We start from the raw sequence: 144,179 nt of genomic DNA on the forward strand, positions 1-144,179 counted from the left end.
GCTCTTCTGCTTCTGATTCAGCTCCCTGCTAATGCATCTAGGAGGGTAGAAAACAACCCCAGTCCTTGGACTCCTGCCACCCATGTGGGAGATCTGGAATGGGTCCCTGGCTCCTAGCTTTGGCCATTGTGGTCATCCGGCAAGTGAATCAGTGGATAAAAAAATCTTTATCTATTTCTCTCTTTCTTTCTCTCTCTCTCTCTCTCTCTCTCTCTCTCTCTCTCTCTTTCTCACACACACACATACACACACACAATTCAAGAAACCATTCCCGGGGTCCGCGCTGTGGCAAAACTGGTAAAGCCGCCACCTGCAGTGCTGGCATCGCACACGGGTGCTGGTTTGAGTCCCGGCTGCCCCACTTCCTATCCAGCTCTACGCTATGACTTCGGAAAGCAGAAGATGGCCAAAATCCTTGGGCCCCTACATCCACGTGGGAGACCAGAAGAAGCCTTGGATCCTGGCTTCGATTGGCACAGTTCTGGCCATTGCAACCCTTTGGAGAATGAACCAGTGTTCTCACTCTCTCTGCCCCTCTGTAACCCTAGCTTTCAAATTAATAAATATTTAACAATAACAAAGAAGCCATTCTTCAGGCATGTCCCCACATATAGCCTCAGACAAAGAATTACAAAAAGTTACAAACACTTATGCAAACACAAAAACAGGACATATAAAGCTTTGTAAGGGAGAATTGAATCCTAGTACATCAGAAAGTTTATTGTACTTGTAAGAAACATGCAGATCAAGTAAAAGTCAATATAAAAGCTTTATATTATATATTTATTATATAAAGACTTGGACCAATGGGCAGAGATCTCCGTGCCATCCAAAGATGTGACTATTGAAAGGTTTTCACAATTAAGGTGTTCAGAGATAAAAAGAAAATGATAATTGCAAAAAGCCATAAAATTAGATTTAACAAAGTAGATCGGGGCTAAATAGGAGACAAATTAAAACCAAAATTACATTTAGGCTTGGATAAAAAATGACAACTCTGCATGTGCATCTGTGCAGTATGAACAAATTTTAAAGCTTAAAACTTTACATGCTGGCATATATAAAACTAGCCCAGATCAAATTAAGTGGGACATTTGCAGGGCTAAAATATTAACTTAAGTCATATACATCATATTAAAAGCTATGCTAAACCTAAATCATTAATCCTAGAGTTTTAAAAAGGGAAATTTCATGAATGAACACTTAGTAGCCTTTATCAAGTCAGTGTCTCCTGATAACAGATTCAATTCAGGTACTTGTGTATTCAGCAGTAAACACAAATGGTTTTGATTAATTCCAAGGAGCAAGAGACAGCAGGAACAGGAACCAGCACAAAACCTAGAGAGAAGGCAGAAGGTCACAGAGAACCCTACTCCTTTCAACTTATCTCACTCTACATTCCTACTTCTCTAGCCATCCCAAACCAGAATGCATCTCTCCACAATCAACAGGCAGATACTTCTATGAACCTGGAAACTGTCTGCATAACTGCTCCTCACTTGGGCTAGCACTGAGGCACAGCAGAGTAACCACGGCCTGTGATGCCAGCATCCCAGAAGGGCACTGGTTCCAGTTCCAGCTGTTCCACTGCTGATCCAGCCTCCAGCTAATGCGCCCAGCAAGGCAGCAGATGTCTCAATAGTCGAGCCCTCCCACCAACACGGAAGACCTCAACGGAGTTCCAGGCTCACAGCTTTTGCTCTGGCGAGCCCTGGCAATGGCAATCATTTAGGGAGTGAACCAGTGGATGGAAGACCCCAGGCCCCCGTCACTCTGTCACTATCTGTACTGTGCCTTTATGTCTTTTAAAGAAATAAAAGCAAAAAACCAGTTTTCAAAAGTCAACCATTAGGTGCAAAAATTTTTTTCATCACTTTGCATCCTACCCAAAACACCCCAGAGAAACATAATTTTACTAGTATTAGTCTGCTTTTTGACTATTAGCCACACACACACACACACACACACACAGACTACAGAACAGGCCAGAACCTTGCAGAAGCTGCCAAGTGTCAGGTAGTTTCTGACATAGTTTCGTACAAACTTTGAAGTAAAGACTGAACAGAAAGCCTCGTGCTAACTGTAAGGAAAAGGGGACAGAGCAGTGCCTCCTCACACGGGGCACCAAATGTAAGGGAAATGGGTGCAGATCAACAGCAGTCAGAATAAAAACACTCACAGACAGACTGAATTTAGCCAAAGAAAAGAAACTCCCAGAGTTGGACAAACTGCCAGCGAGCACAGACTGGCAGAGGGCCCAGACCCCAGTAGGAAGGGCCTTTTTATATCTTAGGTGGGCTCAGGGTGGGTGTGGGTGGCAGTGGGTGGAGATGAGTGTCTCTATACAAGTTCTTCAAGTTTGGCCTCCTGGCTTCCAAACCTGGGGAAGAATGCAGGCAGTGGGGGGAAGAACAACAGGATGTAAGATGAAACTGGTCTCTTGAAAAAGGCATGAGCAACCAGAGCTTTTTTAAAATGGCTGAGGCATCTGTCCTTGTTCCATCAATCCTTATTTTGAGTATAGATAAAGAGGTGGGGCGCCGGTTTCTTTCTGGCTGCTTCCTGCTGATATGGGGCGTAGACGTGGGGCAGGGTATCTGCCTCGTGCTAACTGTATCGGACTGACTGGAGAAGGAGAGAGCAAGCAGCCTTGTGTTGCTCCTGCAGTCAAACCCTCCTGTAAGGGGTTTTGAAACATGTTAGTTGTACATGGTAGGAATGGCAGCAAATGATTATGAGGATAAAAAGACAAATCGGAAACACTGCCCATGGTGGGGACGATGCCGAAATGAGGACAATGGGGGATATAGGAAAGCAAGAGTCTCTGTCCAGTTCATGCAAAGACAGGTTTATGCCTGACTGCTCCATTTTCTGTAGGGTGTCTAACAAGCAGATTAGATACACAGGGTGCAAACCACAGGACAGAGTCATTGTTACAGGATCTAAGAAAGGAGGGAGTTTTCCCATTGAGACGCAAATGGAAACTGACAGAAAGGGTTCAGTAGTAATCAGGTGTGTTACGGCCAAGGAATCTGTGAGGTCCCGACCTGTGTGTCTCTTCACATGTAGCCCTGGATGAGACATAGTAAGGTAGGTGTGAACCTCCTTGGGGAAGACACCCCATTGACTTCCATCACCTTGCTGGCCGGGGAGGAGGGCTGGCCTGAATAGGAGGTTAGTATCAAATAGGTGGCGTCTGCCTTGATTGGTACTGACCCTAGGCTGTCCTCCTGATGGCGGTGGTTACTCTGGGAGCTGGGCAGAGGGAAAGGCTTTTTAGCCTGGGGCCAACAGGGTCTGTGGTTCTGACCCAGGAGTCCTTCAACCCCGAGGGCAGTTCCGCTTCCAGTGGCCTGGCTCTTGTCAGAGCCGACAGGTCTCTTCATGACAGCTACGTGCCCAATGCCCTGACTCCTCATTTCCTAAACAGGTGCTATTCAGGGATGGACTGGCCTTTTTGGGTCTTCTTAATGGCAGATCATGGTGTAAAGCGGCCATTAATTGGCCTGCCACCTATCCTTACATTGCTCCTGCTGCCTCACTCACTCCTCTTTCTCCTAGTCTCTGTTGAAGCAGAACACAGAAGCAGCCTTTAGGAATGTCAGCCAAGGGGGCGCTCAATCCCGTGCCTAATCTCTGGTGGCCTGAACTGGAAATCTACAGTCATAGGCATGTTACGACAATTTTCTTCCTGTAAGGTAAGATGATGCCAATGAGGACAGCTATGTCCTTCTATGTAAGATCAAAACATTAAGACCACCCTATCCAAACTGTCTAATATAAGGTCTAAAGATCAAACTGTACATCCTGATGAAGAGTCCTGCAGAGCAGAATCAGTTTCCCATCTTGAATAGACTAGAGAAATGAGGGAACAAGTCAGGCTTTCAAAATTGCTTACTGTCAGTAACTAAAATCCAGTGAAAACTTAGCAAACAATTTTAGCTGTCAAATAACTTATGAAAACATTTACCAAAGTTCCAATGCCTTCTACCAGTTTTAAGAGTACCTGTAGTTGGAAATACTTCTCAAATATCTAACACAAGAGTAACCTAATAAAAACAGAGAGCTGTTAATGAATTTTCCCATATAGACATACAATATGTGCATATATAAGACACAGTACAGGAGAGAATGACAAGCTAGACAATGGAGGGGAAAAGATGGGAGGCGACTAGACATGGAGCATTCATTGGAGCAAAGCTGCTCAGGACTTACCACTGCTCCTTGGTTTTTCTTTGACAGTTCTGCAAAATATATTATTAGAGATGGCTGGAGCAGAGGTTCTCTCTTTGTGCAAGAGAGAACTTAGATGTGAGAGGAGCAGTGTGAGATGCAGCTCCATTACATTACATTTTAGGATTTTCGGGCTCATAGGAGGTGGAAGTGACAGGTAGAGAAGACTATTTTAGTTAGGACAGAGAGGGGGGACTGTAAAGAGAGCAGGGGCTGAGCTTGTGGGAAAGAGTGGAGTGTGGGAGTGTGGGTGGTGGTGCTGAAGTCAGGCTTCACTGCATCTGAGCAGCAGGCAGAGTCCTTTCTTAAGCTCTTGTTGGGGGAGGTGCTGAGCACCAAATGGACCCCGAAAGGAGGGCAGAAGTGAGAAAGGCTCCTAGTTGGAGTTGACAGTGCATTGTCTTTGGAGCTTGGCATGTCTCAGGTGCAGAGCTTTCCAGAGCAATACACACTCTGCTAGCCTTTACACTCTTTCTACATCCAGGGGGAGGGACTGGACTGGCAGAGGAGACTGGAGGGGAGAGGTCAGGAAGAGAGGAAAGAGGCAGTTTTGGCTGCCGGTGACAGGAGTGGGGAGGAGCCAGACAGAGGACAAGGGTAAGGAGAGGGGCATGGTCCCAAGGCTGCAGCATCCTTGAGAGAACAGTGGAAGGGAAACTTGAGGGTGCGAAGGGAGATTCCAAGTGTTTCTCTGGTTTGTGGGCTTGGAATGAGAAGAGCTGACCTCAGAGGAGGCTTAATGAAGGGGAATCAGGTGGGTCGGCCAGACAGGAATCACCAGATGGACGCTTGGGAGGACCCTGGGGTGGGCAGGGAGGAGGGTCACACTCCTGTTCCAGGATCTCAGAGAGGATGGTATGAGGGAGGGGCGGAGAGCTTACACAGAGTTTTAGCTCCCTCAGGAAGAGCAGGAGAAAGATAATTCAGAGGAGAAGAGGCTGGAAGGGTGGTCACTTTCCTTGTTGCCAGTGGAGTGGGAAAAGGAGGCGCTAGAGAAAGAGGGGGAATGGAGTGAGCAAAAGCCTGTGTTCCTGAGAGGCCAGCTTATCAGGTGGGGGACAAAGGAGAGGTGGAGAGGCTGATGATTTAAGGGGCGGCTCCAGGCCTTTTTCCTCCATGAGAAATCAGAGTGAGAGTTGACCCCAATGGAGGAAAAAGGCTTGGAATAGGGGCTTCTGACCATTTGCCTTTTCTCTGTGTGAAGTTATCAAAATCTTAAGAGAATTTTGAAACAAACAAACAAACAAAAAAAAACCAAATTCACGCTAGGGTGGAATAATAGCTTTGTCTTTGTCTCCCCCTTCAGTCCCCAGCTTGTGCAATTCTTTTCAGAGGCAGGCTGGAAGGGAGTTGAAATTTGGAGCCCATGGATTAAGCAAACTATGGTCTGAGGGAAGAGGTTCTTGTAGCAGGGCTTCCCTGGGAAAGAATCACCTCAACCGAGAACTTCAGTCCTGAGTCCTCTAAGAGGAAACAGCGATAGAAACCAACTAAACACCCAGGCCCTCCGAGGGAGGATGAACTGGTCACGAGCATTGCCCCAGCAGCATGCGGTGAGAGTGACCTCTCTTACCAATCTGATGGGCTGAGACCTAGGTCCGATGTGGGCATGTAGTGATGAGATCAGGCAAAGGCTCTGGCTATGAATTCGCTCAAAATGAGAAGTGCAAGCAGGAGTGAGAAAATGTTCTGGAATAGGGTCTTCCAGGTCAGAAGGGAAAAAGGAGATTGTAGGAAAGAGAAGGTTAGGGGCGGGAGGAGACACTAAAAAGGGGAAGAATTTGTCCAGATGAAGGGTGGGGGAGTCACAGCTCTCATTCAGAGAATACAAGAGTGGCAGACTGTGGCAAGATGCTGGCCCCTCTCTCTACTTCTCACACGGGGCAGCAAATATAAGCAAATGGGTGCAGATCAGAGAAAAGACAGAATACGAACTCACAGCCAGACAAAGCTTATCCAAAGAAAATAAATCCACAGAGATGGGTGACGAACAGCTAGCACACAAGCATGCGTACACACACACACACACACAAACACACACACAAATACACAGCAGAGTGCCCAGACCCCAGTGGGCTGGACCTTTTTATATCTTAGGTGCACTAGCGGTAGGGGGGCAGTAAACAGAGATGAGCTTCTCCATACAAGTTTTTCAAGTTTGGCCCCCTGGTTTCCAAGCATGGGGCAGAATGCAGGGGGTGGGATGGAAAACACCATGTTGTGAGACTATACTGGTCCCTTGAGAGAAGGTTAAGGGTAACAGATACCTAAAATGGCTGAGGCTTCCGTCCTTGTTCCATCACTACCTACCTATGTCAAATATACACACACTGAATGTCTTGCTAATAGCGGGTAGAATCATCTCTGCTGTCAAGCATTAGTTCTACTGCTGGGCATTAGATGGCTTGGCCCCAGATTATTAACTCGACTACTTAATGTTTATGCAGATCACACTGTGAGTCTAAGTAAATGATGGTGAAGAAAACTAAGATAGGAATTCAAGCCAGGTATACGGCATGTATGGCAGTGATTCAAACTCACCCAGGATATGGGAGTGGAAGCAGAACTTGCAAAACAGGCATTCCAATATTGGGTGCCAGTGTCCCAAAGAATGACAAATGACTGTTCCTTGACACTGTACATCCAGTTGAATAAGAGTAAATCTAATAATTTAGGCATTAATGACCAAGCATTTAACTACCTGCTTTACAAGTATTACATATACAGGATTTCAGTCAAATTTGTAACACTCACAAGACAATATACACGAAAACTCAGGAGTGTGCCCAGTGTCATCCAAGTACAGGTACTCGGACTAAAACCTAACTAAAAGATTACTTCACATATTAGTTAAGGGTAAAGGTGGGTATTACTATTCCCTGAACACTAAAAGTACTCCTGGTCAGTCCTCTCAGACTGACACTGTCAACATCAACTTTCTGCTGACCCAATATGTAAATACTAAATACAGGTGTATAAAACACATTTTATAGAGAGATCTGGAAAGGTTTTATACAACCTTAGTACTTCATGGCATAAAAATTTCCTCCTATGGAAAAGTAGCAACTGACTCAATGACCGGATTTGATGTGATTTTATTTTTCCTCCATTCCCTGTATTGTCTAAGTCTTCTATAATGAATGTGCACTTACAAAGAATAAAATTAAAATGAGCTGTACTCTGTAGCTCAAGGTCCCAGCAATCCTGACCTTGCTTTGCATAAACAGAGTACAGCAGAAATCGGGCACATCAAACTTTCTTTATAGAACTACAAGGGAGTTGCGAATCTAGATAGCACACTCCAGAACTGCACTGTCCCAGCCAGTGGACACTACCAATCATGGGTGACATGCTGGACACACTACATGTGACGAGTCCAAGCTGAAATGGGCTGTAAATGCAAAATATGCATTGGATTTTAAACACTTTGGTCCAAAAAAAATGTAAAGAAACTCCTTAATAATTTTCAGCATATCAATTAAATGTTGAAATGATAGTACTTTGGGTATATTAGGCTAAAAAACTACTGAAGTTGATTTCACATCATTTTCAAATGAGGGTACTAGAAGTGAACAAGCATTTTGCACTAATTCATATTTTCACTGTAAAGTGCTGCTCTAGGACAAAATTATTCAAGTAAAGCCAGCAGCATGGCCATCAGTTGGGATCCTGTTCAAAGGCAGATCTTTGGGCCCCAGCCCCAAAGTGCCAAGCAGAATATGCATTTTAACAAGACCCCCGTTTGTTCAATATACACATTGAATACTGAGAAGCACTGTTAAAGAAAACCTGTATTTTCCCTATGTGTGACAATCTCACTATTCTTTAATTTATCTATTTATTAAAATGCTACAAGGGGTCATGACAAATCTAGACAACAAGAACACAAGGTGGATAAAAAATGCAAAAACAAATTTCATTACCATTACTTGTTTTGGTGGAGTTTCTATTCCACAGAAGATAACAAATTAAAAATAACAATCCAGTTCTACTCTGAACGCTTGTTTTAAAAATGCAAATTTGTGCAAGAACAGCTGCTGTATCATGGACTTTCAAACCAACCTATTAATGCACCAAGAACGTATCATAGTGTCCGTGCAAAACACCAGTATCAGTAGAAAAAGACTAAAAATCAATTAAAATACCATAGAGTGTCTACTGAGAAACAAGATGTTAGATGCCATAAACAAGAGTGTCAATTTGTTAAGTCAACAACAGGAGTCACTGTGCACATACTCCTCATGTAGGATCTCTGTCCTTATGTGCTGTACATTGAGATTTAATGCTATAACTAGTACTCAAACAGTATTTTTCACTTTATGTTTCTGTGTGGGAGCAAACTGTTGAAATCTTTACTTTATGTATGCTAAACTGATCTTCTGTATATAAAGAGAATTGAAAATGAATCTTGATGTGAATGGAAGGGGAGAGGGAGTGGGAAAGGGGAGGGTTGTGGGTGGGAGGGACGTTATGGGAGGGGAAGCCATTGTAATCCATAAGCTGTACTTTTGAAATACATATTCTTTAAATAAAAGTTAAAAAAAAGTAAAACAAAAAAGTGCTCAGACCACACAGTGGAGTTAAGGATAACATTGGTGCTGGCAAATCTAGATGCATATACGTAGAAGAACGAAAGCAGATCCGTATCTCTCTTCACATACAAAAATCAACATCAACTGAAGATACATCAAAGAACCAATTTAAGACCTGGCATTATGGAGATTATGAGGTTGCTGGAAGAAAACGTAAGGGAAACACTCAGACGTTGGTGTAGGAACAACTTCTTGGATGGGAACTCCGAAGCACAGGCAAATAAAGCAAAACTAAGGAAATAGGACCATATCAAACTCGGAAACAAAGGACGTGACAATTCTAGTGGAGAGAAATCCAGCAGAATGGAAAAAATAGTGGCAAACCATCTATCTGCAAGGAGTAACATCCCAAATATATATGCAACTTAAAAAAGTCAACAACAACAAAATCAATCCAGTTCAGAAATGGAAAAGGACTTCAACAGATAATTCTCTGAAAGAAGAAATACAAGGGGCAAGCGAACATATGGCAAAATGCTCAACATCTTCAGGCTTCAGGGAAATGCAAATCAAAACCACAATGAGATATCTCCTCACCCCTATTAGAATGGCTGAAATCCAAACAACAGAGTAACAAATGCTGCAAAGGATGTGGGGGAAAAGGAACACTTAGGCACTGCTGGGAGGAATCTCTGGGAATCAAATAGAAAGAAATGTTTGTGTGGATCAGTATTGATGCGAATACAGTTTGTCAAACTTTCTTTTATGCCTATGTGTGAAACTGATGGTTAAGAATGTTATCCTACCCACAATTTTTTTTATTTATTTTTTATTTTTTGACAGGCAGAGTGGACAGTGAGAGAGAGACAGAAAGAAAGGTCTTCCTTTGCCGTTGGTTCACCCTCCAATGGCCGCTGCAGCTGGCGCACCACAATGATCCAAAGCCAGGAGCCAGGTGTTTCTCCTGATCTCCCATGGCGTGCAGGGCCCAAGCACTTGGGCCATCCTCCACTGCACTCCCTGGCCACAGCAGAGGGCTGGCCTGGAAGAGGGGCAACCACGACAGAATCTGGCGCCCCGACCAGGACTAGAACCTGGTGTGCTGGCGCCACAGGCGGAGGATTAGCCTATTGAGCCACGGTGTCAGCCCACAATTTTAATGATCTATAATTACTTAAAGATTTACCACATACGGTTGAAACAATCACTTTTCTATTCAATTACTATTTACAGTAGTTGTCTATAGTCTCACTAAACTAGTATAACTTTTTTTTTTCGTTAAACTTATCTGGTAAAGTATTAAGCCTTTTTACTGCAATGTAATTTGAAAATTGGCTCAAAATCTAAACCAAAGAGAGAAAGAAAAAGGAGAAGGAAACACAGTGGAAAGGAGAAAGGGGGAGGAAGGAAGGCAATATCATTGTGTTCTTACAGTTGTGTCCACAAAGCACACTGAGTATGCTAAACACTAATGAAAAGAAAAGAAACACAAAGAAAACAAATGCACATTAATTTGTTCCCCATATAACTGCTTACCCATTTGCCAAAACTGCAGAAACTCAATATAGAACTAAGAAAATAAGGTACATTCAATAAATAACAATTATTGAAATGTATTAACTATACATAGGATATGTTAAAAAAAACTACACATAACATCACAAACCTCACACAGGACCAAAGCATTTTACATAAGGTATGTGTACACATGAAAAAGATGAAGATTATTTGCAGAGAAATAAATGTATGAAGGAAATGAAATTAAAACACGTTGTAAATTCCTAATTTCCTTTTAAAACTGTTACTAAACTGTAATGATTTTTAGAATTCAGAGGGGCAAGGATTTGAAATTTTGATTACCAAGCCAATTGACGTCACCTGCATTCCATCCTGGAAGTACCCAGGTTCAGTATCCACCTCCGACTCCTGACTCTAGTGGATTCCTATTAGTGTGGATGGAGAAGGCAGTTGTGATGGCTCAAGAAATCGGGTACCTGTTTCTGGCTCCTGAGTCTAGCTTCCTGTAATGTGGACCTGGAGGGCAGTGGATAGGACCCAGGTATTTGGATACCCATCACCCTTGCTGGAAACACGGAATGAATTCTCCAACCTTCAACTCAGCCAGGCTCAGGCCCAGTAGTTGTGAGAATTAGAAAGTCAACCAGCAGATGAGAACCCTCATTATGTCTGTTTCCTGCACTGTGTGTGTGTGTGTGTGTGTGTGCGCGCATGTGCATGTACCTGCATGGGTATGAGTATCTGCCTCTGAAATAAATCTTAAGAATAGATAAAGATCACCCACTTTTGAAGAGTTTTAACTTTATTTATTTAAGAGGCAAAGAGACAGAGCTCTCCCATTTACTCCCTCACTCCTTAAATGCCTGCAGCAGCTAGGACTGGGTCAGGCTGAAGTTAGGAGCCAGGAACTCAGTCTCCCACGTAGCTGACAAGTACCCAGACACTTTTGCCATCATCTGATATCTCCCCAGGACACACATTAGCGGGGAAGCTGGAACTGGAAATGGATCCCGAATTCAAATCCAGGCACTGGGACACAGGGCACAGACATCCCAAGGAGAAACTTAGCTCCCACATCATATGTGCGCCCCCATGAATGTGACAAATGACACCCAAAGGCTGTTAGCCTAAAGCTAGTGTAAGGGGCACATTCAAAGCTAGAGAAACCTCCCTTGCAATTGACTGCCTATCTTCCTTCCCCTTCATGTTGTATAATATGACTGTTATGACCAGTTTTCCTCCCCAACCTGTTCATCTGTAGTGCCTACCTAATGTTGACGCCACTGCCATCTCAAGCTACCACTGCCGCCGGACTCTCTTCCGCTGCCCAACACAGAGCCCCCGCCGCCACCTGCTTCACTGCTGCCCATGGCGTCAGCACCGCCACTCCTACTTGCTTCCTTGCCAGCCACTGACGCTCCTGACCGCCGGACTCTGCACCAGAATGGCCCTGCCGCCACCTTGTCTTTCCTCACCACCACCGCTGCCTGCCCAGGAACTGCGCTGTCCAAAGTAGGACGCCCACCTCTTCCTGGTTCTCCTGGTCCTTGGCCGCTGCTGCCACCAACGAAGACTGAGGCTTCCCACCTAGCAAGCCCCAGGCTTCAGTTAGGCCGGGGCAGAGCTGCCCTTCCCCGCCCAGGACGCCTGACACGGAGCCGCCACCACTGCCTCTATCCAAGCCACCGCTCACCCTCACTACCGCTGCCTCCTTCACCACCACTGCCCAGGCCTACAGCAACACCGGGCCCACCTACCTCTGCTTCCTCGCTGATTGCCGACTTCTCGGTTTCTTAGAAGAATTGCTACCACCACCACTGCATCCTTCCTCGCTGCCGCCCGCTGATGAACTGAGCCGCCCCGCCCACGACGTTTATGTGACCCCAACACTACACACGCTGACCCTGACGCCACACACGAAGCTAGGACGCTGACGCTGACCCCGACGCCCCATTTGAATCAACAAGTTTCATTTCAAGTTGATTACTAATGAACACATGAAGTGAAAACACATATAGTGGCAAATAGCAGATCTGAAAACCAATCTGTTTAGGTCAAGAACAAGCTATAAGGAAAGCCTGCCACACACCGGTTGGTAAACACTGGCCCACGTTTGCGGTGTGCGATCATAGCTTCAATACACTCAATGAAAACTGCTATGAGGTCAGAAGTGATCTAATTCCAACAAATAAAGGAAAATCAGATGTCTTTTTTGCAAGTATGACATAATCCCACCTACTGTAAAGTCTAAAGAAAAGGGCCACTGGCTTCAAAATAACCCAGGCCGCTCTGCGGGAGACAGCATTCCTTCCCTTTGTTGTATGGAAGATCTGTCTTTGTACACTGCTAAGCCTGGCTGTCCATGACCTCTCCCAAGACCAGGTTCTAGTCTCCATAATCACAGCTGAACAATGCACTCTCTGTCATTTTAAAGAAAACCACAAGGCAGTTTCAACACACATCAACTTACCTTGAGCACTGAAGACTTCGAGGAGAGATGGGTTCATGAGCTTGCTGCTTGTCAGCAGTCACAGGCTGCTGTGGGGCTGACTGGGGCACTGGTCCTTGCTTATCTACTGGAGTACTAACCTGAAACAGCAAAACCTGGTGAGGAAGGCTTCAGGCACACCGACAGCATCGAAATTAGAGCAAAGTCAAAGTGTTACTGTCAATGAAACTTCCTATCATTTCTACTCTCCAGTGATTTTAACAGTTGTCTTAATTCTGTTTCACAATAAAATTGTTACTACTGGATACAAGCATATTTAATTGTAAAAATTAAAGTTAGGTTCTCAATCCAATCCATATCTTGCCCCCAGCAAACCTAGCTAACAATCTTTAAGACTCTTGAATCCAGAATTTTAAAAGAAGTTATCAAATGCCACATAGCTAGAAGACAGTCTAAGTTTTGAAACTTAAATCATAAACTAGTTCAAGGTCAAAACCATAAAATTACACAACAGCCCAAGAAACTACTTTAGACTTTTCACTACAGCTTTCCTTCCAATCTACTCTAATCTCTCTTCAGTTACTGCTACTTCTGTAATCAAAACAAAGCAATAAAACCAATTATCTATGTTCATACAAACATGCACGCTCAGATTTCAATAACTTCTTGAGAAAATACAGAGTGGCCCAACCACAGAATGAGCTACAGCCCGTCTCTGAATAACAGAGATGTTTATCACCCCATACAGGTTTATGGCTGCCTATGGGACATGTATATTATTTTTAATCAGGAGCCAGAGAGGGAAGAAAAAAAAAGTAGTTTACAATAAAAGCCCCAAATTACAGCAACAAGGCAAAAACAGAGGGAGGCGTTTTGATCAAGTCATGTCCTAAAGCAACAGGGTTTTTGATTTCTAAGAATTCACCCAAAACAAATCTAAGTAGTCTTGACGCTTCAGAATATTAACAACCTGTCATTTCTAATCAAAAAGTCTTTTCATAAAGAACATATTATTTAGGAAGTTCCACATAAGTTCAAATATCCAAGTATTCTTTAAACCAACTTGAAAAGGAACTTTGAAAGTTACGAACTGACCTCCATTGCTTAAGGGATCTGATGCAGTGATTTTCTCAGGGACTAGAAAACTAATATTAGCATGCATTTCACTTTTAGGCACTATTTTTAAACAGACTGAAGATAACTTCTAAGCTCTAGAAATAAGATCTGTTTGCTGAAACTCACATTTTGCTTGCTCCCTCATCAAAATGCTGATAAATAATAAGGTTACTCAAAAATTAACAGTTGTTAACTTGGAACTTTCGCGAATTTCCCTCAGAAGTGACATACCTTTGGCTGTGATGAAACAGGAGGAGTACTAATCAAAGGTTTGATAGGGATTGTGTTAGTCTGAGGTGTGCTTATTCTTGGAGACACATATGATCTTGGGGATGACGCATCAGACGTTAAAGACATTGGAGACTGATTAGATGGCTGGGCTGTGAAAGAGCGAAGTAACTGATTTTAAATAAACCAAGAATTTTTGTAGTATGTGGTGAAGTTCTCTGCATCACTCTACTAGGTCCCCCAAAGAACACTTACCCAACCAAGTCAGAAACCAACATCCCACGTGGACTCACTGACTAAACGAGCTCTGTGTCAGAGCTCAGCACACCCAGCACAGGACTCCAAGGCCACAGCAAGGAGTTGAGCCTGAGCCTAACCTCACACAGCAGCCCCTCAGCACCCTCATTGCTTCGCTGAGGCTCGGGCACTGTCCTGTGCTCAGTCTCCTGCCACACAGCCTAGTAAAAGGACTTCAAGAGCCTTTGTGCTACTCTACTTGAAGAGGGACCACTAGTTCAAGGCAAGAACTGGGTTGTTTCCATATCATGTAGCCAAAAGTCACCCGACATCAGGACAGGCATTATGCAAATTGTTGCTTGAGACACCAGATCCCAGCTGGGCAAGCCTGGTTCAGCTCCTAGCTCCTATGCTTCTGATATACCTCCCTGCTAACAGTCCTGGGGGGCGGCAGAAGATGGCCCAAACACCAGGTTCCTGAGCCCCGCATCTGAGACCTGGATGGAGTTCCAGGCTCCTGGCTTTGGCCTGGCCCAGTCCCAGCTGTTGCAGCCAGTTAGAGAGTAAACCACTGGACAGAAGATCTCTTTGTCTCTCCCTCTCAAATATAATGTGTATGTGTGTGTGTGTGTGTGTGTGTGTATTTAGAATAATCAAACATCGACCTGCCCAAACTTCAGCTCTTCAAATATATAACAATGCTTTCTGAAGATTGAAGGCATATCACAGTATATTTTCAGCTTTGGAGTAAAACACTTTTATTAGCAACTTAAATCACACTATATTACAGATTTACAGTAATACCTTAAGATAAATTCCAAAGCATCATCTAAAAACATTACAAAAGGGAAATACATATACTACTATAATGCTAGTGTTACCAAAACCAGCTAAAATAAAGATAGCTAATCTTTAAAGAAGTTTTTAAGAAGTGCTGATAAAATTCCAGACAATTGTAGATATTTCTAAGAATACGGATACATTGTGTTGAGAGCTGTGCAGCTTGAGAGATCAGAGAGGTTATGTTGAAAGCAGATGGTCCAGCAGTAAGAAACTTATGAATTATGGACTGCAGTGAAGCCTGGGTCACAGCTGCTGTAAGAACTAAAAACATTACTTCCTAAATTCAAACAGAAGCACAGAGGCCTACAAAGCATTAGTAACAACCTGGAAACTTGAACAGGACTGGGAAAACAGCTGAAGCACTTACAACTGGAACTCTTGAAATAAAAACCTAGAAAATGGGTGATGGCGTGCACTGTGGTATAGTGGGTCAGGCCACTGCCTGCAATGCCAGTGTCCTCTACAGGTGCCGATTCCAGTCCCAGCTGTTCTACTTCTAACCAGTTCCCTGCTAATGGGCCTGGGAAAGTAGCAGAAGACTGTCTAAGTGTTGGGGCCTGTGGGAGACATGGATTGAGTTCCAAGTTCCTAGAACAGTTTGGCCTAACCTCAGATACTGTGGTCACTCGGGAGTGGAAGATCTTTCTTGGTTAACTCAACCTTTCAAATAAATGAATCTTTAAAACAAGAGAATCAGGGGCCAGCGCCGTGGCTCACTTGGTTAATCCTCCGCCTTGTAGCACCAGCATCCCATATGGGTGCTGGGTTCTAGTCCCGGTTGCTCCTCTTCCAGTCCAGCTCTCTGCTGTGGCCCGGGAGGGGAGTGGAGGATGGCCCAAGTGCTTGGGCCCCTGCACCCGCATGGGAGACCAGGAGGAAGCACCTGGCTCCTGGCTTCGGATCGGCGCAGCACCGGCCATAGGGGCCATTTGGAGAATGAACCAATGGAAGGAAGACCTTTCTCTCTGTCTCTCTCTCTCTGTGTATATAACTCTACCTGTCAAATAAATAAGTAAAAATAATAAAAAGAACCAAGATAAACAACAAAGAACAAAAACCTAGAAGATGGAATATAACGGGTGTAAGGATTTAAGATGGGGGCCGGTGCTGTGGCATAGCGAGTAAAGCCGCTGCCTCAAGTGACAGCATCCCATATGGGCACTGGTTCATGTCCCAGCTGCTCCACTTCCCATCCAGCTCTCTGCTATGGCCTGGGAAAGCAGTGGAAGATGGCCCAAGGACTTGGGGCCCTGTAGCCATGTGGGAGACGACCCAGAAGATGCTCTTGGCTTCAGATCAGTGCAGCTCCAACCATTGTGGCCAATTGGGGAGTGAACCAGCAGATGGATGACCTCTCTGCATCCCCTTCTCTCTTTGTAGAACTCTTTCAAATAAATAAATAAATCTTAAAAAATATGCTGCCTGTTCCACTTCTGATCCGGCTTCCTGCTAATGTGCCCAGGAAGGCAGCAGTGACAGCTCAAGTAGTTGAGCCCCTGCCCTCCATGTGGGATACTAGGCTAGAGTTTCTGGCTCCTAGCATCAGCCTGGCTCAGGCATTGGCTACCTACCATGGCCGCATAGGAAGTAAATCAGAGAATGGATGATCCCTCTCTTTCTGTGTCACTATGCCTTTCAAATAACTAAATCTCTTAAAAAATATTGAAAAAGATTAAAAATAATCTGAGGTAGATAGAAACTGAGTGAGTTTACAATAAAGATAAATTAAGATCTACCATTAAAACTCCTCTGTGTGAGACTTTTTAGAAAACACTAGAGCGTGTTCTCAGAACTGTGGGTTATCCCAAAAACCTAGCCAATTTTATGGGAAGTGCACAGGGCAGTATATAAGATTAACCAGATTAATGGCTGTTATTTCATACGATTTTTTTTTATTTTTAGAAAAGTAGCCACTCAAACCCTTCAGCTATACCCATTCCAACAACCTTTTAATTAAGAGTGAACAGAAAAAAAATGGTACTTAGGAAACCATGTACTTCTGATACTTAAGAGGCCAGAATTAAACATTGTAATTAATCAGGAAAAATGGCAAAATTTTATCCAGTACCTATCCTTTCTCAGAAAATGTTTCAAGTATTTTATGTAACTACCTGAACTCCTCATTTCCTAGTACTTAGCACTTACAGAAGTGATTCATCTCTAGTAACTACCAGATACATAGCAAGTCTTGAAAAATATACACAAATGTAACCCAATTATATGCCATGGCTTTAAACTATGTGGAACATAAATTCTAAATTCTGAGAAGTTCAAATATAAGGGAAAAAAGACTAGTACTAAAGCAGAGATTTACTAATTTTATACAACACAAATACATTTTACAATTTTTTTTTTTAATTTGACAGAGTTAGATAGTGAGACAGACAGAGAAAGGTCTTCCTTCCATTGGTTCACTCCCCAAATGGCTGCTACGGCCAGAGCTATGCTGATCCGAAACCAGGAGCCAAGTGTTTCTTTCTGGTCTCCCATGTGGGTGCAGGGGCCCAAGCACTTGGGCCATCCTCCACTGCCTTCCTGGGCCACAGTAGAGAGCTGGACTGGAAGAGGAGCAACCGGGACTAGAACCCGGTGCCCATATGGGATGCCGGCACTGCAGGTGGAGGACTAACCAAGTGAGCCACAGTGCTGGCCCCCATAAATACATTTTAAATGCCTTTTTACTATGGGGGCAGGCTTTTAGTCTAGCAGTTAAGAATGCCTGGGTTTTGATTCTCAGCTCTGTTCCAAATTCCAGCTTCCTGCTAATGCACACACTGGAAGGCAGCAGGAGACAGCTCAAGTACTTGGGTCCTTGTTGCCTACATGGGAGACCTGGACTTCATTCCTGGCTCTTATTCCTGCCTTGCCAACAGTCATGGCAGGTCATTTGGTGAGTGAAACAGCTGGATGGGAGCTCACTGTTGGTCTGTCTCTCAAATCTTTTTGGGGAAAAAAAAAACATGATAACCATTGTTACTATGAAAATTTACCTTCATTTATTTTGGAAATGTCCACATTAGAATTATTAAGCTGCAGTGTAGCTTGCAAAGCAGGAAGCAACTGTCTAAGAAGATTTGGGTCCTGAAGTAATGGAGGTACTGATGACTGCAGAACAGGAGAAACGGGGACTGCTGAAGCGGATGTCGGAGGTGCAGACGTGGGATTCAGTCCAGAGGCAGAAGACGTGGAAGGAGTTGTGCAAGAATGTGATACTGCCTTATCTCCTGGTGCAGATTCTAAATAAATAAGACAATATGGCTGAAAAAAGTTACCTGAATTTGGCAAAGCAGAACAAGCATACGTATGAGAACTGGCATCTGAAACGTCTAATTCCATTTAGTCCGTACAATGGAGTGCACAAAGTGCTCAGTAAGTACCTGACCAGGTGACATAAATGCAAGTCACAAAACCTGATACCGCATTCCTATGTGTGACATACGAAGCGCTGAGCTCTGCCTACTGGGAATGCCGTCGTGAACAGTTATTTTAACCGCATATTGAAACAGCTTCCATGATGATAAAGGAACAATTCTACGTGACTAGATTTAGATACTTAGTAAAATAAGGTGGAAAAAAATGTTATGACCATGGCAGCAATCTACCTATGTAAGACAATGGCCTTACTCTACAAGTCAGGACAGACATCACAGCAGTCACCTCCCATACAGACTGAGGATGTCACGTACTAGAGATCTGTATTAGCCGAGTTTCAGAACTACAAAGTTCCCTGCTGTAATATTACACGAGGCCATGATTTATCTGTTTGTGTCATTTATAGATTATCAGCACTAAAATGAACTCTTCTACTAGTAAAACATTTAGTATTTAGAAATTAAAAAAACATAAAACACGCATGGAAAATGGAAAATCATGAATATTTGGAAGTTTCTATTTCAAACTCGTTCTTTATGGAGTCTGGATGCAACAACAACCAAAGCCCTAACAGTGCTTCTGAAACATATGACAAGCTGGTAATGTAAATTATAAATGCTCTAAAGATTCCTGCGGTGGCTGAAGAACACAATAAGCAAGACAAGTTGTCAGATAAAATCAATTTAAGGTGGACTCAACTTTTTATTTAAGTCTTTAAAAGATTTTTAAAACTACAAGGAAGGTTTTTATAGTTTCAAAAAGCTTAACAATTACATCCAAAGTATTAGCAGTCATAGTATTTTTAAAAACTTCTATAAATCAAGACTATTCAATAGGAAAGCGTTTTTAAAACAAGACAAAAAGATTTTAGCAAACACTTGAATGGCTAAGAAATGCAAAAAAAAAGATGCTCAACTTCATTAATGAACACAAAAACATAAGAGGAAGATACTCATTTATCTCACCACAGTAGCAAAAATGTAAAGCTTAACAATGCCAACTGTTGGCAAGAAGCAAAGCAAGGCTTACTTCACATTTCTAATGGAGAACACCCGCATCAGAGAGCCACTTGGCATTTCTAGAAAAGCTGTCCATAAACACCCTTTCAGGATCCACTCTCTGTCTTAGGTGTACACCCTCAGAAGAACTCAGAGATGTAAGGCAGGTTGTAAGAAAGAGCACCACACCTGCTTTATTTCAGCACAACACCGGAAGCACATGGATGCCCAGACAAGACAAAGAGCACAAAATGCCATCTTCATGCCACGAAATTGTCAACACAGCGGGGCTCTAATGCAAGAACACAGACCCTCAGGCAGCAACACACACTCCACACTCTGACGAGGCTGGTCTGAAGACCAAAGAAGGACACTTGTCAAAGCTTTTTTTTTGTAGACAGTTAAAATAGCACATACAACATATGACCTTTAGACTTGTTATGAAGTCATGCAGGTTTCAGGAGTATCACAGTTGAGCAGTAACTTTAAATCTTCCTTTTCAACTCTCAGAACTAAACATTCACCATCCTTCACATTCCTGGACAGGCGCCAAATTACTAGCAAGCTTACGGAAAAGGGGCTCCCCATCAGTCTTTGTACAACACTATTACAATGGTCATCAGAATTAGGGACAACAGCTCTCTACAAATGACACATCTCAGAGCTAATTTCCATGCATTTCAAAGACTGGTGCTACCCATGCTCCACTGGGTAGGGCTAAGACACTCTTCTCTTCTAAGGCATGCATCTTAAAGCCTGGTCCTAGATCCAGCAGACTTTGTGCTTGGCTTTTGCTGGTCTGAATTGATAGACAAATATCAATAAACCCAAATGAAATGATAAAACATGCATGCTGTATCAGCACATTTCTCCAGATGATATCCCTTCAAGGTTCTTCCACACACAGCTTATGGACATGTTGATTAACGTTCACAATGAAGTTCAGTTCTGTGTTTTTACTTACTGCACAAACAGTTAAATTAGTACTTACAGTCCTCTGAAACTATCCTCACTCTGTCACCTCACAGATTTTCTTCTTTTTAACAGAGAAAAGAAGGTAGAAGGAGATGCAAGGTGTTTTCAATTTTGCCTGAGTGCTGTCCAATCTTTTCACAGACTTGCAAAGTTACACAGGACCGTCCAGCCCCTGGCCCACAAAATTAAATCCATAGCAGGCCAGTTTTTTAGCTGATAATTCTGTTTGATCTGCGCATGATACTAGAAATATCCAAATGGTCCTCAGTAGATAAAAGGGCCCCTATCCCTTAAAAAATTTTCAGTTGGCCCCTCATGTCAAGCAAAGGAAACACTCCAAATCAGAAAGCCAATATGCATCACTTCAAAGGAACAAAAGTAACAAAAACTTCAACACCCCTAATTTCCAATTACAACAGGGTTATTTATCCTGACGACTGACTTTTTCAATTTTGTGAGAAATTACAAATGAGAAAATCAGTGTGGAAATCAGAGGAGTCTTCTTCAGACATGGGTGAGCATTGGGGAAAGGACATCTCTGGAAGTCGGTAGTTCTCTGCTAAAAGGTTTGGTTTTACATGTAAGTTCTCAATAAACAGGAACAGGATCACCTCGGAAGGTTAAGGCCCTTGCCTCTATCTGATGAACCTAGGGATCTGTGAGAAGTTCAACGTGAGACTCTGAAGAAACAGAGTAAACCTCCAAAAAAATTGTAAAAGACGGCACAAGGCAAGGCGGAGTACAGAGTGGAGTAAGAACAAAACCAGAGAGAGCCACGACTGTTCAGACAGGGTCTCAGAATGCCATGCTCCCCATTTGTCACAGCCTCCAGGCCTCCCACAGGACACACCACATAAACACTCCTTCAGAGAGCTGCAGCTTATTCAAAGTTTGTTCTATCAGATGTTTCAAAGTACACATGTACCTGAATGTAACACAAATGTAGCAATGCGAGTCCAAGTTTCATATTGAAGGTGCTGGTTGGGTAGCACTCCCCTGTGCTCAGAGAGCCCTCAGATCCACCACACTGCCCAGCACCTTTTTACCGTGTAACAGTAATTTTCCCTCCCTTCTACTTCACCATAGCTCCTGCAGGAATGGAATCTTGCTTTATTTGCCTTGGTCAGCCCTAGTGCAAGAATTGGAACTGGCACCAGAATGACACCAACATAGATTCGTTGACTGGATGCCTGGTTCTGCTACACAGGCATGGGTACCTATCTATGCATGCTCCATTTCTTAATCTCTTTTGAAGACATTTTAAACTTACTTTTCCAGTTGACATCTCTATGACTTTAGGCCTCTAACCAATTCTGCAACACACACAACTGTGTTATCCACTGTATATCCCTTTTGAATAGGTAAAACTGCTTTCCCTCCTTTTATGCTTGTAATTATGAACTGATGTGTATTTCCAGTTACTGCCAGAGGGGGAGGGAACTGCAAAAGTACTTGTTACTACAACGTATTAAAGACTGAACCTAGAATAGCATCGCAACTATTCTAAGGATCCTTTTAAAATACCCCAAAGAACATAAACCAAAGTTTGTGAGCTATTTTTCTTTGTGATACACAATACAATCTAAAAAGATATTGATAAAAACAGCACTTTTATCATTAACTTCCTAGGGTTTTGACGGTCCTGTGAACAGGACACTAAAGCTCAAACACCCTGCTTTCTACCCTCTGCAGTGGGTGGTGCACCACAGGAGACGTGGAACACGTTTTGAAGGAAAGCAAACGACACAGTAAGCATAGCAGAGAAAACAAGGCAGCCAGGCCCAGTCTCTGCTCTGCGTCTTCCTATGATTTGCATTTCAAGTTACTTTACATACACATAATGAGTATCTTTAGGCATGTATCCTTTCAGAACCTTTTCCATGTATTTATAAATGTACATAAATTTGCTTTACAACAAAGATATTAACTTTTTCAACTCATCTCACATTAAGCTAAAAAAAATAATCGCACTATACAGACAAAACATTAGTGCATTTTTAAACCTTTGACAGATTTTGAAAAACTGACTTCCACATGAACATTACCACCTTGCACGTTCCCACCAACTGTTTCTCCACATCCAAACAGTAACTGTCACTAACCATGAGGCAGAACAGCAGCTCACGTTTTACCCTTAGTTTTCATTATGTATTGGCAATCTTATCCTTGCAATGCTTTTACGCTGGTACAACATACCAGACAAAATGGTCCACTCTAAGTGTACAATGCAGGGACGTTAAGTACATGTCAGTCTTGTGCACTGACCACCACCATACATCTCCAGAACCTGTCCATCTTCCCACACACTGCCCACTACGTGGTTAACTCCTCACTCACACTCCCCGCCAGCTCCTGTACCCACTATTCTGTCTCTACAGGAATTTACCCACTCGAGTCGTGGCATCTACACGCAGTCATACCCATATTTATCCTTGTGTTGCTGCCTTGTTCCTCAAGGCTCATCCATGCTGTGGCATGGTATCAGAGCTCCATTTCTTTTATGGTGGCTAAGGCTGCACATACACAGTATCACACTGTTCATCTTCTCATATCCGATGGCGATGGACGCTGGGATTGTTTCTATCTAGTATCTGTTGTCAATAATTGCTACCAACAGTGGTGTCTCTGCCTTTATCCAGGAGCGAAACTGCTGGATGCCACAGGTAATCCTCTCTTAATTCTTTGAGAAACTGCCAAACTGTGTTCCACAGGGGCTCTATCATAAGCAATGCACGGGGTTCCCAATTTCTCTACATCCTAAAACAAACAAATTGCTCTTTATTTCTACTTTAAAAAAACCACAACTACTCATACTAATGGGCATGACAGGCACGGAATTGTGGTTCTGATTTGCATTTCCCTGGTGATTAACGATGCTGACCATCTTCTCATGTGTCCACTGGCCACTAGAATATGTTCTCTGGAGAAGTATCACTTAGGTAAAGTCTGCCCACATTTGAACTGGGTTTTCTGTTGTTACTGTTAGACTCCTTTATATATTCTAGATATTAACCCTGTATCACATTTATGATTTATAAATATTTTCTCACTCTAGGGTTGCCTCTTCTTGACTGTATCCCTTGATACACAGAGGTTAATACTGGTGAACTCAAATTTATTTTTCCTTTAGTTGCCTATGCTTTTGGTGTCATATTCAAGAAATCACTGATAAAAAGTAACATCACGAAGATAAGCCTCCTATAGTTTTTTCGATTTTCTTTGACCCAATGTTCTGTATAAATTCTTAACGTATCTTATCAAAATACTATAAATATTTTCTCCCAAAAGTTGTCTGTCAGTTTACTGTACCTCTGTTATAAAGAAATCTTAGATGTCTTACCTGGTCAAATTTATCAACTTTTTAAAAGGCAAATGCATTTTAGGTCTTAAGAAGGTCTTCCTGGGGCCAGCTCTGTGGCACAGGGGTAAAGCCGCTGCCTGCTGTGCTGGCATCCCAATTAGGTGCCAGTTCAAGTCCAGACTACTCCATTTCTGACCCAGCTCTCTGCTATGGCCTAGGACAGCAGCAGCAGATGGCCCCTAGTGCTTGGGCCCCTGCACCCACATGGGAGACCTGGAGGAAGCTCCAGGCTCCTGGCTTCACATCAGCCAGCTCCAGTCACTGTGGCCAACTGGGGAGTGAACCAGAAGACTTTTCTCGCTCTTTAAAGTAAATAAATCATATATTTAAAAAACAAAAGGTTTTCTTTAATTAGCATCAAATAATACCCAATGTTTTCTACAGTTAGTGTCATAGTTGTTTCTCATGCGTGCCTGTTCAAAATGCCACTTCTAAGAAGTTGATCATATACTATTTAGTTTAACTTATCAAGATTAAATTCCTCCACAAATATATACTCAGTTATTTAACAAATATTGGAGTAATTTTATGGTCAGTCTAATTGTTCATGATACTCAGTATTCCTAAATGTCATTTTAAAGCAAAGCATCTGAGGACTGAAGGGAATCCACTACAGCCAATTAATGAACTTCTACGGCTAATAACTTCACACATAATGAAGACTTCAGTTCATTCAAATTTCATGTAGTTGCCATGTACCATAAACACACACGAGAACTTTATTCTAGGTGACTCACACATCAAATTACTGCATGACACAAGATCTCCAGCCCGCCATGAGGAAGTGAGCCATGTGTTTAGACAGGCTAATCCTCTGAGACCTAAACCTCAGGTCATTGAACAGGTCTGCTTCGGTGGCTATTTTGTTTCACTTTCAAACTTATATATGCCACTGAATCCCAACTCTAAAATACTAAATGAGAAAACTGCTTTTTATGTTCATTAAATTCTTCTAGGGGCAGGCATTTGGCACAGCAGTTAAGACACTATCTGGGACAACTTCAGCCCACACTGGAGTGCTAGGTTTGAGTCCTGGCTCTAAGCTCCAGTCCAGCTTCCTGCTTATGTGCACCCTGGGAGGTAGCAGGTGATGGCTCAAGTAGTTGGGTTCCTGCCACTCACATGAGAGAACTGGATGGAGTTCTGGGCGCCTAGTTTTGACCTGGTACAGTTCCGGCTGTTGTAGGCTTTTCAAATAAATAAAACATGTTTTTAAAAAATTTATAATTCTGACACTTATTTGGCCATAGCAAGAAACAAGGACCCACACATCCCCTGCTTACTGTCATTTCACAAATCCAGAAGGGTCGAGAGTTAAGCCAGTTAGAAGGGTCATGAAGGCAGCTGATAAAAATCAGTTTTATGCTCTCTAAGGTAACAACTTCTCTATTACTTTGGTATATGGTTGCCAAACAAAGTGATCTCTCTTACCCCTAGATGCTCAAATGTTAACCCTCACAAACAGGCCTCAATGGGGACAACCTGAACCCTTCTTTTTACCCTAACACCAGCATTGTTCTCTACATTAAGCTGATGTTAAGTGCCCAGCTGAGATGTTTTAGATACACAACACATATATATTCATTCTTTTTTCTCCAAATACACCTTTTAAAAAGATTCATGTATTTATTTGAAAGTCAGAGTTACACATGGAGAGGAGAGCAGAGGGCGGGGAGGGGAAGGGAGAGAGACTGACTTCCATCTGCTGGTTCACTCTCCAACTGGCTGCAAGAGCTTGAGCCAAAGTGGGTGCAGGAGCCCAAGGACTTGGACCATCTTCCACTGCTTTCCCAGGCTATAGCAGAGAGCTGGATCAGAATGGAGCAGCTGGGACTTGAACCGGTGCCCATATGGGGTGCCGGCACTGCAGGTGGCAGCTTTAACCGCAACACCACAGTGCCGGCCCCCCAAATACATTTTTAAAACCATGACCTCTGCAGGAGCTTCCCCAATCCTCCTCAATACATCCATTACTACTCACACAGATATTTATCCATCCACAACAAACAGATGCCACTTATTATCAGTCAAGTACTAGGGACAGAGCTATGGCTAAGACAGACTCTGCTCTTGTGTTATTTAGTAAAACATAATTATCAATAAATAAAACATTATTTAATAAAACATGCTACCACTAGATACACCTTAACTACACTTAAAGCCAAGTGACCAATCTGATCTGAATCATCACCCTTTAACATGAATTATTTGTGGGGGAAAACCCCTGTGAAGATGAGAAGTCAGGGCTGGTGCTGTGGCACAGCAGGTAAAGCTACTGCCTGAGATGCTGGCATCCCAAATGGGCACCCGTTCGTGTCCCAGCTGCTCCATTTCTGATCCAGTTCCCTGCTGATGGGAAAAGCAGAAGATGGCCCAAGTGCCTGGGCCCCTGCCCCCCAATGTGGGAGACCAGGAGTTCTTAGCTCTGGCCATTGCAGCCATCTGGGGAGTGAATCATCGGATGGAAGCTCTCTCTCTGTAACTCTTTCAAATAAACAAATATTAAAAAAAAAAAAAAACAGGCCAGTGCTGCGGCTCAATAGGCTAATCCTCCGCCTGTGGCACCGACACCCCTGGGTTCTAGTCCCGGTTGGGGCACTGGATTCTGTCCCGGTTGCTCTTCCTCCAGGCCAGCTCTCTGCTGTGTCCTGGGAGTGCAGCGGAGGATGGCCCAAGTGCTTGGGCCCTGCACCCGCATGGGAGACCAGGAGGAAGTACCTGGCTCCTGGCTTTGGATCATTGCGGTGCGCAGGTCCCAGTGGCTATTGGAGGGTGAGCCAATGGTAAAGGAAGACCTTTCTCTCTCTCTCTCTCTCTCTCTCTCTCTCTCTCTCACTGTGCACTATGCCTGTCCAAAAACAAAAACAAAAAAAAACCAGAAAACAGGAAGCTCAACATGAGTAACATGGATATCTTCACTGAGGAAAAAAAAAATTTAGTGTAATGAACATAAATTCAGATTAAATTATCCACAGTGGTTTAACTGCAAAGAAATATCAGCTTTATCAGCCTGATTCCTCTAAATACTATGGTACTAAACAGCAGCTCTAAAGTAGTTTATGGCAGAATGTAAATGGCCTCATGTAAGATGACTGAGCAAACCATCTAGTGTGTAAACTAATTAAGCTTTCTTAATACTAACAAACCCAGAGTAACAAAATCATGTTACTTTCAGATAATGCTATCTGAAAATAGAAATCCTACAAACTGGTATCACCGATTACATTAAAACAGATTCTCTCTTAAATCTAAAACCAAAAGAAATTTTTAATTCAGAAATAGGCACTGAAAAGTCTAAGCTCTATCCATAAATTGATGGGAAGCACTGTTTCCACAAAACACCATGACAAAAGGAAAATCTGGACAATCATGTTCACTAAGGTTATATTTACCAAAAAAGTCTCTACCCTGAACTCCAAAATGCCAATCAGTAACTGGACTTAAAGTAATCAAGGAAACACTAACATTCCAGTATATGATGCTCCACCACTCCCATTCACTACTGCTTTTTCCAATTCAAAGACCAATATAGCAAAGAAAGCCACACACTCACACTGCAAGTCAATTTTAAATCTGACGGTACACAACCACTGTGTCGTAACACAATAAAAGGCATTGGGATAGTCAAAAAATGCCAATCACATCAAAACCCAAGGTCTTTTAACAGTGACAATATATGAAATTAGTAGCCTTAGGTATCCCAGCCTGTAATGCCATTGCATCGTAAACTATCAACCTCCATGGACATAAAATACTCAGTCTTATTCCAGAGTTCTTATTACAATAGAAACCTTCTGTTTGAATAGGAATAATATCACCCACAGTCCTACCACTTTACTACCTAGAACTTTTCGTTTTCTTGACTAAGAAAATTACATTTCCAGTTCATAGGCTATAGTCAAATGTATTAAATATACTCAAGATGAACATTAAAAATCATACTTGTACTATTTCTAAGTGTTAAAAAGCAGTGTGGGGGGGCATTACAGGATCCAAGGAAGCCACTGCCACACAGCCTGCTATCACAACTCTAAACAGAAGGCACTGAGGTAGCTAATTGTGTGTAAACAGCCCCCTGGGAATACGCTGCTAGCACCTAGCAAGTACACGCAGGGTGTTGGGTTCCACAACGTACACCAAGACAGCTTCCCACAACCAAGACCTGCCAGACTTAAAAATGCCACTAATGCTAAGAGAAACCCCAACAAGGTTTCTCAAAACAGACAGCATTCACTCTAACAAGCCACAGTTTAGAGTGGAAACATTCTACTCATAAGCTTTTCAATGTCAAGTTGTACTAACATATCCTTCAAAACTTAATGTATCTTCCCAAGCCTTCCCCCTCTTAGCCATCACACTTCTGTGGGTAGTCACCAACAGGTTTTCAGCCTCACCCTATGGATTGGACATACAGGAAAACCACCAACACTTTTTGATAGGCAAACTCAAACACTTAAATGGCTTACTGACCATTACCACCACAGCAACTACAGCTCACTTGATCATTAAAAAGGAAAAAGCAATGATACAAAGTGAAGTCCCTTCTCAACCATTTTTAAATGCCAAGGAAAAAAGGTGTTAGAGCAGAATTTCATTTCAACATGGCCACAGACCCACTAAACCCTCATTTGCTTAGGAATCAGCTTAAGTGCGCAGGTAAGAACCACAATTTCATTTATAGCAGAAAAGGATGAAAACTACCCACATGTCCACGGATAAAGAAGGTACAAAACAATGCAATTCTGGGCAGACAAGAGAGCAAATATACAATTAAAAATGCACATAAAAACACGGCCCTGAAATATTACTGGGGGTAAAACAACTCAAAGCCAGTAATATACAATCCCATTTTTGGTATAAAAGATACATACGTAATTTCAACACAAATTTATATGCACAAACAAAAAAGGGATAATTCCCAAAATGTTACTATGTCTTAGGGTTTAAAAAAAAAAACAAAAAAACCTTACCTGTCCTCTAATTTTTTTTTTAAATAAAAATGCCTTCCTTTGCAATCATGAAGAAGGGGCTGGTGTTGTGGCACAGCAGGTTAAACCACTGCCTGTGACACCAGCATCTCAGATCAGAGAGCCAACTCAAATCCTGGCTCCTCCACTTCCCATTCAGCTCTCTCCTAACGCACCTGGGAAAGCAGTGGTATACAAATGCTTGGGCCCCTGCCACCCTCATGAGACCTGGATGAAGCTCCTGGCTTTGGCCTGGCCCAGACACTGCAGCCATTTGGGAATGAAGCAGTGGATGGAAGATCTCTCTCTCTCTCTCTTGATATAACTCTGCCTTTCAAATCTTTTTTAAAAGGTCATAAAGAAAAAAGCAATAAAACTACTGAGTCTAAGAAACAGATGCATACCGATAAACAATTTAAAAACATAAAAATAGTTATTTTAACTTTCTGTCAGATCTTGATAATTTCTCCCTTCATTTATTACACCCAAAGGGAAAGGGGTTATTTTCAAAAAAAGATATTAGGCTCTGCTCTTTCTTCTCTTTGGGATCCTCACCCACTAAATAAAGAAGCTTGGCCCAATCCAGTGTTGTACAACTTCAGGATCTAGCCAGCAGGACAAGACACCTGCTGTGCCAACACATCTTTACTTACTTAAAAAAAGGGGGGGGGTGTTTTTCATCTCACAATAATCCTCTATGTGTGTACCCCCTCAGTTTGATCAGAATGCCCGGAAGCTGGGTGCTACTCATTTACTTCAAAAGGAAAGCCTCCTGTGCAGATCCCAATGATCCTGTGCAGAGTGACGAAGACTTCAGTGTGGGGCCTCTGTCACTCAGTGTGGGAGAGCTGACTCAGAGTGCCTAGCCCCAGGCTTCGGCAATGCCCAGTGCAGGCTGAGGACATTCAGGGAAAAACCAGCAGATGGAAGCATTCTCTGTCTCTCAAACAAGGGGGTGTGAGGAGGTGTGCTGTCTTGCTTTTGTTTGCCAAAAGTCAATTACTTAATATGAAACCCAAGTCTTCTGTCACAAAATAGTGTTCTTTAATTTCCAGTTACTTTAAATCAATGTTTTCTAAAAACTGAGTACAATTTCATTAATAAATTTAAAATTTTAATGTTCCTAGGAGAACATTTTGAACAGTCATCCAGAATTATGTTTTATCTTAAGTAATTTTCCCCCAAATAATCAGCATTCCTTCCTAAAATCAAAACACACCCCTAGTTTTTGTTAAGTTACAGAAGCAGGATTCAAATGCTCAAGTCTAAGAATTTCCAGAACCCATCATTTTTAAATTCTTTTCAAACCCAAAGCTCAGTAAAGAACTCAAGCATTCTACATGAAATTTAAATTTCATTCTGGGCAGAAGACAACACTGGGAATAGAATATCTTCAAGTGAAACTTCAAATTTAGAAAACAAATCAAAAAACAAATGTATAATGTTCGCTAAAAACCATTCTATTTGCATTAAATTTGCTTTCAAAAGAACAGTAGGACATGCCTACAATTTGGTTTATAAACGAGTACCTTAGAACAAAGGGCTCTATAAAAGTTTTTTAGGAAGCATTTTTATTACTGTTGTACAAGCTCCACACAGAGATGTCAGACAGACCTAGGATCAGGGAGAAATGCACATATTTTCCACTTACAAAGGGGTTACACCCTGACAAACCTGTTAAGTTGAAAAGATCATTAAATTGAAAATGCATATAATAACACCCAACCTACCAAAAATCACAGCTTTGCCTAGCCCACCTCAAACATGCTCAGAACACTTAAAAGTACCCTATGGCCTACGGCAGGGGGCAGGGAGGGGACAGAAGAGCACCATCTAGCACAAAGCCTATTTTATAGTAAAGTACTGCCTCATGTAATTTATTGAACTGCACTGAAAGTGAAACAAAAATGATTGTATGGGTATACACTTAGGCCACTGTAAGTAAAAAATCCTGAGTTAAACTATCTACATCCAAACAGACAAGTTTCTCATTGATAACAGTCATTATATCACTATGCCTGTACCCATGATTCAATTACTGGATTGAAATCCATTCAGTTTTGTATCTGGATAGAAAAGCCAATCCCAAACATAAGATATTATCATCTACCATCCTGATCACATTGTAGTCACTATGGGTGGTGAGATAGGCACGCATGTCCTATTCTACTGTGTACCCTTCATTTCTCAAGAAACAAACCGCGGGAGGCTGGGTAGGAAAGACTAAGCAGAGTGCTGGCTCTATTTACTTTAATTAATGCATAGCAATGCACAGATTTGTGATGTATGAATGACAGGAATAATCCAACATTACAGTGGTTAGAGACAAAATTAATACTTACTTCCACTGGCAAACCCACTAGTGGCTGTTGCCTGTATCACCTCTCTTCTGTAATCTCTATCTTTCGGGAAGCTATTAACTGCCATCTTGTTTGCTTCTTTTTGTCTCTGTTCTCTAAAAAAAAAAAATAGAAAATAGATAAGCCCATAAAAATCACATCAAGGACATGGGTACCCATAATAGCTCCTGCCAAATATTCAAACAGTATATACAAAATCAAAGAACTGAATATGGTCTATAATTTATCCGGTATGGAGGTAAGCACACAGAACACTAATGTTTCTTCATGATGGCAAAAGTATACCAATTATTTAAACCACAGACAACTTCACAGTATTAATTCTACATATGTAAAAGACATGAGCAAGATTGTCCCATAAGCTCTACAAACTTGTATTATAAATTATAACAGAAATGCACAAATGGAGATTAATAATGTAAGCATTTTATTAAATATACTAACTGCTCATAAGAACCTTATGGGCAGCTGCTCTCCTACATTTTAAGACAAATGATAGAAAACACAGTAAACAGGTCAACAACTGCAATTAAAAGAGGGAGTGATGATGTCTCAATAAGGAATCTAAAATCAAATGCATAACACCATAAAATATTAACTTGTAGAATCAAGAATGGTAAATATAGATCAACTAGATTAAAAGCAAATACCTTTCAAGCCACTCTTTTGGTTTTTCCCATTGTGAAACTTCTGTTTGACAGTTGTAGTAGTATTTTTTCCCAGAAGAGCTAATATGCTCAGACCAGTCATCAGCAGAATCATAAGGCTTAAAAATAATTTTAAACATGAGAAAATGTTATTATTTATAACTTGATAGCATCGATGATTTCCAAAGCATATACATGGAAACAAAAGCATACATATGAGACCAAAGCGCCTTACTCTGTACTGCTAATTATCTGAGTACATATAACAGTAGACTGGAAATCTTCATAAATCACAGAAAACCTTAAAAAAATCAAAAAAGGAAAAACACAGAAGCCCTCAATCACCATGGCTGAAATACGACAGCATGGTGATGAGGAGGAGAAATCACTGCCAAGTGACTAATAAAGCACGAGACCCTCAGTTCTAACTGCAGCATGCTAGTGGTCGCACACAGTGCAACAGAGAACAGTCTGCCTGTAGGTACTGCAACACAGTGGAAAAGGGAACCAACATTTAAAAAATATAGACAAAAAGTCAGCTGAAAGTTCTTTGTAAAATCCATGAGATGAGTCAAGCATTAAGTAAGACCCCCTGGTCTCATGTAATCATGACCAGCAGTATCACTCATTTTCCCACAACCAGAGCTAGTCTTCTGGATATTCTCACATATAGTCTCTTGCAGGTATCTTAGAGGAAATGTAACAATCACAATGACAGTAGAAAAATCTGAGAAGTCTAAGCTAAGTGTCTGCACTGAGCACAGGAAATGCAGTAAAATGCCAAGTATTCTTCTAGTTGAGAGCCTTAACAATTTTTTTAAAAGATTTATTTATTTGAAAGGCAGAGTTACAGAGAGGCAGAGGCAGAGAGAGAGAGGAGACAGAGGTCTTCCATTCTCTGGTTCACTTCCCAGATGGCCACAATGGCCGGAGCTGCACCAATCTGAATGCAGAAGCCAGGAGCTTCTTCCTGGTTGCCCATGCAGGTGCAGGGGCCCAAGGACTTGGGCCATCTTCTACTGCTTTCCCAGGCTATAGCAGAGAGCTGGATCAGAACCGGCGCCCACATGAGATGCCGGCACTACAGGTGGTGGCTTTACTCACTATGTGACAGCACCAGCCCCAACCTTAACTATTTTTTCCAAGAGGTATAAGATTAAAATGAATAATGTTATACTATGGTAGCCTAGCCTTCTGGGTTTGCCAAAGTGTATAATGACACAGCTTTATTTATTTTGAAATTTTTACTTGTTTGAGAGGCATGGAGACTGAAAGAGACAGATTTTGTCCATCTGCTGGTTCACTTCTCAAATGCCTGCATGAGCTCTGCCCAGGGACAAAGCTGTGAGCCAGGAACTTAATCCAGGTCTCCAACATGGGCGGCAGGATCTCACCAACTTGAGCTATCACTGTTGCTGTATCACTGTATCTGCATGAAAAAGTCAGGAGCCAGAGGCAGGTGTTAAACCCTTGTGTTAAACTCAGTGACACAATTTTGAAGCTTGAGAAATCAACTTTTACTCAATGCCTTGCCCTACCCAGTTTAATATTACCAGTTAGGAAACATGCTGAGAGAACTTAATGAGTTGTGCATAGGTCAGAAAACTAATTAGTGGTATATAAAAGGATCAAAATTCTGATTTCTGAATGCCAATTATTTCCATTAAATAGACATCAATTCTGGAAATGCTTTAAAAATTTTGAGAACATTTGGAGAAATGCTGCAGACTCTGCCATATGTTTATATTCTGCAGTTTACATCTCAAAATAAGGAAAATATCAGACTTCAGCCCTGTGCTTCCAAGTCTCTAAAAGCAGTGGGGAGTTAATTTTCAATCATGAGCAGCTAGAAATAAGCTATGACCAATGTTAGCAGGCCAGTCACAGATGCCAAATTCATAAAGTTCTCCATCACTCACCTCTCCCTGTAGGTAAATTACACAAAATCATCCTCCTCTTATAGATGGTATCAACAGATTTGCTCTGCTTGGTTACATGGGGTTCCCAGATAGGCCAAAGGGGTGGAAAGTGGGATCTGAAGCTAGCAGACAGAAGATATGGGTAGCAGAGGGGAGACCAGCATGATCTAGAGCAGCGCTCTGCAAACTGCCCAAGCGCAGCCCTGCACCTTTCCTAGGGGAGATAGAGTTAGCACCACAACACACACACACACACACACACACACGTGCATGCCTCTCTCACCAGGAATCTCCTTAAGATTCTGCTGCAACCTCCTGACAGTTACTAACTGACAGACCAGAGCCTGCAGAACCCTGGACTGTGACACTATGTGGATTTGCCCATCAAATCTTAAGTCAGCACGTACTAATGTCTTAAAGCATGTTCCAAGGTATAGCATTACAGCCAAATACCAGTAACTTCTGCCTATCTTCTCCCAACTCCGTCCTCAAGGAGTTAGGAAAGAAAATCAAGTAATGGAATAATTTTTAAGATATTAATGTGCAACAGATGTCAATTTTTTTTTACTAAAAGAATCAAATTGAAAATCAAACACAAGGACTATAGCCATTTCAAGTATTCTAAATTAGGCTTGAGATGATTGTCAGCACAGGTGCTAAGTAAGTTCAAAGTGTTATCCAAGAATCCTTAGGGAACTTGGAGGTCCGTTCACAGATCGAGACTGTTTTCACAGAAGACCAAGATGACTTTTGTCTTCTTCATGTACCACAAGCATACAGGGAGTTTATTAAGAGCTGTCCAGGACATCTGTTTTCACAAAAGATTGGATACAGAAGCAGATAGGAAATTCTAAATGTCATCTACTAAGTCAGACACTAAAGAGAAGCTTGGTGTCTTTTTGTTCTAAAATTTGTTCATACAGATACGCCCATATCAATATCAATGTCTAACAGTTTAATGATTGCCATTTTAAGTAAATGATTTTAATCTCTTAAGTTTATGGTTTTAAAGATTTTACTCTGACAGGACACAGAGCATGTGCCAAGCAGCTGGTTCATTCCACAAAGGCCTGCAGCAGATGGGAACTCCACCTAAATCTCCCATGCAGGGTGGCAGGAGACCAACCATTCGAGCCATCAACTGATACCTTCAGAGCATGCAGCAGTGGGAAGCTTCAATGTAGAGTGGAGCCAAGACTTGAACCCATGGGAGTTAGCAAGAAACCACATGTTCCTATCTTAATCTAATGCTAGGGGGAGGGAAAAGTTCCCAATATGTGATAAAGGCATTCCGATCAGCATCTTAAGTCAGATCAACTATCGCTCAGTTTTAATTCTTTTAAAAAGACTGATTTATTTAAGAGGTAGAGTTACAGATAGACAGGGAGAGACAGAAAGGTCTTCCATCTGCTGGTTCATTCCCAAATGGAAGCCAGGAGCTTCTCCCAGGTCTCTTGGGTGCAGGGGACCAAGCACTTGGGCCATCTTCTACTGCTATCCCAGGCCACAGCAGAGAGCTGGACTGGAAGAGGAGCAGTTGGGACATGAACGGGTGCCCATAAGGGATGTCTACATTGCAGGTGGAGGCTTAGCCCTGTATGCCACAGCACCTGCTCAGTTTTAATTTCTAATATTATAGCTGTTGATGACAGATCACATATAAACAACAGCTTTCAGTTTTTCCACAAGAAAATGGCTCCTGATTTTGGTTTGGTTCAGCATCAGCTGCTGCTGCAGCAATCTAGGGGAGTGAACCAGCAGGTGAAAATCTGTCTCCCTCTTTCAAACCAATCAATCTTTTACTTATGTAAATTAACAGACTGTTTTCCATGAATAAAGAAGATTCACACGGTTTGCTGGTAGCACCTGCCAAAGTCCCTCAGCTTCAATTCCATCTCAAGTCTGCTCTGCAATGCTGATGTTAGTCCAAGTGCTGGAACAATGCAAATCACTTCCTCCCAGAAACACCAGAAGATGAAGCCACAGTGGGTTCTGGTCTCCAGCTCGCCAGTGCAGTCCACCATATGAACTAGCTTCAGAGGCACTGTCTCCAGCTCTGTGGGCACCTCCTCACCATCAGGTTCTGAAAATCTAAACTTCCTGCTATTGTACCACAGCCCTCTTGGTTTCCTCCTCTTTTATCCCCCCTCCCAACTTTTAATACCTATCATATCTGCTTACCAGTATATTAAGTTCTGTGTTAAAACACCCTACTGTAATTATTTTTCCTAACTGACCCCAGACTAACACTCAAAACTATTCTAGATTTATGTGTACCTTAATATCCTTTTTTCTATCCACACTACTTCAGTGAGAGAAAAAAAAAAAAAAACAAAAAACAAAAAACAAACAAAAAAAAAACAACAAAAAAAACCGAAAGGTCTTGCCATGCCAATTAAGGTATAAAAATCACTCAAACACCCAAGCAAAACCTGCATTCGGGCCGGCGCCGCGGCTCACTAGGCTAATCCTCCGCTTAGCGGCGCCGGCACACCGGGTTCTAGTCCCGGTTGGGGCGCCGGATTCTGTCCCGGTTGCCCCTCTTCCAGGCCAGCTCTCTGCTGTGGCCAGGGAGTGCAGTGGAGGATGGCCCAGGTCCTTGGGCCCTGCACCCCATGGGAGACCAGGAAAAGCACCTGGCTCCTGGCTCCTGCCATCGGATCAGCGCGGTGCGCCGGCCGCAGCGCGCCGGCCGCGGTGGCCATTGGAGAGTGAACCAACGGCAAAGGAAGACCTTTCTCTCTGTCTCTCTCTCTCACTGTCCACTCTGCCTGTCAAAAATAAATAAATAAATAAATAAATAAAAAATAAAAAAAAACCCCTGCATTCGATGGTTTTCTGTCTAATTGTTGCTTCTTTCCTATACCTTCCCACATTGCTACCTCAGATGACTTTCTGATTATGATACTGCTTTACTGATTAGATCCTTCAATAACTTTCTACTGCCTTTGTACATAATTTGTATTCCTTGCCAAGACAGACATTTTACCATCTAAACTACACTTATCCCTAATCTTAGGCTCCTGCCATTTTTCCACATCATCAAATCCTCCCAGTTCTTCAAACATGCCGTGCCATCTCATACTTCCATGTTATTCTTATTCCTCTGTATGCTACACAATGTTCCACCTATTCTACTGGCTAAGCCATATTTAAACCTGTTAAGAAGTGCTACTTACAGTTTCTATCTTCTTCATCTAAGCTGTGGGTCTTTATCCTGAGTGCCCTCCAGAGCAACATTAACAAACACTGTGTTTTTTATTTTTCTATCTCCCCAAGTCTAAAAGTTCCTTGAAATGTGGTACTTCCCAGTGTTGTGGCTCAGCGGTTTAAGCCACCACTTGCAGCGTCAACATCCTATACAAGTGCCAGTTAGAGTCCCCACTGTTCCATTTCTGATCTAGCTTCCTAATAAAGCAGGTGGGAAAGCAGTGGAAGGTACCTCGCAAGTACTTGGGACCCCACCACCCACGAAGGAAACCTGGATGGAATCCCAGGCTCTTGGTTTCAGCCTGGCGCAGCCTCGGCTGTGACAGCCATTTAGGGGAGTGAATCAGTGGATGGAAGATCTCTCCGCCCCTTTCTGTAACTCTGCGCTTCAAATAAACAAGCTTTTGTATTAAACATTTCTTAAAATTAGATGGGTCACATTATCTTCATTCTGTAGGCTTACATTCCAGCATATACCTAGCAAAATGACATTTTAAATTATTTCTAGTTAAATGAATACATTAGAAATCTGTGTTTAATCTGGACACTGAATAGAAAAATCCAAACTGAGTAGCAGTTACTTCAGTCTTAAAACACTTTAACCATGGAAGTTTCATCTGAAGTTCTTTGTAACTCACATATTGCAAAGACAAAACTCTGCTTAAGGTAATGCCAAGATGGTATTTCCTGACTGTCCTCAATTTTACTAACACCTGTAAAGTTTACTCACTACTTTAAAAGAGTGTTATTATTGTTGCAAATAAATACATGAAGAAAACGTCAATTTTGGTTAGAACATAAGAACAGACTGGATATAAGGAGCTTTGCCATCAGATTTTTGTAATGAATTCCAAAAGATAAAATTGGGCATGTGTATTAATACTTACTGCATCTGAAGTTTTGCTTGGATTATTGCTTGGATTAGAAGAATGTGAATTTGAACTATGAAGAGCACTGTGGTTGTGTGAATTTTCTTGTGGAGAGTAACTGGTCCCTTTAAAAAATAAAGAGGAAAGTGAATTACAGGTAAATTGTATTCCATCTGATTTTTATCATACTACAGACCATTATTACACTTCAGTATCAGGAATACAGTTTTATAATACACAAAAAATCTGAGTCTACTACAGATGCAACTTATTATACTACATAGCTGATAACCTATGGAACAACAAAGCTTAATTAGATGAGCAGGATACAAAGTCCTGTGTAATTTCTAGAAAAACTTTTTAAAGAGAAGTTTCAGTGGAAAAAAAACAATGCGCAGAGTATAAAAGTCCCAATGACCCAATACTGAAAGTCACTACTAGCAGTATGTTTTCCAACTATATACTTCCATCTCTTCAGTTTCTGCACCTCACTTTTTAATAGTCTAGTCAATTTTTCACTGAAACAGCATCAAGCTTTCAAAAAGCCTCACAAAGAAAAGTCTCAAAGTCCAATCTTGCAAAAATACTTTGGTTAATGATATAAAAAGGTTCCCTACAAAGCCTAATGTTAGTATTTCAATTTCACTCCACATACCTAGGGACCTTCAGCAACAATTCAACTGGTACTTGGAAAGAAAGGAAAGAAGGAAGGAAAGCTGGCAATGGTATGGAGGTTGGTTACACTTATAAACAAAACTGAAAGCAGCAGAGTAAATTAAATGGTCCAGTCATTTATGAATCAGCAGTCAGAACCAGGTAAGACCAGAAATTAGTATGAATTATTTCAATTAACAGGAAAAACTAAATGGTAAGAGGGAATGTATACTTAGAGATTATGACTATAAAAGTTTCAGATTATCCAAGTGGAAATGGTCAACAGATCTATGTAAAACTAGGAATCCAAGAGAAAGGTAGCACACAGTTGTGAATTTGGAAGTATTTTTCCATTAGACGTCAATGGTATTAGACTGACTTTGGCATACATACAATACACATTTGTGGATGAAATAATAGGATAACAATGGTTAAGGTTTAAGACTGCAAGGGAGGGGCCGGCGCCATGGCTCACTTGGTTAATCCTCCACCTGTGGGGCCAGCATCCCATATGGGCACCAGATTCCAGTCCCGGCTGCTTCTCTTCCATGCCAGCTCTCTGCTGTGGCCTGGGAAGACAATGGAGGATGGCCCAAGTGCTTGGGCCCTGCATCTGCATGGGAGACCAGGAAGAAGCACCTGGCTCCTGGCTTTGGGTCAGCACAGCACCGGTCATAACGGCCATTTGGGGAGTAAACCAATGGAAGACCTTTCTGTCTAACTCTGTCAAAAAAGACTGCAAGGGGAGCTATATGCAGACTCCAAGACCCAAAAGCCCGTTGATGTCATTAACATGGTTACTAACAGGTAATGCAAATATTACAAAAAATAAAGTCCCCAAGAAGCTTGATGCTAGGAGATACCCGATGTTTCTTCTACTTATCTTGTTAGATCGTATTAACTTACTTTATAAAAAAGTAATACCTTTAATACAATAGGAAATAAGTAAATCCTTCAATAAATGCCAGTAAGAATGAACACGATCAAGAAGAAATCAGTTAAAGATGAGTGGCTCAGTGGTTAAGAAGTCGGTTGGAATGTAATCATCTCATAGTCAAGTGCCTGGATTTCAGTCCTAGCTGTTTGAGTCCAGCTTCCAGCTAATGCACAGAGTACAAGACTGGGTCCCTGGCACCCACATGAGGGACTGGAACTGGGTTCCCGGCTCTTTTGTGGCTCAGCTCCAGTAACTGCAAACATTTAGGGAAGTAAACCAGCAGGTGGCTGCTGCTTCTCTCATTGCCTCTAAAGTTAACTGATTTTTTTGATAAGTACCATCAGTCAAAAATAAGCTCAGTGTGCAGGAAAGCTAACAGAGCAGACCTCACATTGCTACCTTACCAAGGCCGGCTTGTGTGGCATGGCCTCAGCAGGCGTGGAATTTCAGAAGAGTTCTCAGATCTCTAACTGCTCGCTGTTCCTATGCTGGTTGAACACCTGATATCCAATTCTACATTTGGAATTGTGGTACATGTTAAGCAAAGTATACTTATCTAAATGGCCAAATCCAAATCTTGGGCACTCACTCTAATGAGATTTTCCAGTATACAGCATTCCATAAGAGTTGTCACTATTTGTTTGAAGAAGAATCAAGTCAGACACAGTTGGTTTCAGTCCAGCAGTGGGGGGGTTACTGCACCCTGATTCTTCTACTTTGTCTCATCCCTTTTGTTTTGCACCCTCATTCCTAGCAGTTAAGTCACAGCCGTGACAGTGACTATATACACCACCTCAGACCGAGTGTTTGAGAATCACTAAACCTGGGGGTAGGCTTAGGACCCTCAAATGACAACAAAGAAAAATAACCCAATTTTTAAAATCTTAGACCTATGATACAATTTCTACTTTTCAGGCATAAAAAATATTTTACAGATTCACAGCTAAATTACAGATAAGAAAAAGCTAGTAATATGACCACTAGAAGATGAATTTATGCATAACTCAAAGCAATGAGATAAATTTCAGTATGGTGACAATAAGAAAAAGCCAATTTTATTGAATGACATGAACCCCATTAAGTAGCTCAAATGGGGCCAGCACTGTGGCATAGCAGGTACAGCCACTTCTTGCAGGGCGAGCATCCCACATGGACACCAGTTTGAGTCCTGGCTGCTCCATTTTTGATCCAACTCTCTGCAATGGCCTGGGAAAGCAACAGAAGATGGCCCAAGTTCTCGGGCCCCTGCACCTGTGTGGAGAAGCCAGAAGAAGCTCCTGGTTCCTCATGGGCCTAGCTCCAGCCATTGTGGCCATTCGTGGAGTGAAACAGCGGATGGAAGACACACATACACACCCCGCTTCCGCCTCTATTTGTAACTCTACCACCTTTCAAATGAATAAATGAATCTTTTGAAAAACAAAACAAAACTCAAAAACACAAGTGACAGGTTGATCATGCACATATAATATATTATACACGAGGTCTACTGATTTCTCATATGGTTAAAATCTAGGAATTCACTATTTTAGTGGTTATTCTTAATCAATGAAAATCTGGGGTCGGCACTGTGGTGCAGCGGGTTAAATGTAGTTCAACTCAAAGAAAAAAAAAGATGAAGGCATTTTGGTAAAACTAGAATAAACTAACATTCTTATGAGAATCCAAATCTAGGCAGTTGTTTTATAGGAAGCATGGTGTAAGGTAGGCAGGCAGCAGATCTTCAGACTCCAGCCAGCAGGAAAGGCAGATAGTCCCCTGAATGACATGACAATACTAAGCTAAATGAAAAATTAGGCCAACTTTTTGAATTAAAATTACAACTTCTATTTGGCAAAACAATTTTTGAGGTACCACACCTGAACCTTTTAGTAAAGGTTCGAAGTCAACCTACCAAATTGATGTGATTATACAAACGGAAGGGCAAAGTGATTATTCCCCCTGACCGTGAGAGCAGAGTAACGTGGCAGCAGTGACAATTTCCCAGAGCAGTACCTAGAGAAGTGCTACAACACAACACTCCTTTGAAACCTCCCATTTTTTCTTTGAATCTCATGTGAATTTATTAGAATCCATGAAGGATTTGTTTTAGAAACAAAAGCAAAGGTTTCATATTCTCATTAAAATGCAGAATCTAAGTGATTTTTGGATAGTAGCAAAGAAAAACAGAACACAAAACTTGAATTCAGAATTTCAGTCCCAAATCCAAGGGCACAAAGGAAGACAAAATATACAAGCCAGCCCCATAATTCTTTACATAAAACTAGCAAAATTCGATAGTAAGAATTACATAAAGTAATCTTAAGAGATTATTTCTAAATTGACTTTAAAAAGCCCTTAGTTCAATCACTGAAATGATAAATGCTTGAACATTTTAATAATGGATATTAATATTTTAACAACTGACCCTGCAACTACATTAAAAGCAAACTCACAGAAAACTGACAGCGCAAGTGCATCTTTCCTTTGCCCTCTATAGCATCTATCAAAACCAAGAACTGAAAAAAAAAAAAAGTAACCAAATCCAACAAGGGAGAAGTCACGGCACTGACAAGGGTTTCAAGAAAAATTAAGATCCATACTAAGTATAGGAAAGTACTAAATTCCAATTCCTGTCAAATCTACATATTTTGAAAACTTAAGCCAGATGCAAGAGAGGAAAGATCACTTGCCCCATCAAATTGACTTTTTGGCCCACTAAGCTAGAGAACTTAAACCTTTGCCCAGACATGTGATCCATGGAAAGAGAATTTAGAATATAGTCAAAGTTTAAGGAAAGGCTAACCTCTGCACTTTATCACTCTCTTTTCCAAGTACATGCTTTTCACACCTCTTTCTCTAGTGTCCGGGGGACAGACATTAGAATCATCGAAGGCTGGCCAGCGCCGCGGCTCAATAGGCTAATCCTCCGCCTGCGGCACCGGCACACCGGGTTCTAGCCCCGGTCGGGGCACCGGATTCTGTCCTGGTTGCTCCTCTTCCAGGCCAGCTCTCTGCTGTGGCCAGGGAGTACTGTGGAGGATGGCCCAAGTACTTGGGCCTTGCACCCACATGGGAGACCAGGAGAAGCACCTGGCTCCTGGCTTCGGATCAGCGCGATGCACCGGTGCAGCGTGCTGGCTGCAGTGGCCATTGGAGGGTGAACCGACGGCAAAAGGAAGACCTTTCTCTCTGTCTCTCTCTCTCACTGTCCACTCTGCCTGTCAAAAAATAAAAAATTAAAAAAAGAAATAAGAAAGAATAAAGGAACAGGAGAATCTAGAAATTAACCCATGAATATATAGTCAACTAACCCTTGCCAAGAATATCAAGCATATATAGTTGGGAAAGGAAATGTTCTTCAATAAACAGTGATGGGAAAACTGGACAGCCACATGCATGGTGTCTTACACCATAGTAAAAAGTAATTCAAGGCTGGCGCCATGGCTCACTAGGCTAATCCTCCACCTGCGGTGCTGTCAGCCCAGTCGGGGCGCCAGATTCTGTCCCCATTGCTACTCTTCCAGGCCAGCTCTCTGCTGTGGCCCGGGGCAGGGGGCAGTGGAGGATGGCCCAAGTGCTTGGGTCCCTGCACCCGCATGGGAGACCAGGAGGAAGCACCTGGCTCCTGGCTTTGGATCAGCACAGTGTGCCAGCTGCAGTGCGCCAGCTGCAGTGGTCTTTGTAGGGTGAACCAACGGAAGGAAGACCTCTTCTCTCTGTCTCTCACTGTCTAACTCTGCCTGTCAAAAAAAAAAAAAAGTAATTCAAAATGGATTAAAACTTGAAGTTTAAGGTCTGAAATTGCAAAGCACCTTGAAGACTGCCCAAGGATAAAGCTCCCTGACACTGGTATCAGCAGTAATTTTGTACACCTGACATCAAAAACACAGGCAGGACCAGCATTGTGGTGTGTCAGGCAAAGCCGTGACCTGTGATGCAGGCATCCCATGAGGGTGTAGGTTCCTGTCCCGGCTGCTCTATTTCTGACCCAGCTCCCTGCTAATGGCCTGGGAAAAATCAGTGGAGGATGGGCCAAGTGCTTGGGCCCTGCACCCACATGATAGTCCTGGAACAATCTCCTGGCTTTGGCCTTGCCTAGCCCAGGCCATTGTAGCCACCTGGGGAGTGAACCAGCAGATAGAAGATGTCTATTCTTTGTCTCTCCTGCAAATAAACAAATCTTAAAAAAAAAAGGCAGCTCAGGCAACAGGAACAAAAATCTGTATCAAACTATAAAAAGCTTTTGTGCAGCAAAGGAAACAAAAAATGGCAACCTACAAAACAAAGAATTATCTATAAGCCATGTATCTGACAAAGTATTAATATCCAGAATATGTAAGGTACTTGATAACTTCACAAGGAAAAAGAAAAATAAGTCAATTAAAAATTCAGCAAGACAACCCAATACATTTTCCAAGAAGACATACAAGTGAACAACAGATAACAACAAGACCACAGCATCCATAATCATTAGAGAAAAAAAAAACAATACCACAATAATCTACTACCTCACAACTATTAGGATGGCTTTAATGAAAGTAAGACAAGTGTGGGAAAGGCAGGGGGAAAGGGGAGCCCTTGTAAACTACAGGTGGAAATGTAAACTGGTATAGCTATTATGGAAATCAGTATTCAGGTTTCTCAAAAAATTAAAAATAGAACTAGTATATGATCCAGTAATCTCATTTATATGCATATATACAAAGGAAGTAAGTATGCCTAAGAGATGTCTATGCTCCCACTACTCATTGCAATTCATAACTATTCAGAACAACCAAGATACAGAAACAAACCAAGTATTAAAGAACAAAAAAATGTGTGTACACACACACACACATACACACATGGAACATTAAGTCACACAAAGAGAGATCCTGTCGTTTGCAACATTGTTGAGCCCAGAGGGCATTATTACACTAAGTGGAATAAGACAGAAAAGACAAACACTGTATGATCTCACTTATATGTGGAATCTGAAGAGATGAATTCACAAGACTACACAAAACAAAGGTGGTTGCCAGGTGTTGAGCTTCCTCAACAGGAGGATGCTGGTCAAAGAATACAAACTTTCAATTTTAAGAAAAACAAGTTCTGGTGGGGCAGAATGCCCGACTCCAGTTCTAGCTACTCTGTTCTTCAGATCTGGCTTCCTTCTAATGCATTGAAAGGCAATGTATGTGGGTCCAAATATCCGGGTTCCTGGCCCCATGTGGTAGACCTGGTGTCAGTCAGCCTGGCCTAGCCCTGGTTGTTGCCAGCATTTGGGGAGTTAAGCAGCAGATGGAAGATTCACCTCTTTCCCACAATGTTCATGTATTTCAAGTCATCACAATGTGCACCTCAAATACATTCCATCTCGAAATTTTTAAAAAGGGAACTATAGCTACTATTACAAACAAGGTAGAAAAAATGTGATCTCAGTAACAAAACCAAGTAGTTACCAGCCCCCCAAAATTTGATTTAGCAGCCATTTCAGGAATGTAATCAGCATGCCATTACCAATCTCAAATGTTTAAGACAAATCTCCACTTACTACTGGTATACACTGAATTGACTAAAAGGACAAAGTTTCCATTTATCAAAAGGACTACTAGCAGGAAAAACACAGCATTACTAACCACGAAATAGTCCATTCATAGCCAGGCTAATGTACAACAGTTCACCATTACTGCGACAAACTGAGGAGTTGTGATGGCCAAGCCACCAACAGAAAAGAGACATTTCCCTAGAAAGCAGAGGTTTATAGAAGTATTTAGAATTTTGTATAAATGTTCCGGTGGTTTTATCTAATAGTATTCTCAAGGTTCTTCAGTTTTAACTCCCATGTGGTTACATGTCACAAGGAGTTAAAAGGTCTACCTACTGGGAACTCAAAGTGAGTTTTATTCAGTCCCCAAATGTTACATTTGCCTTAAGAAAAAAAAAGATGCAGTCAGCCCTCCATATCCATGAATTCCTACAACCAAAGATCCAACCAACCACGAATCAAAAATACTTAAAGGGAGGGGTCAGTGCTGTGGCATAGCATGTAGAGCTGCCACCTGAAGAGCTGGTATCCCATAATGGGCGCTGGTTTTGTAGGACCCCAAAAGCGGTGTCCTCTTGTGACGACCCCAGAAACACAGACTCCAGACCAGACGATGCAATAGAACAGGAGGTAATTTTATTTCATTTGTACAAATGGGCCCCCTACTGCTGCAAGCAGCAAGCAAGTGAGAGGAGCCCCGAGCAGCTATCTCACACAGCTTTTAAAGGGCAAAACCACAAAATTAACATATTATAGGCTGGCGTAAGTTCATTGGATAATTTTCAGTAGCGGGCCTTGTATGGCAGTCTAAAAGTGGTAATGTCCGTGGAAAAGTACTAGGTCAAAGGGATACATTAGGGGAGGGGGTCTCTAGGAGAGAGGAATAGGTTGCTACATGCCTTGCAGCTTTCTTTGTTAACCTTGAGCAAGCGTAGGGAAGGGGCATATCTACAAGGCAGGTGTTCTGTGTATCTCTGGTTAGTAGCTGACTGCTTTCTCTGTGACCCGGTTTACTCCCCATTTCCCAAGGCCGTCTCTGGAACGGTTTGTCTCAAGAGCCCCATTTTTTTTTATGGTGGCTCTTGGCTCCTTTCATTCCCCCATTTTCTCTTTGAACTAATTTTAATCCTAAAATTGTGTGCCGTTAATGAGGGGTTTCAATACGGTCACTGGTGGCCAGGGCTTGATACTGTTGTGTGAGGACTAATGCCAATGATCAGCAAGCCAGGCCTTAGCATGTGGGCCCATGGCCAGCCATGGGTTTATATATATATATATATATTTTTTTTATTAAATTGAGAATGGCCTCTGTCTTAGGTTGCCCTCAGTCATCTCTGTCCTTACCCGTCATCGGTAACTCTGGCAGCTTGGCCTAGAGCCCTGTCTTAGGTTGGTACAGGATGCTGAGCGTCTTACCCGTCTTTGAGTACCATTCCAGCCCAACATTAGGTGAGAGATGAAACATACAGCCAAATATTAATTATTTTGATTATAAAGGAGGCTTGGTACGAAGTTTTAAATGATGAAATCTCAGTCCATTCATACTATAGGGAAGTCAGCATAAAATGCAGAACACACGGAAGACATCCCATACAAAGTGGGAAAAGCAGTAGCAGTCCAGCCAACATTAATAACCAATGAATCCATTGAAACCCTTTAAATGAATAGTGGGTTAGTAATAAACATATGTTGCATTTTACTCTTAAGTTTATCAATAACAGACTCTATATATGGCACATTATTAGTAATGTTAAAGCAATATCCCCCAGGTATAGGTTTACAACTTAAATGATCTTTTTAACAGCAAGTAATTGTTAGCTGCATGGCTTAAAAACACTCCTGAGTGAACTTGATCCAATTCTTTGGCTATATTGGATAGCACAGTAGCAGTAAGATTGATTGCTTTGGTCACCAAACATGTAAGCCTTTATAGTCCACGATTATTTCCAAAAGCCAGTCCAGGAACACTTTCTACTGATGCAGCCATGGCAAGGGCAGTGTCCTCTCCTATTAGGATGACGTTGTTATTGTAGTCTTCAGGTAAAGCACGCCACTGACGTGCTCTATCCGCTGCTGTAAATACAGATGTTAGCGTCAGGGCCACACGGCCCAGGGAGCAATTGCAGAAAGGCATGTTGGTTACATGGAAAAACCCATCCCTTAGGAGCCCTTGTCCCATACCAGTACTGGATCAGGTCCATTCCATTGATTGGTGATAGGATCCCTCCATTTCACCACTGCTCTTTTTACAGCTGTTTTTAAGCAGTTAGAATTTAACAGAGACATCAAGAGAACATAATAGATTACTTTAACTCATTGCTTTAACAGAGGATCAGATTTTGATTTTATGTCAAAGAAAATAACCAAAGATTTTTTTTTCTATAACATTTTGCGACTTTCTCACACTTTCTGTAACTTGCTCAAACCTTTCTCTTCCCCCCCCTTTTTTTCATTCCAGTATAAACCAGCCATTAAGATAAACAATTTTTATAAATTATATCCTTTTAAAAGTATCTCTTTTTTTTTTTAACTTTCCTTATTAAGAACACGATTTTATGTTTGTGACCTTTTACATTAAAATGATGGTATCTGGTACTGTAACAGTCAATGGGAGAGTAACTTTGTTTAATTCCCTGTAATCCACAGTCATTTTTCAGGTTTCATCTGATTTCTTAACATGCCAAATTAGATAATTCCTTTTAGTGATTATGGGAATCATCACTCCAGCACTAAGATAATTTTTTTTACTGTTTTAAATATTTCCTCATATCCACCTGGAATTCTGTATTGTTTACAATGAATAACCTTAGCTGGCCCTGGCAGCAGTACAGGAGCTTGATATAATTTTTTTACCACTACCTAGCAGTTTGACTCCAAAGGGCAGCATTTTTTTTTCCCAATTTACATTTATCTTATACTGTTTTTTCCAATTGCTTACACATGCATCAGTATGCAGATAACAAAATCCATTCTCACCTCCCCAAAGCCTATAGTTTATCCCCCTTTTCTACCGGCACTGATAGCAAAACCTCAATAACTTGTGGAGGCTGTGCACTCCGTAACTTGCCATCCCAATTCTCACTCGATTCTGAGCAGAGAGCCCATTCCTTCACCAAAGAGGCGAACTGAAGGTCTTTTCAGCCAGGAACATCACAGGTTACACATGCAACTTCAGTTTTTCTTTTAAAGAAAGGCATTGCTTTGCATACTTGCAGATCCTGCCAACTACGCCAATTTGTGACAGTAAATTACTTTTTAGCTGTCTGCTGTGCACAGACTTAGTTACTTTTAATCTGCAAGAAATACGCTGCAAGCCTTGTAGTGCACACTAAAATTATTTACAGGAAAGATGGTAAAGGAGCATAGATTAACAGAATGTTGCAATAAACATGGCTCCATTGCTTTAATGATACTATAGCAAGATGGTCCACTGATCCCTGTAGGGAGGGCCTGAGGCTGGCCCCGCTTCCAGTTTCCTGAACTCTGTTTTTTAATGAATTACCTTTTTTTATCAGTTTTGGAGTGACACTTATTGGCCCAATGCCTTTCCCTTTAGCACTGGAAGCAAATCCCAGGAAGAGCCTTATTTTGATTTTTGACTTCTGGACAATTTTTGTACATGTCCCTGTTGCCCACATTTATAGCACCCTCATTTATCAGGCATAGCCCTCCTTGATGATTTTTGTAATGACATACCAAGCAGAGCGTCAGGTCCTGAATGTCCTGTTATTAATCCATTTTGTTAATTTTTCATTAAAGGGACTGTCACAGAACACCTCAATCACAGTAGCCAATTGATCATGTAATCATTACGGGCATATTTAACATTCAGCTTGACTGCGTGTTTCCCCAGGATGAAACAGCAGCAACAGAGGCTTGCTCCGGCTCCCCCCTAAAGCCTCCAAGGACAAGGGTGGCTCATTGCCAAGATTTTAGGCAAGCAGTGCGTCCCATCTCGGGTCTTGGCCAGAGAGCCGAGACATGAAGCATGCCCACCTGTTTATCAGAAAACATTCCTTTATCCTCCTCCCCGGGAACTGGCCAGGCTCCCAAAGAGCAGGAGAAGGTCATTCGGCAGCAAAGTTTCTTGGTTACCAGAGCCAAATCTAGGTACAAGCCTCTCCAGCCCAAAAATTTGTCCTTACATTTGGCCCTAGAGTTGCATTGAGAGGTAGACATAATTAACACATTATAAGAATACAATACACATTTTTCATACAAGTATACATCTAGCAATCAAACACAACAATAAAAACAGATGGGGGAGACAGTAAGAGATAAAGGACAACAAAAACAGTGACACACAGAACACAAATCACAAGCCGCGCAGCAACAGACCGAGACAAAACTGAAACTATCAGAAGGGAGCGGCAGTCTGGCCAGGCTCTCCCCTGGAAGAAAGGAAATTCCTTCTTTCCCTCCTTCCCAGACCACCACTGGAGTGTTCTCCAGGGTTGAACCAGGGGTCTCAGGACACGTCTGAAATCACAAGCCGCGCAGCAACAGACTGAGACAAAACCAAAACCAAAATTTCAGAAGGGAGCGGCCGTTTGGCCAGGCTCTCCCCTGGAAGAAGGGAAACGCCCTCTTTCCCTCCTTCCCAGACCACCACTGGAGCGTCCTCCAGGGTTGGACCAGGGGCCTCAGGACACGTCTGTCTCCCCCTTCGGTCCAGTCAGTACTGAGCCTGTACAGGCGCCCCAGGACGGATTCCACATCATCCTGGCAGACAAGGACAAACAGTACAAACCACAGTTACAATGATACACAAGTAAGCAAACTTACCTCCGTCTGGCCGATGGAGTGTGGGAGTCTGGGGTCCCCCAAATCCCGGACGAGCCCCCAAATGTAGGACCCCAAAAGCGGTGTCCTCTTGTGACGACCCCAGAAACACAGACTCCAGACCAGACGATGCAATAGAACAGGAGGTAATTTTATTTCATTTGTACAAATGGGCCCCCTACTGCTGCAAGCAGCAAGCAAGTGAGAGGAGCCCCGAGCAGCTATCTCACACAGCTTTTAAAGGGCAAAACCACAAAATTAACATATTATAGGCTGGCGTAAGTTCATTGGATAATTTTCAGTAGCGGGCCTTGTATGGCAGTCTAAAAGTGGTAATGTCCGTGGAAAAGTACTAGGTCAAAGGGATACATTAGGGGAGGGGGTCTCTAGGAGAGAGGAATAGGTTGCTACGTGCCTTGCAGCTTTCTTTGTTAACCTTGAGCAAGCGTAGGGAAGGGGCTTATCTACAAGGCAGGTGTTCTGTGTATCTCTGGTTAGTAGCTGACTGCTTTCTCTGTGAACCGGTTTACTCCCCATTTCCCAAGGCCGTCTCTGGAACGGTATGTCTCAAGAGCCCCATTTTTTTTATGGTGGCTCTTGGCTCCTTTCAGTTTAAGTCCCAGATGTTCTACTCCCAAACCAGCTCCCTGCTAATGCACCTGGAACAGCAGAAGATGGCCTAACGCTTGGGCCCCTGCACCCACGTGGGAGACCCAGATGAGGCTCCTGGCTTCAGACAGGCTCAGTTCCAGCCACTGGGGAGTGAACCAGTGGATGGAAGACCCTCTTCCCCTTCTCTTTCTCTGCCTTCTGTGAAACTCCTTTGAGTAAATAAATACATCCAAAAAAAATACTTGGAGGAAAATAGTGCACCTGTACAGAACATGCAGTTTTTTCCCCTTCATTATTCCTTAAATACAAACTATTTACCCAATATTTAGCTGTGAGGCAGGATGACCCTGGAGCTCATGGAGATCCCAGACTAAAGGTCAGGGAGCCAACAGGGAGGCAGCCCCAGGGACATCTGAGTGCTGCTTAAAGAAAAGAAGGTAGGAAAGCAGAAAGACTGGTCAGGAAGGAAGCTGAAGATGATTGGCATCAGCAATGGGGAGGCTTTAGTCTGCATTTTAACAAATTACACAAGGGTGTGAGAAAAGTTCAGTCTGGGAGAAGAAAACAGGCAATTCAATTTGAGATGTTACAATAACCATAAAATGTCACCTGAGATAATCAAAGTGCTGAATAATCCAGCCTGGGGATGCCAAGTTAGAGCAACCAATTCCCAACTGAAGCCAGAAAAACAGGAAATGAACTACCTGGACAGGAAAGAAATGTTACCATCTTCAAAGAGCTGAAGCACACAGGAGAGCTGGTCAAGTGGAAATGGATGCATCTGGCTCTTGCTCGGGATGTCTGTACCTAGTCTTAGAGGTAATGGGGAAACACAGGAAGACTGGTCCACAAGAGAGCATCCGTGCTTTTTTTTTCTTTTCTCAAGTGATTTAGCTGGATAACGAAGTGAAAGAGCCTCGTATGTAACCAAGATAGAACTCACAGTATGTTGTTAGGTTCACACTTAAGGAAATTCACTCCTTACTGAAGCTGTTTATTGAGGCAATAGGGCTGGTGAGCACTTTACTCAAAGTAGCCCAGCACAGGCAAGACTCCCAAAACGCTAGCAGGAACCCCTTGCAGACAGGCACTGCACAAACCACACTGAAGCCCCTGTTCCCATCTCATGTGCAGAGCACCCCAATTTCGTCTGGGATACCCTCTTCCTTTCTATACTACAATTGTCAAGCATGACACAAGGTATCCTGCTGTTAACTGGCTTAACTAATCTTCAAGTTGATCAGAAAAACTCTGGTTAAAAACCAAGGAAAAAGGTGGCAAGTTATCTCATCCAGGCAGCTCATCCCAGCAGCTCCCAGAACAGACAGGATGCTGGGTGGGGGGACGGGTTGGGGAACAGGTGGCTGTCCTCTAGGAGAGAACTGCAGGAGGTGGGCAGCTAGCCTGTGGCAGGCCCAGGCATGGAGGTGGCTGCGGTGGGACTGCATGAGTGGGGAGCAGGCATGGGGATGGGGTGGAAAGTTGGGGTTGTAGGTGGGCAGTAGCCAGGGGCTGGGGTAAGGAGGCTGGCGGTAGGGCAGGTAAGCAGGCGGTCATAGGCAGAGGGGAGATTGTGGGGAGACAGGTAGTGGAAGAAGGGGACAGGGCACTATAACAGGGGCTCTGGGTCTTCCATCATGGACTACAGGCTCTGGTAGCCCTCTCCAGACATGTAGGAGCTGGGGGTGGACATCCCCATAACAGAGCTGGAGGGAGGCAGGGGCATGGCGGGCTGGAAGAGGAATCTGGACTTTGGGGAGGCGCAGCCACCATGTCTGACAACTAAGCCTGTTCCAAGGTGGTATCAAGAGGCAGTTTTCTGGTCTGGAGGGGCATGGGCTGGTGGCAAGGGCAGGTGAGCAGTCTCAGTTTGGGGATTTTAGGTGGCAGTGGTCCTGCTTTGTTCTCTTTGCGAGAGACAACCATGGCTCGTGTAACCTGCCGGAGCTGCGAAGATTGGCTTCGTGGGCTGCTGCTATGGAGCTGATGGCCGGGAGTCCTCCTACTGGGGCTGCCAGGTCTGGGAGCCTCGGTTATGCTTGTGGCCCTTGCAGTGTGGTCTGAAGAGATGGGGCCTGTGGTGAGAAATCTGTTGTTTCCTCTTGGGAGTAAAGGTCTAGGATCTGGTGGCAGAGGTCTTCCAAAACATCCACAGGGACATCCTGAACAAAATGCTCCCACCATCAAGTCCAATCTTGTGTTTCCAGTTTGCACAAACTTCCTGAAAGATAGATGGCTGCAACTGCTATGACGTCTGGTTCCTACTGCAGTGACAAGGTGGTACAGAGTGTGTCACCTACAAAGGTCTACGGCATTAGAACCAGCTTCTGAATATGGCTTTTATTACTTTTGAGTTGCTCTGCATATCTGAATAGGAACTGGCATATATGTTCTTCCTGTAAGTCAGACTTTATGGTTCGCAGTAAGATTCTCTCTAGAACCATTACCTTATCCTTCGGGACGTCTCCAAACTGACCAAACTGGACACCATTTAAGAAACTACAAGCTGTCTGATCTCACCCTTCTTGGCAGTACTGGTTCTCAGTGGCTGGGTCAAGTCCTCCCGTCTGAGCCACATCTTTCTTAACCAGTACTAACATGCTTCCCTGCGGTCCAGGTCTGCCAGTTACTGAAGGGTTTACATTTTCTTCATTCTACTTCATTTACTGAAGTACACTTGTTCTTTCCAAAAGGTCTCTGAAAATGTTAAGACTCCCCTTGCCTCAGGCATGCCCCTTGGCTAAGTCCCCTTGCCCACTGTGGCCATCTAGGATGTACAATCTCTGTTCTTAAAAGGTGTACTTGAAAGACCCACAGAGAGGGGGGAGAGAAAGACAGAACTCCATGCAGGTCTCCCAGAGGTGGCAGAGACCCAGTTCTTGGGCCATCATCTACTGCCTTCCCAGGCACATTTGCAGGAAGCTGGATCAAAAGCAGAGCAACCAGGACCCAAAGCTGCACTCCAACATGGGAAGCCAGCAGCATCACAAGCAGTGGCTTAACTTGCTTTGCCACAGTACTGGCCTCCAAACATGTTTGCTTAAGACAGCACTGTAAAATATAAAATTGCACTGTGCGCATTTTGTTCTATGGCACCATTAAACACCTGTGAGGTGAAAACCAGGAAGTACACACTTAAAAATACTCTGGAGGGGGCTGGCGCTTTGGTGCAGTGGGTAAAGCTGCTGCCTGCAGTGCCAGCATCCCAAATGGGTACCGGTTCAAGCCCCAGCTGCTCCACTTCCAATCTGGTTTCTGGGAAAGCAGTACAAGATGGTCCAAGTCCTTGGGCCCCTGCACAACCAAGTGGGAGATCCAGAAGAAGCTCCTGGCTCCTGCAGCCAATTGGCGAATGAACCAGCGGATAGAAGACCTCTCTTTCTCTCTGCCTCTACTCCTCTCTCTGTGTAACTCTTTCAAATAAAGAAATCTTTAAAAAAAATTCTGGAATGTGAAATTAGTGTTTTCACTTTTAATAAGTAAATCCATCACAAGCAGAAATTAGTACATGTTCAGTAGCTTAACTTAAATGTTTCCCATACCCAGTACTGAGAGCTATTTCCTAGAACCCGCACTGTGGCACAGGCACGGCAGGTGAAGTCTCTGCCTGTGGCGCTGGCATCCCATATGGGCACCAGCTAGAGTCCTGGCTGCTCCACTTCTGATCCAGCTCCCTCTGCTATGACCTGAGAAAGCAGTGAAAGACGGCCCAAGTGCTTGGGCCCCTGCACCCATATGGGCAACCTGGAAGAAGATCCTGGCTCCTGGCTTCAGATCAGCCCACCTCCGGATGTTGCAGCCATTTGAGGAGTGAACCAGCACACGGAAGTTCTCCATCTTTCCTTCTCAAATAAAATATTCCTAACCTGATACAGAAGACAAATACTGTAACAGGTAGACAACTTGAGAATAAATTGGAAGCTTTAATAACTAGGTGACAAACCACACTACTTTCTACATCCACAAAACCAATTTAAAAAAAAAAAACACAGCACGACTAAAAAGGACTTCTGTTTATCATAGTTTTGAAAATACTTCAACTCAACAAACACAGAGACAATTATTTTTCCCATTTACTCTTTATAAACTAATAATACTCAACGAACCCTGGTGGGAAGTATTCCAAAGGGCTGCACACAAACAAAAGCTACCACACTTTATTACTCCTCTGGCAGGACAGTCTTAAGTTACCACAGGTCAGAACACACGGGAAGTATTTGAAAGCAAAAATTAAATATAGAAAAGTAGGAGATTCTCCTATTTAAGTCTCAACCAACTTATTTGGAAAGGACTTGAGACTATCAAATTCAATGTCATTCTTTAGCAAAAAACAAGGAAAAAGCAAAAGTCAAATGACTGTATGATTTGTTCATACTGAGATCACTAATAATCAGCAAAACCACAATATCCATATTGAGACCAATCTACTGCTCTTCCTACTTCATTTTCTCACTTTGATTCTTTTACCAAAAACCAATGAAATACATACATCCAGACTCAGAAAGCATACTTTAGCAGTCACTGAATCTAGTCAGTACTGAGTATTCAAAGAATTCTGGCTATATGATTCCACTGTAGAGGAAATAAGACCACAGCCAGAGACAAAGGAAGGAAAGGCGATGCCGACACTCACCCTGAAAGTGGCTGCTCCAAATATCTGGGGAAGTAGCTGTGTGCCATACCTTGTCTAGGGAGGGAAGATGTCCTAAGCTAAGCTTCTGTAACTCCTGTCCTGCCCCAGGTATCTTTTATAAACATACTGGACCCAAATGATTCAAAGTGTGGTCCTAAGTCACGTAAGACTACAACTTAAACCCACCAATGCTCTAATGGTTAAGGTATGATGCTGATGAGCCTATAAATATTGTAAGAAACCTGGGTTAGATGCTCAGTTCTCAGAAAATGATTCCCACCGAGCTCGCTGGCGTTAATAAACTTTACATCTTTCACTGTCTCTGATGTCTCTATGAGTGGAGTTTTCTTATCAAGGTTTCTGTAACAATTCGGTGCACTGGCCTGGAACCCCTGCTGTACCCATTAACAAGCACTGGGAGATACACACCCCCACTATGTTCATACAAGGCTGGCCCTTTGAGCCTTGACCGGCAGGACTCAGCTGGGGCCCTGGGGCCCTGGAAAAGCCCATGGCATGCCTCCAGACTCACTCAGGGATCCTAACTCCCTGAGCCATGGCCTGCTCCCCAAGACTAACTCTCCATGGTCAACTGAACAGGACAAATGGACAGCTACTCCTGGACTTCAGGACACGGCTGAATGCCCTGGAGTGCCCAGTACTCAGGCCTGCCTTTGTGTGGAAGCAGGAGACTGATCACCTCCCAGCAATCCTTGTGATTGCTCCTGGTGGGTCCTCACAAGGAGGTACCTGTCTGGTGTTCGTAAGGGAGAAGGGGGGGGGGGTATGAACGTGACTCCACCGCCCTGCGGCTACCTAATCTGAGTCCTCACAGGGAGGTACCTTTCTGGTGTCTGTAAGGTAAAGTGTGTGTGTGAGTGTGTGTGTTATGAACGTTTGTGACTCCACCGCCCTGCGGCTACCTGGTCTGAGCCCTAAGCTGCCCTGCTCTCGGCAAACAGCGACCAGGTGGGTGAAGCGGTTAACGGTCCAGAGCAGTGCCTGTTCAGAGTTCTCTGTCTCTTGCTTTTTGACCCCAACCAAGGGTGGCACATTATGGGAGAATCCTATTCAAAACCAACTGTCTTAGACTGTATGATCAAAAACCTCAAGAAGGTCACAGCATAAAAATATGTTCCAAGTTGGGGTGGGAGAGAGAAAGGCAGTTTGGACTTTTTTCCTCTTTGGTTTGTGGTATGTTAACTCCATCCCTTTGCTGGGAGTGGGGTGGGAGAGGGGAAGAGAAAGGTCAGCTGCCTGTCAGCACGAGGCAGTGCTACTTGGAAGTCTCCTGAATCAAGTTAACAACCCCCAATGGGCTTCTTGTCCGTGACACCCCAGCCTCTGGCCTACAGTCACCCTTGGGACCTGCCTGAACACATCTGTTGTGGAAATGGTCCCAGATATCTGACTGTTGAATGGGTGTCAGCCTGGGGACGCTTGTTTGGTGAAAGACTAGGCTCAAATTCAATTTAAAACCTAGGGAGACAGCACTGATCAATAATCTTGTGCATAAAATTGCCAGAGCAATAACTTCTGTGCTAATTCTATTCAAATGTAATTGGACATTGAGCATGAAGAAATTTCTCTTTAATCACTGCTTTAAAAGAAAAAAAATTTGCTTTGTTACCAGTGGAACTTGTTTTGTTACTAGGTTTAACAGATCCAGCAAAATACCAATGGGTATGGGTAATCAGAACTATTGTTACGGACTATAAGGTAAATCTGACAAGTAAAAAATTTTTCATTTAACTTTTTTTAAAAAAAAAGTGAAGTGAAAAGGCTGACTTAACATGGAAGAGGTGCCAGAGGCCACTGCCCATCCAAGATAAGGGCAGAGCCACCACTGCCACAGCTGCAAGCCTGGGCTCTTCAGAGAAACCTGTGTGGGGTGTGGAGGAGGGAGTGGCCAAAGGCTGTGCAGGGCCAGGAGCCCCAGTTGGCACCAAGCCAGGCATTGTGGAGGGAGGAGCAGGCCCAGGAGCCTGTGACCATTAGGGAGCCTGAGGTGTCTGCCCGTCAGGCAGTGTGGAGATGTGTGGGTCCATGATGTTGCTGCTGTCTGCTGGGCTGCCACATTGCGGGAGCTCAAGAGGTCACAATGTAGGTACACCTGGCAATAACCAGACAGGCAGACCACCCAGACTAGTTCCCCTATATAAACTCCTGGTTATAAACTGCTTTAATTTAGCACCCCCTGGACAGAGTTCTGCGCTGGCAGGCAGGGACAAAGCAAAATCCCTGTGGCCAGGACTCAGTCCCAGTCAAGAGACCAAGGAACATCCAAGATACTCACGGCGTCTCTGGAGAAGCCCCCACTGCCACCACCTCCCTCTGCCAAGGCCAGAAGCCCCTCCCCTACCAGACAATCTACCACCATCTGTTTCACTCCTGCCATAACCTGAGAAACCGGAAATCTGAACAGACAGGGATGCGTCTCCGTTCAGCTCAGAGCCAGCGCCTGCCTCAGTTCTCTGTTCCCAGATGGGGAGAGAGGCAGGGCCGCTGCCTAGGGTGCTGGCAGTGGCAGTGGCAGCAACAGCATCAGCTGCAGCTGACAAACTCTGGGAGAGACTGAATGTGAAAGTCCCACAGGCAGTCACAGCCCCGATGGATCACCAAGGACACTGCTGGCTCACCAACTCATGTATGACCACTGCCAGGGCTTCCTCTACGAGAAGCCCTGAGGACGTCTGGAAACCATCCAAACCTGAGCCCAGCCGCCTTTCTTCCTGCTGGGCCTCCATAGTATGACTGCCTGAAACACCTGTGGTAGGGCTCAGACCTCATGGACCAGCCTCCGCCTGCTCCAGACCGCACCCTCTACCCTGAGGAAAGCAGCTTCCTGTTGGAGGGTAAGCGCCTGGCAGGGTCATGCGTTGGTAACAAATAGAGTCAGGGCCCTCCCGGTGGGCTGGTCGGCCAATGGGCAGAGCTGCCAGCCTTCATCAGAGCCCTGGAAACTGAGAAAGGGATGAAAGGTAAACACCTACATGGACTCGAGTTAGGCTTTCATACACGGAGCTCTGTACCGGGAAAGAGGACTTCTCAGTGCAGGAGGAGAGGCCGTTAAAAACTGAACTGAGATCCTGTGGCTCCTGGAAGCGGTCTGGGAGGCCACAGCTGTTTCTCAGAGGCAACAGGCAGCCATGACGATGACTCAAAGTGTGCCCCAGAGGAAGAGAACTGGGAAAGAGGAGAAAAGGGTATCAAGAGTTCAGACTGATGGTGGCTTCTTCCTGACAAGACGCCTTTCTATCCCAGGTCACTTGGCCCACACCCTGGCTCATCAGCTTCATGAAAACTCACATGGGAAAAACAGCGTTAGAAGCTCTGGGAAACTGGTACTATTATGTGGCTAAGCTCCCCACGCTTTGCAGAAGTGTAACCCAGAGATGCTAAACTTATGCCTGCAACTATGCCGAACAGGAGCCTCCCAGCCGCTGAGAATACAGAGAACCGGACAAAACCTGGAGACAGACTTTGCTGAACTACCACCCAGCACAGGCTACAGACACCTGTTGGTTAGTCTGTACTACTCAGGCTGGGTGGAGGCATTCCTCACCATACAGAGATAGCAGAGAAGTCGCCAGGGATTTGCTGAGATTTTTCCTCGGTACATGAGGCCTACCTCTTCTGGCTCACACAACGGGTCTGCCTTTGCGGCTGAGGTCGCACAAGGACTGGCAAAGGCTCTATCAATTACATGGAAGCGTCTGAGTTCAGGGAAAGCTGAGAGCACAAAGCAGGCCCTAAAGCAAGCCCTGAGTAAGTTCTGTCCGGAGACTCAATTACTTTGGACTTCAGTACTGCTTCTAGTTCTCCTGAATGAGATGCTCACTCTGAACAGGAATCAAGCTCTCACCCTGTGAGTCTGTTTGGTAGCTCCCCACCCCCTAGCCCCATAAAGATCCCTGGAGATAGAAGAGAAATGGAAAATGTAGAAATCCATGCCAAGCTACAGCTCCTGGCCACTCCTACAGCCCAGTTACACCCGTGGGTGTTACATTTCCCATGCCCCTAAGTAATCCAGTGCACCCTCACAGGCCAGGAGACCTTGCATGGGTAAGACCGGCACAGGTGGTACCCCTTAGGCCCACGTGAAAGGGACCCTACCCTGTGCTTCTAACATCTCCCTCAGCCTACAAGTTTGCAGGTACAGACACCTGGACCCATCACTCTCCAGTGAAGACTGCTGCCCCACCTCAGAGTTCTGCCAAGTGGACGGTGACTGGAGATCCTGAAAATCCCCTCAGAGTCACCTCTGAGACCACTAGAAAATTCAACAAGGGACACCTGAGAATTAGGGTCATGCTGTCATTCTATTCCATTTACTAGTAATATTGAACTTGCTGCTGTCCACAGGTCTAGCCAAGATGGCTCCAAGAAAACTGAAATCAGTCACAAAGGCTTGCTCTAGCCATTTTTATGTAAGAGTAATGGGTCTGTCCAGAGGAATTTTTCTATTTCTTAAAGTAGCCAAAAAGGCTTCTAAATGCATTACCAACAAAGTAGGGACAAAGCCAACAGGTGAATTAACAAATAGCCACTGAGAACCTTGGCTTTCCTCACTTCCCAAATGTCCCTTGTCCCAATAACCAAATTCTTCTTATGCTGGTAGCTGAGCAGGCCCGAGTTAAAAGAGGATCCAGCTCATACCCCTACTAGGCAGCCTTGGAATTATGGCAGAGTGGGTACCAGAATAGGAAGAACTGCTTCATAAACCAGCTCTTACAACAAATTATCCAAAGACCTGTCAAACGATGTAGAAGGAGTTGCCAAGTCTTCAGTGGCTCTCCCAGATCAATTAGACTCCTTAGCTGCTGTGGACCTGCAGAACAGGAGGGGACTTGACCTGTTAACTCTAGGAAAGGGGGAAGTTTGCCTTTTCTTAAATGAAGATTGTTGTTTCTATGTCAACAGCTGGGGAGCAGTCAGAGATATGGTCCAACAACTTAACGGGAGGGTCAGAAAAAGCAAAGAAGCAATAGCTAACTCTTGGAGCTTTGGGAATAGTATGTGGAGCTCGGCATCCTGGCTCCTCCCACTGCTCAGATCTCTTCTTGTAGTCTTTCCGGCACTTCTGTTCGGTCCCTGCATCATTACCATGCTAACCCGATTTGTCTCTGCTTGCCTGGAAGCCTAAAGTTCCAAATGCTCCTCCAGAGCTAGCAGCCAGTTAATTTAGAAGATGCACCAGAAGATGGTGCCCCTCAGAATGGTCAAGAGTGGACCAAAGGGGAGCGGAATGTAGAGGAAATATAACCAGAGACAAAGGAAGGAACGCAGACCCGACGCTCACCCTGAAAAGTGGCTGCTCCCAATTCTCTGGTGAAGCAGCTGTGCGCTAAGGTTACCTTGTCTAGGGAGCTCAGCTTCTGTAACTCCAGTCAGAAATCTGCCCCAGGTATCTCTCTCAGAAACATACTGGACCCACCGACCATTGGAAGTGTGGTCCTAAGTCCCATTAAGACTGCAATTTAAACCCACCAGTGCTCTAACGGTTAAGGTATGATGCTGGTAAGCCTATAAATATTGTACGAAACTTGGGTTTGATGCTCAGTTCTCAGGAAATGATTCCCACCGAGCTCACTGGCATTAATAAACTGTTTTCCATGCTCCACTGTCTCTGGTGTCTGTCTGAATGGAGTTTTCCCACCCCAAGTTTCTGTAACACAACGTTTTTCAAGTTTTTATCGTGTAGGTCCTTAACATGATGTTCTGATATGTACCCAAAGTCCAATGAATAAAGTCTTGGAAATAGCACCACACAAAACAAACCAGAAGCCCCGGATGTACTTCCTGGCCTTCCTCCATGGACACCAAAATTATCTGGAAGGATTAGAGAGGGGTAACCTCTAACACGAAGAAACACGGCTGACAAACCAAAACTGGAGGAGTACCCTGACCAAAACTGAGTATCTCCACCTGATCTTGATCAATTCCAAGCCTAAGCAGAGGGGAAGAAACCAAAATGACACAGAATCCTAGCGTCTACAAAATTTCATGCACTGTTAAATCGAAGGATGGCTTTTTAAAAACCACACACATTCTTAAGAATAAGCAGTACTAGGAAAAAATTAGTAACAATTTTTTAAAAGTAAACATTACAATATTCACTCAAGACAAATTCATCTTAAAGAATCCAAAATTCTAGGCCGGTGCCGCAGCTCACTAGGCTAATCCTCCGCCTAGCGGCGCCGGCACACCGGGTTCTAGTCCCGGTTGGGGCGCTGGATTCTGTCCCGGTTGCCCCTCTTCCAGGCCAGCTCTCTGCTGTGGGCAGGGAGTGCAGTGGAGGATGGCTCAGGTGCTTGGGCCCTGCACCCCATGGGAGACCAGGAAAAGCACCTGGCTCCTGCTGGCCGCGGCGGCCATTGGAGGGTGAACCAACGGCAAAAAAGGAAGACCTTTCTCTCTGTCTCTCTCTCTCACTGTCCACTCTGCCTGTCAAAAAAAAAAAAAAAAAAAGAATCCAAAATTCCAAATTTTTTCAAAACACTGGTAAAGAAACAATTTCAGAGCCTATAATTTATTCATTCAAATATCTTCACTTCATTCTTTAGTCACTGAGAATAAGTTTTAACTACTACAAGCAATGAATAATCAGAAAATACAGGAAAATAAGACAGAAGTCATGTGGCTTATATTGTTTCAGATCAAAAATAAGGTGGGATTAAAGAGTTGGGTCTGATCTGCTAAGCAGCCTATGGCTTTTCAGCAAGATGAGAATTCAACCAAGCGACTGTTTGGACTGGAACAGATAGCTCACATGGTTTCACAGTTTTGGTTTCAACACTCCTCAGTTCAAAGGTAAAGTCTGCTCACATAATGGCTGCATTCTCCCTCCCCCACCCCTACAAAATGACCTTTAGCTAACAGAGTCACTTATTTAAACAGCGATTCTGAAGGACAAAGGAAATGGAGACCTACACATGAGAACTTCTAGGGATGCACAAGTGGCTTGCACCGGGCTATACTTGGAAAAGGCCACCACTCACCACCACAAAATCCCCTATTATTCTATCTAATATACTATGGAAACTAAAACATTTAAGGAAAGCACAGTAAAAAATCAGCAAAAGTTTGAGATGTAGGATTTTAAATGATTTCATTCAAGTATATACATATCTTATAGGTTTATAATAAAGCAACCGACACTAGTCTAACAAGTAAGGCTACTTAAGGGATTAGTCATAATAGTTTGCAATTAACACACCAACCATGTACACAATTTGTCAAGTTTATAAACTAATTGATCATATATTTTCTTAGAAAGTCTGAATAAATTATGCACTTTGTAAGTTGTACAAAAATACTAAAACAATTAGCTAGAATTCATATAAAGATTTGCTCATTTATTTGAAACACAGAGCATCAAAGAGGCACAGAAAGAGACATCTTCGATTTGCTAGTTCACTCTTCTAAATGACTACAATATCCAGGGATACACCAGACCAATCCAGGAGCAAACTCCTCTGCCATACAGGTGGAAGTGTTCCAAGCACTTGCACCATCACCCACTGCCTTCCCAGTCACATAAGCAGAAGTTCAATCACAAATGGAGCAGCCAGAACTCTGATATGGAATGCAAGCATGTTGCAAGTGGTGGCTTAACCTGCTGCACCACAATACCAGCCCCATAAGAGTTAATCTTGTAATTTCACTCTAATTTTAAATGCAAATGGAAAAAACCTGACATCAACTCTCTAAAGGTTACTGCCCCGCATTTCTGAATATATCAAATGGCATATAAAACAGGAATTTATTGACCACCTACATTTATAAGCCAGACTGATAATAAAATCACTACCTACCCTGCAAACCATCTATGTAAATAATTACAAAGTAGAAAAGAGATTAAGTTCCAAGAATGCTTCATAAAATCAGCTGTTATTCTGAAGGAGAAAGGTAGGTAGGTAGGAGTGGACAAAAGATCATTTTGTGACTTTGAACAGCCCTTATCTCAACTGTTGAGAAACAGTTTTGTTTTGTTTTTTTTTCTGTGCAAACTGTTGAACTCTTCATAGTATAGAGTTGGTCTTCTGTGTATAAAGTTAATTGAAAATCGATCTTAGTGGAGATGGGAGAGGGAGAAGGAGAAGTGGTGGGAGTGTGGATGGGAGGGTGGGTATGCCGGTACTTACAAAACACATGAAGTTTGAATTCTTTAAACAAAAGGTTTCTTTGGGGGTGAGGGGAGACCATTATGGCTTGAAAATCCATACAAAGTGACCATAGCACAGAGATGTTCAGGGTTCAGAGCTTCTCACTGGGGCAAGTGGTGGATTTAGCGACAGGAGACTTGAAAGAATGAGAACTTCAGACTTTCAGTAATGGTGATTCAGAACATTTTAACTCCTCAAATCTTCAAGATGCATACAAAAGCAGAAAATCTGGCCTGAGGGGCCAACTTCCATGCATCAGAGAACAACGCTTTCATTGCCGTGTCCTCCGAATACAATGGATGTGACGATTACCCGCATAAGGATGTGAGGAAAACATATTCATCTGGACAATTTTGTTTCAATGCAACATAATCAAGACCTGAAAATTCAGGCTTAAAATAAAGGACATGTATTTAACTTTGTAGTCGAACATTTTCACTCAGGCAGAAAGGGGTAAGGAAGATGACGTGCAGAAGGCAAGGCCAAGTGAGATTAAGGCTCCCGAGAACCCAGCAGAAGGAATCAAGGACAGTGTCCCCAATATTAGGCAAAGACAGGAACAGGCTTAGGAGTATCCACTGAACACAAAAGTGGTGGCTGCTCAACGAACAGACATATTTGGGCTTGAAATCAAAGGAGTGACAGAAGCTTTGGATACCTACCTACAACCCCCCCCCCCAAAAAAAAAAAAGCAGCCATCTAATAGTTCTAAAAGGAATGAAGTCAAAAACAATTACAAAAGCAGAATGGATGGGATGACTGTAAAGGCTATCTTCAGACAAAAAAAAAATACCTAAGCAAAAGTTAAGAGAATACAATTAACAGTTACAAAGAGACTGAGGAAATTTTACATCTAAAGACCAAAGAGAAAAAAAAAAACCTAGGAAAGGCAGAGTAAGCCACTGCCCACACAGGCAGGCCAGTTCAGATTCCAGTCACTACAGTTCTAGCTACTAATGCTCCTGGGAAGCAGCAGATGCCAGCTCACATACTTGAGTCCCTGCCCTCATGCGGGAGACCACAACTGGGTTCCTGGCTCTTGGCTTTGGCCTGGCCCAGTCCTGGCTGCTGCAGTCAGTAGGAGAGTGAACCAGCAGACGGAAAAATATCTGTCACTCTGCCTTTCAAAGAAATCCATCTTTTCTAAAAATAGGGACACCACTTTAAAAAAAAATTCTAAAGGCTCTCAAGCTGGGAGGGAAGTGCAAAGCAGAAAATGGACCTCCCACTGGATCTCTACCTATAAACAGAACTGGGCAAACAATGAACGATAATGAAAAGTACCTTCAGGGAAAAAAATGCCCAAGGATAAATGTTTTTATCTACCTGGAAAACCATTCTTCAGACATGTCCCCACATACAGTCTCAGAAAATCATCCACAAAAACAGCTACACATCTTTTTGCAAATGTGAAGACAGGACACATAAAGCAAACAACACTTTACAAGTGAGAAATGAAATCAAGTATATTAGAAATTAATTCCACCTGTCAGAGAAAGGCAGCTCAAGTAAAGTTGATATAAAAGCTTTGTATTTCATATTTATTATTATTAAGACCCTGGCCTATGAACAGAGATCTCCATAACATCTGAAGACTTGAATATCCAAAGATTTTCACAACTAACAAAGTATCCAGATGAGGAGAAAATCTTAATTCCAAAACCCATAAAAACTAGATTTAACAAAAGAAGGACAAACAATAATATTTGGCAGATTTAAAACACCCTTCTGAACAGATGTGGCCTAACAGGAGACAAATCAAAACTGAAATCACATTTAGAATTTTTAAAAAATGACATCACTCTTCAAGCCTGCCTCAAAATCTATGCAGCATGAAGAAAGCAGCAAAGCTTAAAAAAACTTACATGCTAACAAATAAAACTGGTCTGGGTAAAAAACTAAACAGGAAACTGAGGGCCTGATATTTTATTCCATTTTTCAAAAACAGTCAATACTGGTAGTTCTATGAAAGTTGTATTTTAAAATTACACAAACATATAAAATTATTAATCCTAGAGTTCCAAAAAGTGCAGTTTTACAAGTAAACCCTTAGTACTAGCAGCTTCTATGCTGTAAGTGCCTCCTAACAGCAGTTTCAGATGTGTGTGTACTGGTACATATGATTTATGTTTACAGGAACAGCAATCAGCACAAACCCCAGAGGGAGGGCAGAGGGCGACAGACCCTCACTCTGCAGCCTATCACACCTCCAGAGCCATCCCCACCACAATGCAGACACTTCTATGCAAAACAGCTCTTCACAAGCCAACCATAAAGACATTTTATTCATCATTCTTCCTACCCAAAATCCTCCAAGACATGTTTTACTAGTATGTTTTTTTTTTTTTGGGGGGGGGGGCTACCAGCAGATAGGTGCTCTATGTCCATCTGTCTTTCACATAAATAATCAACTCTCAAGCAAACTTGGCAGAGGACCAGTCTAATACCCATAGTCTTAATGATTAAATGCATTCTTTACCGTCTAGTACAGAGTTCCTCCATTCTCTGGTACTCTCCCTGTATCTGCAGTGTATGAGTATTTAAGTCAAACTTGCACATCTATCCCAAAACTCCTTGAACTACAAACTGCTAGATATGGGTAAGTGTCCCGAGTTTGTCCTAACAGCTCTCATCTGCCAACTGCCCAGCATTCCCTGCCAACTCTACAGGAAGAAGCCCTAGTTGACACCTAGGGCTGCTGATCTCAAAACAGTAGCTTTTATTTGAAAGTCAGAAAGAGACAGCTTGATGGGTGAGATCTTTCATCCGCTGACTCACTACCCAAAATGCCTGTAACATCCAGGGCTGGGCCAGGGCAAAGCCGGGAGTCAGGAACTCAAGCCAGGTCTACCACAAGAGTGGCAGGGACCCAACCTCTTGAGCCATCACCTGCTGCCTCCCCCAGGGGGTGGGAAGGAAGCCAGAAGCTGAAGAATACAGGCCCTCCAATACAGATGTGGGTGTCCCAAGCTCTGCTGAACTGCTATGCCAAATGACTATTTCCCAACACTTTATGATCAGAAGAATAAGGGTAAACCTAATCATTTGTTGCATTACGGTTCAGGACCTTAACTAAGTGCTTTAAAATTGTTGTATACATCTAATTACATTAAGCCTCAGGACATTCATATGGTGCAGACACAAAAACCCAGGGATGTGCCTACTGTCATCTAACTCTAGGCACCTGGACTTAAGCTAACTGAAAGAACACTTCTCTCCCAAATTATGAATACAGGCAGGCATCACTATTCCCTGAGCACTAGAAGTACACAGTCACTCCTCTCACACTCACACTGTCTACAATGAGTACCTGCTGAATCCACTATGCAAATATTAAATACAAGAATATCAAACTTTTATCAAACACTCGAGACAATCCTAGTTACCTTATGTCATAAAAAAACCCATCCCTTCAGGATACTATGATTGACTGACTCTAAATGACAGGATGCGCGGGAATTTCATTTTTCCTCCATTCTGTTTCCTACGTTTTCTATAATGAACATGTACCAACAAAGAAAAACTTCAGTACAGACAGCATCATGTGGCCCACGGACTCATCCAAACAGCGTTGCATAAACATGGTACTGCAGAAATCGAACACGTAAAATTTTCTTTAGAGAAATATGAGGATATGTCAAACAAAGCTAGACAGTATTCTTCAGAACTATACTGTCCCATCCAGGGGCCACCACCAATCACATGCTGCACACCGGACACACTCAATGTGGCCAAGCAAAGCTGTAACATGCTGTAAATGCAAAATACACACTACATTTTAAAGATTCTGCACAAAAAAAGAAATGTGAAACTCCTTATCAATTACATGTTGAAATGATAATACTTTGGACAGGTCAGGCTGAAAACCACTAAAATTCACTGTTTAAATGACGCTACTAGAAGAGCCCACAGTTTGCACTAATGGCTAACACTATTTCACTGGACAGTGCTGCTCCAGGACCAAATGCTTCAGATGAGGCCAGCAGCAGGGGCACCATCTGGCCATCTCATTAAAAAACAGATCCCAGAAGTGCTGAAACAGACTGTGCATTTTAACAAGCCTCCCAGAGGATCAACATACACCTTTACGACTGAGAGGACTGTGACAGAATCCCATGACTTCCCTGAATCATGACAATCTTTTAACATACCTATTTACTGAAATGCTACGAGGTGTCAGGGCCTTCCTAGACATCAGAAAACAAGGTGGATAAAGTAGATGTAAAAATAAATTCACTACCTGTTTTTAGTGGAGCCTGCATTCCACAGAAGACAAATACAGAAAGAAAAAGTTCTCTAACACTTGTTTAAATCTGTTCAAATATAACTGATGTATCATGGAAGAGTAACACTTCTGTGCAATTTCACAAGCTATGCAGGAATTTACAACAGTCAAGACACATCTCAAACATCTGCCAGCTATCTTGTTAGCTCATGCTGAGTTCCCAGTCACATCATGGTGACAACTTCCTGTAAGATTTTAGATAAGCATCTATCCATCATTTCCTAATAACTTACAGTGTTTCAACCCTTCCAATGGAACCCTCTTCCACAAGAAGAGTGCAGGTCATTTTCAGGGTAAAGTACCACTTATTGCAGTGCTGAAGTATTCCTTAACCATCTATTATGTACAAGAGCACTTTAAGAAGATGCTGAAAAAGGGGCTGGCATCATGGCGCAGGTTAATACTCCACCTGCGGCGCCAGCATCTCAGATGGGTGCTGGTTCTAGTCCCAGCTGCTCTTCTTCTGATCCAGCTCTCTGCTGTGGCCTGGGAAGGCAGTAGAGGATGGCCCAAGTCCTTGGGCCCCTGCACCCATGTGGGAGACCCAGAGGAAACTCCTGGCTCCTGGCTTCAGATCTGGTGTAGCTCCAGCCGTTGTGGCCATTTGGGGAGTGAACCAATGGAAGGAAGAACTTTCTGTCTCTCCCTCTCACCGTTTGTAACTCTACCTCTCAAATAAATAAAATCTTAAAAAAAAAAGACCCTGGAAAAACAAACAACAGAACTGACAACACAGGACAGGGATTTGACCTTGCAGTTGAGACACCCATATTCCACACCCACACCAGAGTATCTGGGTTTAAGTGCAGTTTCCTGCTAACACAGACCCTGGGAGGCAGCAGGTAATGACTCAAGTAACTGCGTCCTTCCCGCCTATGTGGAGACTGAGTGCGGTTCCTGGCTCCTGACTTCAGTCTAGTGCAGCCCTAGCTGCCGTGCTTGAGGAGTGAAGCAGTAGATGGGCGCAATCTAGCTAGATTATCTGAGTCTTTAGAAAACCCATAAAGCACATAGTCCACAAACCTGAAGACCTCCTCATAGAAATATATGCTGCACAGGTAAAGCTGCCGCCCTCAATGCAGCACCCATACGGGCACTGGTTCTCCTGGCTGCTCCACTTCCAGTAGAGTTCACTGCCCGGGAAAAGCAGCAGAGAATGGCCCAATTACTTGGGCCTCTGCTATCCACGTGGGAGACCTGGAAGAAGCTCCTGGCTTTGGCCTGGCCCAGTCCCAGCCAGCACAGCCAGCTGGAGAGTAAACCAACAGGTGGAAGATGCCTCTGTTTCAATTCTTTCAAATAAATAAATAAAGCTTGAGAAAAACCTATGCTACTTTTTAAAAATCATGTCCTTGTCTTTTCCTAATGAGTCACTGACAATTTTGAGTACTGCAGCTCTAAACTCTGCTTCTCACACACCGGTGATGCAGTTTGCACAGCATGGTGACTTTCGCATCACAGCAGATGTAACTGTCAACAAAAGCAACAGAAGAGAGGACAGTGATGGCAGCTGCAGAGTGGTCAGGAAGTGCAGTGAGGGGCAACATTCAAGCAGGCACACGCTTGAGAGTGAGACGCAGCACCAGACCATGAAGAAGCTCAAGAAAGCAGCATAGCACGCAGAACCCTAAGAGAACAAACTTGTTGGCAGGGTCAGGACAGACAGGGCAACACAAACAAGAAGGAACAAGAGCCTGAAGACCCAGACACTGGGTTACACAGGGCCCTTGGGCTCGGTAAGTAACGGTCACTAGAAGGCTGTGTGGGTGATGTGAGCCAATGGGCAGTTTACCTGCAGTGCTCTGCTTGTCACCTGGGGAAATTCAAAGGCACTTCAAAAACTTTGTGGGACAGTTCGGGATACCAGCGGCAGACTCAACACACCAGCGCTGGAAGGCGAGGTGAGCCGAACCTCAATAGCCCAAGACACCGGCAGGAAAGCCGAAAGAGGAGATTAGAGAGAACGACCCCGGGGGGAAAAGTTCACCAGGCTAACTAGAAGAGAGAGAGAGAGAGAAAAAAAAGTGACTGATACAGACACGGGTTTCTCTCTCTCCGCTCACCTCTCAAAGGCGAGCAACAAAGAGCAGGCGCCATCTTGGACATACGTCATAAGCAGAGCGACCTCAGGTCTGCACCGGCCCTGAGCCTAGCAGAAAAACCTGACTCTGGGCGGGGCGAATTAACAGATTAGGACCTAGCAAATCTGTGGTGCTACTGAACTGAGACTGTGAAAAAAGAGATGGTGGGGGAGAGAACTCACGGAATTCACGTGAGTACTCTCCAGAGAAGCTACAATTCCATAACTGTGGCAACCCAGTGGGAGACTGAAGGAGAATTTGAGCCCACTCTGAGCGCAGAACAGATTCCCTGTGTGGTCCTTGGGAAAGAGCTTCTGATCTCTGGCTCCTGTGGGTATATCATTTGCCTGCTAACTACCTCCAACTTCGTTCAGCTGTGCGAAATTACTTCCCTTTTGAATCAAAAAAAAGAAAGAAAGAGAGAGAGAGAGATCTACCACGCCTAACCTGGGAGTGTCACCTTTGGCACACCAAACAGAGCTCTCAGGCCACACCCGTCTCAAGCCTCTAAGGCTCCATCAAAAACAGACAGTCCACTTAATCTAGAGTCATAGTGTAACAAGAAAAAGCACCACAGTGAAGAAACCAAATATCTCCAATATGCCAAATAAAAAACGCAAAAACCGAGGTAATAAAAACAAGGAAGTCACTATGATGCCCCAAAATGAAAAAGACACCCCAATTCAAGATTATGAAGATGATGAGATAGAAGAAATGCAAGAAGCAGATCTCAAAAAATTGATAAGAACATTAAGAAGTTCTCAAAAACAAATTCTTGAACTACAGAAATCCTTAATGGACAAGATAGAAAATCTCTCTCATGAAAATGAAACATTAAGGAGGAATCAAAATGAAATGAAACAACTAGTACAACAGGAAACTGGGATAGTGACGAGAAATCATAATGAAGTGAATAATTCAATAGATCAAATGACAAACACATTAGAGAGCCTTACAAACAGAATGGGTGAAGCAGAAGAGAGAGTATCGGACTTAGAAGACAGAGAACAGGAAAGGATACAGTCAGACCAAAGAAAAGAAGAGGAAATTAGAAATCTAAAACATATTGTTGGGAATCTTCAGGATACTATTAAAAAACCCAACATTCGCGTTCTAGGAGTTCCTGAAGGCATGGAGAGGGAGAAAGGATTAGAAGGCCTTTTTAGTGAGATATTAGCAGAAAATTTCCCAGGTTTGGAGAAGGACAGAGAAATTCTAGTACAGGAAGATCATAGAACCCCTAATAAACACGACCAAAAGAGATCCTCACCACGACACGTTGTAATTGAACTCTCCACAGTGAAACATAAAGAAAAGATCCTAAAATGTGCAAGAGAGAAACGTCAGATTACTCTCAGAGGATCTCCAATCAGACTCACAGCTGACTTCTCATCAGAAACCCTACAAGCTAGGAGGGAATGGCGAGATATAGCCCAGGTACTAAGAGAGAAAAACTGCCAGCCCAGAATATTATATCCTGCAAAGCTATCATTTGTGAATGAAGGTGAAATAAAGACTTTTCATAACAAACAGAAATTGAAAGAATTTGTCGCCACTCGTCCAGCCCTGCAAAAGATGCTTAAAGATGTGTTGCACACAGAAACACAGAAACACGGTCATCAATATGAAAGAAGGGCCGGCGCTGCGGCTCACTAGGCTAATCCTCCGCCCAGCGGCGCTGGCACACCGGGTCCTAGTCCCGGTCGGGGCGCCGGATTCTGTCCCGGTTGCCCCTCTTCCAGGCCAGCCCTCTGCTGTGGCCAGGGAGTGCAGTGGAGGATGGCCCAGGTGCTTGGGCCCTGCACCCCATGGGAGACCAGGAAAAGCACCTGGCTCCTGGCTCCTGCCATTGGATCAGCGCGGTGCGCCGGCCGCAGCGCGCTGGCCACGGCGGCCATTGGAGGGTGAACCAACGGCAAAAGGAAGACCTTTCTCTCTGTCTCTCTCTCTCACTGTCCACTCTGCCTGTCAAAAAAAAATAAATAAATAAATATGAAAGAAGGTAAAGGAAGGAAACCTCACAGCAAAAGATCACAGGGAATTCAAAGCATATATTAGAACTTATCTTTGACAAACGGCAGGGCAAAGTTACCACTTATCGATAGTCACATTGAATGTTAATGGCCTGAACTGTCCAGTTAAAAGACACAGATTGGCTGATCGGGTTAAGGAACAAAACCCATCTATTTGCTGCTTACAAGAAACACATCTTTCCAACAAAGATGCATACAGACTGAAAGTGAAAGGCTGGAAAAAGATATACCATGCCAACAGAAATGAAAAAAGAGCGGGTGTAGCCATCTTAATATCGGACAACATAAACGCTACCACAAAAACTGTTAAGAGAGACAAAGAGGGACACTATATAATGATTAAGGGATCAATTCAACAATTATCAATGTATATGCACCTAACTACAGGGCACCGGTTTATCTAAAAGATTTGTTAAGGGACTTAAAGGGAGACTTAGACCCCAATACAATAGTACTGGGGGACTTCAATACTCCACTCTCAGAAATAGACAGATCAACAAGACAGAAGATCAACAAGGATACAGTAGATTTCAATGACACTATAGCCCAAAGGAATCTAACAGATATATACAGAACTTTCAATCCTACAGCTAAAGATTTTACATTCTTCTCAGCAGTACATGGAACCTTCTTTAGGATTGACCACATACTAGGCCATAAAGCAAGTCTCAGCAAATTCAAAAGAATTAGAATCATACCATGCAGCTTCTCAGACCATAAAGGAATGAAGTTGGAAATTAGCAACTCAGGAATCCCTAGAGCATACGCAAACAAATGGAGATTGAACAACATGCTCCTGAATGAACAATGCGTCATAGAAGAAATTAAAAGAGAAATCAAAATTTTTCTGGAAGTAAATGAAGATAACAGCACAACATACTAAAACTTATGGGATGCAGCAAAAGCAGTGTTAAGAGGAAAGTTTATATCAATAGGTGCCTACATCAAGAAATTGGAAAGGCACCAAATAGGTGAGCTTTCAATTCACCTGAAGGATTTAGAAAACCTACAGCAAACCAGACCCAAATCTAGTAGGAGAAGAGAAATAATTAAAATCAGAGAAGAAGCCGGCGCCGTGGCTCAATAGGCTAATCCTCCACCTTGCGGCGCCGGCACACCGGGTTCTAGTCCCGGTTGGGGCGCCGGATTCTGTCCCGGTTGCCCCTCTTCCAGGCCAGCTCTCTGCTGTGGCCAGGGAGTGCAGTGGAGGATGGCCCAGGTGCTTGGGCCCTGCACCCCATGGGAGACCAGGAAAAGCACCTGGCTCCTGGCTCCTGCCAGGATCAGCGCGGTGCGCCGGCTGCAGCGGCGGCCATTGGAGGGTGAACCAACGGCAAAAGGAAGACCTTTCTCTCCCTGTCTCTCTCTCTCACTGTCCACTCTGCCTGTCAAAAAAAAAATCAGAGAAGAAATCAACAGGATTGAATCAAAAAAAAAAAAATTACAAAAAATCAGCCAAACGAGGAGCTGTTTTTTTGAAAAAATAAACAAAATTGACACCCCATTGGCCCAACTAACTAAAAGAAGAAGAGAAAATACACAAATCAATAAAATCAGAGATGAAAAAGGAAATGTAACAACAGACACCACAGAAATAAAAAGAGTCATCAGAAATTACTACAAGGACCTGTATGCCAGCAAACAGGGAAACCTATCAGAAATGGATAGATTCCTGGACACATGCAACCTGCCTAAATTGAACCAGGAAGACATCGAAAACCTAAACAGACCCATAACTGAGACAGAAATTGAAACAGTAATAAAGGCCCTCCCAACAAAGAAAAGCCCAGGACCAGATGGATTCACTGCTGAATTCTACCAGACATTTAAAGAAGAACTGACTCCAAAACTTCTCAAACTATTCAGAACAATTGAAAAAGAGGGAGTCCTCCCAAATTCTTTCTATGAAGCCAGCATCACCTTAATTCCTAATCCGGAAAAAGATGCAGCATTGAAAGAGAATTACAGACCAATATCCCTGATGAACACAGATGTAAAAATCCTCAATAAAATTCTCGCCAATAGAATGCAACAACACATCAGAAAGATCATCCACCCAGACCAAGTGGGATTTATCCCTGGTATGCAGGGATGGTTTAATGTGCGCAAGACTATCAATGTGATACACCACATTAACAGACTGCAGAAAAAAACTATATGATGATCTCAATAGACGCCGAGAAAGCATTTATAAAATACAACACCCGTTCATGATGAAAACTCTAAGCAAACTGGGTTTGGAAAGAACATTCCTCAATACAATCAAAGCAGTCTATGAAAAACCCACAGCCAACATCCTATTGAATGGGGAATAGTTGGAAGCATTTCCACTGAGATCTGATACCAGACAGGGATGCCCACTCTCACCACTGCTATTCAATATAGTTCTGGAAGTTCTAGCCAGAGCTATTAAGCAAGAAAAAGAAATTAAAGGGATACAAATTGGGAAGGAAGAACTCAAACTACCCCTCTTTGCAGATGATATGATTCTTTATTTAGGGGACCCGAAGAACTCTACTAGGAGACTATTGGAACTCATAGAAGATTTTGGCAAAGTAGCAGGGTATAAAATCAATGCACAAAAATCAACAGCCTTTGTATACACAGACAATGCCATGGCTGAGGAAGAACTTCTAAGATCAATCCCATTCACAATAGCTACAAAAACAATCAAATACCTTGGAATAAACTTAACCAATGACGTTAAAGATCTCTACGAGGAGAATTACAAAATCTTAAAGAAATGAATAGAAGAGGATACCAAGAAATGGAAAAATCTTCCTTGCTCATGGATTGGAAGAATCAATATCATCAAAATGTCCATTCTCCCAAAAGCAATTTATACATTCAATGCAATACCAATCAAGATACCCAAGACCTTCTTCTCAGATCTGGAAAAAATGATGCTGAAATTCATATGGAGACACAGGAGACCTTGAATAGCTAAAGCAATCTTGTACAACAAAAACAAAGCTGGAGGCATCACCATACCAGATTTCAGGACATACTACAGGGCAGTTGTAATCAAAATAGCATGGTACTGGTACAGAAACAGATGGATAGACCAATGGAACAGAACTGAAACACCAGAAATCAACCCAAACATCTACAGCCAACTCATATTTGATCAAGGATCCAAAACCAATCCCTGGAGTAAGGACAGTCTATTCAATAAATAGTGCTGGAGAAATTGGATTTCCACGTGCAGAATCATAAAGCAAGACCCCTACCTTTCACCTTACACAAAAATTCACTCAACATGGATTAAAGACTTAAATCTATGACCTGACACCATAAAATTATTAGAGAGCACTGGAAAAACCCTGCAAGATATAAGCACCGGCAATGACTTCTTGGAAAACACCCCAGAAGCACAAGCAGGCAAAGCCAAAATTAACATTTGGGATTGCATCAAATTGAGAAGTTTCTGTACTGCAAAAGAAACAGTCAGGAAAGTGAAGAGACAACCGACAGAATGGGAAAATATATTTGCAAACTATGCAACTGATAAAGGGTTGATAACCAGAATCTACAAAGAAATCAAGAAACTCCACAACATCAAAACAAACAACCCACTTAAGAGATGGGCCAAGGACCTCATTAGACATTTTACAAAAGAGGAAATCCAAATGGCCAACAGACACATGAAAAAATGTTCAAGATCACTAGCAATCAGGGAAATGCAAATCAAAACCACAATGAGGGTTCACCTCACCCCAGTTAGAATGGCTCACATTCAGAAATCTACCAACAACAGATGCTGGCGAGGATGTGGGGAAAAAGGGACACTAACCCACTGTTGGTGGGAATGCAACCTGGTAAAGCCACTGTGGAAGTCAGTTTGGAGATTCCTCAGAAACCTGAATATAACCCTACCTTTCAACCCAGCCATCCCACTCCTTGGAATTTACTCAAAGGAAATTAAATTGGCAAACAAAAAAGCGGTCTGCACCCTAATGTTTATCGCAGCTCAATTCACAATAGCTAAGACCTGGAACCAACCCAAATGCCCATCAACAGTAGACTGGATAAAGAAATTATGGGACATGTACTCTATATAATACTATACAGCAGTCAAAAACAACGAAATCCGGTCATTTGCAACAAGATGGAGGAATTTGGAAAACATGCTGAGTGAATTAATCCAATCACAAAGGGACAAATATCATATGTTCTCCCTGATGGGGGACAACTAACTGAGCACCAAAGGGGAAACTTGTTGAAGTGAAATGGACACTATGAGAAACAGTGACTTTATCAGCTCTTGTCCTGACGGTTGATGTACAATGTAATACTTTATCCATTTTAGTATTTTTTTTTTGTTCTAGTACCATTGGTTGAACTCTGTAATTAACACACAATTATTCTTAGGTGTTTAAATTTTAACTGAAAAGTGATCCCTGTGAGGAATTTGGAAAACATTATGCTGAGTGAAATAAGCCAATCCCAAAGGGACAAATACCACTTGTTCTCCTTGATAGGTGACAACTAACTGAGCACCAAAAAGGAAACCTGTTAAAGTGAAATGAACACTATGAGAAACGGTGACTTGATCAGCCCTCACCCTGACTGTTGATGAACAACTTAATACGTTATCCCTCTTAGTATTTTTTTTTGTTTGTTCTACTTAATACTTTTGGTTGAATACTGTAATCAATACACAATTATTCTTAAGTGCTGAAACTTAACTGAAAAGTGATCACTGTTAAATATAAGAGTGGGAATAAGAGAGGGAAGAGATGTGCAATTTGGGACATGCTCAAGCTGACTTACCTCAAATGGCAGAGTTAGAAACATACCAGGGGATTCCAATTCAATCCCATCAAGGTGGCATGTACCAATGCCATCTCACTAGTCCCAGTGATCAATTTATGTTCACAATTGATCATAATGATAGGACTAAGAACCAAAGGGATCACATCAACAAGAATAGTGTCTGCAAATACTAGCTGATAGAATCAAAAAGGGAGAGAATGATCCAACATGGGAAGTGAGATACACAGCAGACCCATAGAATGGCAAATGTCCTAACAGCACTCTGGCCTCAGAATCAGCCCTTAAGGCATGCAGATCTGGCTGAAATGCCCATCAGAGTATTTCAGGCATGGAAAGCCAAGACACTCTGGGGAAAAAAAAAAAAAACCTAAATGAAAGATCTCCGCGAGTGAGATCCCAGTGGAAAGAACGGGTCATCAAAGAAGGAGGTACCTTTCTCTGAAGGGAGGAGAGAACTTCCACTTTGACCATGGCCTTGTCTAAAAATGATCAGAGTCAGTGAACTCAGGGGGCTTCCATAGCCTTGGCGGCTCATGACAAGAGCCTAGGTTGATTACTGATGCCATAAACAAGAGTATCAATTTGTTAAGTCAACAAAAGGCGTCACTGTGCACTTACTCCTCATATAGGATCTTTGTCCTTAGTGTGCTGTACATTGAGATTTAATGCTATAACTAGTACTCAAACAGTATTTTTCACTTTATGTTTCTGTGTGGGAGCAAACTGTTGAAATCTTTACTTAATGTATGCTAAACTGATCTTCTGTATATAAAGAGAAACGAAAATGAATATTGAAGTGAATGGAAGGGGAGAGGGAGTGGGAAAGGGGAGGGTTGCAGGTGGGAGGGATGTTATGGGGGGGAAACCATTGCAATCCATAAGCTGTACTTTGGAAATTTATATTCATTAAATAAAAGTTTTGAAAAAAAACTTTGTGGGAAATTAAAAGATAGGTTTCTTTTGGTGCAACAAATTTTTGAAATTCATGCAGTTTTTCTCAGAGTATAAATTTTTCATGAGTATTTAAGATTCCTCATACTCATGATTTCAAAAATTTCTGCGGGGCTGGTGCAGTGGTGCAGCAGGTTAAAGTCCTGGCCCAAATTGCCAGTATCCCATATGGGCACCAGTTCTAGTCCCGGCTGCTCCTCTTCTGTTCCAGCTCTCTGCTATGGCGTGGGATAGCAGTGGAAGATGGCCCAACCACATTGGAGACCCGGAGGAAGCTCCTGGCTCCTGGCTCCGGATCAGCACAGTTCCAGCTGTTGTGGCCAATTGGAGAGTGAACCACAGGATTGAATACCTCCCTCCCTCTCTCTGCCTCTCCTTTACTCTGTGTAACTCTGATTTTCAAATAAAAAAAGTAAATGCATGTATGTCCTAAGGGGCTGGCACTGTGACACAATGGGTTAAGCCACCACTTCCAACAACAGCATCCCATACTGGAGCCTGGAAAAGCAGATGACTAAAGTGCTGGGGCCTCCACCACATGTGCGAGACCCAGATGGATTTACAGGTTACTGGCGTTAGCTTGTATCAGCCCCTGCCATTGCTGCCATCTGGGGAGTGAACCAGCGGATGAAAAGTCCTCAGTCTCTGTCTTTCCAAAAACCAAAAAAGTCTTGAAAAAAAAAAGGATTTCCTGTAGGGTCAAAGTAAACCACTTCAAAAAGCATTTAGGACTATAAAATAGATAAATACCATTAAATCGGGGCTGGCACTGTGGCGTAGCGGATCAAGTCACCCCCTGCAGTGCTGGCATCCCATATGGGCACTGGTTGGAGTCCCGGCTGCTCCACTTCCAATCCAGCTCTCTGCTATGGCCTAGGAAAGCAGTAGAAGATAGCCCAAGTCCTTGGGCCCTGCACCCACATGGGAGACCCAGAAGATGCTCCTGGCTCCTGGCTTCAGATCAGCACAGCTCTGGCCGTTGTGGCCAATTAGGGAGTGAACCAGCAGATAGAAGACCTCTCTGTCTCTCTGCCTCTCCTTCTCTCTCTGTGGAGCTCTTTCAAATAAATAAATAAATCTTTTAAAAAAACCATTAAATCACAAATATTAACTATCCATCACTAAGTACCAAAATGGGGCGCAACATCGTGGCATGGCTGGTTAAGCAGCCACTTGGTGACAGCATCCCACCACAGTGGAGTGCCAATTTGAATGCTGGCTGCTCCACTTCTGAGGCAGCTTCCTGCTAATACACTGAAAGGCAGTGGACAACAGCCCAAGTACTTGGGCCCCTGCCACTCATGTGGGAGTCCAGGATGGAGTTTGGGGCTCCAAAGGCTGTGGCTCTGACCAACCCTGACTGCTGCAACCATTTGGGGAGTGAAGCAGCAGATGAAAGATCTGTCTCTTCCCCTCTCTGCTGCTCTGCCCTTCAAGTAAATAAACATTTTAAAAATGTTAAGGAAAATGATGAGATGAGAAGCCATTCGACAACCTGACACAATGTTTAAATATCACAGTTTACATGCACAGAGCACAGATTCTTAGCTCATACTTATGAAAACTTCAAAAAAGTGTGTAGAAGAATGGAGCTGAAAGATAAATTTTGGTGCCAAAAGTATTTGAAATCCATGCAGAATTCTTCGTGCCATTTTCCAATAACTTTATGAAGATTTCTTGTACCATTTTCTAAAATTACGGAAAAAATACTAAGTTGAAACATGAAAACTGCTTATCATTCAACTTCACCCTATTTTCCTTAGAATCACGTTTCCTTTTTAAATTGGCCTACAGAAATCCAATGCAAACACTTCTGTCTAGTTTTCCACTTAGTACACATCACAAATCAATTTTTTAAAAGATCATATTTCCTCTTATCATTAGGCCAAATTTAAAATGAGCCAATGGTTGCTATATATATGCAAACATTAGTACATCAGATTGTTGAAAATTTCCAAGTTTCTTTTTAAATTTATGAGCTTATTCCAAAGAAAACTGGCTTCTTCCCAAGGAAAATTTCTGAAATGCTCAAAACTTAAAAAAAAAAAAACACATTAACAACTTGACCTAGAATACACACATTTGTACCAACAGTGTCCCTGTCCTGGCTTTGATTTTTACAGTGAAATCTGTAAGATGTAAGTACTGAAGGAAGCTGGGTGAAGTTATTAAGGTAAAAGGAACAAAACCTTCACACTGATTCCTACCATAGTCAAGAACACCAGTTAAGGGGCAGGCAATTTTCCACAGCGGCTTGTTAAAGCCCCGGCAGCCCCACCTCTCTTGAAAACTTTCAGATACATAAATCTTTAGGAAAAAAATAACACCAATTAAGTTTTTTAACACATCTGTTTCATCCCTGACAGTGTAGTCAGTTCTGTCTACTCTCAGATAAACTTATGTTTGCAGTCAAATGTCATTCTTTTGCTCATTTTTATACAAGTAAAATTTCTCACTTGTACAATAGGAATACTATGTGTTCTATCTATCTTCCAATGTCAGTATGTGGATTTAATAAGACTTTTCATTTTTACAGTACTTCCTCACATTACTACTGTTAAGCACATTTCATTTTACTCAAAACATAAAAGGTACACTAAATGATATTTAAAAGAATTTTAAGACCAAAAGGGCTGGCGCTGTGGTATGGTGGGTAAAGCCACTGCCTGCAGTGCTGGCAACCCATATGGATGCTGGTTTGAGTCCTGGCTGATCCACTTCTGATCCAGCTCTCTGCCATGCCTGGAAAAGCAGTGGAAGATGGCTCAAGTGCTTGGACCCTTGCACCACCCTGGGACACCCGGAAGAAGTTCCAGGCTCCTGGCTTCAGATCGGCCCAGCTCCAGCTGTTGTGGCCATTTGGGGAGTCAACCAGCAAATGGAACACCTCTCTCTGTAATTCTGCCTTTCAAATAACAAACCAATCTTTAGAAAAAAACAAAATTATACAACCAATTATTCCCAAATGGCATCCCTACTAAATATTCTACCAAAATGTTAATATAAGTTGAGTATCCCTTAAGCAAAATGCTCAGAACTTGACGCCCTTCAGAGTTTTTAGGTTTTCAGAACACACGCACAGACTTGCCAGTAGAGCATCCCTCCTCCTAAACATCCAAAAGCAAGCACGCAGTGCTCACCAAGTTCCAGATTCTGGAGCACTTACGATTTCAGATGAAGATGCTCAACTGTAGACATCTTTGGATGAAAATCAGAGATGGGTCGGGTGTCAGGTCCAGAGGTTCAGACACCCATGACCCCCATCACATCCTACACTGAAGCACCAAGGTTCAACACCCACTGCCAACCCAATCCTAGAAAGGCTGCAAGGTGGGGTGACGGCTCAAAGGAACTGGACAGCTATCACCAAGTCAGAGCCCTGCATTGGGCTCCTGGCTTTTGTAGGCAACTGAGTACTGAGACTGTGGATGACAGCATATTCTATCTCTCTGCCCATCTGCTTCTGATTTTTTTAAATTAGGAGACGAAAATACATTTTCCAAAAAGATGTGACTGACAAACACTTCACTATGCAGTCATAAGTTTTCAATCTTTAAAAAACAGTGCTTACCTACCTTATAAAGGCAGCTTTACTTAACAATGCTAAGTTAAAAACCACTGCAAATCTACTATAAGCTCCAATATGAGAACCAATATTATTTCACTAACCAACTGACCCATGGCCTCAGAAAATAACATTTCTAACAAGTATTCCAAGCACATTGATAAGTTTCTATACCAATTCTAGGAGGGAAGATGGGGGGAAAAAGCCCTCCAAGACAAAGTTCTATAGAACAGCTTCACAGAACACCTATAAAGATACCCTTCAGGGGCTGGTGCTGTGGCATAGCGGGTAAAGTTCCAGTCAGCAGTACCAGTATCCCATATGGGTGCCAGTTTGAGCCCTGGTTGCTCCACTTTTGATCCAGCTCTCTGCTATGGCCTGGGAAGCAGTAGAAGATAGCCCAAGTCCTTGGGACCCTGTACCCACATGGGAGACCTGGAAGAAACTACTGGCTTCAGATCGGTGCAGCTCTGACCATTGCAGTCAACTGGGGGTGAACCATCAGATGGAGACCTCTCTCTCTCTCTGCTTTTCTTCTCTCTCTGTAACTAACTCTGGCTTTCAAATAAATAAATAAATCTTTTAAAAAAAAGTCTAAGTTGTAAAAATCTAACGATTGCTTTTTGGTTACTTTTAATAGTTTATTTTGCTATTGCTGTTGTTTTTTAATTTCTGAAGCAAGCAGACAGCAAGCTCCCATCCACTGGTTCACTCTCAAATTGTCATCAAGGTTGGGACTGGGCCAGGCAAAAACTGGGAGCCAGCACTCACCAAGGTCTTCCATATGGGTAGGTAGCAGGGACCCAAACACTTGGGTCATCACCACTGATCCCAGGGTCTGTGCTATCAAAAAAGCTAAAAATTGAACCCAGGTACTCCAATACGAAATGTGGGTATCTTTTTTTTTCTTTTTTAAAAGATGCATTTATTTCAAAGTCAGAGACAGACACACTTCACATACACACAGAGATAGGTAACTTCACTCCCTCAATGGCTGCAATGGCCAGGGACGGCCTAGGTCAAAGCCAAGGGCTTTATCCACATTTCCCACATGGGTGCAGGGGCCATCTTCCCCTGCTTTCCCAGGCATATTAGCAGGGAATTGGATCAGAAGTGGAGCAGCTGGGACTCAAACCCATGACCACATTAAATGCTGGCATTGCACACAGTAGCTTAACACCACAACACTGGCCTCAGGATGTGAGTATATTAACCAGCGTCCTTTTATTATGTGAAGGGTGTCTTTTATTTTTGGGACGGGGAAGAGAGGCTGTTAGAGAGAGAGATATGTTATACCCAACTGGTTACTCCCGAAATGCCTTCAACAGCCAGGGCTGGGCCAGGCCAAAGCTAGGAGACAGGAACTCCATCCAGGTCTCCCACATGGTAGCAAGCACTCACGTACTTAAGTCATCACCTGCTGTTTCCCAGGGAAGCTAGAATCAGAAGCAGAGTCAAGACTGGAACCTAGGTACTCTGATCCGGGATGTGAGGGTCCTAAGCACCAGACAGTTCCAGGTACAGAGTAACATTCATACTGGCTCTCAGTAATGATGCTTGTAATTGCTACTAGAACAAAATGTTGTAAATAAAAATACCCAACTATACAGATCGTGTTAAATGAAATTATGGTTAATGTAAAGACTGCTAGGAGCAAAAAAAACAATCCTCCTCAATGGCTGCTCTCTTACAGCATATCCTAAAAAGTCCTCTTAGACATGACTTCTGAACAGGCATTTTTAAAAGAATATCCAAGATGCCAAGAAAGAAATCTATGAAAAAAGCATGCTCTAACACCAGTGAACCCCAATCCTGAAGAAAGCATTCTCTCCAATTTGCACTTCAGTTTAGCTTGCTTTGTAAAATGCACGCTACAAATCAGAACACCAAGGCTTTTCAGTTTAGGTATTTACAAAGTTCTTAAATTTAAAACACCCTAAAATAAAACGATCTAAGTAGCTCAATGAATACAGTAATTGCTCTTATATTAATTACACTGTTACATACACATGCAAGAAGAAAGTAATCTAATTCACTTGCATTTTGGGCTTTTGATAGTGTTCAATTTATATATATATAAATGATTAAAAAACCTAAAGAAATTTATGTCTGTAATAAATTCATATATTTTTAAAAGCTCAGGATTTCCTTTTCTGTCTTCTCTTTAAACAAAGGAAAAATAGCAAAGTAAAAATTCACAAAAACATAAAGTCCAACTGTACTGTGTGTTCATATTTTTAGTTTGACCAACAACTACATTTTAAAAATGTCTCAGCCATAACAATCCAACACCTATTAACAATAAAAAAAACTGCATATACCTGAAGCAAACTATTAAGTATTAAATGAGGGAAGAAGCATCATTTTATATCTTAAAAGGTAAAATTAACATCAAAGATGGACTCTGGACCGCAGCTAGAGATCTCCTACTTGACAGTACTATTATTCTTCCACAGTGGCCACACCTATTAGAGACAGGGTAGACAGGAACAGAGTAGGAGGCACCAGAGGAGCAGCTGGAAAGCAAATTACAAAGTGAGGTCTGACTTGGCAAATGACTAGCTCAGAAAAATAAGTAACAAGTTTCTTACAAATGGAGCTGAGGAAACAACAGCAAAGACACAAACAAAAAAGGAACAAAATGCCAAGAAGTACCTGGAGTTCACACGGGAAGAGTGAAAACCAAAGAAAACAGGGTACAGTAAAAAATAAGCAGCTGTAACACCACTAGTTCAAGAATCAAAGCCTTTAAGAACAGCTTCAAGGCCAAGGTCTCATCTTGACTTCCAGTAGTGTGACAACTGTTGGCACACAGTGGATGCCCAACGTTTGCTCAATGAATACACCACGACTGTTCTTGGGATTATTTCACCTGTAAAAGAATTGATTTGGGACAGTTTATTGTACGTGGATGAAAGAATTCATAGAAGTTTCTTCACTCCCTGAGTTGAGCGCCCACACGGACTTCTTCCTGGACATGGGTTATAGACAGATAACCTGGAGCAGTCACTGAAGTTAAGAACCTGAGAGCCTACCTACAAGGAAACGAGGTGTCATGTCCTGAAATGCCACAATTACCAAAATTTTCAGAAGGAAGCACAGTATAGGACAACTAGTACGTGTCCTCCAGGAGCTAACATTTCAGATGAATTCACTATAGAAAAGTGGCTGACAGTATCTCATGCTACAGATAACACTGAGAGATTTATGCACAAAAACCAAAAACACTAAGTCTGATTTCACCAAAGAACTCCTAACACTTTAACAATCAAATCCACCTGCTACTATTACTTCTGAACTAAAATGTGATTTCTGTGAATAAGCAGCACAAAGCTATAGCTATAGTTACAGAAAACTACTTCTTCCCATCTAACCATCCAAATTGCTCTATCCCAATGCTACCTTCTGACCATTATTAACTTCCTCAACCCGGTGATTACATACTGAAAAACATGGCATCCTCTAAATAATCACACTGAATAAAACGGATTTCTATCCTGGCAAGAAAAAAAAAAAGTAAAAGCAAAGACAAACAGATACAGAGTATTTTTAAAAAGTTAAACAACTACTGAGAAACTGTCAATGGGCAAACTCTAACATGATACAATATTTTCTTGGAAGCTTTCAATTAATATTGTATAGGTTATCTCAAATATGGTGTTTCCACTTCAGCTATGAGATCTCACCGTGGGAGAGAATATCTCTTAATCACCTTAGTGAAATCTGTTTGATTCTTAACGTACACTTTAGACATGAAAAAAATTGCCCCAAATTTACCAGAGCAATGTAAGTCTCAATTATTGAGAGCTGGTTTTATTTATTCCCTCAGTCTCCCAACCATAAATAAAAAGCTTGAGGCATACCAGCAATGTGCAAGATGAATGAAGCTAACTTTTGAAAAGTTCAATGTTTCAATGAACACACTACAGGATACTAGCAATGCTATAATATGGAAAATTTTCAATGTTTACAACAGAAAAACCAAAACTACATTTTCTCAGGCACAATTTTTTTTAAATCTCTGAAGGGTCTTGAAAAGCCCAAGTTTTTAAGCTCATAATTTTCACATTTGAACTTCTTAAAACTCAACTGAAGCAGCAACAAGGGTCTCAAAGTAAGGCAAACACAAATCTCTACTTGAAAAAATGCAAGTTCCTTCCCCAGAAAACGCCCTGCATTTCTCCCACCATTAACAAGGCACTCGGCAGACCAAGCTGCCTCGCTGTCAGACACTGGAGACCACTTTTTACCTGCTTTGCCAGCACTGTCCGTCTACAGCAGTCTGCTTATCGAAACAAAACTGACAAACAAAATACTCTTACAATACAAGCAGAGTAACCCATTCAGTTGGAAGTTATTTGTTTCATACAAAGCTAGTATTGTTAAAATAGACAGACAAAATAGATAGTTCAGACAAGAAAGCTACTCACCACCTTCCCTCTCTCTAACTCTGTGAGTATGTACGTTTTTGGCCTTGCTGTGTCCTGTGCTGTCACTGTATTTGTTTTCAGGACTGTCAGACCTCCGCGGCATCTTGTTTGGTGGTGAAGGGTCTGTGGCGTCTCGCATCTTTTCATGTCTGTGATCACCACTACTGGGGTGACTTTTCGATGAATACTTAAGTGCCTGTAAAACATCACCCCTCAAACAAGAGAGAAAAATTGAAACTTCAACTCTCCAGACTAATTTAATAATCACTGACACATCATTAGCTTTATTCACCGTTTTGAATTTCCAAAGTTAAAACTCTCATTTTCAATTGTGCCTTCATACTATGAAGACAGAAACGTGGAAGTCGCTGTTAAGTCTCCTGATACTATTCCACCACATTTTAGCCAAAAAAAAAAAATCACTCTCACCCTGTAAATAAAATAATTAACCATCGAGGCATACTGATACCTCAAAAAACTTCCCATGGAATAGCTAAAGGCCTTTTTTCCAGGATTAATCAAAGAGACTAGAAACTCAGTTCACTGCTACACATGTGCAACTCACATGCACAGGCGTGTATGTACATATGCATATGTTCCTGCAAACTTCCAAACCATGACTTCTCCAATTCCTGGACTCACATAAAAACTTCTCAGACCTCATTACCTACTCCTGAAGGTGTGGGAACTATTGATCAAAGTAAACTGATTTAAATCGCCAATATTTGGAGAAAGCATAATGGAACTTAACGAGAACACTTAAAACTTGGGTTTAATTCTAACTCATCTGAGGAGGCCATGTTCTACTCAACTTCAGGAGTGGGCAGACTCAGCAAGACTGGGGGCACAGGGTCTTTACTGGTGCACGGCAGTGACCTCTCAGGCCAGCAGCCTGCCCTTCTATCTTTCCATGACCAGACACGGCTAGTACACTGCGAAGCCCTCCAGCCCTGGGAGCTGGAGCCCCTGCAGGATCCTAACAGACATACCCCTGCGTCCGAGGCAGCCAGGGATCTCAACTCCTGAACAAGAACAGAAGGACAGCCTCTCACAGGGCAGCTACCTGGGCCAAAACGGCCACCCCTCTCCCCCTCCCCCCCCCAAAAAACCACTGGGGCAGGGGCTGGCTATCGCAGCCAGCGAGGCGTGAACCACAGGCCGCTCGGCTCCTTCCCAGCAACTTTCCGGGCCCCGTGCGCCCAGCAAGCATGCAGGCCTCTCCCGTGGCACCCATCACCTCCCAGCGATCCCTCCACACCTAAATTACCCGGGCCTGGGATGCCTGGCTGCCAATCATCCCCCACCTCCCCCACTCCCCCCCAAAAAAGAACTACTGAGCTCTCTCAGGTCCCCTGTGACCCTAAGTCCTTAAGCCCCGTGGCGGAGCACACTGGGCACCCGGCCCCACACTCCCCGGGGCTCCGCAGGGCTTGTGTCAGCCGAGGGGCCTGAAGGGACTTCTGAAGCCTGCGCTCGAGTAGCCGTCCCATCCCCTTCCCCTGGGCCGGCCCCTGGCACTCCCGCGCCCCGGGCTCGGCTGGTACCTGGAAAGGCTGCGAGTCCCCCCTCCAGTCGTGACAGCTGAAACACAGGAAGAGACACGGGGACATGAGAACCCCCCTGCCTGCCTGCCTGGCCGGGCGCCGAAACACAGCCGAGCCCGCAGGCCGCCCCTCCCCCGCGTGCTCCCCGGGGTGGGCGCACACCCTGGGGGCTCCCCCCTGGTACACGGTGCCGCGAACCCCCGCTGGGCCCGCTGAGCCGGTCCCCAGGGCCCTGCACATGGCGCCGCCACCGCCTCCTCCTCCCCCAGCCCGAACCCGATCAGGGTTAACAACAAAAATGGCGGCCCGGCCAGCTCCAGATAAGGAGGAACAAACCCCCCCCCCCAGCCACCACCCCCCCCCCCCGCCTCCGCCGCAGCCTGAAAACCAGAAAGGCGATTTACGCATCACTGAGTCTCTGCTGTTTCCTCGCATACATTACCATCAACGTCCGGCCTGTGAGTGTGTGTCGGGGACGGGGGAGAGTGGCCGAGATAGGTGGGCGGGTGGACGGACGCACGGGTGGGCGAGCAGGCGGCAGAGGCGGCGGCGCGCCCTCAGCGACTCTCAGCACCTCCCCATTAACTGGCGCCAGCGCTCCCGGGCCATCTCCTTCTGCCGACACCAGGCTCATTTTCAGCCCGCGGCAGCGGTGCCAACAACATGGCGGCAGGGCGAACCTGGGAGGGGGGAGAAGGGAGGGGAGGGGCAAGAAGCCGCATCCGGTTCAGCCCAGCAGTGAGCCGCCGCCTCCTCGCCTCCTCCTCTCTTCCCTCCTCCCCCCCCCGCCGCTTCTTCCTCCTCCTCCTCCCCCCCCCCCCCGCCGCCACCACTGCATCCGGGTCTTCCTCCTCCTCCCCCACTCCCAGACGCCGCCGGTGCCCCCGCTGCCGCTCCACCAACTACATCTGGGCAACTCGGACAAAGCCGCCTTCGGCAAACCTCGGCAGTTTCCGCTGCGCCCACCCTCAGCCCAGCGGCTCCCGAATTGCCACCTTTCAGCAAACCTCGGTTCGCTCCGGCCTTCCTCTTCCTCTGAGGCCCGGCTTGCCTCTCTCTCGCGACCTGTCAGCCATTTCTGGTCGCCGATGCTTTTCCTCACACACAAATCAGGCAGCCGCCTTTCCAGTTTAGGGCTAGTCCTGCTCGGGGACCTGCTCGAGGCTCGTCCCAGGGGCTCTGGGCTGCGCTGGGAGGGAGCCGCCTTCGGGAGGAGGCCGATGGGGCGCGGGCAGAGCCACTGCAGACTAAATAAGGGCGGCGGTGGCTGCCAGTGTGTGTGCGCGTGCGCCCAGCGGTGCCCCTTCACTGGTGGGGGCTTCCTCGCTCACGTCCGACTTCTCCAGGTCTCAGAAGAGTTGCTACTGTCGCCGCTACATCCTTCCTCGCCATTCCATGAAACCCCGACACTACGCACGCTGACGCTGACCCCGACGCTGCGTCGAATGCGGCGTCGGGGTCACCGTCAGCGTCCTAGCGTTGTGTGTGGCGTCGGGGTCAGCATCAGCGTGCGTAGCGTTGGGGCCACGTAAACGTCGTGGGCGGGGCGGCTCAGCTCATCGAAGGGCAGCGGCGAGGAAGGTTGCAGCAGCGGTGGTGGCGATTCATCTAAGACACCGAGCAGTCGGCTGCCAGCGAGGAAGCAGTGGTAGGTGGGGCCGGTGTTGGTGTAGGCCTGGGCAGCGGCGGTGAAGGAGGCGGCGGTAGCGAGGGTGAGGGGTGGCGCGGATAGAGGCGGTGGTGGCGGCTCCGTGTCGGCCGTCCTGGGCGGGGAAGGGCGGCTCTGTCCCAGCCTAACTGAAGCCTGGGCTTCCTAGGTGGGGAGTCTCAGTCTTCGCTGGCGGCAGCAGCGGCCGAGGACCTGGAGAACCAGGAAGCAGTGGGTGTCGGCGTGGGCGTTCCGTGGGGCGTCCTGCTTTGGACAGCGCAGTTTGTGGGCAGGAAGTGGTGGCGGCGAGGAAAGACGCGGCGGGGCACAGAGTCCAGCAGTCAGGAGCGTCGGTGGCCGGCGAGGAAGCAGGAGGGAGTGGCGGTGCTGACGCCATGGGCAGCAGAGAAGCAGGTGGCGGCGGGGGCTCTGTGTTGGGCAGCGGAAGAGAGAGGCCGGCGGCAGTGGCGGCTTGAGATAGCAGTGGCATCAGCGTCAGGTAGGCACTACAGTTGAACAGATTGGGGAGGAAAACTGGTCATAACAGTCACATTATACAACATGAAGGGGAAGGAAGATAGGCAGTCAATTGCAAGGGAGGTTTCTCTAGCTTTGAATGTGCCCCTTACACTAGCTTTAGGCTAACAGCCTTTAGTTGTCATTTGTCAGATTCTTGAGGGCGCACATATGATGTGGGAGCTAAGTTTCTCCTTGGGATGTCTGTGCCCTGTGTCCCAGTGCCCGGATTTGAATTCGGGATCCATTTCCAGTTCCAGCGTTCCCACTAATGTGTGTCCTGGGGAGATACCAGGTGATGGCAAAAGTGTCTGGGTACTTGTCAGCTACGTGGGAGACTGAGTTCCTGGCTCCTAACTTCAGCCTGACCAGTCCTAGCTGCTGCAGGCATTTAAGGAGTGAGGGAGTAAATGGGAGAGCTCTGTCTCTGCCTCTTAAATAAATAAAGTTAAAACTCTTCAAAAGTGGGTGATCTTTATCTATTCTTAAGATTTATTTCAGAGGCAGATACTCATACCCATGCAGGTACATGCACATGCACGCACACACACACACACACACACAGAGTGCAGGAAACAGACATAATGAGGGTTCTCATCTGCTGGTTGACTTTCTCATTCTCACAACTACTGGGCCTGAGCCTGGCAGAGTGGAGGGTTGGAGAATTCATTCCGTGTTTCCAGCAAGGGTGATGGGTATCCAAATACCTGGGTCCTATCCACTGCCCTCCAGGTCCACATTACAGGAAGCTAGACTCAGGAGCCAGAAACAGGTACCCGATTTCTTGAGCCATCACAACTGCCTTCTCCATCCACACTAATAGGAATCCACTAGAGTCAGGAGTCGGAGGTGGATACTGAACCTGGGTACTTCCAGGATGGAATGCAGGTGACTATAATTGGCTTGGTAATCAAAATTTCAAATCTTTACCCCTCTGGATTCTAAAAATCATTACAGTTTAGTAACAGTTTCAAAAGGAAATTAAGGATTTACAACGTGTTTTAATTTTATTTCTTTCATACATTTATTTCTCTGCAAGTAATCTTCATCTTTGCATGTGTACACACATCTTATGTAAATGCTTTGATCCTATGTGAAGTTTTGTGATGTTATATGTAGTTTTTTTAACATATCCTGTGTATAGTTAATGCATTTCAATAATTGTAATTTATTGAATGTACATTATGTTCTTAGTTCTATATTGAGTTTCTGCAGTTTGGCAAATAGGTAAGCAGTGATATGGGGAACAAATTAATGTGCATTGGTTTTCTTTGTATTTCTTTTCTTTTCATTAGTGTTTAGCAGACACGGTATGCTTTTTTTTTTTTTTGACAGGCAGAGTGGACAGTGAGAGAGAGAGACAGAGAGAAAGGTCTTCCTTTGCCATTGGTTCACCCTCCAATGGCCGCAGCGGCCGGCGCACTGTGCTGATCCGATGGCAGGAGCCAGGAGCCAGGTGCTTTTCCTGGTCTCCCATGGGGTGCAGGGCCCAAGCACCTGGGCCATCCTCCACTGCACTCCCTGGCCACAGCAGAGGGCTGGCCTGGAAGAGGGGCAACCAGGACAGAATCCGGCGCCCCGACCGGGACTAGAACCCGGTGTGCTGGCGCCGCTAGGCGGAGGATTAGCCTAGTGAGCCGCGGCGCCGGCTTCGGTGTGCTTTTTGAACACAACTGTAAGAACACAATGATATCGCATTCCTCCCTCCCCCTTTCTCCTTTCCACTGTGCTTCCTTCTCCTTTTTCTTTCTCTCTTTGGTTTAGATTTTGAGCCAATTTTCAAATTACATTGCAGTAAAAAGGCTTATTAATTTACCAGATAAGTTTAATGAAAGAAAAATTTATACCAGTTTAGTGAGCTATAGACAACTACTGTAAACAGTAATTTAATAGAAAAGTGATTGTTTCAACCGTATGTGGTAAATCTTTAAGTAATTATAGATCATTAAAATTGTGGGTTCTCACTGCAGCTCAGTAGGCTAATCCTCCACCTGTGGCACTGGCACACCAGGTTCTAGTCCCGGTCGGGGTGCCAGATTCTGTCCTGGTTGCCCCTCTTCCATGCCATCTCTCTGCTGTGGCCCAGGAGTGCAGTGGAGGATGGCCCAAGTGCTTGGGCCCTGCATGCCATGGGAGATCAGGAGAAACACCTGGCTCCTGGCTTTGGATCAGCACAGTGCACCAGCTGCAGTGGTCATTGGAGGGTGTACCAACGGCAAAGGAAGACCTTTCTTTCTGTCTCTCTCTCACTGTCCACTCTGTATGTCAAAAAAATTAAAAAATATAATTGTGGTAGGATAACATTCTTAACCATCGGTTTCACATACGCATAAAAGAAAGCTTGACAAACTGTATAGCAATACTGATCCACACAAACATTTCTTTCTGTTTGATTCCCGGAGATTCCTCCCAGCAGTGTCCAAGTGTTCCTTTTCCTCCACATCCTTTGCAGCATTTGTTACTCTGTTGTTTGGATTTTAACCATTCTAATGGGGGTGAGGAGATATCTCATTGTGGTTTTGATTTGCATTTCCCTGAAGAATGGAGGTGGTGAGCATTTTGCCATATGTTCGTTTTCCCCTTGTATTTCTTCTTTCAGAGAATTGTCTGTTGAAGTCCTTTTCCATTTCTGAACTGGATTGATTTTGTTGTTGTTGACTTTTTTAAGTTGCATATATATTTGGGATGTTACTCCTTTGCAGATAGATGGTTTGCCACTATTTTTTCCTTTCTGCTGAATGTCTCCACTTGAATTTTCACATCCTTTGTTTCCGAGTTTGATATGGTCCTATTTCCTTAGTTTTGCTTTTGTTGCCTGTGCTTCGGGGTTCCCATCCAAGAAGTTGTTCCTACACCAATGTCTTTGAGTGTTTCCTCTACGTTTTCTTCCAGCAACCTCATAATCTCCATAATGCCAGGTCTTAAATTGGGTCTTTGATAGGCCGGCACCGCAGCTCACTAGGCTAATCCTCCACCTTGCGGCGCCAGCACACCGGGTTCTAGTCCCGGTCGGGGCTCCGGATTCTGTCCCGGTTGCCCCTCTTCCAGGTCATCCCTCTGCTGTGGCCAGGGAGTGCAGTGGACGATTGCCCAAGTGCTTGGGCCCTACACCACATGGGAGACCGGGATAAGCACCTGGCTCCTGCCATCAGATCAGCGCCTGAGGGCCTTAGGGCCTGGCTTGTGGTTGGCCACGGGCTGAGGTTACTGGGTGACTAACTTCCGAGGGGAGGAGCGAGCGGCTCGTGGTGGGGAGGGCTCCTCCTCCTCCATGCCCATGGCAGCTTGGCTCCCAAGGCCCGGCAGCAGCAAGATGGGCTTCGTGGGTTGTGAGCCTATGGGCTGGGGAGGTTCTGGGGACCGCCATGGCCTCCGTGATGGCCTTGCCTCCCACGACTCACCCTCTGAGACAGCCAAGTGCGGGGCTCAGGACTCGGAAGCGAGCAGGGCAGCCGCCCTGCAGGGTAATGTGCCAATGAGCAGCTTGGTGGCGCTGGGGACACAGGTGACTTCCCCAAGAAAGAGTAAGTGGCTCGGGTCTCCGAGGATGAGTGGGGTGCTACGGACCCGTCTCTGTTTTTCTCCAGTGCTTCACGGCAAGCGGGATGTTTAGGAATTCCTAGGCTTGGGAGGGTGGGGTCCAGAGTCCAGTGCCTGGGGTACGAGATGTTCCCTTTGCAGAGTACATCCACAATGCATATCTCGTGGGCTCCACAGAGGCACCATGGCGGGAGGCAGCTCCCTAGATCACTATAGATAAACACTGGTTCATGCCAGGGTTTCTTTTGTTTTGTTTTGTTTTTTTTCCCCCGTGTTAGAGGTTGCTTCTATTTTTCAAGGAAGTTCTGCATGAGAGCAATTTGGTTTGACCTGTGGAGCTTTGGAGAAAGGGTAGCTCGCTGTATGAAAAGGTTTCTCCAGGGATGGCTTTGCTGCTGAGATTTTCGGGGCCATGGCCAAGGAGGGGCCGGTCAGCTCCCCAGGCTGTGCGCTGCAGGCAGGGACCGCATCCACACACCCCTGCCCCCCAAACAAGCTCTGGCAGAAACAGCCCTGGGATGAAGCGAGCCCTGGCTGTGGTTTCGGTGGGAAGAGGGACTTGCAGCCTCTGCTGACAGAGGAGCTGCAGGAGGAGAGCAGGCTCATCCAGCAGTGGCCGGTATTCCCAGGGCGGAAGGGCGAGGGCTGGCTGGGCCAGGCTAGGAGTGTGCTATGTCCTGGGGGGGTGTGGGGAGAACCTTGTTAGTGTATTTAGTTTGTCTCTTTCTCACCAGGAAATGAAACTTTGTAGAGCTCACAGCAGGACATTGGTGCAGGTGTTTTCTGGGGAAGAAGTGTCAGGTATGGAACAAATCCTGATGCTTTTAACCTGGGCAGAGAAAGGAGGTGACCCAGACAGCAGGTGTACCAGGGAGCACAGGGGTGAATCAGGGTTGGGACCTGTTAGGGTGAACGGCAGCTCCCCGAGGGTGTGTGAGTGTGTGTGTGTACATAGGGTGAACGGCAGCTCCCTGAGGGTGTGTGTGAGTGTGTGTGTGTGTGTGTGTGTACATAGGATGAACAGCAGCTCCCCGAGGGTGTGTGAGTGTGTGTGTGTGTGTACATAGGGTGAACGGCAGCTCCCCAAGGGTGTATGTGAGTGTGTGTGTGTGTGTGTGTACATAGGGTGAATGGCAGCTCCCCGAGGGTGTATGTGAGTGTGTGTGTGTGTACATAGGGTGAATGGCAGCTCCCCGAGGGTGTATGTGAGTGTGTGTGTGTGTACATAGGGTGAATGGCAGCTCCCTGAGGGTGTATATGAGTGTGTGTGTGCATGAGTGTGAGGGTGTTGTGACTGAGTGCTGTGGGAGTGTGTATGTGTGAGGGTTGTGTATGGCTGAGTGTGTGTATGTATGACTTGTGGGGGGTGAAACTGTGAGGGAATGTGTTATGTGTGGGGGAGGGTATGAATGTGGGGTGTGTGAGGTTGTTGTGACTGTGTGTGAGGGTGTGTGTTATGTGTTTGAGGAGGGTTTGAGTATGGGGTTGGTGCATGTGTGTGAGGGTGTGTGTGAGTGTAGCTGTGTGTGACTTTGTGAAGGTGTGTGAGATAGTGTGAGGGTGTGTATTTTGTGTTTGGGGGAGAGTGTGGGGTGTGTGTGTGTATATAAGTGTGAGGGTGTTGTGACTGGGGCTGTGAGACATTGTGAGGGTGTGTGTTATGTGTGGGGGAAGGTATGAGTGTGGAGTGAGTGTGAATGTGTGTATAAGAGTGTGAGGGTATGAGTGAGGGTGTTGTGACTTCGGGTGTATGTGTGACTGTGGGGGGTATTAGCCAGTGTGAGAGTATGTGTTGTGTTTGGGGAGAGTGTGAGTGTGGGGTGTGTGTGTGTGTGAATATGAGTGTAAGGATGTGTGTGTGTGAGTATGAAGGTGTTGTGACTGAGTGTGTGTGGGTGTGTATGTGGGACCGTGTCAGGGGTGTGTTATGTGGAGGGGATGAGTGTGGGGTATGTGTGAATATGAGTGTGAGGATGTGTGTGAGTATGAAGGTGTTGTGACTGTGTGCAGGTGTATATGTGACTATATGGAGGGAGTGTGAGACAGTATGAGGGTGTGTGTTATGGGGGGTATAAGTGTGGAGTGGATGTGTGTGTGTGTAAGGGTGTCTGTGTATGAGTGAGTGTGTGAGGATGTGTCACTGTGTGTGTGAGTGTGAGGCTGTGTGTATGTGTGTGTGGACTATTTATTTTACCTTGTGAGACTAGTGTTATTTACTCCTGGAGTTTGTTGTTATTATTAGAGTGACAGAGGGAGACAGAGCAATCTCCCACCTGCCACTTCACTCCCCAGATGCCCACAACAGCCAGGACCAAAGCTGGGCTCCAGGGACTCCATCCGGGTCTCCATGTGGGGGGCAGCGCCGGCACATTAGCCTCCCATGGTGCACATTAGTGGAAGCTGGAGCCAGGGGCAGAGCCAGGTTTAGACCCAGCTACCCTGGGATGGAATGCAGGTGTCTGAACTGCGCAACCAAATGCCCACCCTGCCTCTGAAAGTTCTCACTCTGTGTGGCCGTGCGGGAAAGACCCAGTGAGTGTTCAAAGCCAGGTCTTTACTTGACCGCCAAGTAACAGTTGAAAAATGAAGCAAAGCCGTGCTGGTGCCTGATTCGGGAAGGGACACTGGCAGGAGAGGCCCCGGGGATTTTACATCGTGGGTGGTGAGGTCTTCCTCATCACCCCTGTTGTCTGCCGGGTCCACTTGGTGTTGAATATACATGGTCCCCTGAAGACTGGAGGGGGTTCTCCTCACTTCCCCATGGATGGCTCCTATGTGGGCACGTTTTGGCAGGTGCATGGCCCTTGGCTCATGAGCCCAAGTTGTTTCATTTTGGAGGCTCCTGCGTGTATCCACTTTCGGCTGCGCCATGGGATCCTCACGTCATTCTCTCCGTCTCTCCCTGGGGACAGCCGTCTTCACTCCCAACCTCTGAGTCTCCTGTCTGAGGGAAGCAGCCAGCCTCAGGCTCCGTGTTCTGTAAACGCTCAGAGCGAGTGTTCAGCTCTGCTGTGTGGCCCCATCAGGGATGCCAAGATTCTCTGTGAAGTTTTCACAGCAAGACTGATCACGCAACATCGCCGGCAGGTCCTGCTGCTGACGGCCCGGGCTGGCATCTGCCCTCCCTGGCCGAGATACCACTGTTTGGTCTCCAAGCCGTGGTGCCTGTTGGCTGTTTTTTTTTTTTTTTTTTTTTTTGACAGGCAGAGTGGACAGTGAGAGACAGAGATAGAGAGAAAGATCTTCCCTTTGCTGTTGGTTCACCCTCCAATGGCCGCAGCGGCCAGCGCACCACGCTGATCTGATGGCAGGAGCCAAGTACTCATCCTGGTCTCCCATGGGGTGCAGGGCCCAAGAACTTGGACCATCCTCCACTGCACTCCCTGGCCACAGCAGAGAGCTGGCCTGGAAGAGGAGCAACCGGGACAGAATCCGGAGCCTGACCGGAACTAGAACCCAGTGTGCTGGCGCCGCAAGGCAGAGGATTAGCCTAGTGAGCCGCGGCGCTGGCCCTGTTGGCTGTTGATTGTTCAGACTGCCACCCACATCCGCTGTGCACATCCCACGCAGTGATCCACTTACTTCTGATTAACGGTTCATTTCTTTCCGATATCTTCTACACATGACACCAGCAAGGCTAATGAGTTTTTCCTCCTAATGAGCTTCTTTGAGGATTTTTAAAACTTTTTTTAACATTTATTTATGTCTTTGAAAGGCAGAGTGCTGGGGAGAGAGGAAGATACAGAGAGACAAGACAGAGAGATCTTCCATGGCCTGGTTCACTCCCCAAATAGCCAGAGCTGGGCCAGGCCAAAGCCAGGAGCCAGAAGCTCCACCCAGGTCTCCCACATGGGTGACAGAGGCCCAAATTCTCAGGCCTTCATCTGCTGCTTTCCCAGGTGCATTAGCAGGGAGCTGGACTGGAAGTGGAGCAGCCAGAACTCGAACCAGCACCTGGATATGGGATGTTGTGTGGCAAGCAGCAGCTTAACTCGCTGTGCCACATAACTGGCCATGATGTTCATTTGTTTCAAGTCCTTGTATGATGTGCCTCCCAACGATGTCTTTTCACATCACCAAATGTGTTTTTAAGACACCTCTGCCGTTTTAAAATATGTTTTTTAATCAGATAAAACTACGTTGACATTTCCCTTTCACTGACATTCTGCGTCCTTCTAGACTGTTCTAGAATGTTGATGTCTCTTTGTCTTCCCTCTCCAGAAAGCAGGAGGTTTCTATTGGGTGCTAGTGAGGCTGGAGGAAGAGCAAAATGAGCGGGGAGCCACCTGTTAAAATGGTGGTTCCTCCCTAGCAGGTTCTGGAATTTTCTTTTTGGAATTAATAGCAGGAATGACAGAGGACTTCCCATTGGTTGGGCACTGTTTGCTGCCTTCTCCATGGAGGCTTCTGGGGTCTGTGCTCATTTTGGTTGACTGTTGCATTGTGGGGGATTTAGCCAGGGCTCTGATGCCAGGGCTGAGCCAGTCCCTCTCGTAATGCCCTGTGTTGTTCACTGTTGAGCAGTAACCTTCTGTTCATTGGGCCCCGAGCTGTGGGAGACAGAGCAGGAGAGGTGGACGTCCCTGTGTTGATTCCTACAAGACCTCTATCCCTCGGCTGCCCTGGCCGCTCTGGGAGCAGGACAAAGCAGGCATGCTGGGAGAGGTCCTCCTGATCTCAGGCACCGAGCTACCAAGTTGTGTGTCTGTCTGTGGGGTGGCGACAGAGAGAAGTCTGGGGGCTGTGCAGAGCAGGTGCACCTGAGCCCGAGCTTGTCACCACAGGGTGAGGACGTGGGGGAGAGAGCCCAGGGTGAGGACGGCTGGAGGACATCGCAGGCTGGGTTTCAAGAGTGGGGAGCCACCCAGCCTGTTGTGGTGGGAACCCAATGGGGGGTGGGCAAGGACCTAGCATCCCCTGGGACTCCCCAGAAATGGTTGTCTGGGTGGAGGCTGAGAGGCCCGTACAGGGGTGCTCCCACAGCTCAGAGGGCTCGTCCTGGCCCATGTCCTCATGGGTGAGGGGTGGACAGGACCTTGGCTTGCTCAGAGCAGTGGATGCTGCCTGGTCCTATGCATGTGTATGAAAAGGCATCGTTTGGGGCTCTGTCACATTTCAAGCCTTCTCCTGTTGCCTCTGATTTCTACTCTTTCCCCATCATGCTCACCATGGGTCTTGGCTGGTTTTTTTTTAAGGTTTATTTATTTATTTGAAAGACAGAGTTAGAGAAAGAGAGAGGGAGAGAGACAGAAAGAGGTCTTCCATCCACTGGTTCACTCCCCAGATGGCCACAGCTGGGCCAATCCGAAGCCAGGAGCCAGGAGCTTCCCCCAGATCTCCCATGTGGTGCAGGGGCCCAAGGACTTGGACCATCCTCCACTGCTTTCCCAGGCCATAGCAGAGAGCCGGATTGGAAGTGGAGCAGCCGGGACTTGAACCGGCGCACATATGGGATGTTGGTAGCACAGACAGCTTTATACCTGCTATGCCACAGCGCCGGCCCCATCATCCTGGTTCTTGTCGTCTCCTCACCCCACCCTCCCACACTTACACTTCTAATCCGTCAGATCTCCTGGGAGCAGGATGGGGCACGTGGACTCCTGTGCTGGCACAGAGCAGACTTGAATGGGGAGCCGGAGCCATTGGTGCCCTTTGGGCCATTGGGGGAATCCAGTGCACGTGCCCCTCCCGGGTCTTGGCCTGACCCCAACGCAGCAGAAAGTCCCTGTGCTCCTGAAGGCGCCTGCTAGTGCGCCCTGCTGGAAGCGCTTGGTCCCCAGAGCATCTTCATCTCCCCATCTCTCTCTGGGTGCCGCAGGGTTGGCAGATGAAGACAGCTTCCCTCTGAGCTTTCCTTGGTCCCATCCCTTGATAGCGTCAGCTTGGAGACCTGGGAAAGCCAGGTTACTATTTCCCGGAGTTCCCGGGGGGAAGACGTGCACAAGGGAAGTTTTGGAAAACCCCGCTGCAGCACTACTGGCCCATTCGACCCGCATTTGTCAAGCGTCTCTCTCCATCTTTTCCCCTCAAGCCCGAGAGACAGGGCTGTACGTCGGGCGCACTAGCTGCCTGAAGTCTCTGTGATGAATTGCCGCAGACTTAGCGACATACAGCTGCTCAAGTTTGTTATCTGACACTTGGGAGGGGCAAGAATCCAAAATGGGTTTCATGACCAAGGTCACTGCATCTTACAGAGACACAGGCCCCGAGGGAGCCTCCCTTTCCTGCTCTTTTCCGGCTTCTGGGGACACCTGCCCACTTCTCCATCCTTAACGTCAGCAGTGTGGCATCCCCGTCTCTCTGTGTGTGGCACAGCTTCCCCCTGTCCCGACCTCCCTGCCCTGCCCCCTGTCCATTTCATGAGGACCCTGTGATTGCATTGGGCCCACTGGAGAGCATTTCACCAATCTCAGCATTCTTAGCTTCTTTTTTTTTTAAGAGTTCTTAGTTTATGTATCTGAGAGTTAGAGTTACAGACAGACAGGCAGAGACAGAGAAAAAAGTCTTCCATCCGTTGGTTCACTCCCCAAATGGCCACAAAGGCCAGAGCCATGTCTATCTGAAGCCAGGAGCCAGGAGCTTCTTCTGGGTCTCCTATGTGGGTGCAGGGGCCCAAGGACTTGGGCCATCTTCCACTGCTTTCCCAGGCCATAGCAGAGAACTGGATCAGAAGTGGAGCAGCTGGGACTAGAACTGGCGCTCTTATGGGATGCCGCACTGCAGGCAGAGGCTTAGCCCACTACGCCACAGCACAGGCCCCCGTCATCTTTAACTTCTCCATACCTGTAAAGTCCCTGAGCCTGGGGAAGGTTCCAGAAATGAAGGCGTGAACACCTTGCAGGGGAGGCAGGGGGAGGCCGGGCAAGGGGGGCCTCAAGGAGGCCACACCATCAGTCACATCGAGACGCCCCCGAAACCTGGGTGTCAACGCCATGTTCTCATGCCTGGTTGTATTTGCAGATGCAGAGGGAAATGGTCTACACACGAGGAGAAGGCCCCAGCGCCTCCTGACCGGGCTCCATGGCTCATCCCGCCCACGCGATCCTGAGCTCCCCGCAGTCCACGCCCGTGCCCCATTACATGCCCCCCTCCCCATCCAGGATTCCGTACGGGGGCTCCCGGCCCATGATGGTGCCTGGCAATGCCACCATCCCCAGGGACAGACTCTCCAGCCTGCCTGTCTCCCAATCCATCTCTCCCAGCCCCAGCGCCATCCTGGAGAGACGGGAAGTCAAGCCGGATGAGGACCTCAGAGGCAAGAACCTGACCATGTATAGGAACGAGGGTGTCTATGCGGACCCCTACCTCTACCACGATGGGTGCATGAGCATAGCCTTGTCCCACGGAGGCCATCCCCTCGATGTCCCCGACCACATTGTCGCCTACCACCGCACAGCCATCAGCTCGGCAAGCACCTACTGCAACCCCTCCTTGCAAGCTGAGATGCACATGGAGCAGGCGCTGTACCGGCAGAAACCCAGAAAGTACCCTGACGGCCAGCTGCCCACCCTGGGCACCAAGACGCGGCCTGCCTCCCCGCACCGGGTTGGCGACTTGCACATGCTGGACCTGCCGGCTCACAGCGCCCACGGGCTCCCCCATACCATGCAGCCTAGCCGTCAGTCCTTCAAGAAGGAGCCAGGCACCTTGGTGTACCTGGAAAAGCCACAGAACCTTCCGGGCTTTGTGGACCTCGGGCCACCCCTGGTCAAGAAGCAAGTATTCACCTATAACACAGCCACTGTTCCCAAAGACAGAGAGACCAAGTAAGGCGTGGGGAGAGTGGGCGAGGGCTGGGCTGCTTTCCAGTGGTCCCCCAGGGAACACAGGGCATGCACCAGCCTCGTGCCGCCCACAGCTGACCCTGGTCTGCCAAGTGTTTCCAAGTGGGTGGGGTCCGGTGAGGCTGTGCTGAGCGGGACAGGTGCACCTGTGGGGTCAACAGCATGCAGGCCTTGGGGTGTGGGTCTCACGGTGTTGTCACCATTGTGCACCTGAGCCACTCTGAAGAAAGTCAGGCCATGCAGGAACCATGGGACACAGATGTCTCTGGGGATTGTGGTCACTGCTCTGCTGTCCGGTATAGGGAGTGAGGGGTTCAGGGAGGAGGCGTTTGAGTGGCGCTTGGCATTTTTCGTTTAGAATGTGGTTTTGTTTTGTCATTGTCTTCAGGATTGATAAAAACCTGAATTTGTATCAGGATAGAATGGGTTGGAATTAATGCTCTTAATGGTCCTAGTGAGTGACATTCTGTGGATTTTGATTTCCTTTGTTTCTAAGATTTATTTATTGGAAAGGCAAAGTGACAAAGAGGGAGAGACAGAGGCAAAGAGATCTTCCATCTGCTGGTTCATTCCCCGGATAACCATAACAGCCAAGATTGGGCCAGGCCAAGGCCAGGGGCCAGGGACTCCACCTGGGTCCCCTATGTGGGTGGCAAGGACCCAACTACTTGCATCTTCTGCTGCCTTCCCAGGTGCATTTGCAGGGAGCTGGATCTGAAGTGGAGCAGCGGGGACCTGAACCTAGACCAGTGCTCTGATGTGGGATGTTGGCATCACAGGCAGTGGCTTAATGCACTATACCCCAGTGCTGGTCCCTTAAATTTCCTTATATGCATAATAATTTACTAGTCCATAGCCTTCCTACTCTATGTCCAAAGCTCATTCCCTATCAGAAAAGCTGGTTTTGGGGCCAGCCTGCAGCACAGTGGGTTAAAGCCCCAGCCTGCAGTGCTGGCATCCCACATAGGACCAGTTCTAGTCCCAGCTGCTCCTCTTCCGATCCAGCTCTCTGCTGTGGCCTGGGAAAGCACTAGAAGATGGCCCAAGTCCTTGGGCCCCTGCATCTGTGTGGGAGACTCGGAAGAAGCTCCTGGCTCAGCTCAGCTACAGCTGTTGCAGCCATTTGGGGAGTGAACCAGTGGAATGGAAGACCTCTCTCTCTGGCTCTGCCTCTCTCTGTAACTCTGTCTTTCAAATAATAAAAAAAAAAAATAACTCTTTTTTTTTTTAAAAAAAAAAGCTGATTTTGATAGAGGGAATTTCTCTAAGCCAAATTGGTCACAGGAAGTCAACGTCATTATTGTGATCAGCTAGGCTCAGAAGCTGGGTCCCTTGTCATGAATTTCCCTTGTCATGAATGCATTCCGAAGGGGATGGAAAATCCAATCAGGTGTTTGGTTATTCAACCCCTTAGCAGAAGCCTACTGGGCACACGGGTTGCCGGCCTCACTCACTGACACGGCTTTACCGGAAGTGGACCGGGCCTGTGAATGCCATGTCACCTGCCCACCCCGCGATTCACACACACACGGGGAATCCCTGTCTCCCTACGTCGTCAGAGGGGCGTCCCTCAGGCACAGGGAACATCCCAGTGGAGAGATTTTAGGAGGCTGGGAGGTGAGTAAACATGATTATTTTGGGGTCATCCATGTGACACACAAATTCTTTTTTTTTTTTTAAGATTTATTTTATTTATTTGAAAGACTGAGCGACAGAGAGAGGGATGGGGAGAGAGAAAGATTCTCTGTGTCCTGGTTCACTCCCAAATGGCTGCAACAGCTCGGGCCAGGGCTGGGCCAGGTTGAACACAGGATCCTGGAACTCCATCCGGGTCTCCCATGTGCGTGGCAGGGGCCTAAGGACTTGAGCCATCACCTGCTGCCTCCTCAGGCCATTAGCAGGAAGCTGGATGGGAAGGTGGAACAGCCAGGGCTATGGGATGCCTGCATCCCAGGTAGTAACTGAACCTGATGTGCCACAACACCAACCCCGTGACACAACAAATGTCTCTCACTTGGCCAGAAAAACAAGGACAGTAGATGCCTGCAGTGCTGGCATCCTGTGCCAGTTCAAATCCCAGCTGCTCCACTTCCAATTCAACTCCCTGCTATGGCCTGGGAAAAGCAGCAGAAGATGGCCCAAGTCCTTGGGCCCCTGCACCCATGTGGGAGACCTGGATGAAGCTCCTGGCTCCTGGCTTCCATGGCCCAACCCCAGCCGTTGCAGCCATCTGGGTAACTCTTTGCCTTTCAGATAAATAAATGCATCTTTAGAAAAAGCAAAGACAGTGGCTGGCGTGATTGTGCAGAACTAAGGGAAAATGAAGGGTTGGGCATTAGCATTCATTGTCTCCAGAGTCCTTTGGAAGTGACCGTCTAAGGATCAGAGCAGCCCAGGGGCAGCCGACGGGAGTGGCTCATGTTCAGGGCCGCAGCCAGAGCAACATCTGCCCAGATGGGCCAGGCTCGGACACGCATTCCCTGTGCCTCCCAGGCAGGATGCCCAGTGGTGGGCGAGGTCCCCCTGGTGGGAAAGGGCCTGTGATAGAGAGGTCAGGACTCAGAACAGGAAGAACTGAGTGCAGACAGCAGGGAACACCTGGCAGCCTGGGCTGTGAGCACCTGCGCCTGCCACTCTGGCCCCCTTGTGGGTAGCGGAGGATCTGAGACCAGAATCCACCACCTGGAGCCCAGCACAGGGCCTGCCTTGCAGGGTTCCAGGCACTTCCTGGCCAGCCAGGGCAACTGCCAGCTCCCCAGAGGCTGGGCTCCGTGTCACCCACGCACATGGCCTCATGTGCATCCCTGAGTGCTGCTTGCTTTGGTTCTAGAGAGAACGAAACCCTGGCGTCCTCCCTCCATGCTCCCCAGTCACAGCCCAGCAGGATCTTAGCTCCCACACCCTGCAGGGCCTCAGCTCCTTTCATGCAAGGAATCTGCTGACCCCCTGAGGCTTTTCTGTTTTGCACATTAGAAAACCTCTTCAGGAAATGTGAATGGCTGGTATTTCCAGAAAAACAAATACTAGGAAAATGGACTGGAATGATTGAGGCTGTGCTGAGATACACTGTCACGACCACTCTCCTGTTCAGACGTGTGGGTGTAATTGTACAATTGTATGGGAACACTGCCAAGCAAGAATTTTATCTACTGCACCTGATCTAAGTGATGCCTCACCTGTCTCTCCCAACGGTGGAACTGGGGTGCTTACATATAGGTGGCCTGTCTGGATTGCCTCCCCCAGTCGCCCCGTAGATACACACACACACACACATACACATATGTGAACACACGTGCACACACACCCTCTTCATTTGCAATCACTCTCACTAAAAGACCAAAACATCATCCTCTAACTCAGCCCAGGCACGTGGGAGGAGTAAACAGATTCCTTACTAAAAGGGACCACCAGCTGTCTCCCTACCATACCTGGGCAGGTAAGAACATGGGACCTGTGGGGCTAGGGCCAGGCTCCCTCCCCTTCGACCACGGTTCCCCGTGTGGCATGCTGGGTGACTGGGCTGCACTGAGGGCCCGCTGGGCTCTGCAGAGGGCCGTGCGTGCTGGCAGCTGTGGGGGCTGAGCCAGGCTGGAAGTAGAAGATAGCAGGCGGCACCGTGCCCTGCATCATCTTGACCCCACACCCTCATCCACATCTTAGAGGTGCCAATGCTGAGGGTCAGGGAGGGTGAATAGCTTGCCCAAGGTCACAGAGCCAGAGAGTGGCATAGAAGCCCAGCTCCCCTGGAGAACCCATCCATCTCCCGCCACGTGCAGTGTCCCACCCCGGGAGGGAGCCCCAGGAGCCCCAGCTGCACCGGGCAGAGAAGTCAACTCAGGGATGAATTCTGGGCATTTCAATCCAAACCCTTCAAAAGCTCGGTTCAGGACTAGGTGCTATGGCACTGCCCTCAAGGGATATTTACAATCATAAACATGGCAGGATTTGCATAATTGCACTGCTAAATATATACACGCCACTTAAAATACCACTGCCCTAGCTGGCATCTGAGCACAATTATGCAGAAGTAGGGGAAGAGAGAAAAGAACATTTCTTGGCAGATTTTATTTTTAAAAAAATTTAAATCCAAAATGCATCTTTTTTTTTCTTTTCTTTTTTTTTTACAGGCAGAGTGGACAGTGAGAGAGAGACAGAGAGACAGGTCTTCCTTTGCCTTTGGTTCACACTCCAATTGCCGCCACGGCCTTAGTGCTGTGGCCAGTGCACCACGCTGATCCGACGGCAGGAGCCAGGTGCTCTCCTGTTCTCCCATGGGGTGCAGGGCCCAAGCACTTGGGCCATCCTCCACTGCACTCCCGGGCCATAGCAGAGAGCTGGCCTGGAAGAGGGGCAACCAGGACAGAATCCGACGCCCCGACCGGGACTAGAACCCAGTGTGCCGGTGCCGCTAGGTGGAGGATTAGCCTATTGAGCCATGGCGCCGGCCCAAAAAGCATCTTAGGACCATGTCAAAGAAAAACATTTTAAGACGGAGATGCCAGAAACAATTATCAAGGCACCAAATTAGAGTCCATTGTCTCGCCTGTGCTGGGATGTGATTGACTGCAGGCATATTGGACCTGTGAAAGTGTTTTCAAGAGTCTTGAACCTCTTCAAGTCCTGAGCACAGGGCGCAGAGAGCAGCACCAGTTCCTGTTGTCTGTGTAAGCACTGGGGAGAAGGCAAACGAGGGTTAAGATTTATTGATTTATTTTAAAGAGTGACAGAGAGAGATCTTCCGGCTACTCTCTCACTCCTTGGATGATGGCTGGCCAGAGCCAGGAGATTCTTCTGGGTCTCCCATGTGGGTGCACGGGCCCAAGCACTTGGGCCATCCTCCGCTGCCATCTCAGGTAGATAGGAAGTGGAGCAGCCAGGACTCAAACTGGCTGGCATCGCAGGCAGTGGCTTTACCTGCTACACCACAACACTGGCTCCCAACAGTGAGAATTTTGAGCCCAGGAAACCGCAGGATGGTGGGGATCAGACAGGTTAGTTCTCCCTTTCCCATCCTTGCTCACTCACCGACACCCAACTGTAGCCTGTTAGAAGGAACATGATTTTATCACAGTGCTGTTGACTTGAAAATGAAGATAAAGAATGAATAATTTCGTGTTGGTGGTTCTTCTTCTTCTTCTTCTTTTTTTTTTACAGGCAGAGTGGACAGTGAGAGAGAGAGAGACAGAGAGAAAGGTCTTCCTTTGCCTTTGGTTCATCCTCCAGTGGCCGCCGCGGCCTTAGCGCTGCGGCCGGCGCACCACGCTGATCTGAAGGCAGGAGCCAGGTGCTTCTCCTGGTCTCCCATGTGGGTGCAGGGCCCAAGAACTTGGGCTATCCTCCACTGCACTCCCAGGCCATAGAAGAGAGCTGGCCTGGAAGAGGGGCAACTAGGACAGAATCCGGTGCCCCGACTCGGACTAGAATCTGGTGTGCCGGTGCTGTTAGACGGAGGATTAGCCTATTGAGCCGCAACACCGGCTTCATGTTGGTTCTTACATGTGCCATATTCTAATGAATTAGACATCTCTTCTTTTAATTTTACTTATTGATTTTCACTTTATTTGGAAGGCAGAGAGAGCAAGAGAGAGAGAGAATCTTCCTTCCACTAGTTCACTCCTCAAATGCCCACAACAGCCAGGGCTGGGACAGGCTAAAGCCACAAGCCAGGAACTCCATCCAGGTCTCTCGTGGGTGCCAGGGACTCAAGTGCTTGATCCATTGCCTGCTGCCTCCCAGGGTGCACATTAGCTGGGTGCTGGAATCAAAAGTGGAGGAGCTGGGACTCCAGACAGGCACTGTGATGTAGACAAAGGTGTCCCAAGCAGCAACGTAACACCCAGTTGTGCCCAACACCCGCTCCTGGCACCTGTTGTCTTTTAGGAGATGGTAACCAGTGTCTCATGATGGCAGATGCCGTCTGGGAGGTGTGGAGAAGGCAGTGTGTACACATACAGGACAACACAGGTGGCAGTGGGGAGGCCACAGCTCTTGGGGTAGGGTAGTGACATCCAGTCCCTGTGACTTCCAGAAGAGCAGTCTCTCGTCTGAGCTTCTACAAAGTGAGGAGCTGAGGTCACATCACTGAGGGGATTCCCTTAGCGGGGACGCCAGGATGCGAGCAGGTCCAAGTGGCCAGGAGATGCTGCCTCGAGGCCAGTGTGTCTCGGGCGGATGGCTCTGTGCCTGTCTTCCCAAGGCTGTAAAATCCCTTCATGAAACAGCAACGTCATTCCCATTCCTGGCACATAAAGCAGCCCTTACAAATGATAAAATTCCAGGACATTTATGTTGGCCATTTCCTGGTGCTGTGTTGGTTCGGATCATATAAAATGTCTTTATTGAATGAACACTCGAGATTCAAGGGCACTCGCTGCCCTCTGGGAAGGATGGCTCTTGCTGCTGATACATGGCAGAGTCCTCGTGGAAGTGTGATTTTCCAAGACAGCCAGCTTGAGCCGAGGTCCTGCTTTTATGCTACTTTGCACCTAGAGCAGCAAAGTAATGGAAAATCTTGCCCTGGCCAGGCCCCTGGCTCTGCAGAAAGGGAGACGGTGTGGGACACTGGGTTTCCTGCTGCATCAGTAGGGCCAGAACAGAGCCCTGTGCCTTTACTCCGTTAGAAAGACTTCTGTGCACAGCTGGGAGCCGGTGTCCGTCTCTAATCATTGTACATCCCTTTCTCGTCTTATGAGACTTTGTGTTTCTGTGTTGGTAGCATTTGAGGGATGGGATGGAGTCTGGATTAACAGAAAGGTCTGTGTTTGGATTTACGTCGTTTGAAAGTGTTCAGTGTGGCTGGGGGACCGTGGTAAGCTCTCTTGTCTGCTGGGAGCATTGGGTCTAAGTGATCAACAGAGAGCGACTTCTGCTTTCCATCCCTACGTGGGTGGTCAAACTGAGCCCCGTGAGCAATCCCACAAGCAGTGAGAGCTGGCCTCTCTAATGCAGGGTTTCTCTTGTTCCTTTTTATTTTATTTGGAAGGGGAGAGACAGAGAGGGAGAGGGAGAGGGAGAGGGAGAGAGAGGTAGGGAGCTTCCTTCTGCGGGTTCACTCCCCAAATGTCCTCAATAGCTGGGCTTGGGCCAGTGTAATGCCAGGAGCCTGGAACTCCATCTGGGTCTCCCATACAGGTGCAGGGACCCAAGGACTTGAGCCGTCACTTGCCACCTCCCAGGGTGCACATGAACAGGAAGCTGGAGCAGAAGTGGAGAAGCTGGGACATGGGATGCGGGTGTCACCCACGCTGACTGCACTGCTGCCCCAGTTGCCCAACCTGGAGCAGTTTGTCAGCCTCTGTGCTGCTCCAGTGTAGGCGTGACGGAGCTTGTCCTGTGCCACGTGGGACGCCAGGGCCAAGGGACCCCCCCCCAACCCGGGTCATGCCCCAGTCCTGACGGCCCGTGCGGTCTCCAGACCGGGTCGGGGTGCCCACGGGAGCACAGCACATCTCCCCTGGGAGCACAGCGTGTCCCTGGTTGAGAAACACTGCCCTAAGGAAACATGTCACTGTCGGCCAAACTTGCTGAAGTAGGGAATTGAAAGAATGCCCATGTTTCAGTGTTGTCGGTTGTGACTTTCCGCACATGTGCTCCGTGACGAGTGTCACCACGGTTCTGTCCCTGCCCTTGTGGTATGGCCACTCACTACTGCCTGTGTTTGCCACGCTGGCTCCCGTTGCAGTCCGTCTGCCCAGCAGCCATGGGCTTGTAGTCAGACGGCCTGGCTGACACCCCAGTAGTGAAATTTGTTTGCCGGGTGGGGGGACCTTGGGCAGGTTACCGAATCTTGCTGTGGCCGTGTGCTCACCTGTGTGCTTGCCCATGAGCAAGAAGCTGGAATCAAGAGTGAATCCAGGGGGGTGGTGCTGTGGTGTAGCAGGTAAAGCCACCACCTGCAGTGCCAGCATCCCATATGGGTGCTGGTTTCAGTCCCGGCTGCTCCACTTCTGATCCAGCTCCTTGCCAATGTGCTTGGGAAAGCAGTAGAAGATGGCCTGACTTCTTGGACTGCTGTACCCATGTGGGAGACCCAGAAGAAGCTCCTGGCTCCTGGCTTTGGATCCACCAGCTCTGGCCAGTGCAGCCATTTGGGGGGTGAACCAGTGGATGGACGATCTCTCTCTGTCTCTCTCTGCCTCTGCTTCTGCCTCTGCATCTCTGTAACTCTGCCTTTTGAGTAAATAAATAAATCTGGGATGCAAACCCAGCACTCTGATACCGGGTGAATGCATCCCAACGGACACCTAACCTCCGTACCAGATGTCTGCCCCCATAGCCACTTTCTCTGGCCACATGGTCTAAGGGCCAGGGTCAAAACGAAGGGCCCATTTGGAGCACCCTTAGTTGCATCTGGGCTGTGTGGCTGCTGCTCAGGACCCCTGGCCTGGTCTGGCCTGCTGGGAATGACAAGCTTACGTTCAGGTGCTGGGCAGCCCTGGGCCGTGCTGCTCTCCACTGGCTCGTGGTAGGGGTCAGTGAATGTTTACTGGGCTCCCTTTATGGGCTCAGCTGTAGGCCCACGGGCTTTGCCGTTTCCAAAGGAACTTAGATGTGCTATCTCTATACAAGCAACATAAATCATGAAGACAGGTGGGCGAGGTTAAAAGCTGTGCGCCCATCAGGTGTAGAAAGCTTCTGAGTCACAGATGCCTACCAAAAGCTCAGCCTGGTGGGGTGACCAGTGCAGTAGGCTTGGGCGAGGCCAGGGACCCTCTTCTGTCCTAAGAGGACAGTGTCTCCCAGTGAAGCCGGGAAGAGGGGTCAGGGACCCCTGGGCTGGATGCATGGAGCAGTCTCTCCCCACCATCTCCAAGCCCAGCTGCGATGTTGAGACACATCTTCCTTCAAAACAGTGTGCAACCGTGCCAAGACTAATAATACGTGGTAGGTTCCCGAAGCTTCTGTGGGCCAGCTGGAAATCCAGCCGCTGTGAATTCCAAGTTCTAAACAATGAAAAGAACAAACGAGCTCTTCAATTACAAGTGGGCAGTAATTGGGGGCCTGCTTGCACAAAATTAAATCCCAAAGAAGGGATGCAGGCTAGGCTAATTGCTGCAGATTATGCTGTGGAACTCTGACAGGTCCAGGGGGCTTTGTGAGGGCACTGAGACGTTCTAGAATCTGGGACGTGACGTCATAAAATGGAGAGACCATCTGGGGAGAGACCGGGTCGGATCTGTCCTGACAGTGCGTATAAAAGTGAGTGCCAGTGTGTTGGATTATCCCCCAGTGCACAGGGATGTAGCTGAATTGTCCAAGTGGTGTTTGTCAGGTGTTCCAGAGTTCAGGCAACATACTTGACCAGCTGACAAGTTTAGGGAGGTAACCTTGTGCCCACCCCAACATGCCGGGATGCTGACGGCCACATGGACCATGCGACTGTCATTTTCTCCCAAGGAAAAGCCACCGTCTGTTGCTAACGAGAGCAAATTAGCATGAACCTCGCTGGGTCTCCGCTGAGCATTCACACGGTGCTGTTGGTCGTAAGCCTGAAGCCAGAAACTGAACGTTAACCCCAACCGGGGGACACTCCAATCACTCCCTTTCCTCACCAGCTTCAGACCAGGGGGCAGCTCCTCTCCAGGGTCACTCAGCCTCCTTGAAATGCAGTAGGATCACCAAGTCCACGCAGAATCGGTGTGGCGGCCGCCAGTCCACAGACAGGCCATCTGAGTCAGCCGGGGCACACAGCTGCCTTGCGATCCTGGGCGCTATCCACCTGTTAGCCCCTCTCATAATTGTCCTTGTGGCTGCTGGGGACTGTGAAGAGGACCCTTGTCCTCATCTGAACCCCGGACATTTGTTCTCACTGCTGGCTTGGTTCACAAGTACAGCTGGGTCTCAGCACAAGCCGCACTTCTCAGAAATGGCACCGCAGAGCCCACTGTGCTCCCAGGGAGCGCTGCCTCCCCTTCAGGCTCATGTCCTCACAGGGCCCGTCTGGGTGTCGGACAGCAGCAGCAGCATGTCTTGTCAAGAGGTGCTTCCCGGGGCTGGCTCTGCGGCATACAAGGTTAAGCCTCTGCCTGCAGTGCCGGCATCCCATATGGGCACCGGTTCGAATCCCAGCTGCTCTACTTCCAATCCAGCTCTCTGCTATGACCTGGGAAAGCAGTGGAGGATTGCTCAAGTTCTTGGGCCCCTGCACACCATGTAGGAGACCCAGAAGAGGCTCCTGGCTCCTGTCTTCAGCCTGGCTTAGCTCCTGCGATTGTGGCCATCTGGGGGAGTGAACCAGCAGATGGAGGATCTCTCCCTCCCTCTCTCTCTCTCTCTCTCTCTCTCTCTCTCTCTGCTTTGTGTGTGTGTATGTGTATCTCTGCCTTTCAAATTAATAAGTAAATCAAAAAAATAAAAAAAGGTTCTTCCCAGCGGAAGATGACCCAAGTCCTTGGGACCCTGCCAGCCATGTGGGGGACATGGATAAAGCTCCTGGCTCCTGGATTAACAGTCTCTCTCTCTCTCTCTCTCTCTCTCTCTCTCTCTCCTTCTCTCTGTAATTCTAGCTTGCAAATAAGTAAATAATCTTTTTTAAAAAATGTATATTCATTTAAGAGACAGAGTTACAGAGAGAGGGAGAGAAAGGTCTTCCATCTGCTGGTTCACTCCCCGAATGGCGGCAACAGCCAGAGCTGAGCCATTATGAAGCCAGGATCCAGAAGCATCTTCTGGGTCTCCCTTGGGAGTGCAGGGGCCCAAGCACTTGGGTCATCTTCTGCTGCTCCTCCAGGCTGTAGCAGGGAGCTGGATCAGAAGTGGAGCAGCCGGGACTCGAACCGGCACCCGTATGGGATGCTGGTGCCGCAGAAGAAGGCTTAACCCACTACGCCACAGCACCTGCCCCATAAGTAAATGTTTTAAAAAAGATACCTCTGTTGTGACACTGACTCTGCATCCTGTGTCTCTGGAGTGAAGGGTGTGTATCCCTACTTCCCCCAACAAACACAAGTAAGTAAGAAGACAAAAAAAAAAAAAAAGACATAGCAGAGTCATCACAGAGAGAAAACATCTTCCTTCTTCATCCTAAACATCACCATCTTCTCTTTTTAATTTTTAAGAATGGATTTGCTGGCTGTCGCCATGGCTCACTAGGCTAATCCTCTGCCTGCGGCGCTGACACTTCAGGTTCTAGTCCCGGTTGGGGCGCCAGTTCTGTCCCGGTTGCTCCTCTTCCAGTCCAGCTCTCTGCTGTTGCCCAGGAGTGCAGTGGAGGATGACCCAAGTGCTTGGGCCCTGCACCCGCATGGGAGACCAGGAGAAGCACCTGGCTCCTGGCTTTGGATCGGCGCATCGCACTGGCTGTAGCGGCCATTTGTAGGGGATGAACCAACGGAAGGAAGACCTCTCTCTGTCTCACTGTCTAACTCTGCCTGTCAAAAAAAAAAAAAAAGAATGGATTTGTTTTCATTTTATTTGAAAGAGAGAGAGAGATCTGTCCACTGGGTCAGTCCCCCAAGGCCCCTGATAGGCAGGGCTGGGCCAGACTGAAGTTGAATCCCAGAACTCCACCTGCTGCCTCCCAGGGTGTGCACTCACAGGAAACTGGACCGGAAGTGGAGGAGCCGGGACTTGAACCAGGCACTCGGATATGGGATGTAGGCATCCCAAGCAGTGTCTTAACCGCGGCCCCAAATGCCTGCCTCTTTTAAGTCCACCACAAGGTTTTACAGGTTAGAAGTGGGGTCGGGGGGGTGGGTGAGGTGGTTTCCACAGCCACCTGAGGACACCACAGGAGATGCCCTTGCCTCTGAATAGGCACACCTGGGTTCAGGTAGCCAGGAATGCAAACCGAGAGCTATGCCTACAGGTTGGTACCTGTGCAAAAAGCGAGATGTGGCTGTCAGAGGGTGACTGTCAAAGACTTTCCCTGCAGGAAGAGAAAAATAATGCAACAAGGGTGACTTCATGCCTGGGGAGTGGAGGTTGCAGTCCCTGTGTGCGGCTTCAGCAGGAAGCAAATGGCCCCACCCACGGGGAGGCAGCCAGGCAGGGCAGCCCTCGAGAGCTGTTTGCCTGCCTCCATGGGCCTCCGGTCCTGGTGTAGCTGTGCAGGGAACCACCACCTCTGTCTAGGCGGGCTCTCCCTGACCGGAAGCCCTCAGGCAGTGTTGGGGGGGGGACATCGGGGCTGGTTTTGGGGAGCTAGGTAGAGCAGGCTGCCGGGAGAGTCAGTTGGGAAACGGATGGAAGGCTACTTGGAGCATTGCCCACGCCATGCACTGCACAGGCAGGTCCCAGCCACAGCCTCCGAGGTCTGGGCCCACCCTCTCCTCTGGGGACACCCACTGGGCCTGGGTAGAGCTGAACTTTACCCAGCCGGCCAGCTGTGCGTTTTAGTGTTGCTGCTGCTAAGATTCCGGAAGCAGAGTGGGAAGAATCAGTGGGGTCTAAAGAAATCCCTTCCATCTGGAAAGTCTGGCAAACCTGGAATTGTAAGTCAAGTTGGGTTTCAGATGGTTCTCCCCGTTTAACATGGGTGGGGCCTGGGAAGACCCCAGGCCCCTGCGTGCCTCTCACACCCCCTGTCCCTGGCCTCCTCTACCTACTCTTATCCAGGATTATCCCACCTGGGGACAGTGTCTCTGCTCCTGCTGCTACTGCTGTCGTCTGCTTCTTCCACCAGACTTCTGTCGGCTTTACCTGCAGGCCAGCAGCTCAGAGAGCCTTCCTAGCCATCTTTTTATTTGTTTATCCATTTATTTGAGAGGCACAGAGAGAGAGAGAGAGAGAGAGAGAGAGAGCTTCCATATGCTGGTTCACTCCTCACAGCCAGGGCCAAAGCCAGGAGGCAGGAACTCCACCCAGTGTTCCCACATTGCCGCTGCTTCCCAGGGTCCACCTTAGCAGGAAGCTGGAGTCAGGAGCTGGACCTGGGCATCGAACTGGGGCCCTCCAGTGTGGGGCAGAAGCGTCTTAGGCACCAGGCTAAATGCCACCCTTAGACCATGAGACTTTAAGTTGGAACACCTCTGACCCCTGCCACAGTCGGTATAAACAGTATCATTTTTTAAATTATATATAATAACTTACATGTCGATTTTATGACTCAGTTTCTGCACCACTGTTCTCATTCCCCGAGATGTACGTTCCCTGGGGGCAAGGCCTTGCACCTGCCCTGTGCCTGGCCTGTGGCCGACAGCCAAGAGCCTTGTGGACAGTTTGGGTTTGAAGGGACCCAGTGAGCCTGGCGCAGCCGTGGTGTTGCACAGGTGCTGCCGGGTATGCACACACGCATCCCCACCTGCCCTCACTTCTCACACCTCTGTGAGGCGTGTGTCCCTGAGCTGTCCCCCCAGCTGTACAGGTGCGCGTGCCCTGGCCAGTGCACCTGCAGAAGGGACCCAGGGACATTGTTCACCTCCAGGGCAGCCTGCTCAACATCAGACTCTCCTCTTCCATCCATCCACTTGCTTTGGTGTGTTGCAGATGGCCGTGTCTCCGGACACCCAGAGGACACACATCTGCACACTCAAAGATGTCCAGGGGGCCAGCATTGTGACATGTCAGGTCAAGTCACAGCCTGCAGTGCCGGCATCCCACGTGGGTGCCGGTTTGAGTCCCGGCTGCTCCACTTCCCATCCAGCTCCCTGCTAATGTAGCTGGGAAAGGCAGCAGAAGATGGCCCAAGTGTTTGGGCTCCTGACCCCTACATGGGTGACCCAAAAGGAGCTCCTGGCTTCAGCCTGAGCCAACCTTGGCCATTATGGTCATCTGGGGAGTGAACCAGCTGATGAGAGATCTCTCCCTCTCTCTCTCTCTGTGGCTCTGCCTTTAAATTAAAATAAAATAATAAATAAAATAAATGAAATGAAATGAAATAAAAAGAAAATAAAATATAATAAAATAAAATAAAAACATAAAAAATAAAATAAAAAACAAAAAATAATCTACAAAAATAAAAAATAAAATATAATAAAATATAAAATAAAATATGCTGTTTCAAGCCATGGCTCTCGCCTCACTGCTGCCCCCACTCCAAGCCAGCATCGTCTCTCACTAGGTCTGCACTACTGTGACCTCCCCAGTGGCTCCCAGAGGGAAGCCAGTGCAATCCTGTTAAAACCCAAGTTCTCTCCTGTTCCTCAATTCAGAGCTCTGTGGTGGCTTTGACATTCAGAATCCAAGCCAGAGTCCCTGCAATGAGCCACACAGCCAGCCAGGGCCTGCCCCTCTCCCCCTGTGGGCCTGACACAGTAAGCTGTAGCTCCCCCTCAGAGCTGGCCTGGTTTGGAAGATAAACCATAGGATCTTCCTCCCCAGAAGCCCTGATGAGATCAACCTTCTGATGTCTCCTGTTACCTTTCCCTCACCCCCCGCACTGGGCTCCCTGGCTGCTCCTCAGCCTTCCTGGGCACACGCCTGCAGCGGTGTGTGTGTGTGTGTGTGTGTGTGTGCACGTGCACCTGCTCACCCCACGGCCTGCAGTGTCCCCACACTGGTATGCAGATAACCTACTCTCCCACTTCTTTTAGGGCTTTTACTCAGAAATGTTTTCTCCATGGGCCCCTCCCTGTTGCCCTAAAATGCCATCCTCTCTTCCTATCCATCTTGCCAGCTTTGGTTTTCTCCTCCGCATCTGAGCTTCACTTGCATTCTGCTGGTGGGCAGTAGTGTAACCTCTGCTCGGGCGAAGGATTTTGTCTGCTTGGTTCCTTTCTGTTTCCTCCACGCCCAGGGCACTGTCCGTTCAGTGCTCAGTGAATGTTGGTTGAAGGAAGGAAGGAAGGAAAAGTCACAGCACTGAGGACTGAGCCAGAGCACCAGTGGAGATGAATTCCTGGCCTGAGTTTTAGTTGGTCCTGTGCTTCTGCCCATGTCCCCTTCTCCCCTTCTCCACAGGGCCAAGCACCACTGTTCTTCACAGCTTTGCTCACACTGTCCTAAATCCAGCAGGTCATGGTGCAAGTGGCATTGAACTGTCACTTGTATTTAGTTTGTTTTAAAAGGCAAACAGAGAGAGAGAGGTCTCCATCTGTTGTTTCACTCCCACAATGCCCTTCACAACCAGGGCTGAGCCAGGCCACAGCCAGGAACCCAGAACTCAAACCAGGTCTCCCAAGGGTTGGCAGGAACCCAAGTACTTGAACTGGTGGACATTCACAGGAAACTGGAGTCAGAAGTAGAGCCAGGGCTCCAGTGCAGGCATTCCAATGTGGGGTGCAGGAATGTTAACCAAGCACCAAGCACCCATGTCTGCTTCTCTTTCCTTCTTTCTTAAACAGGTGTTCTTAGGTGTGTCTGCCTCGTGCACTCTGGGTTCTGTGCAGAGCCCTGCAGGTGCACACCTTCCCTGACGAGAGTAAATCTGGTTGCCCAGGGAGAGAATCCTCCTACTGTACTCTGTGGGTGAAAGGAACTGATATGGGAAGGAAGAGAAGTGCAGGCATGGTGCCTGCTGCCTTAGCACCCTCCTCCTTCAGTCAGAAAGCAAAGCCAGCATAGCACGCAAGTGGCAAAGCTGAGTAGGATCCTGGTCAGCATGGCAGTGAGGGTGTGTGGGGTTGCCAACTGGTCAGGAGCAGGAAAAGTCATCAGGGAAGGGCCAGGTCCTGTAGGTGACTTGGAGGGGGGAGGAGCCAGGCAGGTGCATGAAGAAAGGAACCAGGGATGGTGGAGGTAACCACACTCAAAGGGGGGACTTGGGGCTCCAGCTCTAGACGCAAAACCCTTCTGGGTCAGACTGTGGCTGTGAGGGAGCATTGTCTGTGCCGATGGTGAGGCTGCAGGAGGTGTCGAGCTGGGGCAGCACTCCCAGGAGGACAGCTTCTGGTGCCAGAGACACCAAAGTCCAGGAGGGAATTCCCTGGGGACTTCAGAGTGAGTCGTCCTGAGCTCAGGAGCAGGGGTCACCAGGGGACGTGGAGCAGAGTGGCGGAGTGGGTGCTGACGGGCAAGGCAGGATTCTTTGTCTTCCTGCTCCCTCCGTGAGCAGAGACCAGGGAAAGAAGGAGCAGCCTACGACCACCAGCTCCATAAAGCCTCTGTCAGCCCAGAGGTTTCGAGAAGTTAAAATTGCTAGGAGTCTTGGAACAGTGAAAGAGAGAGAGAGATCTTCATCCATTGGTTCACTTCCCAGGTGGCCACAACAGCCAGGGCTGGGCCAGGCTGAAGCCAGGAGCTTCTTCCAGGTCTCCCACGTGGGTGCAGGGGCCCAAGCACTTGGGTCACCTTCCACTGCCTCCCCAGGGGGTGTTAGCAGGGAGCTGAGTCAGAAGCAGAGCAGCCAGGCTCTCCAATACGGGCTGCTGGAACCACCGGAGTCACTTAGCCTGCTGTTGCACAGCGCTGGCCCCTCTGTGGCTTTCGTAACCAATTGGTTCACTTTGGAGAAATATAGAAAGCTCATCGCCTGGAGTGGTCTTTGCAGCTTTACCACAAGATCAGAGCTTTCAGATTCCAGTGTTTTGTTGAACTCATCGGCAAACAGCGTCTTCAATTACTTTGGTTTTCCTTTGCTATTGTTTTTTCCCCTCATACCAAAGAATCAGGGCATGAACAAACAAGGACATGGCCTCTCTTTCAACCTGGTCACTGTGCAGTTCTGGAAAATGCAGTCAGAGCTGCCAAGACCCAGGGCTTAGCTCAGTGAGGTTTCTCCCGAGGAGGAGGGAGGGGCCGTGGTGGAGGGCAGACACAGCTTAGCAAGGATGAGGTCTGTTCTTTGCAAGCACCGTCCTTCACACATAGTAAGTGCTCCCACATGTTTGTTGATTGAATCAGTGACTGTCCTTTCCAAGGAAAAGAAATCACCAAATGTTAGAATGATTAGCCAATGAGGGAGCAGCCGATAAGTGCCCTGGGCATGCCAACCTGTCTAGAACCACTCAGGGGCAGGAAGCAAGGTTAGTGCTTCCAGAGGGGGCTCAAGGCCCCTAGTCGGTCTGTGGATACTGAACACCATCTGCTGTGGGATCCGTGGTGGGGAAGGTTCCAGTCTCAGACGCATTGCCATGTCAACTCATTTCCTGATGGCCATTGGTGTACTTGGGCCTCCAGTGATGAGGGCTGGGTGGTGCAGAGGCTCGCGCCCCGGTCAGTAGTGGTGGGGGAAGAACATGAATCCAAAAGTGCTACAAATGCAGTCAAAGGCTGAACGGCTCCGCTGCTGTGCCCTGGACTCGGGCAGCAGAGAGCAGGCTGCCTGCAGATGGGCCCTGCTCCTGAAGTAGGATTTTAACACGGGGTTCAGCGTGTTCCCTGCATTTCTTTATATATATATATATATATATATATGTATGTATGTATATGTATATATGTATATATATAATGTATATATATATATTTATATTTTAAATTTGAGAGGCAGAGAGAGAGGGAGAAAGAGAGGTCTTCCATCTGATGGTTCACTCCCCAAATGGTCTCAACTGCCGTAGCTGCGCCGATCTGAAGCCAGGAGCCAGGAGCTTATTCCAGGTCTCCTACATGAGTGCAGGAGCCCAAGGACTTGGGCCACTTTCTACTGCTTTCCCAGGCCATATCAGAGAGCTGGGTCAGAAGTGGAGCAGCCAGGACTCGAACTGGTGCCCATATGGGATGCCAGCACTGCAGGTGGGGGCTTTACCAGCTACGCCACAGCACCGCACTGCCCCCAGCCCTGGAATTCCTTCTTCACATTGTTTGGGCCCTGGGGGATTCACTCCTTCAGCCCTGCTGACTGGTGGCTCAGTGACGCCCTAACTGCCCATGCTCGTCACAAAAGTGTGGTTTATGGAATGCTATAGAAGGGTTTATAAAATGATTCTGAAATCAACTCTTCAACAGTGATGGTTCCAGCCCTGTAATCCCTTAAACTGGGCACGGTCGGCAGGAATTAGCCTCCGCCTCTTGGCTCTCTAATATTCTCATGGCCCCCATGCAGATGGCTGTGGCAGTAATTGACAGGGTCGTGTGTCACCTCTCCTGCCTCTGCGCGTCCCTCTCCCCTTTGCGCCCTCACATCTCCTCCATAACATCTCATCCCGAGGCGAGGCTGTCTGCATTTCCAGTTGCTGTAATTTAGTTAAGCCGTAAAATTGTTTCCAGGTTACCAGCCATGACATAGAAAGACAATCTTATGTATGCATTTATAAATCAGATAATCTCTCTAAAATGAATCCTGGAATCTGGTGCTCCAGTGAGTCAGTGGGAGGGAAAAGTTTCCTCGTTACTCTGTGTTGGAAGGATTATACTTGTTGTAAGGTGGGTTTGCCTGGGACACAGGGCTTGCATGGGCTAAGGCTGCTGCCTCCGCCTCCAACAGGCAGGGGAGAGAATTGCCACCCCTCTCTGGTGCGGGTCAAGGGATATAAACCCTCAGAGGAGGCTGTCAGGAGAGCAGGTCCGAATCAGTATCTCTGATGCGTCTTGTCTCCTCGCTTGGAAGGGGCCACCTGGGGGAAGTGTGCACATCCTCCCAGATCCAACCAGGAGAACCAAGCACCTGGACACAGGGCTTTTGCTCCCAGCACCCAGACTACCCTCTGGGATACTCACACAACTCACTGTGTTGGTTTCCACCCTGAGGAGTTAGGAGAGTGGGATACCAGTTGGCTGTTTTCTCTCTCTCTCTGTGCCCCAAAGCTGGGGAAGCCCAGAGGAGAAGCCAGGCACCTGCTGAGCCAAGGGTGGGAACACACAGCCCCGTGGAGCAGGCCCCACATTTGCCGTGACTGAGACAGCTCCAGCCATGCTGCAGGATCTGTTAAAGGTCAGTGTCCTTTACTGGAATGATTCAGTGACTTTGCTTTGGTATTTACTTACGTATTCTGTGAGGGGGAGGGAGGGATTGATCTTCCACCTGCTGGTTCACTTCTCAAATGGTGACAGCAGCCAGCGCTGAGCCAGGCCAAAACAGGAGCCAAGAGCTCCATGCAGGTCTCCCATGTGGGTGCAGGGGCCCAATCCCTCGGGCCATCTTCCACTGTCTTTCCAGGTGCCTTAGCAGGGAGCTGGATAGGACGTGGAGCAGCTGGGATGGAACCTGCACTCCAGTATGGCATCCTTTGTCAGATGAAGCGATGAGAGCTTTGAGCGGAAGGGGATGAGAAAGGACACAGGGAAGCAGGCCCTGGGCCCTGAAGTGAAGATGTTCATTAGGTTGCCTATAGCCTGGGTCACATTGCCTGGGCTCAGTGCCCAGTGCTCAGCTCCAAGTCCTGACTGTGGGCAGCAGTGAGGGCTCAGGTACCTGGCCCCCTGCCATCCACATGGAAGACCTGGGTGGAGCTCCTGGCTCCTGGCTTTGGCTGTGGGCCCAGCCCAGCCCCAGCCATTGCGTGCTACTTGAGGAACCAGTAGATAGAAGATCGCTCTCTCTCTCGCTCTCTCACTCTCTCACTCTCTCTCTCATAAATACTTTCTAAAAAGGATATGTAACACCTTGAAAACCAGACAGAACGTTGTCTAGCCCTAGTCAGTTTGTGCCCCTGGCCAGGGCTGGAACCCCTTGACTCCCTCTGCCACCTGCCCCTTCGCAGACCCCAGAATATCCACCAGTGCTATAGACGTACCCAGCTGTGTGTTTCCTATCATCTTCTATGTGTACTTAGGGGGTTGCCACACCTTCCTGTCCCAATGGGAGCTGCACAGAGCCCTGAAGTCACTTCCTAGAGATGCCATTGCCACTTTACAGAAAGGCACTTCCTGTGCGACTGCCAAGGACTGGAGGGAGCAGGGAGCAAGGGCATCTGAGACAGCTGTGAGGGCAGCTGCACGCCCAGGTCCTAAGCTGGACTCCGGTGCCGTGAGGTCAGGCTGCCCCACTGCAGGGTGAGTGGGTGACCAGGACAGCTTTCCCAGGGACACGTGTCATTTCCTGAGAGCTCCTGGGAGTCCCTGTCTGCCAAGGGGCAGGCAGCGTGATCAGCCTCCACACCCGGCACATCTGAGAGTCCGCTGTCACCATGGGCCATGAATTTGGGATTCCTGGTAGGCACTTACTAACCTTCTGTCCCGGTTGGAATTTCTCTCTGGTTTTTCTCTGTGGCACGTGGACTATTTCATAACAAAGTGGAGGCTGGGATCCCAGGCACGAGTGACAGTGCTGTACAGCCCAGAGGTATGGCATCCACAGATACTTCCAAAAACACTTGCCCTGGAGATGGCTGCTTCTGCTCTCTTAGAACGGAGAGCTCATTCTATGAGTGCTTGCATTGCCTGCTGAGGATTGTTCTCCTTTGGTGGAGTTTACAACCATTAACTACCCAGAGTGCATCATGGATATTCAAGAAGCTGTATTGGGACAGAGCCCGCAATGTTCAGCTAAAGAGAACGTGTGGCATTCTGGCATCAGAAGCTCAGGATTGCAAAGTTAAGCTCTCTGTTTCCTGCAGTGCTAAGGGCTCCGACCCCGAGACAAAACTCAAGGCTGCAAAGCTGTGCCTGGAAAAAGTTCCCCTGGAAACACACTCTTGACAGACCACCTCTCCCTGCCCCGCCCCCTTCACCATTGCTTTTCCTACTGGAAGAATGGGCCACCTTGTTTTTTCCACTGAAAACCAGATAAGCAATTGGCTCCTCAGAGGGTCCTTCAAGAAATTATGGAATTAAAAGAGAAGTTTGTTTTGGTGCAAACAAACAAAAAGGTGAAATGCATGCACAGTTCTTGCATACTTTGCATTTTCCATGAGCAATTTGAAGACTCCTTGTGTGCATGGATTTCAGATCCTTTGCACCAAGGTAAACTTCTGCTTTAACTCTGTTTTCCACTGTCAGGAGCAGTCTTATATTTCATTAAGAGCCACTGTCTTTGAACATGCTGTGCCCGGCTCAGCCTGGCCACTTGTTGTGTGTTGGTTCTATAAAGTGCTAGGAAGAGAGGTAATTGTTGGACACGTCCATAGTCAGGGATCCAAGCAAGCCAGTGGATTTTGAATTCCAGAGGAGTTGGGATGTGGGAGGCATCTGTGAGGTGGAAGGAGGGAGGGAGGGACAGACAGACAAGTGCGGTGTCTGTGCAGTCAGTAATTGAGAGAGCTTTTCATTTATGTCTTCCGATGGCCGCTTATTTTCCTGCTGGGTCCTGTAAAAGCCTCCGGGCTGAATTTCCTGTGATGTTCGATTGAGCATCACAACACACTGATTCCAGTCATGTTTGTGCCCTGTCATTTGCCTGGGTTGCCCTGGGCTCTGGAACTGTCACCCCGTCTCCCTCATTCACCCCAACCGGTCATCAGCCTCTCAGCTGAGGGCACAGCTTGGAAGCATGGTGGGGAGGGGAGGCACCACCTGGCTGGACAGGTGCAGCCAGGCTCAGAAACACAGGATGTGCAGGCGGGCAAGGGAAGCGCTTGTTCAGGTTTCCAAGAGGCTTCCTGCCTGCCTCTGATTGTCGCTGCTTGGTCGCAGCAGGAATGGGTTCCCAGGCGCTGCAGGTTCCCCGAGCCCAGGTCGGGATGAACCACGGTGCCTTTTTGCAAAGCCTCAGGTGGATCAGTACCCTCTGAAAACCAGCCTGAGCATGCACAGAGCTTTAACACACACTTCTCTTGTTTTCCAGAGAGAGGATGCAGGCTATGGAGAAGCAGATCACCAGCCTAACTGGCCTTGTGCAGTCTGCACTTTTTAAAGGGTCCATTACAAGTAATTACAAAGATGCCACTAGGTAAAGAGAAGCCAGCGAGCCGATGATGAGAAAATTCCATCTCTTTCTCTTTAATCATTAAGATCATTCATTCGTTAAATCCGTTTCCTTGTAATCATTTCAAGGCTGGAAATATTTGCATTTCTATGAATCATGGTGGTGGAGGTCATGGGGGGGTTGGTGTTTGTTTTCCTTATCTTTCTTGCTCAAAGTTGACACTTTGAGTCAAGAAGGGTGAGCGTGCTTCTCCATGCATGTCGCTTCCTGGGCCACTCACGGCGCCCACCATGTGTGTCCACACCCGCTCTCATGCCACAGCCGTGCGTGAGCCGGGAGTGTCAGACACATGCCAGGGCAGCCATCTCCATCCCGGCCCAGTGTGGTGCTGATGCTGAGAGACCCTCATGGCTTAATCGCATCACTGCGGGTTGCTTTGGAAAGGAAGGGGCGGGGCACTGGGGAACTCCATCAATGATTCTCTTTTTCTTTTATTCAGTGAGAAAATGATGAGACCAGCAGCCAGCAGGAGCCACACAGATGGCGCAGGTGAGTGAGTGACCTCCCGAGCTCCACCAGGTCTGAAGCCACTGTGCATGAACTCCAGCTCGTTCCACACACAGCTAACCTGTCCCCAGGGTCACCTGCTTGGTGCCACCCCACAGATGTCCGGCTAAGCCCCCACACAAGAGCAGTGATGCAAACAGAGGTCAGAGGGATGAACAGGACTGGGGAAGGGCAGGGAAGGGGTGAGAGGAGCTGTGGGAGTGGAAGGAATTAGCCCAGAGGGAAGCCATTGGAAAGTTCTGGGCCCAGAGAGGCTGTCACCCTGCAGTGTGGGCGTGGCTGAGAGCAGAGCAGAGAGGGGGTGACCGATGGTGGTCCCTCTGGGAGAGGGCAGTTCACGTGCTCCTACCCCTGGCTCTTCAGTGCCCGAATTCCAACAAGGGGGAGTCTCTGCAACTGCCAGGGGCATACTCTAACATCCAGCTGTGTGTGCCCCAGGTCCTGGGCTGCAGTCCCTGTGATGAGGGTGTGTGTGCCCCAGGTCCTGGGCTACAGCCCCCTGGTGTGTGTGCCCCAGGTCCTGGGCTGCAGTCCCTGTGATGGGGGTGCGTGTGTGCCCCAGGTCCTGGGCTACAGCCCCTGGGTGTGTGTGGCCAATGTCCTGGGCTGCAGTCCCTGTGATGGGGGTGTGTATGCCCCAGGTCCTGGGCTACAGCCCTCGGGTATGTGTGCGCCCCAGGTCCTGGGCTGCAGTCCCTGTGGTGGGGGTGTGTGTGCCCCAGGTCCTGGGTTGCAGCCCCTGGGTGTGTGTGGCCCATGTCCTAGGCTGCAGTCCCTGTGATGGGGGTGTGTGTGCCCCAGGTCCTGGGCTACAGCCCTCGGGTATGTGTGCGCCCCAGGTCCTGGGCTGCAGCCCCCAGTCAGTCCTCTGTAAAGTTAGGATTCCTTCACCCCACCCACCCCGGAATTACAATAGGAATCATACATGGGGGTGTGCCCAGCATGGGGAGGATTGGGTGCCAATCTTAACTTGGGGAAGCCACGTGGACTGGTTTTGAGCCACACAGGAGAGTGGACAGGACAGGGGACTTGGGCCCCAGGCCATGTTCGCCCTGGCCATGCCCTGAGTGAGCACAGTTCAGCTCTGAGAGCAGAGGGACTGCTTGTCCCGGTTCCCTGATCTAGATGGCACCGTTTGTTTTGCTACAGAATCAATCTGTGGCCTTGGCCAAAGGCAGAATTGCTACACTGGCCTTTGCAACAGTTGCCAGTTTGCTTTGGACATTGGTGTTCAGTCTGTTTCTTATTTCTTGGGGAAATGAGAGAGGAAAAAAGGAACAGACTGAACACTGAAACTTTACATCCCTTTTAATCCCTGGAGCAACCATCAATATTCAGTATTTTATTCCAGACAAGACATGCTGTTTTGTGTTCTCTTCTTCCTTTCCAGTTTTTAAATTTTTGCTTATTTATTTTCATCTTACTTGAAAGACAGAGCAAGAAGGAGAGAGAAAGAGAGAGAGAGAGAGGGACCTTCCACTCGCTGGTTCACTCCCCAAATGGCTGTAGCAGCCAGGGCTGGGCCAGGCTGAAACCCACAGCCAGGAACTCCATCTGGGTCATCCACATGGGTGGCAGGGACCCAAGGTCCTGGGCCATGGTGTGTGCCCCCCCGAGGGTCCCCATTAGCAGGAAGCTGGATCCAAGTGGAGCTGGGACTGGACCTGAGGCATGCCCCATGAGATGCCGGCGCCTTATCCACAGGGCCAGGCCCCCTCCCCTTCTTAACTTTGGGGGGATAACAGCAGCAGGCATGTCGGACAGCATCTGGCAGTGTTTCCTAACTCGTGACAGTAGCCTCAAGGGAAAGGTGTGACATTGAGAGAGAGAGAGACAAAGAGAGAGATCTTCCGTCTACTGGTTCACTCCCCAGTGCCCTCCGCACCCCCTGGCCAATAGCCAGGGCCGGGCCAGGCCATAGCCAGGAGCCTGGAACTTTATCCAGGTCTCCCACGTGGGTGGCCGGGACCCAAGTACTGCCTCCCAGGGAGCTCCATAGCAGCGAGCTGGCTGGGGAGCAGAGCTGGACCTGAACCCCGGCTGCTGTAATATGGAATGTGAGTGTCCCAAGCTGCATCTTAACCAAAAAGGAGCAATTCGAAGTCCCGTGTTCCACATGTATGAAACACATGGATACCGTCTGCTGTCACTGCCTCTCCCTTTGTGTTGAGCTACCCCAGTCCCTTCAAAGGGACCAGGGCCTGTTACAGGTGCAGGGAAAGAGCGAGGTGGATTCCCCTGGGTCCTTTCCCCAGTGGGACATCAGCTGAGTCTGCAAGACAAACAGTCCAGCTGCCAGGTTTTCTGTCTGTGATGCCACAGCAGCACCCCCATGCACGCATGCTCCCTTGGTCCCCACGTCTCTGCCCTTGGAGCCCATCAGGGCTGGGTCTCATGCGGTGGGAGCCCTGTATGGTGACCAGAATGTGTCCATTGCTGCAGAATCCGGGGAAGTGAGCCACAAGGCAGGAGGTAGGGTCCCCGCAGCATAGACGAGGAAGTGGAATGGTGGCCGTGGTGTGCAACCTGGAGAAACCGGTACTTGCAGGTTTCTTCGGGAAGGTGGTATTCGAGGCAGGTGGAAGAGAGCGGAGGGATGCTCCCATTCCAGTGCCTACCGGGTGTTGGATCATTCAACACACGTGGCCCTATGAGGGAGTTGTTGTCTGTATTAAAGAGATCAGCTCAGTGAGGTTGGCTTCCTTATTCGAAGCTGCACCACCAAAGGCAAGCCTTCGTCGCAGAGGTTGGGGTGCCCACGTCGCACATGCGAGGCTCAGGGCTCATCCTGGCCCCCGCTCCTGACTCCAGCCTTCTGCCGTTGCAGACCCTGGGAGGCAGCGGGGATGGCTCAAGTAATCAGGTCCCTGCCACCCACATGGGAGACCTGGATGCAACTCCTGGCTCCTGGCTTCAGCCCGGCCCAGTCTCGGCTGTTGTGGGCATTTGAGGAGGGAACCCGAAGTTGGAAACTCTCCGTGTCTCTGCCTGTCAGCTTAGAAAGCAGAAACAAAAAGCATGCGGCTAGTCCTAGTGACAGCCGGTCTGGCCAGCTCCTGAACCCGTGTTGGTACTGGTTTGATGTCGTTTTTGAAGAACACGGTGATGCTGTCATTCGTTGTGTGTGTGCATTTTTGTGTGTATGCGTGTGTGCGTGTGGGCACATGCATGCCTGTGCTTCTGCTTAGGGAATGAGCCATGTGGGTGGTTGTGACCACTCTCAGAGCAGCTGCCACCAGAGGGCGCCGTGCTCCTCTGACCCGCCACTGTTCCTGGCAACTCAACTGGAGGAGCCTCTTGTGAGCCCCTTTCTGGGGCTGATTCCGATTTGGTGGGTGGTGGGGGGACAGCAGACAGCCAGAAGCCTGTCAGAGCTGGGACTGGGGGTGGCGTGAGGCACCCTGGCTCCTAGCAGAGTGGACAAGGTCAGCGTCAGGTCTAGACCGCTGGACCCCTTTGCACATCCTTTCCAGTGCCTGCTGCCCTGCAGCCTGTGGGAGACCAGTTGTCCTACACGGCCACCCAGCCGTGAAGAACCCCAGGTCGTGTTCACGCTCTCCATCAAGGGGAGGAGGGCAGGGTTGTTTCTGGGAGCTGAGCAGACCCAGTAGACCAGTGGTGATCGCACACAGCTCTGCCTGAGGGTGGGACGCGCGTCTACTTGCTGCCGTGCAGGAGACAGCCACGCACACACACGCACGCCATTCCCAGAAAATGAAAAGATACGTTAATAAGGGTACAACGATGTTGAAATCCAGCTGTGGGTTTTTGCATAATAGGCATTTTAAGAGCCCTTGTAATGGGTTGCAGAACTTTAAAATTAATTTTTCTATGATAAAGGGATAGATGTTCACCATGACTTGAAAATGCAAAAAAAAAAAAATAGTAATAAAAAACATAAAACATTTGGAACTGCACCAGCTGGAGACTCCCTTAATCCTTTGGATCCACAAACCCCAAAATGCCCTAAAATCTGAAGCTTTTTTGTGTGCCAGCGGTTGCAGATTTTAAAGCATTTCCGATTTTGGATCTTCAGGTTGGGGCTGTCCAGCCAGTCACGTCTGTGCAAATATTCCCCAGATCTGAAGTCCTTTGGGTCCCAGGGGGTGTGGATAAGTGATGCTCAACCCACACCTGCGAACTTTGCCCAAATCTGTGTGTTTGAAGGAGAGAGGCAGACAGACCAGTAGGTAGGTAGATAGAGATAAGTGGGTGGCAAGGTGGATAGAGATTAGGCAGATAGGTAGATAGGTAAATAGGCAGGTAGATAGAAAGTAGGTGGAGACAGAAAGACACATAGCTAAGTAGGTAGGTAGAGAAAGTAGGTGGAAAGGTAGATAAGGATTACATAGATAGAAAGGCAGAAGGAAGTTAGACACATAGGTAGCTAAGTAAATAAGTAGGTGAGATAGATAAATATATGGGTACGTGGACAGGTAGGTAGGAAGTTAGAAATAAGTCGGTAGAAAAAGATGATACAGATGGATGGATGGATAGATGGACGAACTGACGAATGGACGGATGGATGGATGGACGGACAGACAGGCAGGAGCACAGGCCTTTAGCTTCCTTACCCCGGCACCTGCCCCCTGGCCACCTTCCTGTGGTCCTCACTGGGTGGAACATGGCTGGGGTCACACAGCGTGCTTTAGACGTGATGGTTACAGTGTGGGGGAAATGGATGTGTTTCAGGGGCCAGCTGGGGGGGGGCAGCTTGGGCCCCCTTTTCCCACATTCTCAGCTCCTTCGCTGCTCTCTCCTCACAGGCACACCCCACATTGCCGGCGGGAAGACCCTCGGTGCCCTGGAGCCCGCGGAGCCGCTGGGGCCACCCATGCCCGCCGGCACCTCGGCCGTGCACCTGAGCCTGCTGGACATGCGTCGCGGCATGGCAGAGCTCAGACGCCAGCTGCAGCAGATGCAACAGCTGCAGGTAGTGTGCGCATCCCTCTCCCCCCTCACCGACCCCTCCTCCTGTCCTATAGCTCGGCCACCACGATTGACAAATAGGAAAAAAGCAGACGAATCTGTGCCCTGGCTCAGGTCCTAGGGAACCAGGGGCTGCGGTCTCTGTGACACTGTGCGTTTGCGCCGTGTCGGCCTAACACCTCACTGCGTGGACAACGCTGGCCTCGCCTGGTGTCACCCGGATGCAGGCTTCTGCGCTGCCCTTGGGGAGCTCTCGTGCAGCACTGCTAAAAGCAAGTGCACTCAGGAGCCCGGTGCCCTCCATCTCCCCCCAGAGCTCCACAATGGAGAATTCTCCCATCACCTATCTAAGACTGACAAAGGGATTTCCCTGGGCCAAGAAGGGTGGTGTGCCCGAGGGCCCTGCCCCGAGGCCCCAGCGCCAGATGGGCCTGACCAGGCTGCCCAGTGTCCCCAGCTCCCAGGGCCGCTGCGTCTCTGTGCTTGGATAGCCAGCGCACGTCCACTTCCAGTCTGTGGCATCCAGGAAGTTCCCCACTGCTGGTATGAGCTCTACAGTCTTAGGGACACTTTGCAGGGTGGGCATTTGGCTTCGCGGTTAAGGCACTACCTTGCACACTGGAGTGCCTGGGTTCTGGTCCAGCTCTGGCTCCTACATCCGGGTTCTTCCCAGTGCCTGGTGATGGCTGCGGGGCTTAGGTCTCTGCCACCTACCTAAGAGACCCTGAAGGGATTTCCAACTCCCAGCTTTGGCCCTGGCCATTCCAGGCATTTGGAGAGCGAACCTACAGATGGGAGCTTTCTCTCTGTCTCTCGCATTTAAAAAGAAAAAAAAATTAAGACACTTTGCAATGAAATAAAGTGTCCAGGTCTGGCAGAGTCAGAAAGCTTCCTCGTCCAGCAGGTGGAAGAGAGAAGGGACAGTGGGCTGTGGTACGCTCTACCCAGCCAGCTGATAACCGGATGCCGTGAGACCAGCATTTGTAGGTGTTTTAGTGCTTCGAGGGAATCTTGGAATATGGGCTTTCTGTGAAATACCTCTTCCTTAAAATGTTGGAAAGTCACTGAAATCTCTGTTTCCAGTAGAGAGGGCCTTCCCCCAAACCCCTTTCTTAACCAGGACTTTGTGGAAATTAAGCCCCTTCACACACACTGTCCCTGCCTTCTGGCGCCACCTGCTGGCCATGCTGGAATTGTGCTCTCACTGGACCCAGCAGAAAAATAAGGCATGGTGGTGCACCAGACCCACCTGCTCTCCAAACCGGGCCCTTTCTGGTTGGAGACAGGAGTAGAGTTGCTTTGGTGTGAACCGCACGTGTGCCGTGGCTGTTTCATAGGTGTTAGAGACTAAGGTGTGGCACAGCTGGGCGTTCCCGCTGGCTCTCCCACCAGTGGCCACTCCTGACGGAATCACAGCCTCCTCAAACAGGTCAAGGTCAAGGTTCAGGTCTGGGATGGCGTGGGAATCACACCAGCGCCATGCTTGTTCCAGCACTGCGCAGCTGTTCCGGCTTCCTGGGTATAAAGGGCAGAAACACAGGAAGAGGGGGCGGCACCTCGTTCGGTGCCCTGGCTGACTCTGGGGTCCACGTCCCCTTCAGCTTCCCTCCCTGCCCACCATCTGCCCCTCCCGCCACGATTTGCAAGGGCCGCTCAGCCCCAGCTCTCCCCCAGCATGTGGGTTCCCACAAACCAGAGGGAAGCACGAGCCCAACGCGCCGACACGTCTGACAGTGGGGCCATCACCAGAGACACACGGAAGCCCCTGCCACGGTCTCACAAGAACAGAGATGGGCTGAGACGCTGAGATGTGCTGGGAACCGCGCTGTACAACAGCGAGACCACGTGAAGCCTTGTGCTTGGCAGCCAAGCTCTGGAAATCGGATGATGGAACCGTCGGGAAGTCCTCTTGCAACATTTGTCTTTCAGACTGATGGGTGATTCTTGGGAGGGGACACCTGGTGCAGCCCCCCCCCGGGGGGGTGGATTTCAACAGGGAAGAGGCTGTTTGGTAAGGCAGAGGGTGGCCCGTGGTCACCCTTCCCCGCACATCTGTCTACTAGGATTCATTTGTTTGAAAGGGTCTGACCTCATCGGCGTGGACTGGAGCATAGGCAGGGGGAGCCTAGCAGGTTCTGGGAGTGCTAAGCCCCCCGAGGTCCCTCCCGCAGGTAGCACAGAGGGTGACACAGTGGCAGGAGAGCTGACAGGGGCTCTGCGCCATGTCCCCATGCCCACAGGTGGCCTGTGGTTAGCTGGGGCGGTGTCTTTCCCATGATGCCACAGGACCTGATGTTACTAGGATAATCAGGACAATCCTATATCCACAGAAGGGACTGTACTTTGGTCCCTTTGGGAGGCGCTGAGGGGTGAGAGAAGTTTCTAGAAGCAGAAACTTCTGGGAGAAAGATGAGACCTGACCCAAGTTGAGAGAATGGATGCATTCCGTTTCTCTAAATTCCCACTGTTGCTCACTCCATCTCTTGCTTCCTGATAAATTAAAAAAAAAACAATAGGTTATTTTTATTCTGGTCATAATGTGGCCTTTTGTAGATTCCTGAGAATTGCTGCCCCTTCCCATGAGAGGGAGAAGATAGAACAGGAGCCCCAGCACCCAAATCTCTTATGTTTGAAAGGATATCATTCAGAACACTTGTCTCCACCTCTCTGCTCATCAGATAGAACGGGTCCAGGGCCCCAGTAGCCCACTGACATCCAAAGAGAGAGCCAAGGGAGCTCTCGGAGTGTCCCTGTGGAGAGCTTGCTGGGGCGTGGTCCACGTGGAGTGGGCCACGCAGGACGGGCAGTGGGATGAGCACAGGGATTGATGTTGGACTGCCATTTACTCCAAGCCTTTGTCACATCCCCCGACAGCCAGAGGCTGTGGGAGATGCAGAGACAGCACCCGCAGAACATACAGCTGTGACCAGGTACCCTCCGTGCTGGTCCCTGAAGCGTGGAGGAACTTAGCCTGGAGGCCAGGGCTCAGTCTGGAGCCCAGCTGTCATCGTGGAACTTCTGGACTTGCCGCTCATAGACCATGCAGGGCCCCTGCTGAGGAGCAAAGCCAGAGTCAGTGTGGTTATGGCGCCCCCTGTGGGCAAGCCCCACAGTCTCGGGATTTGCCTAAGAAACCAGGATTGGGTATGTGAACTACAGGTCCATTTGGAGGTGGGTGGAATTAGGTTTAAGTAACTTTCTAGTTTCTTCATGAAGTTATTATGGGTAGCTTATGTAGTCCAATTAAGATTTTAATGGCCAGGAGCATTATTTCTGTCTAAGGATGCTTGTCAATAAACTGCTTCCAGGCAGGAGGGAGGAACTGCCTGGCCTTCCTGCCATTAGCAGCTAGGAAAGTGGAAGGTAGATAAATACACAAAGCAATGGTGTTGACATTGGACAGCACACAGCATGGGAGTGTGACCCTACAGAGAAGGGAAGCTTAGGATTCACGTGGCTTTCTGGATGGAGGCACCACGCAGATATGACACAGACCCAGAGCTGGTGAGCAGGACACAGTTATCAGAGCTGCGAGGTCAGTGTGTATAGAGAGCATGTGAGAAGGCGCTACGGACATCTGTGGGTCTGTGAGTGAGCAGTAAGCTACGCACGGGTGGTAGTGAGCTCACACAGCCTGGAAGATGACCACCCTCTGACAAGCAAGCGTGGAGAGGCGGAGTTGCGCCGCTGGGTTTCAGTCTTGGTGCTGAAGTAGCCCTGGAGGAAGGCTGCCCTTGATTCCAAAAACGAGTCTCTGAAGAGCAAAGTCCGTCCCCGATGCAGCGGCCTCCCAGGAGTCCAAGACCCAGAAAGGAAAACAGCAGGATTGCACGTCCCATGCCCAGCATCCAATCAGAAATTAGGGTCTTCAAGAGCTGGGAAATAGGGTCTTCAAGAGCTGGGAAACACAGAGTATGAATGGACCTCATAGAAGATTAATCACAGCCCGAACATGGAATCAGTCAAGTTGAAAACGTGATGGAGGCTGTCCAGATGGAAGCATAGAAAGACAGAGGCGTGAAGACAGTGAACGGAACTACAGTGACCCATGGGGTAGTGGTAAGTGATCCAAGAGAGAGGGAAAGACAGTTCAAGAGATAATATCTGGGCCAGTGCCGCGGCCTGGGAACCGCTGGCCTGGAAGGAAACTTTCTTAACTTGATGGAGGATACCCAAAATAACCTACAGATGCATTATAGTTGATTAGGAAACACTAGACACATTCCCAATATTTGTATGTCAGCATTTTGTCACACAAATTCCCGAGAGAAACTGCCACTGGCAGAAGGAGCTGTAAGGCAGCTGAGTGTTTGGAGATTCACAGTACGAGATCACATGGCCCCACTGATTTGGCGTCTGATGGTGGAGGTGGGTGGTGGGAGCCGAGGAGGCTCACTCCGCAAGCCAGGAAGCAGAGAGAGGAAGCAGGCTCCCAACCTGCGTCTGTGCCGTCCCTCCATATAAAACCACCCTGACTAATCGGGGGCTCCACCAGTGACCCCAGCAAATCTGATCACGTCCCAAAAGCCCCACCTTTTCACACCATAATCAAAGTTCATACCCCAGAGCCATTAACCATTTTAAAAGTTTTATTTAAGGCAGAGTTATGGAGACACAGGGAGAGACAGACAAAAACAGAGATCGATTTTCCATCTATGGGTTCACTCCCCAAATGGCCACAACAGTTAGGGCTGGGCCAGGCTGAAGCCAGGAGCCTGGAACTCCATCCAGGTCTCCCATGTGGATGGCAGGGGTCCAAGCACTTGAACCATCTTCTGTTGCTTTCCTAGGCACAGTAGCAGGGAGATGGATAGGAAGCAGAGCAGCCAGGACTCAAACTCATGCTGTTATCACAGGCAGCATCTTAACCCACTGTGCCATAATGCCAGTCCCCAATCAATTGACCATTAACATGAGATTTGGGGACCCTTAAACACCCAAAGTACTAATCAAACCACGGCACTGGCAAATCCTGGGCCAGACCTGGCATTTGGTTCTCTGTGACATCATACAGAAGAGCCTACCAAGCACAGTAAAACCAAGGAATAACACAGAGGTAGACAGATGGGAATTGAAAAGTATAGTTGTTTATACTCGCTAATGACATCATTGTATGTCTGAAGTCAGGAGTTCGGAACCTGCAAAAGAAAATCAGTGAATTTGGCAGATCACCAGAATCAGGTTAATGTACACAAAGCTAAAATGTTTAGTAGGTGCATACACAACACCTCTCGGCACTAAAACGAATGACTCACTGGAAGATGGGACACACGGCTGCGAGTTGAAAATAATGCCTGGAATGAAAGAAGCCAGACACAAGGGATTGCGTTCTCATGGGTGTGGTTCCATTTGTGTGACTTTCCGGAACTGGTGAAGCTAATGCAGTGACAGAAGTGGGTTAGTGGTTTCCGTGGGCTGGGGGTAGGGTGTTGAAGGCAGAGGGTCGTGGAGGAGCTATCTGAGGTGACAGAAAGCGTTGTCTCCTTGTTCAGTTGTGGCTTTGTTTGTCGAACCTCCACCGTGCATTTGCAATGCGTGCATTTCATCATTCTTAAATCGTACCTCCGTAGAGTTGATTAATTTTTTCTAACAATTGTAGTCGAAGGCTCACCTCCCAACTTGATGGTCTGAGATGCTGAGAACTGACTTACTGGAAGCCATAAGATCCCTATCCGGGCTTTGGGACTCTTTGCTCTCTGCTGGGGGGAACAGGGACAGAGCTGTGGCTTGAACACCAGACAGATGGGGTTGGGGGCGGAGGAGACTGCACAGAGGTGTATGCGCAATTCACTCGCCATCGCCTGCATGTGCTGTGAAAAATGCCCTCTTGGTGCCCTGGTGGGATCCCACCCAGCCCCTCTTTTTGGGAAGTCTGATAATAAACTGGAATGCGCTCTCTCTCCCTGCTCCTTGTCTGACGGAGTGGGTCAAGTAGCACGCGGTTCTTTCCTGCACTGGAGTTCTCCCAGCACGGCCACTGCCTTCTCACAGGTGTCCCTTCGACCTTGATTTGCAGGACATACCCACGGGTACTTGAGAAAACCGATGGGATTCAAAGATGAATGGTGCAAGAGATTTTGAAATCCACGCCTCGCGTTCTCAGGATATGCACGTGCTATGAACTCTTGAAGCTCTCTCGTGTTGGGGGGAGTACCTGCCGTGTGCCAGGAACTGTGATTGGAGCCGCAAACAAAGCAGACAGGGTTCCTGTCTTAGTTAGAAGTGCACCTTGGGGCCAGGGTGGGGGCGGGGGAGGCAAGCAATTGGGTTGAGTTCGAATGACCAGGTCCCAGTCCTGCCTGTGCCTTGTCATTGCCAGGCGATCCCCAAAAAAGTTGTTTGAACTCTGGGGGCTCCACGTTTCCCGTCTTTTGAGCTTGGATATCAAGTTTGTTCAAATATCCCGGTAGTTAATTTCCATCTTGGTTGCCATTGTTCATATCTGCTACCCACGAGAGCATGGGTCACTGCAGATTTCACCGTCTTAGACAACAATTTCGGATTCGCCACGGTTGGCTGTGACTGTCAAACATCCCTGCTCTGTTCAGTCTACTCATTCAACAGATCCTTAGTGGGCTTCTGCTCACAGTCTCCCAGAGACTGCCGAGAGTAGAAATGGAACAGGAGCTGGGACCCGCAGCTCCAGAATGCCTGCGACAGACAAGAGAGTGCCTGGTCTGGAGAGGGTGCAGGACGCGTGCAGTGGGAGGTGCCCGACCGCAGACAGAGGCGCCACCCTGTCCAGCGCCTTGTGGGCAAAATGGCAGCAGCAGAGCGGCCAGGAGGAAGCTGGCCTCTGAGTGCTGCCCCCCTCCCCCCACTGATTGTGTTCAGCAAGCCAGATAGTGCCTGGCTGGCTGTTTTGAAGACCCTAATAAAAGGACTTTAGCCAGCAGCATGCATGATGTGGTGCTGAGTCACACATCACTGGGACTGGCATGGTTCTTTCTATTCTGCCCCAGACTGAACTGCAGCCCACCCCCACCGGCTTCAGGCTCCCCAGTAGCAACAGCTGCCATGTGCTCAGGGCTAGAACTCTACCAGACACCTCCATCAGCCCGCTCATTACCGTCTCGCGGGATCTGCACAACCAGCCTGTGAGCCATGAGCTGTTACTTCCACCTTTTGATGGACAGACACAGAGATTGACAGCTGGCCGCTGGTCACCAGGCTCCGAGGTGGTGAAACCAGAAAGGGAGCCCCTGGCAGTCTTTGTCAGAGGCCAGGCTCATGTTGGGGCCCAGCGGGGCCCATGCAGAAAGGGTTGTGCTTTAGAGGAAAAGCAGGATGGAATGAGATTTTGAGCAGGTGTAACCAATCAGGCTGCCCTGCCCCTCCACGTGTGCAGAGTGGACTGGCCCAAGGCTGGGGACAGCCACAGCAGTGTAGACCTGTCTGTGCAATCAGGCGGCCACCAAACCGTGTCCGTTGAAGTTCCAGAGGAACCGGAGGGATTGTGTAACAGGCAGACCATCATTACTGTCGATGGGGGAATCCTGGCAGCCACCTTGCTCTTCCCTGTACTCCTCTATAGTTGCAGACACAAGTGTGTTCCAGAAACTATATGGGCATCATGGGCTTGGGGACAGAAGCAGCCCGTGTTAGATCCTGGGAAATGGGTAAGCTGCCAAGAGCCCTGGGCACATCTAGAACACTCAACGCCACCATCGCCAAGTCGCGTGTTCCAAGGACCTGTGATTTCATGCTATCTGGTGCATGGAACCATGCACCCAAGCAGGAGACAGTGTCTCCTTTAAGTGACATTCTAAAGAGGTTCCTGGCCAGATCAGCATTTGTTAAGGACATGTTCTGCACCATGAAGAATCCTTGAGGGCTACGCCAGACCAAAGCCAGGAGCCAGGAACTACATCTGAGTCTCCCACGTGGGTGGCACAGCCCAGGTACCTGTGCCGTCCCTTGCTGCCTTCCCAGGTGCAACAGCAGGGAGCTGGGTTGGAAGCAGAGGAGCCAGGGCTGGAGCTGGACTTGGAAACAGGATGCCAAGTAAACAGATCCTTAGTCTGCTGCACCACAAGGCCGGCCCGGGGCCCCATCTTCTAATACCATTTGCATATGGCTGAGGATGAGAGATTTTGACATTTTTCGTGATTTGTTTTTCATTTTATTTGAAAGGACAGAGATCGTCTGTCTGCTAATTCACTCCTCAAAGGCCTGCAACATCCAGGTCTCCCACATGCACCCAAGCACTTGCGCCATCACTGCTGCCTCCCAGGGAGTGGGTGGGAAGTGGAGCAGCCAGGACTCAAACCGGCACCCATTTGGAATGCTATAGGCGCTATATATGCTATATAGTGCTATCAGCAGCAGTGTGGCCTGCTGAGCCATGGCACCAGCCCTGAGGACTCAGGTTCAGTGTGAGTGTTGTAGGGGACAAACACCCAGCCTGTTTCCAACAGAGATCAAGAAAGCCTAAGAGAGAAGTGCAAAGTCTCACTGTGAGCTAGGAGAAGTTTTGGGGACTGTGACCCAGAGCGTCCATGGCTGCAGAACTGGGGCCCTCGATTGCTCCCTCCCTATGCAAAGGTGGCAGACTTAGGCACACGGGTCTGGTTGCTTGGTGGCTGCTGGAACTCAGATGTTGGGAGAAGCAGCAGTGCTCGGTACAGCGTGGGCGCTCTTGCCTTTCTCGCTGAAACAAATACATTAAAAAGCAGCGGGGCTGTGACCTCCCAGCACCCGCCGAGGTCCATCTCTTTCGTCCCGCAGCTGCAGAACCAGGAGCTGCTACCCACAATGATAAAAAAGGCAGAGCTGGGGATCAGCAGCAAAGTCGCGGAGACCATGAGGCGCCTGGAGGACCCCGTGCAGCGACAGCGCACCCTGGTGGAACAGGAGAGACAAAAGTACCTCCGCGAAGAGGGAGGATTGGCCAGAAGCTAAGGTGAGCACCTGCGGCTCCAGGCCCTGGGCACCTTAGCCTGGAAGGAAAAGCGGTCTTGGCCAACAAAGAGGCCCTTCTGGTTAGTGTTCTCGCCTCTCTTTAGCGAGCACCGACTGTGTACAAGTCAGAGTGGTGCTGGGTTGTGAGTATCCAGGGACCTCAGGCCCCCCCTCCATGTAGGCCCAGGAGACTTCAGCCAACCTCAGGCCGACTGCAGCACCCGATCTTTCCCAGAATTCAGTGTCAGGTACAAATGCCCAGCACAGTGACCCATGGGAAGTCTGTGTCACATCCACACAACTCAGACTCCTAGCAAGAACAACCCAACCCTGAAATTATCTCCCTATCATCCAGCTGTAGTTGAGATCACAGGAGAATCTAAATGCAACATGTTCCCCCGGTGCACCCGATCTTGTAAAGGTTCTCACTGAAAAGATCCCAAGTCCCACCATTGAAAGGAGCAGAGTTGTATGTCTTCTCCCCCATGAGGCTGCTGCATCTGTCATTTTAAAAATACTCATTTTATTTATTTGAAAGGCAGGGTTACAGAGAGAGAGAGAGGGAGAGAGAGAGAGAGGTCTTCCATCCACTGGTTCACTCTCCACATGGCTACAATGGCTGGGGCTGGGCCAGGCTGAAGCCTGGAGCCAGGAGCTTCTTCCAGGTCTCCCATGCAGGTGCAGGGGCCCAAGCACTTGGGCCATCTGCTGCTTTCCCAGGTGCATTAGCAGGGAGCTGGACGGGAAGTGGAGCAGCTGGGACTTGAACCGGTGCTCATATGGGATGAATCCGCAGGTGGCAGCTTATCCGGCTGCCCACGTGTTTTATGTTAACGTTTAGTTGTGCACGGAAGATTGACCGTGGAACTTTTCACTTTTTAGATAATGAATATTCACATTTCTGGGTCCCTTGGTGTGAGTAATTCTCTTGTTTCTGGGAAAGCCGAAGTCTCCCACATTGGGGGACACTCTGTCCCATCTCCCGTCTCACATTCAAGCTACAGCCCAGGTCCGCCTGAGGCCAATCCACTGTGTTTGATGAGAACTAAAGCATCCCTCTTAACATTGTCAAGGGGGAAAAAAGATCAATGTATCATTGCCCCCCCCCAAATTAAATTAGGCCACTGTTGATCCACATTTTCTGAAATCCCTCTCCACTCATGCACTTGGAGAGTTAATCACCCACTGTGAGCTGGTAAGGGCACTACTTGTTTTTTGTCTGAAATGTTTTTTGGAACAGCCCTGTTTTTTTAAAACTGGGTTTTCCAAAAGAATCTGGAAAACGCATTGTTTTATAGACTCACATGGCAGGGTTCCGTGCACCTGTTGTAAGGTGTGCGTGGGTTCACCAATGGGACGGACGTGGAGGCGAGAGTGTGTTGTCAAGGACAGCTGGAAACCTCAGGTCTGGAGCACCTGTACCTCCACAGCCATCTCCTTCTCTCCCTCCCTCCCTCGCCCCTTCCTTCTATGTCCACACGAGAAACCGGCTCCTGTTGGGCCGAGTCCCTGGGGAACCGTTCACATGGCAGACAGACAGATTTTGAGCCTACAGCTGAAACTATGGAGAGAAGTGGGGTGAAGATCCTTTCTCCTTCATGGATTCCTGATGGCAGGAGTAGATGGATCTCTAATGAAAGAGGTCTGAACAGATGTTCTGCTCCTTTGAGACAAAGGTCAAGTGCAGGCCCTACCTTACACAGGAGGCTACAAATGCAGCATCTGGCTGTTAACTGATCTCAGCCGCTATTCCAAAAGTTGTCTTGATAACAGGATCAGACACGGGGTTCAGCAAGTATTTCAGCTCCGTGGTTTCTGTCCCAGCTTTTGAGTGAACGATTTGATCTGTGATGCTTCATCTAAAGTACGTCTCAAAAAGCCTGGGAGCTTTGTGCACAGTGCAGTCCACGCTCGCTTCCATGTCCCATGGTCCCTGCACGAGAGCTGTGGTGGAGTTTTCGGGGTCTCTGCTGTGTGCAGGTCCCGAAATCCACAAGGCACAGTGTGCAGATGATGTGGAAGTAGAATTTGAGGAAGTGGCTTGGGCGGACGATGGCTCTGTGCAGGAGCTTGGGCTGTGCACGCAGCCCTGATGGCACTCGGGTCTTCGCTGGTCTGTCCAGTTCACCCTGCAAAGCAGTGCTCTTTGGGCACAAAATGCAGAAGCACCTGGAGCTGCCAGGGGGTCCTGGGCCCTGGGCCTCCAGGATGCAGGGCTGTGGGAGGGGTCCTGGCAGAGCCTCGTCCCATCCAAAAGATGCAGCGGCAGCCTCCATAGCAGAACGAGAGACAGCACGGGCGCTCCATGCTGCTCCAGGAAGGAGGATGAATTTGCCCTATCCCTGTGGTCCTGGTTGGACGTGAGAACGGGGGCCCTGCCCGGACCCCTCCTGCAGCCACCATGCTCTCAGAGGCTCTGTCTCCTTGGCCACATGCCCCCTGGTCTTCCTGCTGCGGGCTGCAGGCTCAGAGTTCTTGCGGAGGCACCACTGTCTCTCTGCTACCACCTAGTGGTTCCTTTCTCACTGCTCCTTGCCCCCTAACCTTTTCAACAGGGGTTTTCACTCCTTGGAGCTCCAGGCAAAGCTGCAGGGATTGGGGAGAGACACCAGCGACCAGCGGGCTTAGTCTCCTGCCCCAGGGCACGATGCAGGTGCTGCTGCTGGACGCAGCTCTGTTGGAGAGAAATTTGTCCTCACTGATGGCACAGTCAGGGGTGTGTGTGTGGGGGGTGCTCAGTCAGGGGCAGCCTGTTCCCCCACCCCCAGAGATAGCCAACAGTGCTTGGGGACTGGGGACAGCCCTGCTTATCACAGCTGGGTGACTGAGGGGCATTGCTCCTGGAGAGCAGAGATGCTGCAGAAAACCTGAGGGGGCACAAGACAGCCCCTCCCCCTACACACACGAAAGATGCCAAAGGCTGAAGTTAAAGACCTATGGACTAATCCCACAGCCACAACACCTCTCTCTCCCTCTTTCTCTCCCTCTACCTACCTCTCTCCCTCTCTCATCCTCTCCATCTCTCTCCCTTTCTCTCCCCTCCATCTCCCCCTCCTCCTCTACTGCCAGCCCTCTTCCCCTCCTCTTACCCCTCCCCCTCCCCATCTCCATCCCCTTCCCCTCTCCCTTTCTCACCCGCTCCCCCCATCACAGTGTGTGCTGGCCCCTCCCTTAGCGGTCATCACTACCCCTGGCCGTGACCAGTGGGTGTTGTTGAGCCGGACACAGTGTCCCCTTGGCCAGCCCAGGGCCCACCTGGGGATGCTTCCTGGTGCCCGCGGGGGTTACGCGGTGGCTGTGGGAGGTGCAGGGCTGGGAGCCTGGGTGCTGAGCCCCACCTGTGGTCTGACTACCCTGCAGCGAGCTAGAGGAATTCATGGACGACCTGAAGAAGGGGCCCACAGCCACGGTCCATGCCGTGATGCTGAAAGACGTGGAGGACGTCCCACCTCCTGCGGCAGGTGGGAGAAGCCGTGGCTGCCCTGAAAGGTGGGAGAAGCCGTGGCTACCCTGAAAGGTGAGCGCCCTGCGGATTCTGGCCTGCAGCCAGCACTAGTGGGGGCGGGGAGGCGCGCTGCTGGGGACATCTGCCCTTGGAGAGGGGCTTCCGTGACAGGCCCTAGGCCCAGCTGACCTCGCCCCAGGCACGCCCCCCTCCCCGAGATCTCACTGCCCGCTCTGGCCCGCAGGGGAGTTCCCCACCCTGCAGAACAAGATGCGTGCGGTCCTGCGCATCGAGGTGGAGGCCGTGGGCTTCCTGAAGGAGGAGCCGCACAAGCTGGACTGGCTCCTGAAGCGGGTGCGGGGCCTCACAGACGTCCTGATGGTGCTGAGCAGGTGAGTGGCCACCCTGCACCGGCTGCGCTGATACGGGGCGCTGGGGTAGGGTGGGGCCGCTGGGGTGGGGCGGGGCCACCAGAGAAAAGAAAGGTGGGATTGGAGGAGCGAGGAGCAGGGCCAATAGGGAAGAGAAGGGCAGGATCGGAGGGGAGGGGCCCTGGGGCAGCTTAAGTGAGGCGGGGCTGCTGGAGAAGGGTGCGGGGCTGGAGGGCGGGGCTTCTGAGGTGGAGTGGGGGGAGGGGTCCCCAGTGAAAAGGGCGGGATCGGAGCTGCGGGGCTGACGGCTGGGCGGGGCCACCAGAGTGGGGCCTGGTCAGGAAGGCCTGGGTTGCTGTGTAGGACTCCCCGGCTCTGCCAAGTCCCACCCATCTCCTTGCTGTCACTCATCAGGACTCACTTCTGGTGTGCTGATCAGAAGCCTGGACTCCCTCCTACCTTGAATTTCTATTGCTCTATGAAGTAAGGGCCTAATTGAGCAACACATGCTTACTGTACTGTGCCTTCCAGGGCTTAAACTTCAGTAGACATCTTTTTTTTTTTTTTTTTTTAATAAAGGAGGGATTTTTTGCAAGAACGTTTTGAGGCTGAACAGTGGGTTTGCCTCCTTTGCTTCAGGACAGGAGAAGAAATGGTGTTGAAACCAAGTCTTAATGCAATTACCAACTGAAGGTGTAGGAGGGAGAAGCAAGTCCCCCTTGAGGGGCCCAAGCCAGTTACCCCAATTGAGGGAGAACCCCCGCATCAGCCAGGGTCACCATGTGGCAAAGGACCCAAAGAAACCACAGGCTCATCGGGCACTTCCCTGGAAAAGAAGATTCCAGAAGTCCACACCCACTAGCACTGTGCTGGTCCACGCTCACTAACACTGTGCTGGTCCACGTGTGTGCAGGGTTTGTTTCCAGGAGCACTTTTGTGAGGGACCCCTCTTGTTAAGCAAACACAGGCAGCCCACGGCCTGGCAGGTAACTCTGCCCCTGTGGAAGAATGTAGCTCTGTGTCTGCCTTCCCTCCAGTGTTGACTGCCACGTGACGTCTTGTCTCTGAAACCACCAGTGGGGAGAGTGAGGCAGGACACCAGTTAAATAACTGAAAATAAACAGAAATGGGAAGGGCATTTCGGCTGCCATCAGGACCCAGGGGATGAGGCGGGAATACGCACATCCCGAGGTCGTGCACGTGTCCTGTTCCACACCGTGGTGGGGAAGGGGAGGCAAGCACCATGCACAGTTCAGAGCAGACTCTGGGGGTTGCCAAGCGACAGCCGTGTGTCCCTATATGTAGAACTTGAGACATGGGAACCACGTCCCAACAGAGGTGCCCACTAGGGTACTGCAGACTTCAGCTGAAGTTCAGAAGACAGCTAGAGGGGGTCCCTGCCTTAACTCAGAGGGAGGGGCTGGGAGCAGGGCGGGGCTTGGAGATTCAATGCACTGAACATGCAAAGTAAGGAGCAAGAAATAAAGTTGAGGAGCAGAGGAGAGACTTGTGATATCTTTTATCAAACCAAGAAAGGAAGAAAGAGCATTTTTTAAGATTTATTTTTGCTTATTTGAATGGCAGAATTAGAGAGAGGGGGAGAAAGAAACAGAGATCTTCCATCTGCAGGTTCACTCCCCAAATGGCTGCAGTGGCTGAACCCAGCAGACGGGAACTCTCTCCAGGTCTCCCACGAAGGTGTCAAGGGCCAAGCACTTGGGCCATCTTCTGCTGCTTTCCCAGGTGCGTTAGCAGGGAGCTGGATGAGAAGTGGAGCAGCCAGGACTTAAACCAGCACCCATATGATATGACAGCAGGGCAGACAGCAACTTGACCCACCACACCACAATGCCGGCCTAGGAAAGAGCATTTTAATAGGAAGGGGGTGGGGCTGGAGTGCGACAGAGCTGGTTAAGCCACCACTTGCAACACCAGCATCCCGTATCAGCACCAGAGTCCCAGCTGCTCTACTTCAGATAGAAGACAGTGGAAGATGGCCTAAACCCTGGGGCCCCTGCACCCACATGGGAGACCCAAGTGGAATTCTGGGATCCTGGCTTGTGTCTGGAGGCCATTTGAAGAGTGATCCAGCAGATGTATGATCTCTATCTCTCCCTCCACCTCTTTGTCACTCTGCCTTTCAAATAAATAGATAATGAATGTTTTTTAAAGAACGGTGGAATTCCCAGGTGTGATGGTGAGACCAAGTAGAACTGGTCTCACACAGAGGACTCTCTGGCCCCCAGGCCTCGTCATTCCCATGGGTAGGGATGGACACACAGCCTCATGTGACTCTGAAACATGGCAGGGTGAGGACTGAACATAAGGTCATGGTCACCGCTGACCCTGTGGGAAGATGAGGCAGCCAGAGAGCCCCAGCAGAAGGAACTGGAACACAGCAGGAGGCCGTGGGTGAGGACTGTTTCCCGGGGCCATGGGGGCTGGGTTCAGGTGGAAGCCACACGCAGAGAGAGAGAGTGTGTTGTTGGGTCAGGTTGTCCGCACCATGGCACCGGCACCAGCACCTGCACAGTGAAGGGATGGCGGCAGGCACCACAGCGCACCAGGCAGGGCAAGCAGCTGCAGGGGTAACAGCTGGACCCATGAGGGGGTCCGGAATTTAAAATGAAAACCCACACCCCGGAACTAACACTCTGCTTTAACAGCATTTCCGGCCGGCTCCGCTAGGTGGTGACACCGGAAGTGACTGGTCTTGGCTAATGCTGCCTCACACCTGCGCGTGCTCTCTCCTAGGCATCTGACCAACAGGCTCCTGAAGGGCGCCAATGCCGCCCAGGCCACGCACTACATGGCGGTGGAGAAGGCCATGGCCGCGGAAGTCCTGGGGGGACCGGAGGACTGCGGCCCAGCCCGCGGTGACGTGAAGCTGGACGTGGTGCCCCTGACCGGGCAGCAGGCGCAGAACCCGCCCGGCCCGCTCGCGGAGGACGCCAGGACCAGAGCCGCGGCCGTGGAGGTAGCGCAGGCCCGTGGCAGGGTGTTGGGTCTCCAGAGGCCTTGGGTCTCTGGGCGGGGAGAGAGGCCCAGCCTACAGGCCTGGGAGAGCCCCTGCAGGTGTAACCACCCCTCCCCAAGCCCTGCCAAGACAGCAAAAGCGCCAGGTGTCCCCCCAGGCCGGCGGTGGACCCAGTGCCCAAGATGCTGCTAGCCAGACCACCTCCGATAGCAGAGCACCTGGGGTCCAGGCCCAGTGAACTCCCAGTCCCAGCCGGGGCGGTCTTCCACTGCTCTCCCAGGCCATAGCAGAGAGCTGGACCGGAAGTGGAGCAGCCAGGACTCGAACCTGCACCCCTATGGGATAACCGGCACTGTGGGTGGAGACGTAGCCCACTAGGCCACTGTGCCACAGCGCAGATATGTTTTTAAGAGTAGGCAGGTGTTTAGGAAAGTGGTCCTCCTATGTTCCCTGTTGCAGAACTCTCCAGAATCTAGATGCCCCCACCCCCACCCCCACCCCCACCCCTGTTTTAAAGTGAGAACCCGGGGTCCTGGGGGTCTTAACTGGTGGCAGTTCTTCCACTTAAGTGCAGCTGAGCCCTTGGGATGGTTTCGGTTCTTAGCAGGTGTTGCCCCCAGCCCCACGATGGGAGAAAACAGAGTTGGTAGTGGGAGACGGCCCCTAGGCGCGCGTGACCCGGGTGCTGGTGGGCGTGTGTGTTGCATCCCCTAATCTGAGTGCTCTGGGAGTGTCTCTGGGCCAGACGGCACCTGTCCCAGCACAGGTGGCAGCAGAAGGGAGAGGGGGCCTGGGCCCAGGCTGTCCTCTGTCCACGCCCACCCCCACCCCTCAACAGGAATCCCCAACACGGCCACGCGCTTTCCCTCTGAGTTCTCGTTTTTGTTTGCTTTTTTTCCCTAACCTTTCTTTACTTGCTGGTTCCCTTCAGAAAGCTGAAAAGAAATGAGAAAAGGCCGGACCTGGACCACTACAACGGCAAGGAGTTTGAGAAGCTACTGGAAGAAGCTCAGGCCAACATCATGAAGTCCATTCCAAACCTGGAGATGCCGCCTGCGCCGGGCCCAGCACCCAGGGGAGAGGGCATAGTGGACAAGCTGGAGCTCTCAGGTGAGCTCTGGGTCCCAGTGGACGTCTAGGGTGCTGTGTGG

The 144,179-nt window shown here is 47.5% G+C and overlaps 2 protein-coding genes and 1 pseudogene across 4 annotated transcripts in view; 1 reads left to right on the forward strand and 2 right to left on the reverse strand.

Annotated features, from left to right (window-relative positions):
* Positions 1-632: 632 nt before the first annotated feature.
* On the reverse strand, positions 633-87,482 carry LOC100342241 (WW domain-containing adapter protein with coiled-coil). 3 transcript variants are annotated; one of them, XM_089312413.1, is made up of 10 exons: positions 87,237-87,482; positions 86,795-86,831; positions 85,251-85,462; positions 37,853-37,959; positions 31,840-31,955; positions 31,172-31,284; positions 18,147-18,392; positions 14,080-14,228; positions 12,754-12,872; positions 770-1,338 (listed from the first exon to the last, which is right to left on the reverse strand). In XM_089312413.1, the coding sequence occupies exons 3-10, from the start codon at positions 85,387-85,389 to the stop codon at positions 1,167-1,169; spliced, it is 1,161 nt and encodes a 386-aa protein (XP_089168539.1). In that variant the 5' UTR covers positions 85,390-85,462; positions 86,795-86,831; positions 87,237-87,482; the 3' UTR covers positions 770-1,166. The 3 variants fall into 3 exon arrangements, with proteins under 3 accessions (XP_089168541.1, XP_089168540.1, XP_089168539.1); XM_089312415.1 differs by lacking the exons at positions 85,251-85,462; positions 86,795-86,831; positions 87,237-87,482 and adding an exon at positions 69,207-69,471 and having other exon boundaries at positions 633-1,338; XM_089312414.1 differs by lacking the exons at positions 85,251-85,462; positions 86,795-86,831; positions 87,237-87,482 and adding an exon at positions 69,478-69,815 and having other exon boundaries at positions 660-1,338.
* Positions 51,611-52,254, reverse strand: LOC138845029 (cyclin-K pseudogene; annotated as a pseudogene).
* Positions 87,483-99,458: 11,976 nt separating the features above from the next.
* The window catches only part of LOC103352187 (sickle tail protein homolog), a 47,337-nt gene continuing 2,616 nt past the window's right edge, over positions 99,459-144,179 (forward strand). Inside the window, 11 exon segments of the mRNA XM_089311266.1 lie at positions 99,459-100,264; positions 121,758-121,862; positions 122,338-122,387; positions 127,172-127,338; positions 136,062-136,230; positions 138,178-138,184; positions 139,596-139,676; positions 139,678-139,724; positions 139,925-140,072; positions 142,806-143,041; positions 143,902-144,138. Of these exon segments, the coding sequence (XP_089167392.1) occupies positions 99,459-100,264; positions 121,758-121,862; positions 122,338-122,387; positions 127,172-127,338; positions 136,062-136,230; positions 138,178-138,184; positions 139,596-139,676; positions 139,678-139,724; positions 139,925-140,072; positions 142,806-143,041; positions 143,902-144,138 (2,053 nt within the window).

This window comes from Oryctolagus cuniculus, chromosome 13 (genome assembly GCF_051225735.1).
Source record: "Oryctolagus cuniculus isolate XC-2025 breed Fujian yellow rabbit chromosome 13, ASM5122573v1, whole genome shotgun sequence".
Classification (NCBI taxonomy): domain Eukaryota; kingdom Metazoa; phylum Chordata; class Mammalia; order Lagomorpha; family Leporidae; genus Oryctolagus; species Oryctolagus cuniculus.

Bases quoted from the DNA above. Each gene is read 5' to 3' on its own strand.
- LOC100342241 (XM_089312413.1), bottom strand. From the start codon at position 85,389: ATGCGAGACGCCACAGACCCTTCACCACCAAACAAGATGCCGCGGAGG. The intron at 37,960-85,250 runs GTGAGTAGCTTT...TATTTTTTAAAG, and splicing joins AGTTAGAGAGAGGGAAGGTG to GGACCAGTTACTCTCCACAA. The intron at 1,339-12,753 runs GTAAGTTGATGT...CCTTCTCTCTAG, and splicing joins CGAAGTCTTCAGTGCTCAAG to GTTTTGTGCTGGTTCCTGTT.